The 144,179-nt window shown below is 37.9% G+C and overlaps 5 protein-coding genes and 1 long non-coding RNA gene across 6 annotated transcripts; 4 read left to right on the forward strand and 2 right to left on the reverse strand.

The window, feature by feature from the left end:
* Positions 1-6,023: 6,023 nt before the first annotated feature.
* LOC589213 (AT-rich interactive domain-containing protein 2) lies at positions 6,024-46,628 on the forward strand. Its single transcript, XM_030988760.1, has 19 exons — positions 6,024-6,541; positions 6,674-6,773; positions 9,298-9,395; positions 23,810-23,919; positions 28,300-28,518; positions 28,956-29,093; positions 29,633-29,715; positions 30,024-30,182; positions 30,933-31,032; positions 31,711-31,920; positions 32,973-33,176; positions 33,950-34,055; positions 35,018-35,152; positions 36,188-36,324; positions 36,999-40,938; positions 41,942-42,080; positions 43,130-43,315; positions 44,082-44,173; positions 44,782-46,628. Exons 1-19 carry the CDS (start codon positions 6,450-6,452, stop codon positions 44,885-44,887), a joined length of 6,354 nt encoding a protein of 2,117 aa, XP_030844620.1. The 5' UTR covers positions 6,024-6,449; the 3' UTR covers positions 44,888-46,628.
* Positions 46,629-51,237: 4,609 nt separating this feature from the next.
* On the forward strand, positions 51,238-64,978 carry LOC586550 (gastric triacylglycerol lipase). The gene is made up of 8 exons (XM_786327.4): positions 51,238-51,393; positions 52,334-52,647; positions 53,571-53,721; positions 55,540-55,632; positions 61,210-61,359; positions 62,534-62,605; positions 63,474-63,542; positions 64,228-64,978. The coding sequence occupies exons 1-8, from the start codon at positions 51,262-51,264 to the stop codon at positions 64,474-64,476; spliced, it is 1,230 nt and encodes a 409-aa protein (XP_791420.1). The 5' UTR covers positions 51,238-51,261; the 3' UTR covers positions 64,477-64,978.
* Positions 64,979-74,997: 10,019 nt separating this feature from the next.
* LOC115925050 lies at positions 74,998-81,117 on the forward strand. Its single transcript, XM_030988203.1, has 3 exons — positions 74,998-75,068; positions 76,383-76,499; positions 80,421-81,117. The coding sequence occupies exons 2-3, from the start codon at positions 76,398-76,400 to the stop codon at positions 80,985-80,987; spliced, it is 669 nt and encodes a 222-aa protein (XP_030844063.1). The 5' UTR covers positions 74,998-75,068; positions 76,383-76,397; the 3' UTR covers positions 80,988-81,117.
* A 5,853-nt stretch (positions 81,118-86,970) lies between these two features.
* On the forward strand, positions 86,971-90,791 carry LOC115925051 (caltractin-like). Its single transcript, XM_030988204.1, has 5 exons — positions 86,971-87,210; positions 87,818-87,900; positions 88,785-88,806; positions 89,698-89,801; positions 90,518-90,791. Exons 1-5 carry the CDS (start codon positions 87,023-87,025, stop codon positions 90,694-90,696), a joined length of 576 nt encoding a protein of 191 aa, XP_030844064.1. The 5' UTR covers positions 86,971-87,022; the 3' UTR covers positions 90,697-90,791.
* Positions 90,792-97,384: 6,593 nt separating this feature from the next.
* LOC115925199 lies at positions 97,385-99,272 on the reverse strand. Its single transcript, XR_004064595.1, has 2 exons — positions 99,177-99,272; positions 97,385-98,585 (listed from the first exon to the last, which is right to left on the reverse strand). It is a non-coding gene; the product is annotated as an uncharacterized LOC115925199 (long non-coding RNA).
* Positions 99,272-124,470, reverse strand: LOC115925198 (43 kDa receptor-associated protein of the synapse-like). Its single transcript, XM_030988761.1, has 4 exons — positions 124,374-124,470; positions 102,358-102,480; positions 101,082-101,135; positions 99,272-99,614 (listed from the first exon to the last, which is right to left on the reverse strand). Exons 1-4 carry the CDS (start codon positions 124,464-124,466, stop codon positions 99,390-99,392), a joined length of 495 nt encoding a protein of 164 aa, XP_030844621.1. The 5' UTR covers positions 124,467-124,470; the 3' UTR covers positions 99,272-99,389.
* Positions 124,471-144,179: the final 19,709 nt, after the last annotated feature.

The following is a 144,179-nucleotide window of genomic DNA, read 5'->3' on the forward strand; positions in this document are numbered from 1 at the left end:
GCGCTGATATTGGGGCTGCATAATGTACAATGTTCAAATCATATTTGCGAGAGTGTTTAGTGTTAGCAAATGTTCGCCTGTCTTTTATATGTTTTCGTCATTCACCATTATGTTTCATGACATTAGAGATTTTCTGAGTATTTTGCTGGTTGAAATCCGATGGCACTTTTAAATTGTGGCACCCCCCCCCAAAAAAAAAAACAACACAAAACACAAAACAATCATAACCATAACTAAAATATTTCCAAGTCTGTATTTAACGATTAAATGACATATTTCATTAACCAAGTATTCACTTTTTAAATCCATCGTTAAAGGATCTAGATGAATTGGAAAAGTCATTCTCCGATAGGCCCATGTCTGATATAAAATGTGAATATATTTTTTTGTATTTTTGTATTGATATATTAAATTCTTGAAATTAACCCAAGTAGGCCTACTACACCCATGTCTGATATAAAATGTGAATATATTTGTTTGTATTTTTTGTATTGATATATTAAATTCTTGAAAAAACCCAAGTTCTTGATGAATCCATATTTCTACGTAGGGCCTAAGGCCAGTAGTTCCTTGCTTGGTAAGGCGAAGCCGATATAGCATGCACTTTATGCAGTGAGGTTGATGAGTGACGAGACATGCTGTCAGCCGTATCTTGAAGCGCGATGTGTGTAGATGGAGTACTACACCAACACAAACGTACTGAGCGAAGCACTTCTGATCAATGCAGCGAAGATTCTTTTTATAGTAATCAAAGTTCGATGAACTTCAATGCGCACCCAAACAAACATTCCCCATCCTACGTATATATGGGGGAACCCCCCTTTTGGCAGCCATATCGCTGATGACCACACAACATCCAGCCCCGCAACGTGTGTGGGAGAAATTTCTCGACGGGCATTGACCAATCAGAATTGCGCATCAAGTTTGCTTGCCCATTCAAGTACGCTGATTGGTCGATGCGTTCGCTAAGTAATGCATGGACTTGGTTTATCTGCATAAGATGCTTGTATTATTATCAGCAGATAATGTTCTGACTGTAGTGCTAATGTACGTCGCATCGAACAGTATACTCTATCCACTATCCATTATTTCGTATTTCGTTTCACTACTAGTAGAATTGGCGTTTGAAATTATTAATTTGGACATGATTTACACAGGATCTTACGTTCGTTCTTTCTTTTTTTCTTCTTTAAAACCCATTGCTTCATTTCTTTTTTCTTTCGTTCTTTCATTCTCTATTTCTTCCTATCTCGACCCCCCCCCCCCCACATGAATAGATGAGGCACGATTCATGTGCTACGTGATATACCATGTTCAATTACACTCTGTTCATAAAAATGGCACGAATGATTGAAAAAATTACGTAATTTATATTTATAGTGTCATAAGAAAACAGTTGGTCTGGCACTCTCTAAGCGCAAAAATGGCGGAGTATGTTTGAAAATCGTTAATCATGGGGCGAGGGTGGGGTAGTGGCGTATCCGATATAAAGATGAAACCAGTACACCCCCCCCCCCCCCCCGCCCTACGTTGGAAGGCTATGAATAAAAACAATAAATACGGTTTGCAATAGGTCAGACACAGACACCCCCCCCCCCCCGGGCCCCTCATGTATGGGATTCCATCCCCATCTTCCCCTACATCTGGGACCCGTTTCACAAAGCCTTTTTTCAATGACAAATGACAAAAATCAGTGACAAATCTGCTGATAACCAATCAGAAGCAAGAATTTTAGTAGCTTATAACAAAAACTGTCATTTGTCACTGATGAGCCCAGGATATGCCATCATGGTAGATAGCTACGGAGCATAAGTTCAAAGTTTATATTTTCTTAGTAATAGTTTATCTAGACTGCAATCGCTGGCTAGTGTCAGTAATTTCTATTGCACATTATGATAGCGTGGTTGCCTTAATTCGAGATTTACAGAGTTACTCGGTAACATTGCCTCAGATTCTGAAACAAAAGCCTGGATTGAACTCATGCTGCAATCATAATTATAAACCTTTAGGTCAGTCAGGAATCCCATGATTTGTACGAGCCGATTGCCTCTCCGATTGTCAAGATATTTATGATGGGAAATCGAAATTTCATACTCGTTTTCCTAACGGTTTTTATAACACTACAATCTATTGGGGAAATGATTATGGTAAAACCGGTCACTCAGAGATTGTTTACTTCTTGAGGCACTTTATGATCATGTTTAAGCACAATGTTTTAGGGCTTCCATATCACAAACACTGATAACACGTAGGGGGGGGGGGGTATGCATCTCAGATTTTACATTGTTAAACGATGCCTTTAATACAACTCATGTAATGACCGTAATGAAATAAAAATACGCAATATTAATTCCTATCTCTTTCATGTACACATTTCAGTTATCCGCTCTATCATAATATAAATAGGACGTAAATTGTAAAAAAAAAATGATACCATAACCTCCAACATCGTTTGTTACACATCCTGTAAATTTCTGTTACATATGTCCTGTTTAAAGGTACGTTTTGGTATGGGGTCATGAATTTGGTTCAAATGAACATATTGTAAGCATATACGATCCTACAATATTCAGTGATCGTTGTCGCGGTTGAAATCGAGTCGAAAGTTATGAAATTGTAAATAATATATACTCTTTATGTTTTATAGGGTCAAGGTCAAGATATTAATTAAGCTATAAAACAATGTTTCTTGACTAAAATCGACCAATTAGCTACTCCCATTTGGAAATTATATATATCACAACTACATATTCTGAAATTTTCATGGTCGCAGCTACCATTGCACGGCTGCAGGCGCCATTTGGAATAAATTAAAATTTACCGGCAGTACCGGTACATTGTTATATTCAACTTTTCTCGAAAGCAGAAGTGTTTTAGGGGCAAAATTTTATTGGGTTTATGATGCATCCACAGGGGCATCCAAATATATCAAAATTGTAAAGAATCACTATCCACCCAATTTTCAAAATTTCCCCAAACTTTGCATTACCTTTAACGGTGAATGAATATAAACGTGATTGCAATTAACACCCGCATACTGGATAACAAAATTATCGCAAATGGAAATCAGTTCTTAAAAGCGTGTCCATAATTATGGATCCTTTTTTTCTTCCCAACAGTATGATCGTCATGCTGTATTTTGTTCAACTTGTCTTTAATGCCTTGCATTATGTAAGTAATTTGAAGTCCACCCAGATAATCATTATCTTGGTTTGGAAAAAAGCAGAAATAATTTTTTTTTTTTACAAGTTTGATTGATAAAGTGATGCTGACAACAAGAACATAACACATGTGGTCTGTTTTATCTATTTCAAAATGTACGAACATGTAGATAAACAAATTCAAAATTTGAAAGCCTTAATACAAGTCATGTTGAAAATCAATAATGTTGAAGCTCCATTGCACTACTTATAGCTACTTGCGCCCTCTATATAGCAAACATTGCAAAATCGGTGACCATTGGTCCCCATGGTCCCCTTTTTCTTATGATAATTGAGAGCTGATTTGATGAGATAATCACCTGTCATTGACCATGCAGAGAGGTCTACTCCCTCCTGGCCAAACTAGTGCAGATGGGCTTTAAATGAAACGAAAGATATTTTAAAAAAAAATGATGGTTACAAAAGCTCATTAAAATCCTGACAGCATTGAAAAAGCAAATGAGATGATTTCACCATGGCAAGTAAGAGGAAATAAAAGATGGAGTCGTGAGACCATTAAAACCTTAAATTACTTTTGCAGTCTTGAATACATTTTTTAAAGTTTTCTTACATTCTTTCCATTAAATGATTTAATGGCTGTAGCAATCGTTGCGAAAGACTAAACTATTCTATATTTTGGTGGTTTTCTTTTAATTTTCCCTGGCTTCACGCATATTTCAAGAACCTATGCTCCATTCGACAATAAAAGTGTAAGTGTTCTGATAGTCTTCCCCTGGAATGATTTCATAACTCTACATTGTTCAGAAGCTGTTTGATTTGTTACGTTTGTTTTTGTCTTCTTCAAATTAAACTTTGCTTGTCTCCAATTTCAGTAGCTGTATATTGCTGATTATTTCTTTATTTTTTACACTGATATTAGTGAATCAATGATAGTCCCTGTTTTATTCAATTGATGAATTTCAAGAAAATCAACCGAGATCATTGCACGCAATGTTAATCATGGCGCGGGGGGGGGGGGGGGGGGGGGGGGCACAAACTACTGTGTCCATTCTGAAGTTTAAACCCAATACGGAATTTCTTTACTTCAGTACACCAATAAATATAAGCCTACCCTAGATAGTGATATATAATATTCGGCAGTGTGCACCCCTCCTCTGCTTTTCTCACACTTATCGGCGTACTGATTGGGGGGGGGGTGTGCCCCTCCAATAAAATTCAAATATGGCTTATTTATATTTCGATACCAGTGATTGACAAATGTTGCTGAATTGACATGATCTTCTGTTGTTTTTTTTTCTTTCTGCTCCCCCCCCCCCCTCAAAGAACGTTTTTGTTGCTCATTACGCCACTGCTCATAATTATTATGGACCCGCCCTTGCTACATATAGGAAAAATGCAAACAGGCCTATTTTGGAGATGTCGATATGAATTTAACGAAATATAAATGGAAGTTAAGAGGTGTATTGGTTGCCTATGCGTGCATTATATACAATAGTGCTTGCAAAATGCATTGTGTGCTATCCTATGTGCATTGGGCATGCACTGATATAAAACGAACCCTCGACTATCTTCGAAAAACATAGCGAACCGCTATATGCCTGCATCCCACGTAGCACATGTAATGTGCATTGCTCTTTCTCTCTCTCCTCTGTTATGCACTCTACTCCGCGGTTATAATTCTTGTTGGGGGAATCTCGGTCCAGTGCGCGAAGATTTCAAACGCCGTTGTGATGTCACCGTGTTGTTGGAAGAAGGATTTTGGGGGAAGCCCCTAACACCCACACACTCCGCTCACCCTCACGCACAATGTGGAACACGTGTGGGAGTGAGTGTGTGTGTCGGGTTCGCACCGTGTTGTTATTTTCTTCATTAGTCTCTTTATACTACTCGTCGCATCATCTGCAACTTGCGCTGTTCGCGTCTTACAGCACGGTGCAGAGTAGTGGCAAATTCGCATACAGTAGTTCATTATGTAATGATCCCCCTTATTAATTAAATGGGATATAAGCCCATTCCCTTTATTACATTGTGTCACTATCACTCTTGATTTAAGTTGCCATGGTAACAAGTTGTTGGAATCTCGAACAACTGTGGACGAAAGTTTGACTGAAAAAATAAGTCTTTGAAATTATTTTGCATTGAAACGATCAAAAACAAATACAGGGCACTTCTTACTGGTCGTGTCATTTTAACTCTTCTGTGATTTGTTTAAGATTTAAAACTAGAAACAAAACTCAAACGTTCCCGGCTGAAACATTGATGAGCTATTAAAATAATGATTTAGTTGTAACAAAGAAAGATTACTCCGTAATAGAACTGTCCTAAAATGTGAAGATAAATTGGCACATGCAACGTGTTTGGCGAATGAAAGAGCTGATGAAAAAAGAAGGGAAAATATGTCATTATGCTTCGAGACAATAATGCATAGTCACTCATAGACCAATCCTTTGTATGCATGTCTTTGTCGATAACTTTCCGCAAGCTATGCTTCTCCCTATCAGCAGGAGCTTAATCATCGATAAATGACATATTTAGACGGTGAAATGCATCAAGCTTGCCCAATAAAATTACTGTCACCTTGAAATTAGTTGATTTATAGAAAACAAAAATCGTGTGATATGCTTTCCTTTTATGGCAAATGCAAATTCAACCTTTTACGTGTACAAATTTGCATGAGCGACTTCGCCTCGTGATAGATTGATAGCACTGCAATGTATTTATTCTGTGTGTCGGTCTACGCGGCAAACTATACGAGAAAGGATTACCAGTCTTGCAGCTTATGGAAGACGCCATCTTGGATAGGGGTATGGACAATTGTTCAATAGACGTAACCCCTATAGCACGAATTGAGCGTCACTACATGAATTGTACATTCATCGAGCTCGCTATATTTCGGACCTTTTTGTTAGCGTTCGAGATTTCGTGGACGACTCTACCGACGGTGTTGAACTTTGAGTAGATTCGTTTCATCGAAAACCTTCGTTCGATTTTGGAAGTCGGCGTATTATTAATCAGCGCGTATACCGGTCCGTGTTTCAAACACTCATAATCAGTCATTTTCGCCACATGAATGTGTAAAACTGACCGTATTTCAAGCTGTGTAAGCTCCGTTGGAATCGCATGAGAACAAACGGGTGCTCTGCAAAATCAGCTCAGTTGTAGTTTTTGCGGAGCTCTCTGCCGAAATTTAAATTGATGCGCCACTTGGAGCCTGAGGATATTCATTAACAGATGACCTAACACTAGAAAAACTCGCGAAAGGTGCACGGGAAGAGCTGGAGGATAATCATGGCCAAGTTTTTGGACAAAGATCCGTTCAGCTACGAACGGGAGAAAAGGGAATTTCTCCATGCACTTCGACAGTATCATGCGACAAAAGGGTGAGTTGTGTGTGGTTCATGTTTCGTTCACTCGCTCACATACTTTCATTCATTCTGGCCAGAATTCTGGTCGTGGGCATTGTTTTCTACCGATAAATCTCACGTGTGTTTCTCTTTTCTTTTGTTCCGCAGTGTACAGCCGGCTATGTTCCGGATGCCCAAAGTGTCGGGCAGAGACTTGGATTTGTACCTGCTATATTCGAAAGTTGTTGCGCTCGGGGGAGTCGTGAAGGTAAGAAAAAGGAAAAAAATGACAAATGCTTTAACTAGCCTTTATCGCGGAGGAGAGACTGCGTGCCGTTGTGTGTGCAACTTGTTGGTGTTGGAATGCATGTTGAAACTGTCTGAGTCTGAGAGAGAAGTTTGTGAAAAGTTGGACATGTTAGAATCAAGTTGGAAGAGAATAAAATCGGTGTTTTCAATCAAGTTTTCAGCTTGGCTTTAAAAAGAATGTAGGTGCTTAGTCTAGACTTTAGTTAAGATGTAAATTTGTAATATTATGCAATAATAATGTCTGTGACCATTAAAATTGTGAATTTGGATTGGGTTCACTGCTAATTTCAATTTGTAATGTTTATGTCAATTGTTACAATGTTAGCATGATGATACTGATGATCCATCCTGCTCACACAATTTCAGCTTAACTTGATAATTGCGTAGATCTATATCAGTGTTTTCATCATCATCTTCATCGTCATCACCACCACCACCATTGTCATCATCATCAAACTTGAATTTGGTATGCGTCCTGTTGAAGTTTACTGTTTACTTCATTCCTTTTGAAGTACCGGTAGTCTGATTGTTCCAACCAGCAATTCTGAGCTATGTTGGAAGAATTTTGAAGTTTTTGAGATATTAGTCGACTGCCAACCGTCAATAGATTTGCAGCGAAATGAAAAATTGAAAGCCAGCAAATAATACACATGTACATGTTCGTGTACTGTACTTTTAAATAATATACACTGTATAGTGATGTCCATCCAAAAAAAGAAAGAAAGGAAAGTAAAAGTAAATAATTGATCACTTTATTCACAAACACCAAGTCCCAAAAACTACGCATGTTCAGGTTTTCAACATTGACCTTTTAAAACAGTTCAACAAAACAACAACAAATATAACAAGAAAAGCATCTGCACTAGACTTCAATTAACATGTGCATACCATACTTTATGTCTATTTTAAAATTGAATGGGAAGTACTATGAGAATGACACAATGGGATTTTAAATTTTACATTGAAAAGTTATTTTCTAGTGTTTTTAGCAGTTATTTTAAAAATAAACGAGAAAGTAACCACTAACCCGGCATCATGTTGGCCATGATAAAAGTATGAACGAAGTAGATAAAGGTAATACATGACCAGGAAAACATTTGTAGCTCATCAAAAAGGCAAGAACAACATACAGTGTACATGTAGAACGTTTTGTTTGATTGACTACACTACTTGTACACTAACAATGTATTTTTTTTTAATAATCAGCCGTTTTATTTGGCCACTGTTTAATTTTCTGCAATTTAAGAAGGAGAAGGGGGAGGAAGAGGGGGCCTTACAGTTCATGTTAGAAGATCTAACAAAATCCCTCAACGTACATTTGCACAAGTTGGATTAAAAAGTATGTAGTTTATTGAACAAACTACAAGTGCTTTACCTTGATTGAATCTCAGCGGCCAGATGCAAAGCACTTGTTGTAGTGCTTATAATAAAGATAAGATAACGTAGTTCATGTACATGTACGTACATTGTAGGTATTAAAGGCATTAATTAATAGACACCTGGGTAGGATTGGCAAATGAGCATGTATGTAGATTTAATGACGTCTTGCTAATCGATGCTGACCAGCGATTTGATCCCTAACCTTTGGATTGAAAGTCAAGTGACTGAACCACTGTACCATGAGACAATCACACAACCCTCTCTATGAAAGAGCACTCTTTCTACTTGTATTATTAAGAACTATTGATAGTTTCCATTCATCGAAAAGCTAGATGAGAATGACAATACACCTGTAGATGAATAAAAGTTGATTTTTTGTTTGTTTGGATATATGTTCATGTTTAGAGTGATGAAACATTAGATTCAATTTGTAGCTCAGTTGTAAACGACCGAACAACAACATTACTGTGAAGGACAACAAGTTCATGGGTACTGTACATACAGTAGAGCTGTAAAAAACCAAAAACAATAACAGTGTGTCTTATTTACCAAAGGTAGACTCATCAGTATTAAAGGGCAAGTCCACTCCAATAATGATTACTTTTAATAGAAACAGAACAATCAGACAAACCCATCAAGAAAAGTTTGAGCAAAATTCAGATAAATATTAAGAAAGTTATGAATTTTTAATGACATGAAAACTTTACCTAAAATATGATTCTTCCTGGTCTATTACCCTGGCTTTAACCAAGCTTCCATGATAAAGCACTCAAGCATTCAAGGAATTTGTTCTTACCAGGTAACCATTTATCTCACCTGGGTGGAGTGTGGGAGATGTAGATTCATGTCTTGGCGAAGGACATTAGTGCCGCCGGTGGAAGTTGAACCACAGACCATGTGATCCACAGCCCGGTGACGTATCCAATCGATTCCATTCCATTCCAAAAGGAAAAAGGGAAATAACTTTAGAAATTAGATTTAGATTGAAGACCAATGCCCTATTACAATGTACTTTACATCATCTATTGTACATTACAAGTTATTGAACTGTACTTCTTGCATTTATTTTTTCACAACAAATATTGTCTTCTTGTTTGAAACAGGTCACCAACGAGCATAAATGGGATATCGTGAGTGAGGTATTAGGATTTCCCCCTGGATGCAGTCAGATTGGCTATGTCATTAGACAACATTACATCAGGTAAGAAAACTTATGGCTAGAATCTAGATGAAGACATTAGGGACTTATAGATTTACACGACGAGAGCGTGGACTGCTGCGTGTGACTTTGGCACTGGGCCGTGCCCGGCAGTGCCTCAAAAGGACGTCACATTACCTTAAAAGGATGTCACACTTGGCGGTCCACGTTCTCGTCGTGTAAATCTAAAAGTCCCTATCATGTGCCGAGCAAAAGGGCATTACTAGGGGATTCCTTTTACACCATTTACATGTACAGATGTATGAAAAGCTTCCCTGCCTTTCTGCTGGGCACACAGCATCATACTTGTAAGTTGTAACAATAATTTACCTGTATTGTTTATGTAATATGCTTTTCACAAATTAATTTACATACATGCACAGTGTACATGTCTGTCTATTTAAGTGCTTGCCTTGGTGTTATTATTATCAATTCCATTGTTAATATCTCCTTCCCCTACAAGGCTGTGACATTTTGCTGCTAAATGCCATACCATTATGAAGGTATTCTGATATTACAGTGTATGCGATGATGCGATGCATTTTGTTCTCAGAAATTGCGGATACGCTCAGTTTTTCAATGCCCTCACTTATCCGATTCTTAACCCATTGACCACTGAATTCTCATGTTTGAACCACACAGTGCCAGTAGGTACATGTAGTGGGTTACATTTGTACATACATGTACTGTATAACATCCTGTTCCAGATTTGGAATCGTTGTTTTGAAACTCTGGACAAGGGAATTAATCATCCTTCAACTGAGCGGTTCGACTTCAGAATGACTTGATCAAATATATTGTACATGTATATTGTTAAGTCTTTGTGTATTATTGTTTAGTCTTTTAAACTGTCTTAAATGCACTCCAATGTACATGTACATAAAGTGAACTGTAAAATAAAATTGTAATAAAGAAAAGAAGAAAAAAAAAGAGCAAAGGAAGGAAATCAACCCCAAAGTTGTGGTTTTATTCATTTTATTTTTCACATTTGAATAAAAAGAACAATCACAATGACATTGAAATAAATTGAAAGAGAAAAATAAGAATTATAAAACAAGCAAATTCAAATATGATGAGATTTGCAAAGGCCACATGCCTGTGAATGGCATAAATAATGATATGGTTATCACATCTCTGTGTGTAAAGATCATTGACATCAGATAAGAGTGGACAAATCCTGTCATTTGTGACCCATTTTGTCTGTGTAAACTGTGCAACTTTGGACAGTGACTTTGGACTGTTTTTTTAAATCTTAGCCCTAGTGCTTGTACCCCAAATGTTTACTGTTTGTAACTGATAAAAAAAAGTCCATTGAAGACTGGATAATAAAAAGAAAAAATGTTTTTATTATCAAAACTTCTGTAGTATCTGTACAACATCAACAATATCAAATGCTAATAACAAGGCATACATGTAACATATTTGCAGTGCAATTAAAATAAGAATAATGATTTCAAATAAAAAAACTCAAGTATCTGAACATTCAAGTTTAGTGGGCAAAAAACATGCATTCACCTAAATGCAAATCCTATGAAACATCAATTTTCAATCAATGTACATTTCTTGAAATGTAATGCAAACTAATTTTCTGGTAAAATGGAACATTGCTGTCGTCCTTGATTATCTTAGGGCGTGTTTATGCTCAACTTTTTCTGGCCAGAATCAGGCATCTGTTACGCGTTTAGTTTAAAACACGGTTGCGTCCTTTCTCACTTTTATAGAATCACCGAAAATCGGCGATCATAAACTCACAAAAAGGTGCGTTTACAATTTGTAAACGCGTTTAAATGGGGTCAACGCACTGACCTGTAGTGGGTCTACGTAGCATGCACAGTGCAGGTTTGCGAATCCAGCTGCAAGACCAATTAGGGCCACCCAGCAAGAATTGCCTGTAGGAGCCAGAGAAGTGAGCATAAACAGTACACCGTGGAACTGCGATTACGATGAGCGTTTACGATGAGCGTTTCATATCGCTCATTCTGCCTTCAAAATTGAGCTTAAACGCAGCCTAAGACAATCAGTGATAATTGACAGAGGGGTTAATTTATGGACCACACCACAACAACAAATCTTTCAAGTTAGGATTCTATCAATAGGCTTGTCTGAGAGTGTTCCTATCAAACATTTTCAATAGTTGTAAGACCACATTCAACAAGTTTCATTATACCGTAATTTCCTTCTTGAAACTAGAACTTCATTTCAGTCTTTTTCAGACTGCAAATGCCTTCAAAGTGCATGGTTATTGCTCTTATTAATTGCTCTTATTAATTGCTCTTATTAATTGCTCTTACAATGTATTCTTATGAATGCCATTTCTACTGGTCTTTTAGGACCTAAAATTGCTATGAAGGTAATTTTAGACCCCAAAAATGTGTGAAATTTAGCCAATCGGATCATACCAGTTCAGCTCTACTTTTAAAAAAATATGGTGATCGTTAATTAATTAATTAATTAATTAATAATAACAATACATGGGCCGGCTGGTTGTTCGCAATCAAACCAACACGAAAAAGCCAACAAAAACCCAACATCGGCATTGAATGGAATAAAATGTATTTAAGGCGCTATTTCATTTTTTCAACGGCTGGTTCAAATTAGTTAATATTTCTGGTGGTGCACAAATATTAGAAATGGTTATATTTATGGATATTTCAGCCGTCTCTGAACCGATTTTGATCACACAAAGATGATTTTGTCATTTAAATTGTATGTTCTTTCAAATTTGACACTCGGTTTTTCATTATCTCACAAAAAAAAATATTTTGGGTAGCGCCCTCTGCAACAGAACTCAACTATCCCTTTAACATTTATGCATACTTTGCAATTTGTCATGCATAATATATATCTACCAGATGCTTCTGTTCTTCCAACTTAGTGAGAATACAGTCACTGTACATAACATTTAAAAAGTGAGACAATGGAAGCTCATTGGCTGAGAGTGAAGTTTTTTTTTCTCCAAACAATGGCATTGAACAATTCTTGTACATGTACATGTAGGTTAACACTGACAATAATGGAAAGATTATTGAAAAAAGCAGTGGCACATGCGTTTATTTTCTCTTCAAATTAAGGTTCAACGGTACAAGATCATATTCAACAAATTTCATTATAATTTCCTTCTTGAAACACAAACTTAACATTAAAATGCATACTTTGCATTTTGTCATGCATAAAATATATATACATGTTACCAGATGCTTCTGTTCTTCCGGTCTTATTAGTCAGAATACATTCATTGTACACATCATTGAAGCAAGGGACTGGGAGCTCATTAAGGGTTAACACTGAAATTATTGAAAGATTCATTGATAACATTGAAATATCATGGCACACACATTTTTATGAAATCAAAGTTCAATAGTATAAAACCATACTGTACATACATGTATTCAACAAGTTTCATTATAATTTCCTTCTTGAAACTCAAACTTAAACTAAAATGCATACTTTGCAATTTGCCATGCATAATTTATCTCTTTACCAGATGCTTCTGTTTTCGAGGGACTGGGGGAGCTCATTGACTTATACCCTTTTCACATCTATTTTTCTTAACCCCGGACTATCCTTAACCCCATACTATCCTTAACCCCATACTATTTTTTTTGCTGTTCACATCTATGTTCTTAACCCCGGACTATGTGCTTAGCCGGGGTTAAGAAATTTCACGCGATTCACACTACGTTCGCCTTAGCCCCGGACTATTCGATAGCTCATGAATATTAATGCTTTTGCTACCGCGCATGCGTAACGTGAACTGCATGCATGCGTAACGTGAACTGCATGCATAGCGCGCGATAAATGCAAATTCACGACCACACGACCACGCTGTCTGTGATTGGCTGTTGCTTAGCCCCGCTTCTCCTTAGCCCGGTTCGGATTCACACTACGCAGCTTAGCACCACAATTGCCCGGCTAACCCCGCAATTGCCCGGCTAACCCTGCTATTTTGCAGGGCCAGATAGTCCCGTACTATTTGTGGGGTTAGCCCACTTTGGCAAAACGTAATGTGAACAGAAAGCCGGCTAAAATTACCCCGGGTAATTGGTGGGGCTAAGGAAGGAATTGGTGGGGCTAAGAGCCCCCTTAGCCCCACCTATTTCCCGGGGTTAAGCAATATTTGGTAGATGTGAAAAGGGTATTAGAGAATAATAGGCCTGCATTGATAACAAAAGAACCCCTGACCCATTTCCTAGTACAGTTGATGCTGCCCTGCTTCCCTATCTACAGGGGGCTCCAAGACAAAGAGCTAGGAAAAGACAACAAAATGATGATGAGTAACAAAGCAAATGGAAGATCTAAAAGGCCTCCCTGCTGAATTGTAACTGGCCTTTGTTGTACTTGTAGCAGTGGTCATTTGAAATATTGTCTTTGCTACATGCTGTACACTGTGTAGTTGTCTACATTTTCACTCACACTGGTAGTATGGGTGAACTTTTGAACTTGAAAGACCAAAAATGTATTACCAAAACATACTGTAACATGTATTCATAATGGTTTGCACATGTATGCACAGTAAAAGTATAATTTTTAAAGTGAAATGACGTGAATTCAGCTATAATACATGTAGGTAGGCGCATTTATACTGTCAAAAACCTCATTTAAAGAAATCACGATTTTTTTCTTTCCCGCTACCGTTTATACTTGCGCTGAAACTCACCAACTGAAAAGCGCAGCGATGATTTGGTGTGCTTTGGTCGGTAATGCGCATGTGTGGTCTTCTCGACCTTTGACCCAGACCCATTAAATTGGTAACAATCCGGAAGTGCCGAAAATTGCGTGACAAACATCGCGTTTTTTCAGCGCTACCGTTTACACTTGCGCTGAAAAGCTCAGTGATGTATTGCTGTTTTTTTTACTTCTCCACCTTTGACCCAGGCACTGCCATTATATTGGTAATAATCCGGAAATGCAGAAAGTCATGTGACAATTCGCGACTTGTCAGCCGCTACTGTGAACATTACCATTAATATCACATGGACATTTCTGACAATCACACCGGCTTGGAAGGCTCCTGGCATGGCATCTTTTCTGGTTTGGCTTTAATAGTTGCCTAGCAAACTTCACAGAAAGCTCGCGGTCAGGCCCCGGATTGGCATGTTTTGTTCCAAGTGTAAATGACCCTAATGAACATGTTATGTTACATCTGTTTGTTTTCCACTGAGAACAACAACAACAACAACAAATAAATGGATACTACAGAATGCATGTACTTTACTTACACATGTAGTACAAACACATTTGTGGCACAATTTGACCACACAAACATGTGTATTATCACAGATATTGTACCTCAGTTGCTTCAAGCAGAATATTTGTATGAAATGCTTTCATTGTGTCAAGAATGTAAAGGGGCTGTTTAAAATACCCATATCTAGGTCTATACTTCAAAAGGTTAAGTTGTTTACAGTCAAAATAGATAGGACAGGGCAGAGATAGAAGAAAATGCATAGGCATTTACAGTGGATACACTACAATCGTGTATTCTGAAAATTATGTTATCTTTTATGTAAAATGATGTTAATTGTCATATGTAACAGATCAAAATCAAGACCCTGTCTTATAAACAGTTGCGATTAATTCATTGCAACTTGATATCAATTAGAGTTAGAAGACTGAGTCAGAGTGTAAACTTGCATTTGTTTGAAGGACATTGTACTTGTTTGACTGTACATGTACATGTACTGTATGTGATGAATTGAAAATTGCGTTTTGACTATTTTATTTTTTAGCATCAATGATGAGCAACAGTTTTGAGCAACAGTTGTACAAATTGATCCCATGTTTTTCAATTTAAACCTCTCTCATGGACACATGTTGACTTTATTCAGTGCTGTGATGGATAGGCCCTAAAGCTTCGCCAAGTTTATATTGCCCTTTACATACTGTACAGGCTTCGTGTACTAAATTGTGGCTAAAAATACATACATGAAGCTACATGAAGTAGAGGTCAAAAGTATAGTACAATCTATAGGCATGATTGGCTATCTAGACATGTACTGCATTACATACTCTGCATGCAAGGTAATTTCTGGGAGCTACAGCATATATTCTTTTTTTATGTCTTTTGACACTTTTCTTTCTTTTTTTCTTCTACCACTGTACACACATACAGTACATGTACATACATGTACATGCAGTGAAAAAAATACACGGGGGCTCAGGGCGAATTAGCCCCCGAAATGCCCAAAAGAGCCCCCGAAAATCAGAAAAGAGCCCCCATAAATTTGCATAGAGGGGTCTAGAGTTCAATGCAAAACAAATTTTAGAATGTTATATTCATGCAGGCAAGCTTGAAAAGTAGCCCCCGAAAAATAAATATTATTTTTTTCCCTGTGTACATGTACATTGACATCATCTGTTTGAAGGCAGAAAGATGCTCGCCTACATGTACATGTATCTCTGTACTAAAGTGTATGAGTTGCTTCTGCTCTGGCCCTAAACATATGATTTTTTTTTTTTTTTTAGTTCCTCTTGGTGAGGGAATTGCTAAAAATCACCCTCATCCATAAAAAGTTGAGGGCTATTAGGTCAACTTTGCTTTTGTTTGTCCAGGTGAGGAGGGGGGGGGGGGGGGGGCTGTTTCTTTTAGTAGCCTCAGTTCTAGGCCAATAAGTAGTGCAACAAAGATGGAATGCTACAGTGTACAGATGTATGTAGTATGTTGCACCATGGACCTACATGTAACATGGTTTTACACACTAGGCCAGATAGTTTACAACAATTACAAACTTACCCTGACAATATGCACACTCCAGTAAAGTCTGTTTCTCCAAAATTCTGAATATCTACCCTGGAAATCAAATTTACACAATTAATATGTATGTACATGTACATGTAGGCCTACACTTTACCATACTGTACTACTCTAGATAAAAATCTAACTTGGTAAGACTTAATTGCCTCTTGAGCTCTTATCCTATGACAAAATAATGTGCGGACCAAATGTCGCCAGGTCAAGTGTTGGATCAATATTATGGACAACCTACATTTTCCAGCGTATGTACTGAAGGCTTTACATTTTACTTTTTGGTCTAGATGTTTATGTAAATAAATACCAGTAGTATGTAATGAAGTTTCATTGGTGCTCTGACAGTACTGTGTGTAGATCCAAAGAGCTTCAAACTGGTGCAAGATTGTTGAGTGGTTTAGGTTCTGTTCTGTTGCCATGGTAACTACCAACATGATCAGGGGACTGGCTGGCAAGAATCAAAACAATGCAACCACATGGTTCTTGTAGCTTGCAGTGCTGATTTGCTACTCTGAACTGTAGCCCATTTTTTGAGTATCTGGTTAAGCAGTTGAATATATCGGTCTACTAACATACTCTTCCTGGGGAATGAATGAACTACAATACTTGGAATCCAGTCTGTATACATGTCAGGTTGCTATGTCGGGCAATATTTCTGGTTGTTATGAACAACTTTTCTTTAAATAATATGCTTACAATTTTATTGTGTTAGTAAAGCGGTTGATTACTAAACACCAGAATGTTTCATGAAATTTGGACAAAATGTTCAGAACAGCCCTTTTTGTGGCAAGAATCTGAACAAATTTCACGAAAATGCTGGAACATGCATGTACAGTACATGTACCGGTTATATATTTTGACATTCTTAAAGAATTACAAAACTAAGTAAGGGTTTGAATAATGTAGTTGTGAACTCTACATGTATGTATTAATGGATGTTTGAACAGACTCTGCATGATAAAGCCCTGAAAATGTGAATTTTCAATTTGCAAACTTGCACATGTACAGTATGTGCTCCACATGTAATTTCCCATTTTCAAGATCTGATGATAAAATGAAGAACAGCTGTGCAAATGTATTGCATGATGGATTATATACTGAAGAGAAAATGCAAAAGGCCGCTCATATTGAGCATTAGCAATTTATCCCCCTTCAGACTACCAACATTCATTGTATACATACATGTATATACCGCTACATGTAGCTAAACTATTTACATTTGACATAATTGAGGGACAGGGTGAGTTCAAGCGACACTTTTTCACCCTAGACACACAGCTTTCGAAGACGTTTAGTTGAAAACACGGTAGCATTCAAGCGATTTCAAGGAATTTTTTGTGTGTCATAAAGATAAATGTGTTTCATAACACAAACATGAAATGCTGAAAAAGATGCGTTTTGTATTCTGCAGAATCACGGTTTCTACAAATCGCTTCAAAAATTGCTTAAACGCACCCCAAGTCATTGCTCTATCATTGCATGGTATGATGGTACTATAACTATAAAGTGCTTGCAGCCTCCTGTTTCAGAAGTTCTGGGGAAGCCTATAAATGAAAAGGCCTCATTTCTGGCAAAGGAAAATCACCCTTTCCTTAGTCCCTTGATTTGTACATGTAGCTACCCTTTAATGCTGGAAAATAACATCAACACATCAACAACAGCAATGAAAATGGAAAGTGGAAAGAACATAATATTGAAAATAATAGAAAAACAGTGGAAAAACATACACAATATTGATTTTTATTGATTGTATCCGGGGATATGACTTTATAGGCCCAATTTTGGTTAATTTGTATTGTTCTTAAATTCCTATCGTGATTTACAGGCACATGTCTACTACATGTGTATGGAGGGGAAACAATCAATAGACAGTATTGGCCCTATTGTTATTCACATCATTTTCTTGCAAATTGCTTCACTGCAATGCACATACTGATATCAATCATTTGTACAAATTATGATCAAATAAATTGAATGTAAAAGTTGTGAGTACATGTGAAAGGAAATTTTGGGAATATAAATTTCCTGAAAGCCGAGCTAAAACATGCATCTAATAAAATATAAATATGTTTCGGCCGTGCAGTTATTCTTTGAATATTTTAGGGATTAAATCTAAAATGCAATCCACAAATTCATGCCTTTCCAGCATATACATGTACATAAACATTATAGTAGAAACACCCTAGAATGAGAGAGAGATAACGAGAGAGTATTTGTGAGGAGAGAGGGATGAAAGAGATAGAACGAGAGAGAGAGAGAGAGACAGAGAGAGGGAGAGAATTGCAATCCACAGGTTGGGGGAAGCAAGTCATGCAAAAGAAAAGATGATCGAGCTACATGTATGAGCATAACGGTTATGATGTTCACAATATAAACAATTCTGTTCGGAGTATTATCTGTGTATTGAATGAGGGGCACAGACTCATATTATGTTTCTGTATGCCTCCCTACATGTACAAGCTACAATGCAGACAAAGGTTTGTGTGTGTACTTTACATCCAAACTGTGTGTAGAGCTATAGTATACAGTGCATGCACTAGTTGAAAACTGTGTGTGTGTGATAAACTATCCTGGTATTTCTTTGTGTACAACTCCCCAACACACACTCACTCATAGCCAGCTGTATTCCAATGCAGGGCTGGCAAAGCCCAGTGCAATCTACACACAGCCCCTTGTACATTGCATTTGTACATGGTTCTTTTCAGTGTAGATTCCATGTAAACTCGCCTTGAGCTGTGTGCTGATTGTACACACTGTATCCCATTTTAGATCGACAGTGTAGTGTGGGGATAACAAAAAACCTATTTTAGAAGACTTGCCCTACATATTTCACGAACTTGTCTGACATGGTTAGGCGATTTCAATAAAATGCTTCCACTCACAATCTAAGTGTTTTCGTTACAGCACAGATTATTTTCAAAGGTGTGCATTAAATATCTCTGTTGGCAAATATTGGTTAAATTTGTAGCACTGTTAATAATACGGTACGTCCAGACACACAAAGGTTATGAAATACTCCAATTTGTGTATGCTTTGTTCAGTCATATTTTCTTATCCTGTTTAAAAAGGGAAATTAGGAGTAAAACAGGTTTTGATTTTACATTTCACTTTAGTTTCCAGTTTTCCACATTCATTTATTCACTGTCTCAGTGTATTCCTAAACATGTACAGTGTATTCATAAAAAAACTTGGGATAATAGTGTAAGCATACATTATTTTTGGACCCTTTTTCTTTTTCTTAATTATCCTGGCACTAGTATATTGTCATACAATTTGTATTCTCTAGGGTATAGGCCGCAGGGCTTCCAAGATTTTAAAGTTTTTACATAACTGTAGACAGGGCTCATGCACACAAATTGTTAACAAAGTTTTAGTCTGGACCCCCTTCCAAAACAAGTTAGTGCGGAATCTGTGGAGCCTTGCTGTACTGTAGGCTTGTACAGTGCTTTTGCATTTCAATTTTCTAATTGCCATTTGGAGAAAAAAAAATGTCCTGGATTGCATTAAAATTGGCTTCCGAAGAGGTTAAGTGATACATTTGAAACTAGTGTATTGCAAACGCATTCTCACTTTTGAATTGCCATTTATTTACACATTGAACAAAACAAACTTGCTTGCATTGGTTGTAAAATTGTCATGATTGCATTAGATTTCCTTTGAAAGAGGATACTGTAAATGATATGTCTGAAATAAAAAAAACTTTCTGCACCCAACCACCCATCTACTACATGTACATGTCGCCATGTGGTTAGCGATATGGGTCAAAAGCCCTTTGTAAATTTGCTATTTTTTCCTCTGGGTTCTAAAGGCACAATTTTTATTATCCTATTCTGCCCCCAACAGTTTTGGTAGGAGAAAAAAAAAGGCATATTGGATTTGCTTCAGGTCAGTTTGAGGTCATTTATATTGAAGTCCAGAGACATAACATGAAGGCAAATTTGTTTACACTTCACCTTTGATAGAGATAGGGGGCTTCACAATAGACTGTCTATATGTACCTGTGGTCAAACATGCTTTACAAAGAGAAGGTTGAGTTCAAGGGAGAAGTGACAAATAATTTCTGAGCGTTTGCATTGTTACTAATTATGCAGTGTGGAAAAACATCAGAGAAAAGATGTTTCCTTAAAAGCATGGCTCTTCAAATACCTTCATACCTGTATTCTAAAATCTAAATATGACATGTAACAGCTTAAAAATGAGGACCACAATTTTATGCCACATGTGTGTGTAGTCCTACATGTATACATTTGCTGTGTAGGCCTACAGTGCTTGTTACTTTTACTGGGCCAAATTTCTCAATTTGATGATTTCAGAACCTTGCTTTTCTGTTCTATGTGCAAATGGGATGTCTTTTTACCTTCTCCACAGTCCACAGTAATATTTCTTTGGCAATACTTAAGAACCCTCACCACCACAAATTCACACTCGATGCCTTCATGATATCAGTGTCTCTCAAGCATCCTCTGTGAGAGAAATGTAATAAATGAGCTTGCTTTGTGCAGTTGTGCCGTTTCTCAATGGTGGAGGTTATTGCTAAGGTTATCCCAGAGCCCTGCTCTAGGCTAGCCACACTGATCCTGTATTGTTAATGATTTCAATGATAGAGAACACCTCTTCACAAAGAGACAACGAGCCTCACCCATGTTACCGCTTTCAAGGACGATTGAAGTACCGTAACACTGGTTTGGAGAAATAAATTAGGCCCGTTTACACATCCTAAACACTGTCGATTTATTCTTTACTGCCATATACATTACCGCCATTTAGATTACCGGTACTGGAAAAAAACTGTTTGCTCATTCTTAGTTTTTGGGTGAGTAGTGTGAATGCTTGATTTGTCGCTCCTCTGCGTGCGATCACACAGAAGCAAGGAGAGTCACACAACGAAAAGACGGGATCATACAGAAGTTTTGATTTACTGTACACTGCAACAATCAGTGAAATGTCGACAGGCATTTAAAAGAACCACACTCCACAAGTAGATTTTTTCGGTTTTGGTTTTTCATTGTATTTACCGACAACTACAGACAAAACGACAGAATATGAGAGAAATCATTGATTTTTGTTAGCAGTGTAAATGCAGCTCTTGTCACAAAGAGACAACGAGCCCCTTCGATGTTACCACTTTCAAGGACGAGTAACACTGGTTTGGAGAAAGAAAGAGAAGCTGTGTGAAACAGCCTGTGTGCTATCACTCTGAACTGAATATTGGTTTGAAAAAAATGAGTTATCACCCCCATTTCTCACTCTGTAAATGATAGTAAAATCTTGTGGAATACTGATGATATCTCTGCCCCACCCAAGGGAAACAGAAAGGGTGGCCTGCCTCTCTAGAAAAGTTCTAAAATACATTTTTCGCTCTAGAGGGAGATAATGTTGTAGACCACTTATTGGTCCGATTTATATCAACCTTCGGTTATTCTGTTTCTCTTATTTTTCTGATCTCATACAAATGATCCTAACCCAAGGGTTGGATAGCTATTTAAAGGCCGTCTGTACTAGTTTGGCCAGGGGGGATTAGACCTCCCTGCATGGTCGCTGACAGGTGACATTTAACATAAGAAAAAGGGGATCGTGGAAGACCAACAGGCACCGATTAGGCATTGTTTGCTAGAGGGCGCAAGTAGCTATAAGTAGTACAGTGGGGCTTTAAATCCTGGTGGCGCTGCTCCACTGTATTTTGCAGTCATCAGTACCCATTAAAAGTGATTGTATGGAAGTGTACCGTATGGATGGTTAGCTTTGCTTTGAGTCAACAACTTTATTGCCTTTTGTGTGGAATTGACCTTCTTGGGTCTCAAATAGCATTCATTTATTGATTGATTGTGAATTTGCGCGATTTAGCATGCATTGAGCATGTCGTGAGCAACATCGTTAGACTCGTTGATCAAACTGACAATTTTGTTTTGCCTCATACCTCAACTTGCAATTTTATCTTATACATAAATTGTACACGCATACATGTACATATAATACAGTGTATTTCTATTTAGTTGATTGTGAACTTATTTTGTTCTAGCATCCAAGGTATTATAAATATGACAAATTTATGATCAATAACATTGGACATTAGACTTGTTGATCTAACTGACAATTTTGTTTTTACCTCGTTACCTCAACTTGCAATCTTATCTTTAATTTGTACATATAAATACAGCATATTGTGTGTATATACAGTCAAACCTGCTTTAGTGACCACCTGTCTACAAAGACCACCCGTCTTTAAAGGCCACCTTTCTGCAAAGGCCTCATTTGTTGTTTCCCTTGAAAATGGTCTTATTGAATCATGTACTAAAGGAACCTGTCTACAAAGACCACCTGTCTACAAAGGCCACTTTTGTGTTTCCCTTGGGTGGTCGCTATAGACAGGTTTGACTGTATTTCTATTTTGTTAATAGTGACCTACTGAAGTTATAGTTTTAGCCTCCAAGGTATAAAAATTACAAGTTTATGATCAATAAAAGCTTGAACTTGGCTCATAGTAAATATCACATAAGATTTCTCTTCCATCTGAGAATTCGCTAGGATTTATTGAATTGTATTTGACAGATTTGATGTTCTTTTTAAAGAAAAAACATGTTTGACTTTAATAGCCAGAGCAATTTTTTGTGGCATGATGCGCCCACATTTCTTTGACATGCCCAGTCTTGGGTGTGTTCCATATATTCAAGCACAATTGATTCAAAGTAATTTTGTTGTCACCAAACGAATGGCGCAGACCTGGTTTTGAAATGAAAAATTGGCTGAGCCTATTCAAAATAATTTCCTCATTCCTTTTCTCCTCTTATTTACCTTGATGCATAGGCATAGAAGGAGGCACACTTTAACATTTCATTCACCTGTTATTATCCTTTGTACTACAATCGCCAGAACGCAGATTGCATAAATAAGTTGGTGCTCTTCTAGGGTGAATCCTGAAGGTTGCTCATACATGAAATAGATTTGTCAACTGCTACATTTTAGTATTTTCAAATTAGTTACTTGTCTTCCCCTGTTATATATTTTTCACCAAATAATCTTCTTAGCTATGATTTTTCCTCAGTGAAACTTAAGGTTTTGTTATTGATTTAAAAAGTCTTTCCAACTACTGTAAAGCTTGGTGTACGATACATGTATAACTTTACCTGGTTCGTTACATTTTCAAGAAAATGGCTGCGCCCATGTCATGCTAAAAGTAATTTTCGGATCGATACCACACCATCTCTTTCACAGTGCAATTGCATGACAAGAACTCCACTTTATCTTTAAAAGGAAAGTAAGTCAAGAATTATGGCATGGTACATGTATGCCAGTAGCTTGAAATAACTTCTAGGATTCAGACTTGAATTAAGAAATAGATTTCTCAAAATGCATGTGATCTCTCCTCCCATCTCCTTTAGCCATACACTTCAGAGAAAAGAACAATTAATAGATTGTATGCCGGTTGCATGAAAGAATTTCAAGGATTCTTTCAGAACTCAACTAAAGACATGTCATTTTAGTCACTGCTTTTTTGTCTTTCCCAGTTAGAATCATGAACAGACACTTTTGGTAGTTTTTCAGTCTCATCATCACTTTAGATTAGGCAACTACCGCTAGATATTGGCGCTTTATAAATACCTGGATGGATTGGATTTAGACGTGGAATAAAATGGAATGTCTAATTTATTTTATTGTTTTTCTTTGTCAGATACCTTGAAGCATATGAGAAAGTACACTTCAAAGGAGAGGATGATGACGAAGCCAGAGGAAAGAGACCGCACACCCCTATCAGCTTCGCCTACAGGAGAGAAATATCAGGTGACTACTAATTATAATGATATTGGAATGGAAATGTACATATCCATGTACATTGTACATACTTGTACAGTGTAGATCGATAGACTTGAAAGACCTTGTGTACATCAGGGCCCCATCTTATAAACAGTTGCGTTTGATCCAAATCAATCGTAAGTCCTCCAATTAATCGCAAGTTTGCAGTCTCCTATCTCTTATGTACATGTACTTAGTTATTATTATTTATTCGGCAAAAACAAAGAAAATCATTGAATACAAAACAGAGAACATTTGGAACAGAGTCACGTGGATGCCGTTTGTCACACTGTCACACTCACGATATACATGGGCCCCTGGATACGACGTCGCATCTGTGGATCTCCAAATTTTGTAATTGAAACAGGAGCCCTATGTAAACTAAACATTAAATCATTCTGAACCCCTAGTGAAAACGGTGCGGAGCGAGCCTCGCTGCAATCACTTGCGGCGCCTCAAAGAAAAGCTATTGCAACAGGATATTTGGCAGGTCCATAACATGAAGCATACAATGTAGATTACATTTACTTGTTCAGTGTGTACAAAAAATGTAAATCAAGTTTTGTTCAGCATTCATAAAGCTGAGAGCCTTCAAAGCCATAGTGATTTTAACAGTACTGAGTCATTCTTGTTTGTTGTATTGCTATCTAGAATTATTACATTTTACTACTAGATACAGAAAAAAAAAGGTTTAGCAACAAATAATCTTCCTCAGCAACCATTTTGGCTATTTGGCAAGAAACCTCTTTCCTTGATTTCCTTGTTTCTATGGAGCATTTACAAGTAGTTGTTATTTTATGTATTTCTTGATGTATTTTAGTTGCTAATTGAAATTAGCTTTGAAGCTATAGGGAGAATATTAATCATTTTGGCTTGCCACCTAAACAAGGGTTTGATATATATACATGTACATGTATATACTGCATGCTTCGTGACTGAAGAAATTATAATAATTGCTCACTCTGGAGCTCTTATCATAGTGTCTTTCACCATCTAAGAGCTATTTTTACAAAATTTTGTGCAAATGAAGACATTTGAATTTGCATTTTCCTTTTAAACCTCATCTGGGGTTCTTATGATAGAACTGCATATCGAGAGAAACTTGCTTACATTATGTAAATTGATTTTGTGTTTTATCATCCAGTTAATGGGCTCTTATGACCGTCAAAGATACTTCCATTTGGTTAAAAAAGGGAACGTTTTCAGTCGTTACAAGGGACCCTGTTCCTTAAGAATTACGACGTTACAGTAATATCAGTAACAAACTAGTTATAACCGATGGAATTGGCTGAAATGGTGGCGTTTGATTGGCTGTTGCTTTTATTGGATTGACAATTTGTTTTATACCTGACTGCGAAAGAAAGCATTGTATGCTTGTACAGTATTATGTACATGTTAATAACCAGGGAACCGGCGGCGTTTTACATTTTTGCTCAGTATTTTTTTTTTTTTTGGTTTTCAATATGGATATGTGTATTGTACAATGCACTATTATGCAGCACACCAAATATAATTCATCAAACAGTTTCATGTTTTAATGTTTTAATGAGAACAACATTGTGAATGGCATGTTTACTATGTTTTTTTTGTGTGTTTTTTTTTGTCAATATAAAGTGTATTTTCCTGTAACATTCACACAAGGCAATACACCAACAAAGATTTCCTCTTTAAAGCTCATATCATATCCATTACCGTAAGTCAGGGTCACACTTGCCAAGTTTTGTCCCCTCCAAAATATGTGTATGAAAATAGACTTTTACACTATGAAATATTGCAAAATATGAATAGCAAAAATAAAACAACTGTCATTTGTGTCTGGCACAGTAAATGTGGAGTGTGTTGATTTTTGCTACTTGGGGCCAGGTTGTACAGGAAGGAAGCAGCGGATCAGATGATATCTCATACTGTAGAGGGGACTTCCAATTCTATGCTTTAGACTAGTGTTGACCATGAGGCCAAATTATGATATTACATTCATTATGTAGATTACTAATGATTAGTATTCAAGGTCCTCGTTAAACTCGCCAAGTACTTGTACATTTACATTGTGTAGATGTCGGCATGCCGCATACTGTTTTAAATTATTTTTTTAATTTTGTATTTACTGCTGATCATGATTCTAGGCCTCTGATCACTTATTCAATATTGCAGGCACATAATTGGTTATTGTCTATCGGCTTTGTGACATTTTTCAAGGCGCGGCCGATAGTTAATGATTTAATAACAATACATAGACTTCTAGACAATAGCTATATTCATTCATCAGCAACTACAGTACATGTACATGTAAGATGAGGGCACTCAGTATGAAAGAAAATACGGAGCTGCTCTAAAGGTTAATCAAAATGTTAGATCAATGAAAACTTTAACGAATGCATTTCTTTGTAATTCTCTACACATCATTTGTCACATTTTCTCCAATCTATTGATTTGAATTTTCTACTTGCTTTTAAAGGCACACTGCCATACTTGTAGCTACTTGCTCCCTCCATATAGAAAACTTCCCCAATCGGTGCCTGTTGGTCCCCCATGATCCTCTTTTTCTTATGTTAAATGAGAGCTGAGTTAATGAGATAGCCACCTGTCACTATGAACATGACTGACAATGAGAGCGGACAAAATATACAGTTCCTCAGGTAGACAAAGGAACATCCCTTACTGCTATTATGTAAAAATGTGTAGAACAGGTGTCACATGCATATTCACCTTTTTACATAATAGCTGTGAAGGGATGTTCCTTTGTCTACCTGAGGAACTGTATATTTTGTCCGCTCTCATTGTCAGTCATGTTCATAGTGTGTCACAGTGACCTCGATGGCTCTCTGTGTGGTCTAATCCCTTCTGGCCCAGTAGTGGTGACGGTCTTTTAAAACGGATTTGAAATCATGGACGTCGCTTCAAGTTTATCTCAGTATTGTACATCTACACTGTACTTAATTGTAAATGTACCGGTATATGTATTTTGGTGTATATGGACTAAATAAATCATATCAAACCAGATTTAAAATTAGCATCCTAAAGGTTCAGGTCGATGCGCATACTCTCATCACTTATTCTGTATGCGAATGGACAAGACTGATGAAACGGGACGGACAATCGTACTGAACAAAACGGTACATTACTCCCAATAGCAGAGAATTGGGTCAATTCAGAGTCAGTTTGGAGTTGATGTGGCGATGTGACTGAGGCACTATGATTGATTATTTTTTCACTACTGACTAGTCATGTTCATCTTGCCATGCAGACAAAGTCAGAGAGTTGACTTAGATTCAAGATTTGTGCATGCAAACATTACATAGAAACGTTGCTTCCAGTGGCTTTTTTTTTTTACAGTGAACATACAAATGATAGAAATTACAATACAAAATTTAACAATAGAAAACGATGTACATAAATATGGATAATTAAGTAATATTGACTGCCTTCAGGGCAATACGACATATATCGCCCGAACCGAAGGTGAGGGTGATATATGACAAGTCGTATTGCCCTGAATTAGGCAGTCAATATTACTATTATTAACCACATCAGACATCTAGAGCAAACAAGAAACTCTTACTATCTTATACTCTTAAATTATGTAGGCTACACAGGGTTTCCTAGCATTATAAGTTGCAAAAACATTGTCAAACCAGCACTGTTCATCCAGTGTTTGACAGATTTTCGATACACTGCAAACAGTTTGCCTTGGGTGTGATTGTTATGTCACAATGAGAGTTCGCGCAAAGTGCGCATTTTCTTATACACGATGCGCGATGTAGATTACAATAGCTGATGCGCGATGTAAATTACAACTGGCACTATATTATTGCGCACTAGTTTAACACGCATTTTGCCATTGACTTTTCTGAGCGGGCTAAAATATTTGTCCATTGACTTACTGTATAGCCTATATTGCCCGCCAAATTACACACAAATCGCATTGACTCTTCTGAGCGGGGTAAAATATTTGCGCATTGGTTTTCTGTATAACCTATATTGCCCGCCAAATTACTCACAAAACCCCATTGACTTTTCTGAGCGGACTAATTTATTGTAATTTTGTTGACTTATCCATCAAACCTTGAGGGCAATAACATTTAAAAATTACCCTGCTCAGATGTCTGATACGGTTAATAATTATTTATAATGTGTATGTGCACCTGACATTCATATTGTCTACAATTACCATGCCTCATAATATTCCTGTCAGCTCAGCTCACCAACAATAACAATTCAAAATCGAGTAGGAAATACATGTATATGATTTTAAAGATAGCCATATGTATATAGTAATTGAGTCACAGTTGGATTTTACACATGTATGGAATTGGGGATGAACGAGTTAGTTTTCTCATTGCTGACCGTAATATTCAACTTTCCTTGCAGACAAAGTCCGGGTGTCACATGGCTTCGCGAAGGAGAAATGCCGGACCTCGGAATACGACCGCATTCTCAACTCCCTCCAGTCCGGTCTCCCCAACGAGGTGGACTTCGCCATCAATATTTGCACACTGCTATCCAACGAAGGCAAACACGTCATCCACCTGGAGAAAGCGCCAATGCTCATCGACCTCCTACTCGCCCACGCAGGAATCTTCTATGAAGGTAAGATGATGTCAGGCAAATCTTGCTTAGAATTTGATTCCTCAAAGGGTTCCGGTAACTTTGTCTCAGATTCTGAATTAAAATCCTGGATTTAGCTCATTCTGCAATGACAACTATAAATCTTTTGGTCAGTCAGGAACACCATGACTTTTACAAGCGATCACCTGTCTAATTATCAAGATATTTATGATTGGAAATCAAAATCAAATTTGGCATTTTCATTACACTACACTCTATGGGGGAAACTGAGTATGTAAAAACCGGTCACTCAACGATTTTTACTTTTTTGAGGCACTTCTTTCTCATTTTTTAGCGCAATTTTTTTAGGGCTTCAATGTTACACCTATCCACAGACACTAATAAAACGTAGGGCTGTGCATCTCAGATTTAACATTCTTAAACGATGCCTTTAAACTTGTGATTTCTATTTTTCTCAGGCCCAGGTAGTTTGAGGAAGCTGTACGAGGAAGACTGGATGGAGAAGACAAAGAGAAAGTTTGTTCAGTTCTGGTACGACACTATCTCAGACAAGGAGGTCAGAGAGGTCATCGGTCCGGGATCCAAGAAACCTGAAGGTAAATAATGACTCTTACTTTATTAATAGGCATTTCTATAGCTCCGTCTATCTAGAAATTCTATTTCGAGGCGGATTTTTTATTACCCGGCCTTAGCCTAGCTGCCATTACAGAGCTCCAGCATTTCAAGGAATTAATTCCTGCCAGGTACCCACTTACCTTACCTTACCTGGGTCGAGTGTGGCAAATGAAGATTAATGCCTTGCCAAAATTCTCATTATCTTTATTTTACTTAACTATTGTTCAGGTTTCATGAACTATGTAGACACATCATAATCTGTTACTTATAGTTTGTCGGTTCCGAAACTATAATTTCAATTGGACTTTCCATTTCTCTACCCTGCCCTAGGGAGACAAAAGGTGTCTTTACAGGCAGGTGATCTTTGCGGACAGGTGGTCACTAAAGCAGGTTTGACTGTATTAATATTGTATGATGCCATTTACATTTCATGATGCTCTGTTTTCAATTTAATTGTTTCATTTTCCAAATTTTTCTTCCATACTCTTAAACTTCTTTCTTGTTTGTTGTCTCGTTCTAGATAAGAGACAGTATAAGGATGTGGAGCTGTTTGCCGTAAGAAAGATGGGTCTCTCCGATGTAGAAGGCCAGAGAATACTACAGGTAAACAACATTAGATATTTTTAAAGATTGAGTGTTTATCGATGATGTTTCTAATTTAGTATACCAGCATCGAACCCTAAACACAGAAAGTGAATTTGTCTTTGTTAAATGTAATGATTTTAGAAGATTTTTTTTCTCTCCAATTTTCCATTGGCTTGTGCAAGGTTACTACTGAAGGCATAGATATTTTTGTAGAGAACATACAGGACCTGTGTGGATTTGTTGTTGGTCTAGAAAATAAAATCAACAGCATCTTATTCTTAATGATTACTTTTTAGTATTGATCGTATACTATTGTATGTTCACAGATTGCGATCATCTTCAGGAACCTGTCGTTTGAGAGCCATCACATCAGTAGCATGGCCAGCCATCGGACACTCTACAGATTCCTTCTACTCCTAGCTCATAACTCCTGCACGATGCTACAACAACTGGGCATGGATACCCTCACCAATATATGCAATCACGTAAGTAGTGTAACTCTGTGGTTTATTCTGCAAATATGTATTCATATAATTCATATTCATATTTATTTCATTTCCAACAGAAAGGTAAACAAAGATATTGCTTTTATTTTTTCACGTAAGTGATACATTAAAGCCCCACTGCACTACTAATAGCTACTTGCGCCGTCTATATAGCAAACAATGCCTAATCGATGCCTGTTGGTCCCCCATGATCCTCCTTTCTTATGTTAATTGAGAGCTAATTTGATAAGATAACCACCTGTCAGTGACCTTGCAGGGTGGTCTCATCCCCCCTGTCCAAACTGATACAGACAGGCTTTAAAAAAATTCACATATATTTGGGGTCATTTGTACCATGTGCTATCTACAAACCGGTCTGATTGTTGTTGTTAGGACTTTGTATTTTATTTATTATCTAAGTGGATGTTTATGTAGAGGTGTCGTGGTCCAGTGGATACGTCGCAGGACTGTGAATCACAAAGTTCGAGGTTCAAGTCCCACTGCGGCACTTATGTCCTTTGGCAAGACATCAATCTACATTTGCCACACTCCACCCAGGTGTTAAATGGGTACCGTAAGGAAAGAATTCCTTGAATTCTGTGAGCACTATAAATGGTAGCCTACCTGAGTAATATTGGGCCACCTTGCATGGTGGATATGTGCGTGATACAAATATCCAATATTACTGTTGTTGTTGTTGTTATTATTTCATATCTCTCTCTCTCTCTCTCTCTCTCTTTTTGTTCACAGATTGTTCTAGATTCCATAGATTACGTCAGTACACAACTCATGCTGCATACGATTCATAAAGGATTACTTTCAAATTCAGACAAATTTGTCGCCATCAGATGTAAGTTACTTCTTTCTTTCCTGCCAAGGTTGCCAATTTGATAAAAACAGAAAAATTCCAATGAGAAATCAAAGATTGAAATCAATTCAACTAAATACATGTATTTATACCAATGCTCTAATAAGATAATAATAATGGTTTGAATCAAGTAATATGAAAAATTTTAATAAATTGTTCTCGATATTCAATTCCATTTATTTCTGAAACCCATCTAGTAATGGAGCTAAGTAACAGTGTAATGATAGTGAATGACGATGTAACTTCAAGAATGATCAATTATGCACACATGAAAATTGGACTGTAAAAATCACTTTGAATTACTAGTGTGATTAAGTTCTGTTAGTTCAGGAGAATATTCCTTTAAAATGCATCTCCACCCCTGACTGGATCACATGGTTCTTGGTTTGAGTCCCGCCGCGGCACTAAGGTCCTTTGGCAAGCCATTAATCTACATTTGCAACACTCCACCCAGGTGAGGTAAATGGGTACCTGGTACCTGGCATGAATTAGTTCCTTGGAATGCTAGAGTGCCAGCCATGCTGACACCGGGGTAACAACTGTGGAGCGCCAGAAATGTCAAGTCTAACAGACATGAGTGCTATGTAAAAACCACTGTTATTATTACTATTATTATCATTCATTTTATCATTCATTTTATCATTCATTGTTTTGTTGCAGCAATGGAACTTATCGAGAAGCTCATGATGGTGGACAACAACCTGGACCTGTTCCAGCGATGCCTGGAGCCCACCATCTACGTCAAGATCGTCACCCTCCTCACCATCCACGACATCCAGCTGCTCCTGGGGGCGCTAGAGGTCATGCTGGTCATGTCAGAGAGGGAGGAGCCCTTCTGCACCCGCCTTTCAAGTGTCCATCGTAGCATAGGTCAGGAACTATGTTTGATTGATTGATTGATTTATTTATTTATTTCTGTTTGATTTTCTTTTTCTTTTGCACTTTTACAAATATATAACAAAGCATTGCAAATTTCACACATGACAAAAGAATATAATTTATATAGAATAAAGTAAGGCTGGCTGTAATTACTCGAACACATCAAACAGGAGGGTTGACAAAGTAAGCAAAGCTTAATAGCATGACTACCCTCAATGGATACATAATAATACAAATATGGAGGAAAAAAATTTGGTAAAAGGGAAAAAAGAGAGAGAAAAAAAGAAGAAAAAAGAAAGAGGGGGTTGTTGAAAGTATGGATGTAATGTGTGATTCTGTTGAATGTGTCTTGTTCCACACATCCCATTTGTCCCATTTTATTAAAGAAAACAAAAAATATCTAGCAATCTGACCACTTGCTGATTTGTGTTGATTTAAAAATAATGTTTAGGTATCATTGCCATTAATTAGTCAGTTGTAATTTCAAGATATTTTTAGCTGGATTTATAGATGGGATTTCTTATGTTACTGCTCCAATAATGAAACATTGTCGTAAAGTGCAGGTCAGATAATCCCACATTTGCCCATACATTTGTTATGGCTTTATTTTGTCTGTAATATAGGTAGTGTAAGATTTTTGCACTTTGCTTGTAGGTTAGGCTCCTTGGTTAGTTGTTGATACTGATGGACATGGTAAACAAAGATGCTCAAAAGAACAACATTTCTGTTTAAACCACCAAAAGATAATCACTTTGTTTGCAGATTTACCAATTTTATTTTCTTCTAAACAATTGAGATAGATGCAGACTTCTTTTTGTATCAACTTGAAATCTTGAATATTCAGTGATGTTTTCAAGTAGTAAATGGTGCCCGTCATATGAAGAGTTGATATAAATGGCAACTTATTCGTGATTGAACTATGTACATAAGAAATAGGAGACTGAAAACTTGCAACCGAGTGCAACTCTTTATAAGACTTTCGAAGCCTTTTGCCGAACATTTTATTTCCTTAACACTTTGAAATCTGATCTCACCCACGACAGATGTGCTGGTATGCCTTATAACATTGGATGCCCAGTCATTAGGCGCCGACGCCTTCGTGGGGATCAAGATCGTCGACCATGTTCCGGACGGCATCCATCACCCCATCGTCACTATGGGTAGACCGGGGATGACGACGCCCAACAACGCCCCTCCCCAACCCCCGGCCAAGCTCCACACCCCTCCAGCAGCATCTCAGCAACCAAGTAAGTCACAACCAGGCCTGAAAATTACCTGATTTAAATCAGTTTCCTGATTGATTTTTTTCCCCCGGATTTCACCCCTATTTCCTGATTTTTCCTGATATTTCCTGATAAATCCAAAAGTATGCCAATTTAGCTGTGTGTTTTATCATTTCTGTCCTAGAAAAAAGTAAAATAATTTTTTTTCTTGTCCGTTTCTTTTGGGCAACCCTATATGATCAATTTTTCACTTATTCACTGTAATGTGAGTTTTTGAAATTTGAGGTGTAAATAATAATAATCTGGATTTATAAAGTGCTAAATACGGAATACCGTCTCTAAGCGCTTTACAGATATTATTACCCCGGTCATTGAATTCATTAACGCACAGTGTGCACCATCTCCACTCCCTGGGGTGTATTTCAACCATATGGTCATCGTGTGGGCATAGGCAATAATTACTATTAACACAAATGCTTTTGTCATCCTACCGGGTCCCCATTTCTCTCTTGGGTATTGAGTAGCAAATGTAGATTAATGCCTTGCCAAAGGACATTAGTGCCATGTCGGTGATCAAATCAGCAATGATACCAGGGGCCCATGTCATAAAACTTGTTATCTACAACAACTGCTAAATTTCTGTGAAAAATTTGCTCTCAGCCAATCAGATGACATGATTTCAGTAGCTTATAACAGTAGGTTGTAACTTGTTATTGATATCAAGTTTTATGAAACGGGCCCAGATTCAATCTTGTTTGTCTAATTACACATACATCCCTGTGCTCTCTCCTTCCTAGGAACTCTTCTAATGCCTTCAAACTCGTCTGCATCACCCACCCCGCCCCCACCAGCCCAAGGAGGTCAGGCCAGGGAAGCAGACATGGAGAACTTAGCCTGCCAGTGGTAAGTGACACTCCTGGGCATTGCTTCACAAGCCTTTTTCGATGACAAATAACAAGAAAATCAGGGACAAATCTGCTGATAAGCAATCAGAAGCAAGGATTTCATTAGCCTATAGCAAAGACTGTCATTTGTCACTGATTTCGTGAAACGGGGCCCCTGGCATCGTTTCACGAAACCGTCATAAAGTACAAGTTCACAAACATCCCATTGAAAGGCGTGTTAGATTTAAAGCCTCACTGTCCTACTTGTAGCTACTTGTTTTCTCTATATAGAAAACAATGCCTAATCGGTGACCATTGGTCCCCCATGATCCTCTTTTTCTTATGTTAATTAAGAGCTGAGTTGATGAGATAGCCACCTGTCATTGACCAGACTGTGTGGTCTAATCCCTCCTGGCTAAACTAGTTCAGCCGGCCTTTAATCAAGCGCTACAATGGTTTGTCTGTGAACTTGTTCTTATGATGGTTTTGTGAAACGGGCGCTACATCATAGTCACTATTTAATCCATTCCTTGTTTACACACTTATGTGAATTTTTATATTTTTATTTGGATCACGTTTGGTTAATAAAGTTCATTCATTCATTCATTCATTCAGTCTTTCTTCCAATCGTTCATTCATGCAGTCAGTCTGTAATTCATTGATTCATTCATAATTTGTTCATTCTTTCATTTAATTATTTCACTCTATCCTTCTTTTTGGGGTTATAATTCCATTCCTTTTTGTTTTCTTTCTTTAATTCTTTCATTCTTGTACTCATTTATGTTTCATTCCTTCCAACCACTCATTTATTCATTCAATCAATCTATCACTTATTCATCTTTCATTCATTCTTCATTCTCTCTTTTATACATTTATTCTTTCATTCCTGCCATCTATCCATTTATCCATCCCTCCATCCAACCATCTATCCATCCAATTATTCATTACTTGGTTATTTGATTTCTTTCTATTCCACTTCAGGTTGGGTGCACATTACGACACAGACCCAGTGGCATCAATCACCAACATAGACCTCTTTGCAGAGTACCTGTCGGTGTGCGGTAAGATCATGGGCCGAAACATCCTCAACTCAAACGACTTCATGAGATGCGTCAAGTAAGTGACTTAATCTCTAGCTCCTTGGGACCGCTCAGGCCATTCATAAGAAATAAACAGAAAGATCATTAAAGATGATCTGTGAAATTTAAACATTAGCAGCGTCCTTGTATTCAAATTATGCAAGGAAATCTGTTTACCTTCTTGACTTCACTGTTAGACACTATTGAGTGACTGACTGAAATCTTTTTTCCTTTGGTAATAACATATGTAATATGAGCTGTAACAGATGCATGAGCATTTTTTTATATCAATAAACTGTTTGTTGTGTAGAAAAATATCATAATTTTATTTCCTTAAGTTCCTCCTCTTTTGGGTCACTACTTAAAATATAGTATGGATATTGGTCCTCTTTAGAGAAGAGACCCTCCTGAGTCATAGATTTTTGAAAAATCAAAACTTTAGTCATTTTGTGGTTGGGACAAATGAAAAAGTTGTCCGCCACTACAGCACAGGGACATTACAGATTCAGCCAATTTGAAAAGCCAATACTTAAAGTGGTTACAAGTTTCAAAAATTCATAGTCTGAATTCATTCAAACTGCCACAAGTCTACTTCTCTGATATTTCTCTTTTCCTCTAGAAAAGTTGACTATCAAGGTTAGATTTCCTTTTAATGCTTGTTTATGTTTATTGAATTTCATTTAAAATGTTGTTAATTGTTTCTCAATCATTGAGTGGTCAAGCTTCTAGTTACATAACAGAATTACTTCAACTCAAAGTCCAGTCACACAGTCGTAGCCTGCTCAGTTCCACAGATAAATTATCGTTCCAGATTCCCCATGACAAAACTAAAGAACTCTCGGGGACCGTGCTTTTGCTATTGCTGCCCCCAAACTATGGAATAGCTTGCCTATAGAAATATGAAGCACTCCATCTCTCAATGTCTTCAAATCCAAATTAAAAACACATTTGTTCAATTGAGAGATCCTATTTTGTAGAATTTAGTAAAAAAAGGAGCTCTGAACCAGCGCAGCTAAATATATTTTGTATACAAACTACACTATATAAATTTATTATTATTTTTCTTTTGCAGGATTGTCTTCCCTGCAGTAGAGGGCAAGAAAGCAGACACTGAGGCAGGTCCTCAGTTCCTCATCGCTGGCATCAAAAGAAGGCGTGTCCCATTGCCATGGAAATGGCAAGCCAATCAGAGTGCACCTTCTCCTGGAGGTGAGTTTTCCTTCCAAATTTTGTTCAAGAGGAAACAAATTTTCTAAATGCATTCAATTGAAGTCAGAAAGCACAAAATACTGTTAAAATAACAAGAAACCTTCATCAATTCTTTACGCCAGTCGGTTCAGGCACAAAGACCTTTTCAAAATTGCAGAACAGTAGTTGTTGAAATTCAATAATTTTGGGCGTTGACTTTTGTGAATCTGGACCATTAGCCAATTTTGTAAGTACCGTGCACGCAACAAAAAAATTGTTTGACAGTACATTATGAGCTTCAGTAGAGAAAAAAAATGTAAGTTTCAATACCTGATTCTTCAATTTTTTCCCAATTCGACTTTTTTCTTTGCACTTTATTTGTACAACAGATCTTTATTTAAGATAAGTCTTTTAGAATATATTGTAGTGAAACTTTTCTTATTCATTGCAGGGAAAAAATAAACGGGGTTCGGGGTGAAGTCACCCTGGAAATGCCAAAAAGAGCCCCCGAAAGTCATAAAAGAGCTCCTAAAATGTGCATAGAGTTCAATGCAACATAAATTAAAGAGTCTTATTTTCATGCAAGCAAGCTTGAAAAGTAGCCCCCAAAATTGTTTAAATATTTTTTTCCCTGATTCAATGGTGCTTTCTTGAGTTGGTATTTATATTTTCTTTGTATTTTCTAACTATTGCAGGAAATATGGCAGCTTCAGCCATGATAGCCAGGATGGCCCAAAGACACTCTCCTTCTCCTACTGTCTCACCAAGCCCTCCTCCTCCCAAGGGTGGCATCTTTCACCAAGGTGTTCCCCAGGGGGTTCCCCAGAGACAATTGGTTGCACCTCCCTCCGGACCAGCTCCGGTTCAACTGCCCGGTCAAGTCCATGGACAAATACCAGGACACATCCATGGACCTTTGATTCAGCCTCATGCTCCCCCAAATGGTCAAGGACCCACTCCTGGACAGATTCTAGGACAAACTGGACAGCTGCCATCTCAGATACATATTCATACACCAGGTGGTCGGCAAGTCAGTCAAGCGGGGCCAGTGATGGCTCCTAGAGCTGTCACACCCAACACCCAGGCGCTAGTCATGCTGCCGCAGGTAGTGCAACAACCAGTGCCAAGTATAGGACAAATGCCTCAGCAGGGAAGCTATCCTATGGGTGAGAAGCAGCTACAGCGAACGGAAGGACTGCAGCAGCAGCAACAAGCTCAGGGAGCATCATTGCAACAGCCAGTACCACATTCGTCTCAGGGAGAAAATGTCAGCGTTGCAGACATCATTGCAGGAAACATGAGAGTCCAGCAACAACAGTTGAACTTTGGCTTGCAACAATCCAATGGCAAGCCTGTTAATGGACAAATGGGCCAAGCTCAAGTATTAAATGGACCTCAGAACTTTGTTGGGACACCCACAACAGTGCGATCAAATGTTCCTGTTGCGCCCAGTCTTGTCGGTACTGTAGCACAAGTTGATAGTAGTATGCCTAAAGGGATTCCTCAAAACGCCAGTGTACCATCAACAGTTCATCAACTCGAGCAAGGAGATGGAATTTCTGTGCCGACCGGAAATGGACAACACCATGTTCAATCTGATACAAATTCAGAGTCAAGTATTGAATTGAACTCTAAAAGTAAGAGCAGAAGTCGAAGCAACAGTGGGAAATCAGGAAGGAAAACCCTGTCAAGACAATCAAGCAAGAGTCCAAGCAGAGGAGTAGAGAAGTCCCCAAAGCCTTCGGCTGAGGATACATCCACAGAGAAGTGCAAACCCCCTCTTAAAGTGTCACTGCCAGATGGTGAGGTTAGAATAGAAAAGATTCCCAATATGCATGCTGTGGGAGTAGATGAAGACGATGAGGATGCAGAGGACAGGACAGATCTTGCAGAAGGAATCGTTCGCCAGATTGCAGGTTCCCCAGTCCTCAACCAGAGTTCCTGTGACGTTCCAATGGATGAAACTGAGAGCATGTTGTCAGAGGCAGATACCATTGAGGATAATGGATCTCAGACACCGAAGATAAACGGGGAGACATCAACGCCCGATCTGCCTCAACCGCAGCGAATGCAAGGACTTGTTACAACCATGCCAGAATCTTTTGCTCATAGTCCAGCAGGAGTCTTCAGCCAACCTCAGCAGGCACAGGTTACCCAACAGTACCAATTAGCAAACAGCAATACACAGCCAGGAACAGCAGGAATGGTGACGCAGTCCCAACCGCAGCAACAGTATGTTATTCAACAGCAGATTCCAGCACAAGCTGTAGTCTCAAGAGGTATGGTCAATGTCCAAATGCATAGTAACCAGCCAATGCTGCAGACACAGGCAGGAAATATGGTCCAAACACATCCTGGAAATATGGTCCAAACACATCCGGTAAGCATGCCAGCTGGAACTGTGGTCGGGAACTCCCAGGGCGCGGTCATCCAAACTCAAGGTGGGAACTTTGTTCAGGTGCAACCGCAAATACAAATGCAGGGCCACCAGACTGTCATCCATAACCAGACAAACTTCCAAGGACAGCAGTTCCAGACGCAAGTGCCTCTGCAAGTGACTTTATTACAGCAGCCTTCAGGACAAGGTCAGGTTCAGCAGCAAGTCCAACAGCAGCAGCTCACTGTGGTAACAGGTGTCCAACATTTTCAGCCTGGTCAGACAATGATCATGACCAACAGTAAACAGCAAGGAAACTTTGCCCAGGCTACCATTCTCTCCCAGAATCCTGGCCAGCTTGTGGTGCAGAATGTGAGTGGCCCTCCAAGAACAGGACCAAAGCCAATTCTACCACAACCACCACCAGTGTCTACCATGGTTCAGGGCCCAAGACCTATACTCCCACAACCGTCACACCTGCAAGGGACTCAAAATTTCCAAATTGCAAGGCCCATTCAGCAGCATCAGATCGCCCAGGTTCAAGGGAATCCTCAGAATGTGCAGATAGCACGCTTCCCAGGTATGCAGAGGTTACAGGGCCCCTTGAGCCCTACAAACAGGGACTCGCCTCTTATTAAGAGGTTGCTTCAGCAAGGACCAGCTCTTCAAGCCGCGGCTGGACAGCAGCAACTACAGGTGATACAGCCTCAGCAAGGCCAGATAGTGCTCAACGCCATTGGGCAATCGCAAGGTGCTCCTATGACAGTTCAAACGCAAGGACAGCCCATGCCTTTGTCTCATCACGTCCAAGTAGTCACACAGTTCCCTCAGGGCATGACTGTCCAGTCCGCTCCAACCATTGCAAACATTCCACAGATCCAACTTCATCACCAACCCATCCTGCCAGCCCCACCGGGCACCACGAGCCCCAACATGAACATGAAGGACACCAAGTCCAAGAAAAACCACAAATCGAAACATAAAAAGAAAGATAAAGACAAGGACAAAGAGCGAGACAAGAACAAAAATGGTAGCATGAAGGACGATCAGAGCAAATTCGCAGATAGCCAAGTGGCTGCAAATGGTGAGAAGGAAACCGGCAAAGGCAGTTATTCGGTCAATGTGATATCAGAGGATGGGGATAAGAAGGTTGTAGGTGTTGTTTGCAATGGCCTGCCTGTACCTGTAGGCACAAGGACTGATGCCAATGAATGCAATAACTCTGTAGATTCTTTGAATCAAGACACTCCTGCCAAGCAAGGACTGGCAAATGGTTATATGAACGACAAGCTCCATAGCGGGATCAAACTTGCCAAGGATGGCATAGCTTCCAAAGACATTGAATCTCTCCTCAAGAAAACCCCTCAAACAATTGGCGATAAAGTGGACAGTGTTGTGGAACAAATGAAAAGGGACAAGTCTTCTTCAGCGGAAAATGGCATCCTTGCTGACAAGTTAGGAAAACCTTGTTTGAATCATGTGATGAACGGTGATATTGGATCGCACACAGAATCCCCCTTGCACAGAGACCCTTATGACAGTAATAACACAGTGAGTGATAGACTCGATAAGCTCTTTTATGGAGCAGTACCAAACCTTAGCCAATCTAACATTCCAAACGCCAGTACTCCTAACCCCAAGTCGCTTGTGGCTTTCTGTCATGAGATCCGCCCCAGTTTTCCCAGTACCGTGCCTTCGGTCACTGTTGGTGCAGTGGCAAATGCTAATAATAACAACCAGCAGAACTCTTGTCAGTCAGTGCCTCTCTCCACCTCGCGTTCTGGTGACACCCAGACAAGTGCAGCTGCCTCAAACAGGACTCAAAGCTCCGTCAATCAGACGAGCATTTCAGAGGCAACTGCAAGGACGCCCTCTGCTTCCTCACAAGTGGCGACATCCGCTCCTCCAGCATCAACTACCTCAGCACAATCTTCCTTGCCTCTGCCAGCGCAGCAGCCACCGTCTCCTTTAACTGTCCAAGTCCCTAGCCCTTCCACTGCCTCCCCATGCTTCAAGCGACCCATCGATGATGTCCTATTGTCTCCAGACGCGAAGCAATCAGCGACATCAAACCCAGCAGCCTCTCCAACAACTCCTGCTCCTACCCCTCCTTCACCATCAACACCGCGTTCCAGTAAGAAAAGGAGGCATTCGTCATCTTCCTCAACGTCGAGTTCAAGTCGTAAGTCGAGTAGCACTAGTGGGAAATCAGCACCTGTGGTTCAGAAGTATGTCTGCGAATGGAAGGGGTGCTGTAGGTGAGAAACAGATTTATATTATTTCTCATTTCTATTATGTCTTAACCACGTTTTCTCAAATTAAACCATCAGTGAAATGGTAATGTCATTTTGTTATATCTGTTGTCTTAAAGGGATCTGGTAACTTAGTCTTAGATCCTTTAAAAAAATCCTTGATTTAGCTCATGCTGCAATGATAATTATGAACCTTTAGGCCAGTCAGGAATCCCATGACATTTACAAGCCGAACGCCTATCTGATTATCAGACACTGTATGGCCATGCATCTCAGATTTAACATTATTAAACGATGCCTTTTACCATATTTTGCCAAATTAAAACATCAGTGTATTGGTAATTTATTTTTGTTATATCGGTTGTCTCAAGCTTACCCAAAAGTATGAGTATGTTCAGGTGTTCGTACATTGTACAAATATGCATCTTGAGCTTAGTGCAGATTGGGTGATATGACACATGCTCTGGTGAAATTTGCTTCGTTGTCACTTTCCTGCACTAACCCATTTCCTATCTCCAACTCTGGACCAACACACTGTACCTAACTTTACCCCTTGCCCTTAAACCTAACCTGAAATACAATTGCAATTTGAACCTGGACCCTAGACAAACTTGAGCCAGGAGCAAAGGGCGCCGAAGAACAAAACAAAATCTCAAAAGTAATTATTGAATAGGATCAAAACGCCAGCTTTCATTGGAAATCAAATTTGTTGCTATTTGTAATATGTTGCCAACTCAATGATTTTATGAAAGGTCTTAAAATCTCTGCCATCAAACAAGACTTTGTAACAATGAAAATGAGTACAATTTGGGCCGAAATATTACCCATTTTACTTATGTATCGGTTGTAGATTTTAGGATTCTGAATGAGAAACTATGTGAGGCAGGAGATTTTAAAAATGGATTTTGCTTCTTAATCAAGTTCAGTGAATTTGAAAAAAAATATAACTTGCCGTTTGTAGAGTGTTACTGCAAGTTTTTATTCATTTTATTTATTGTCTGAATCACAGAAAGCTTGGGTCTGGCAAGGCTCTGCACACGCATACCTGTATGGATCATATCCTCAGCATCAACTACAGGGGTATCTGTGAGTGGGAGGGGTGCGATCGCATCCAGAGACAGAGATGGTCTGTTGTAAGCCACATCATGGTGAGTCTAATTTAGCATTTTTTTCTTTCTTTCTCTCTTTCTTGTTTCTTTTTTTTTGTTGTTTTTTGTTCTTTCTTCCTTCAAAGTTTGAAAGAAATAAAATATCATTACCTGTATTGTATTTTTTGTACCTGCTAGGCTGCTACAAAGAAATTGAAAAATACTACTGTAGAATCCTCACCTGCGTAAGTCCTCCGTCTCCGCCACTCATTTCTAAATTCTATCAGATTTGACTCTGGAAAAAATGGGCTCATAGAACTGAAGATCGAAAATACAGTTCTTGTCGGAACTCTCCCAACAAAAGCTCTTATAAGAACTATTACATCTCGCCAAGAAAGAATATGTCAGTCCTTATAAGGACTTTAAACATGGTGTACCCATTTAAGTTTTCCAGGCTCATCTACCTCACTATAATATATGAGATTTGTAAGGCGCCAAATCATCTTGACAATCAAATGCTCAAGGCGCAACTTGTGCAAAAGATGAAGTACATGATAAATAGACAAAAGTACAATAGGAAAGGAATTAAGGCTAAATTAAACAGATATTTCTTAAGATTATTATGCAAAACCTCAAAAGAAAATTTGTTGTATCAGATTTCTTAAAGCTAAAGACCAGGTATGGTCATGCGATTGCATTGTGAAAGAAACGTTGTGGAATCGATCTGAAAAGGTTGATCATCTAGCATATAAGTATTGGTGTGTACTGCAAGGTTATGGAATCATCAGAATGATAAGAAATATGGCCCAGTCTTGGTAAAGTTACAAGCACTGTACACAGAAAGATGTACATACCTGTAGGACTACGCGATATCTATCCAGGCCGGAAAAATATGATAATTTACCAAATATATATATTAGTAGGCGGTTTCCCGGCAAAATTTGTGTCATCACTTATTAGTCCAAAACATATTCTTTCACATGATTGGTAATAAGAGCTTCCATTTCATTTTATGAGAGGGGGCATTTCCAAAACTGGTCTATACCTTTAAAGAAATTTGTTCTATCTGATTTGTTAACCCCTTGTCTCCCATCACCTCTGCACTCTAGGATAAGCACTGTTCCGAGCAAGCCGTTCAAGCATCGATGGATAAGCGAGCCCAGCGTGCAGCCCAGCCCACCCCTCCCCCTTCACAGGACTCCTCTCCTCAGCCTCCACCCATTGTCTACAACGCACATACAGCTTACCATGCAATACGTAGGAGCCTCAATACACCTTCACTCAACGAGTTCTTGGTAAGAAAATCAGTTTTAAATAATTAAAAATATTTGAAATGATCGCATCTGCTAAGGACCCAAACACCCAGGCATTTATGTTCAGAGAAACTATTTTTATAGAAAATTTGAAAGATCACCAAAAGAAAGATTATTATTATTTTTTTTTGTTGAAGGGCCTCCTTTGGGTCATATTCCGTTGTTGCCATGACATATTAATTTTTTGATTGATTTAAACAAAATATTTGTTGTCCCTCTCAGTTTATTAATTAGTTACGTAATGAATTCATATTCATGCAATAATATCTTACCCTTCTAATTACCTTGCACAAGCGATAGGAAAATATACGTCGTGGAGAATAGGGTACTTTTGGACATGACGTCCCAAATTCACAAAGGAGGTTTAAATAAAATCCCTGGTTTAAACCCTTATTTATATAACCCATGGTATTAAAAATAGCGCAAATTACGCGATCCTTGCCTTGCGCGCGTCTCATATTGGACCTCTGACTGTGTCGCGCTTACTTTGGGCTAATTTTAAATCATCGGTTATGTAAATGAAGGTTTAAAGCATGGGTTAAATTTAAACCTCCTTTGTGAATTTGGGCCGAAATTTTTAGAACAGTCAGCAGGACTACTGTCTTGACTTAACTCTTTGTCCATAATTCATCAAAGGAATCACCATCAATGGAATTATATGTGTAATAAAAAATATCCTTGTCTTACTATCTACACTACACAGGATATTAAAAAACATTTTTGTTAAACCTATGTTTTGTTTCTGCAGGGAGAAAATGAAGGACCTGTCACTAAGAGTATACGCCTCACAGCAGCTCTGATTCTCAAGAACATTGCAACCCATTCTGCCATTGGAAGAAGGTAAGTTAATGGTGATCCACTGTGACTACCTGTATGAAAAGACCACATTTTTAGTGTCCCTTGAATATGGTTTCTCATTAAAAGATCTCATTGAAACAAGTACTCATTGAACCTGAACATAGAGACCACCTGCCTTTATGGACCACATATCTTGTCACCCTTCAGCGGTCTTTATATACAGGATTGTGAATTTTGTATGCAGTAGGGTCACAGTAGGTTTAAAATGCATATTCATTTAGATGTCTTAATATATGCATGTCCATGACATATCTTCCAGCCATTCCTTCTTTGGAAGAAGGATTCTTAATTTTAGGCTGTGAAACTAAAAGTCTGCACTAGTTTGGCCAGGAGGGATTGGACCTCCCAGCGTGGTCACTGACAGGTGGTTATCTCATCAAATCAGCTCTCAATTAACTTTAAAAAAGGGATCATGGGGGACCAACGGGTACCGCTTAGGCATTGTTTGCTATATAGAGGGAGTAATTAGTGCAGTCCCGCTTTAAATAGCCTGAATATACACTGTATTCCCCATTTTGCCTTGAGAGATTACTTACTGCTTTTAGTTTTGACATCGTTATGACATTTTTACTAATTTTTTATCTTGGCAGCGAAATCCGAAAGCATGAGCTCCTCTTGGCAAGCCTGGCGATCAGCAACACCGAATCCTCCACAACACTGGCCAAGTGCTTGAACAAGCTGGACCTGGACTCGTGACACTAGCTTCTAGAACAATAAAGAATCTTGAGACAGTGAGGCCGTGTGAGCAGAAACAACTCCAGAACTCTTGCAAGGCTTCATGTGGGAAGAGCTTCTAGGAGCTCCTGTCGATCAATATTCTCTAACAATTTTGCTTTGGAGTCATGACAACACAGCTCCAAGGATGACATAGCCTAGGAACAATGAGGCTATGTGGGGATAACAACTCTAGATTTCTTGATATCGCAGAAGTTCCTCCAGATCAATTGCTTGGAGAAGCCGGACATTGGCGTTTGACAACAGCTCCTAAAATGACAAAACCCCATTGAGGCTATGTGGGGGGAAAAACTACTCCATAATTCTAGATAGTTATGGATGCGAAGACCCTTGTTGGAGTACTTTTGATTAAGTGCAAGAGGAGCCCAATGTTTGGTGATGCTACAGTTCCACATCCGATTTGAAGTTGCAGGATTTCTTCAAAAGGTTCAGAATGTGAACTGTCTTTTAGGACTTTAATTGCATCAAGTTGAACTTGAGACTTTGTTGTTAATGATCTAGCCATCATCACTTGGGTTGAGTTGGGTCTTTGAGACCAGGGGGGCGTTTCACAAAACTTGTCATCAGTGACAAATGACGGTTTTTGTTATAAGCTACTGAAATCCTCGCTTCTGATTGGTCATCAGCAGATTTGTGACTGATTTTTGTCATTTGTCATTGAAAAAAGGCTTTGTGAAACGGGTCCCAGATCTTCCATCATGAAGGGATGCCTATACGCTGTATGCACAAAGTTATTTCCCTCAAAATTTCTGATACACCCGTTTAAATCCATATTTGCAAGTTCCTTGTGGACTCGCAAATATTTCTCAACATGCCAAGTTTCTATCAAATCCATATTCTTAGCCCCGCTTACTAATTTTCACCGTTTCCACAGCAAATGTTAAGACATAATCGCAGAGGTTTGTTGCTAGTTTCAGGCATTGGGTTATCAGTCATCTGTTATTGACTAACTAAAAACTGTATTTCCCATTTTCTTTGCAGTCTCAAAATAAAACTGGATTCGCTTGAAGTTCCTGGTTGTGTAGTGATAATGGTGATGTGTACCTGAACACATAAACACTTCAAAATACTTGGTGTCATTATTGATAAAAATCCAGTCTTTATATCAGTAAATGCAACTACTTTTCAATTAAAATTGGTCATTTTCAATTAAGAATTACATTAGTCTTGTGAATCGGAATTGAACATTGTTGCAAATATTTTGCCAAATATCCAGTGACATATTGGGCCACTTTGCCCCTTTAGCAATAATTCTTGAGAATGTCATCGACCCAGCGGAACACATCCTGCTTTTGTCTCCAAACTCCTTCCATTTTTGGTGATATTATTATATATACATTGTTTTTTATAGGTCCTCCAATGACAAATGGAGTTGTGGCGATGTCTTATAAAAAGATAACTCTGTATTAGGTTACATGCAGCATTGGGGTACCAGTAAGCATTAGTTCATGGATACTTAGTAGAGATTCTTTCTAAAAAGAAGGATTTTTTAAATGACAAGAGCAAGTAAAACACACGATTGTAACATACCACTTTCGTAATGTAACCAAATCTAATGCATACATCTTTGTGAAGTGCCTTGATACAAGTTATTTCATTCATCTGTTTTGAGTAATTGCATTTCAATAGTCAGAATGCAAAACTGCATACATTGGTTGTTGTCAGGTAGGACAAACATTATGGCTTGCCCTCCCTTACAACACATAATATATCCAATTTGCATTCTGAACATTATAATACAATTATTCATCACAGGTAAATGAAATATTTGTATTGATGTACTTCACAAAGACATATGCATCACATGAGGAAAATGATCTATTTCATGCATTACATATGGCCTGTTGGTCACAATGAAACTGAAGGCTACTCCTGGGAGGTGTTTCACAAAGCTTTTTTTCAATGACAAACGACAGAAATCCGTGACAAATCTGCTGATAGCCAATCAGAAGCAAGGATTTCAGGAGCTTATAATAACAAGTGTCATTTGTCACTGATGACAAGTCATGTGAAACACCCCCCTGGTGATTGACAACACCTGTTATTGGATAAACACCCAAATGGTGTCAAATTCCACATGATGCCCACCTTTAAAAATAAATCTCTACATAGAGCTACATCCTTCTGGCTTTTTGCAGAGAATATCCAAGATGTTCTTCTCAACAATATTTTTTTTCAAATGTCTTTCGATGTTGATGAGGAGAGGTGGATGTACAAAAACCTATGTACAAAATCGTCTCCAAGTTATGGGGAATGTCTACAAGCTGCATAATGTACATATTGAACATTTCTACCATAGCACTACGACACTGGACCAAGAAGTTTTTTTATGATGACAAACGTTATGACATATGTGAAATGAAGTGTTATAGAGATAAATGTGCGTCCTCAAATTCTCGAGTTTTTTTTCAGAGTTTTTCTTGTGAGGAAGCGCAGCCAAAGGGATTTACTTGACTTTTCGTCAACATTTTTTCTGTTGAGTCGTAATTTTTGTTTGGATTTTGTGAGGAATTCCTTGTTCATTTCTTTTGTATTGTTTTCTTATGTGTTTGTGATTTGTGTAATTGATCTTTTGTTTCAAATCTTGAATTGTAATTCATTTGTGTGAGCTAATGTCACAAAGTCTGGTGATTTTTTGGTGTGTGAAAAAAAATTCAATCAAGCGTAATTAATGTGAACAAATATCTTATTTATCCCCCCCCCCTTGCAAAAACATTACAAATATTATTTTACCTCAGTAACGCTGCCAGCAGGGGAACTATTTAGAACCTTAAATATAATGTTAAGCCTTATTTCTTCCTGAGATAATGTGAATTCAAGAGAGTTGTTGGAGGTACCAACATTGGGAATTGTAAGGTATGACAAGGTCTAATGATAGACCTCGGGTATTGCAGTCATTTTGTCGAAACATGACTTCATACATCTACATCATGTGTAACCCTTGCTAAAATGGGAGCTTGGGTCCTATCATATGAAGATTTGCGATTGAATCAGAAGTTTACAGCCTCCTATCTCTTATGTACGATTGTGATTGATACAATCGAAGATAAGTTGTGATCAATCGCAACTGTTTATAAGATAGGGCCTTGGTATAAAACTATAAACAGATGGTTATGCATACATTTTGTAATCATAAATCAAAAAATCCAACACCTTGAATTAGAATAAGAATATATTAGTATTACAACCAAATATAACTGCCCTAGTACAGTTCAGAGACTAAGTAAAAAGTGTGGATATGTTTGACATATTCAACATATTCCTGTTATGTAAGAAATTATGCATATATGCTCTATTTAAAAGCTGGGCAAGCCCTCGATTATATTGTCCATGAGTTGTGATGTATAAAAAGCAGGGAAAATGTGGTATACATCTTTTGACAAAAACACAATTGAATTTAAAATGGTATTTGTATAGTTGTTCGAGAGCTGCGTGGGCATTAGTACATTCCAGAGTTGGGTAGAGAAATGATTGGAATATCGTGAATATTTATTTTTTATAGAATGAAATGTGACAAAAAATACCTAATTTATTTGGAGGAGCAACACAATAATAAGTCACGAGTGATGAAGAAAAACAACTTGTGCATAATTTCCTCATGGTTGGAAAAAAGTGTCAGCCCTTATTTCAACATCTTTGAATAGGATGGTCAGTTAAGCCTTTTTCTCCCTCAAAAAAAAAAAAAAAAAAAAAAAAAAAACTTGATTCTTTGGTAGTGATTAAGCGACTACTTTAACATTTGGACTTGAAAAGTTAAAAATCAGATTATAGTTAATTTTACAGGAAATAGCATCATCCAAAAATGCATACATCTCTCAAAAGAAAGTATGCATTCTCAGGAATGCATTTTTGGAAATACAACTGATCTTACAGAATGTGCTATAAGTATTATCTTTTTCCTTAACCAAGCTAAATACTCTCCAATTAATTTTTTTGGTCTTCGGTAGACCAATCTTCAAAGCATATTCTGTATGAGATGGTGCTCAAGATGTGGCTCCACCTCTTCCTGGTCTTAAAGAGAGTTTTCCACAAGGCATTCGTGAAAAAAGGAATTTTCCCTCACAATCATTATTTTCAAACCGAAGCATTGCACAAAAAGGAAGACCCACGTGACCATGTTTGAAATATGGAAAGAAGAGCGTATTCCAATCTACCTTTGTTCATTTTATCGTTGAAAGTCATTAACATACACAGTGCCATTGTTAGCATAACTTATTTATGACTTTATCTATACATGTGCTTTCCTTTTTCGTAAGTATTATTGTTCCTCTCTTTTGTTGTTATAAATTATTCTGTACACAATATTTCTTTCCTCGAAAGGAAATGAGAGAGAAAAATGTCTTTGATTGAATGAGCGATGACATTTTGGCCTACATTTTCTAACTTTTCAAGTGTCTGCAATACTATGTTTGTTTTCCATTACAAATAAACAAGCCCTTGTTTTCACTTGATCTGGGACTAGAAAAACAATGTGATTTCTTTCTATAGTATATATTATGTTAACGATGTACATACGTGTACATTAACTTTGATATAGATATGTAATTAGATTTGTACATTATTACAATTTCTTTCCATTTTGTTCCTTCTTATTTTGTGTTGATAATGTTGAAATGATCATGGGCAGCTCATATGAATGTAAAAGAGAATAAATGAATTTTCATCTCGTTATTTATTTCAATGGATATGCTCACTTATGCGTCTCGTGTCCAGACGCTGGATTGAGACAATATGCGATTTGAAAATGTTGTCATTCAGAAATTTAATATTTGTACTTTTCTTTCTATTTCTTCCTGTCGATAATTTCTTTTGTGATGGAAGGAAAACTAAAGGGTTTGTGAAGGATTGCATGTGTAAATGTAATGTGTACATAAATACAAGATTTTTGTATTAATGTAGTAATATAAGTATTAGGAGTTGAGAGCTTTAGGCCTAATGTACAGGAGCAACTATTTGTTGGTTGACAATTGACAATAAAAGAAACCTTTTCATAGGTGTGCACTTGAAAGAAAGATATCCGATCGTGTTTGTTGTTTTCATGGTTTTCGTGGTTTTGTACTTGAAAGAAAATGATAAATCGTATGAGCTATTAAAGCTGGACTGCACTACTTGTAGCTAACTGCAAGCATTGCCTAAGCGGGACCTGTTGATCCCCCATGGTTCTCTCCCCCCCCCCCCCCCCCCCCCGTTTTTGTTTGATTGCGAGCTGATTTGTTGAGATAACCACCTGCCAGTGACCACGCAGTAAAATCTAATCCCTCCTGGCCAAACTAGTGCAGATAGGCTTTGAAGCCCCACTGCACTAATTATAGCTACTTGCGCCCTCTATATATTTAACAATGCCTAATCGGTGCATGTTGATTCCCCATGGTCCCCTTTTTCTTATGTTAATTGAGAGCTGATTTCATGAGATAACCACCTGTCAGTGACCATGCAGGGAGGTCTAATCTCTCCTGGCTAAACTAGTGCAGATAGGCTTAAGAAATATCAAATGGATTTGGAAGGAGAGGCGAAGAGAGATGAAGGAAGATATGGAATGGATAATGGCATATGAACTCTATATTAGCTATTGATCAAAACCTGGGACAACCTCTGACATTTTGTGTAAAAAGTAGACCGTGGCTGTCCGATATTTGTTGCATATTACTCGAGAGAAGCGGGAAAGAGTTATTAGGGAGAAAAAAGGAGAACTTCAGGGCAATTTCATCACCCTTCCTGATAATCGATGGAGTAATCCCTTCTAATAGCACCTCACTCATATACTGGGATGGCCTGCTTTTATTGCATACATAGATGTCCAACTCGGATAATGTCCACGTTTATCATTTTACCGTTCGCTTATACTTTATCGGGTGATGCACAACTATTAAGGCTGTTGAAATTAACCCTGGGTTGAATTCTATGTAGTAGGTCTTTGTGATCATGTTTTCGGGAGAAAATAAGAGATGAGAGGGAATGTGGGGGGGGGGGGGGTAGAGAGGTGACCGAGAATAAGAAAGAGAATAGAGAGAGAGAATTTAAGAGGAAAGATAACATTATTGAGAAGAGTGGAATTATATGGGGGATTAAGCAACGAGGTGTGACGGGAATCAGAGACTGGGAGTGAATTTAGTATTTAAAAAAGACCTAAACTCGAACGCGATAAAAATACAAAGGTTATCTTCATATACACAAAAATGAGTCAACGAACACTTGACTTAATCCACACACAAGGCCAAGCGAGTCTTTTGTTTTGTAAGTCACGAGTCTCGTGACTTGCTACGATCGCACGATCTTTATTTGTACACAAAACCTGCATGCACGTGACTTTACTACTCATTCATTAAATTGAAAACATGGCCGTCGGTGCGCAGAAACCTCTGCTGGTTCTCTCTATTTTATCTCTTATTGGAGCGATCGCAGGCTTCAGGTTGGATAATCTATTGTACAGACGTCTAGGGGAAGATCCGGACGTCAACAGGAATGCGGTAAGAAACGTCATAATTTTGTCTAAAAAGCATATTTTCCCGTTGAAAATGGATCGGTGTGGTGTAATTTCGGAGGGATAGGCAGTGTGATATACGTGGTAGGTGTGTTGTGGGCGACGCCCGATCTTGGCCAATAGCATGGCAGCATTTTGATTATGTAATCATCACGGTCACTGCACCCCGTGCTCTGTAGGCTACACTGTTGTTTGTGTTGCGTAGCCAAGTTCATGTAGCTTTCTGAAGACGGACTCTGCCTTCCTGTTCTGTCTGTGGGCGTGGCAGCTGTAGATTTAAAACAGAATACCGTTCTTTGTTGATATTTGAAGAAGAAATTAAAAGGATGGGGCTTGCCCATGGCCTTCCTTATAAGGCTTGAAATTGTCTAGACTTTACTCACCAACTACTGACTGATGATGTGCTTCCAATTTTTAGTATGAAGTTCAATTAGACCAGAGTTTAGAAAAAGAAATTGAAGTAAACTTCGGTGGAGTAGAGACATGATCATGATGATCCAACAATATACTCTGAGTAAGGACTAATTAGGTTAGATCTTCAGTTATTAAGTCTGATATGTTGCACAGCTTGAAGTTGTTTTGCGCTGGCTTATTTAATATAGTTTGAATCAAGACATGTCAAACTACCGCCTATAGAAGGGAAAATGTCGGAAAGAAACTTTAGCGAATATATACTGAAAAGAGACCGTCCAATGTATGTGTGACCCCTTTCCCTGCAGTTTTCTATCTAGTTATCTAACATTAGGGTCCATGTTCCACTATAGTTTTTCAAGCTTACAAGCTGAGCTATTTTTTTCTACGCCCCAACATATCAAAGGCTCCACCCCTCCCCCTCCCTCACAACTTTTTAGGTGATTTCATGGCTTTTAAAGGACTTTGAAATGACTGACATTGACACACAAAATTACCACAATTCTGTTTTCCAGAGTCAACTGATAACCAGCAAAGGCTACCCATGCAAAGAATACTCTGTCCAGACCGACGATGGCTTCATCCTCGGCGTCCAGCGCATCCCGTACGGTCGCAACGAATCCAAATACACGCCACGGCCGGTCGTCTTCCTCCAGCATGGCCTACTGGCGTCGTCCACTAACTGGTTGACGAACCTCGCCAACGAGAGCCTGGCGTATATTCTGGCGGACGCGGGATTCGATGTGTGGCTGGGTAATGTGAGGGGAAATGATTATTCGAAGAGAAGCATCAAGTATAAGCCCGAACAGGTGGAGTTCTGGAAGTGGAGGTTCGTGAAGTTGGTGTTGATTTTACCTAGAGGGAGGGGGGATGGGGGTTAAAGAAATTGGGCACTTTGAAGGTGACATTACAGGCACTAATCCAGGGATGCTTTGTTGCGCTTTCATCCCCTCAAAATGTGTTATGTACCGGGTAGGAAGGACACAAATTGATGTACAGTGAAACCTGTACAGTATGACCACTGAAAGGGAACATGAAAAGTGATCTTCATGTACATGTACAGGTTCCTTTACTACAGGTTTCAATAAGTAACTGTATTCAATGGAAATGAAAAATGTTGTCTTTATAAACAGGTGGTCTTTCTATACAGGTAGCTGCTAAAGTAGATTTGAGTGTACATTGAGATTGCATAACACTTTAGTTTCATTTCTTAATTATTATGACATCACTAATAACGATGTAAATGTACAGACTGAAATATTTTACATTTACAAAGTCAAAGTCAGATATTTAGAATGTGTTGTAAAAAAATTGCAGGATTTCAGTTTTGTGCACACAAGTGGCGCTGTTATTCGCATGAAAAATATACACCATCCCATATGTACCATAAGGCTTTTAAAAAAAGGATGTTGTATTACCCTTTGCGACCGACCCCAAAATCTTGAAATCTATGGTCGGCTTTTTAATTTTTTTTTTAACCTTTTTCTAGAAAAAAAAATGTATTAAAACATTCAAAATATCAGGCGAAAGAGGGAGGAAAAAAAAGAAGAAGAAAAAAGTTTTACAAAATGAAAAAAATTGACCAACGTACTCATGTGTTGGCACCTAAAGGGCAATACAACATCTTTTTGTTAAGGCCTAATAGAGAAAGGCAATCTTGTTTTGTTTAGAATCGATGGCAACTCTTTTAAAGATAGCTCCTGAATGCCTGTAATTAATCACCCAAAATCTGTTTTGTTTTCATTTCTCTAGCTGGGATGAAATGGCCAAGTTTGATCTTCCAGCGATGCTTGGGCTCGCTTTGAAGGAAACCAACCAACCAGATCTCTTCTACATCGGCCACTCACAAGGAACTACCATTGCCTTCGCTGAGTTCTCAAGAAACTTTGAGCTGGCTGCCAAGGTTGGTGGAAAATTGAAATAGATTGGCAAAGACTCTGTCGCTTGCTAAGATGCATTTAGTTGATCAAAACAGATTGTTACCTAATTTTACTTCTTAATTTTTTTTGAGAGGGATAGACTTCGACAGGCCTGTAATGCGCATGCATAGCTAACTTTAATTTGCAAAAATACAATTGTTCAGGATGTGTTGGAGGGAAGAGTGGCAGGAACTAGACTGAGAGGGAAACCCAGAATGAACTGGGAAGAGAATGTCAAGAACTGGAAGGGACTAAAACTGCAAGAGTGCACCAGAATGGCAGAAGATAGAATGAATTGGAGAGATGTTGCAATCAACCCCAGAAAGAATTGTTCATTCTCCATTGTGAACACCTCGCAAAATTATTTCCCTAGTTTATTATATACCTCTGGAAGTTCTTTGTTCATTTCATTCTTTTTAGAGCTTGGTTTTCAAAAGTACCAGCTGACTGGTTAATTGCTGTTTGCTCTAGAAACAGTGTGTCTAATTGCCAATTGGTCTATTCCCATGTGGTCTATACCCAGCGTGTCCTCTATCTACATGTATATGGTATAATAATCATTTAATCATGAATAATAAACAAATCATTAAATGATTTTTTAGACCTTATGGATAGTAGACAAATTAGACTAAATAGACAATAGACTAAATGACAGTAGACTAATTGGATATTAGACCAAATGGGTATTAGCCTACAGTAAATGTTCATTAGACCATGTGGATAGTAGACAGGCTGGGTGTATACCATATTGGAATAGGTATATATATATATTTTTTTTTTTAAGGTCGTCTTTTTATCATTTTCTGTTGTTGTAGACAAAATAGCAATTCACCAGCTGACTTGGTTCATTTAAGAAGGCATACATGTATTGAAAGTGAAAGAACGTGGAAAAGCCATCAGTCACATGCTATAACGAACCGGGAAGGAAGTTGTAGCGATAATTCTTTTTTTCCCTTTCCTTCTTTGGTGATTTGATAAAGAGGAAGAATAAACAAACACTATTATGTTCTAATAGTCTCAATAGGTGAAAGTTTACAGCTTTGAGTGGTCGGAATAGTTTGTTAGAAGCAAGAGGGGCATATATGTACAAGTATGATGGGGGGGGGGGGGGAGGGGGGGGTAATGTGTCCGGATGCTGAACAAAAACAAAACGGTCGCTTTTACCTTAGGTTTGAACAAAAACTTTGCATTAAATAACACTAACCATCTTAAATATTCATCCTTTATTATATTCTGTAAATAAAGTCTTAAAAGATTTATGAAATATTACGTGTAGTGATGTAAACTTCTTCAAAAATAACAAAGATGTGTCCGGATACACAATGTCTAGGTATACCTATATGACATACTACATCTATATGAGATAATGATTTCCATGCTCTCGGCAAATGATACATCCGCCCTTCAGTTCTACATACCATTGCAACATATCTCTAATTTCCTTGTTCATCCCTACTATACATTTAGGTGTATCTGTTACCCGAGTCAGTAGTACGATGACCGCTTTGCTCTACTATCTCTTCACAGTCTATTTTGTATCAGATAAATTTTCTTCATATGTTGTAATTTATCCATGTAGATGAATCCTTCCATAGATGAATATATATATGTCAATCAGATATTATTTACGTCTGGGGACCGACCTTTAATGTCACCATCTAAAAAACGTGACACAGTTTCATAGTGGGGTCGCCTGAGCAAGTTTGTAGGCGTCTGTTCAGGCGTCTCCTTTTTTGTACCTTCACAATTTCACATTCTATTGATTTTTTTCCCTTTTCTTTTGTCTTTCCCACTCACCATAGGTGAAGATGATGTATGCCTTGGCACCAGTGGCTAGAGTTAGTCACATGACCAGCCCTCTGCATTATCTAACATACTTTCTACCAGAAATACAAGTAAGTCAATGGCTTGTTTAAAGTTTGTTATTATTTTGAGGGATCCACATTTTACAAGCTCTGCTTTTCAGTGGATCCCTCCATTTCCACAGGTTTATCTTTAAAAAAAACTATTAAAAAACCATTACGGGATATTTATGTCTACTTTCTATTTCATAACTTTAAACCATGTAAAATCTATTATATCATTGAATGTTGAATTCAGGGTTCGTACGGGTCATGGAAAACCTGGAAAGTCATGGAATTTTACTTTATTGCTTTTAAGGCCTTGAAAGTCATGGAAAATTATTTTTTCCATTGGAAAGTCATGGAAAGTCATGGAATATCAAAATTATGGACAACTATAGTATTTTCTCACTATACAAGTGAATAAATGGAGATATTTCAACCATTTTCTTCTCGTATTTTCTTTCATTCGTAACATACCGACTGATTGTACTTGTGAATGTGTTCACTATGATCGATGGATAAGCGCTGTGTACGTGGGTGTGTACGTGTACGATACGAACTACGTGTGTATGGTCAGTGTATGGCGGTACGGTCCACATCGTGCGCACATGGCTAGCTTGCGAGCGAGCTCGCTAGCGCTAGCTCAGTTCAGCAAGCTAGCGCACGTGTGTACGTGTGCAGTGTGTGTGTGTGCATATGATGATGGTGCCAACGCGACATGTGACACTCCAAGAACGAATGTAATGCCTCGATTGCACTTTGGCTTTGCATTAAATTGCGACCACTTAGACTACTACAATTTTTACACTTCTCCAATAAATGAGGAAAAAGTAAATTAGTAATATTTGTTTTTTAATTTTCATTATTTAAATAAAAAAGGAACAATACTGACGTGTCAACAAGGCAAATTGGCAGCGCTAGCTCGTTGACGATCTATATATCGACGCGACGGCATGTGTTTTGAAACTTTTGTGCATGTGTTGATTCTTCATGAAACGGAGTTGTTTATTTTCACAGACCTTGGAACTCGTCACGTGGATATTTTCACCATTACAAATTTTGTGGAAGTGATATTCAAAATGCCTGGAAATTGTCATTTTAAGGATGCTTGGTTAGAACACCCGGATTACCGTGGCTGGATTTTGAAAGAAAGTTCCGATCTGGGGACTGCTAGATGTGCTGTTTGTATGTGTAAATTCAGTGTCCGTAATATGGGCGAAGCAGCCGTCAAGAGCCACAAGAAGAGTGAAAAACACACAGCAAACCTCCAACAGCAACAACGTCGTAAGTGAGCATTTTTAATGTGAATTTTACCGATCCTTTATTGAGCATGAATCCAAATAATGACTGATAATAATTATATAAAAATGAAAGATTTGAGATTATTTAGCGATGCGATGTCACCTCGCAGGCATTGGTTACTGCTTACTGCGACCAGCCCGTTCGGGAGCGTCCCCGGCCCCGGGCCGGGCCGGCTAGGTTACTGCATGCAACAGCCCGAACGCTAACCCAGGGGGCTCCGCACTCACACGCCAGTGTTGTACCGGGCACTGTATGTGGACTGCAGAAAAAAAAAATAATAATAATTTACCTTAAAATTGACCCCAAAAATCATAAAACTAAATTTTGTACTTACAATTGGGTCCAACAGTTTGCTTGCCTTGAGAAGTATTTCCTCCTTTCTATTTCTTTAAAATATGTTTTTAAGGAATGAGTCAAAAATTAGTCCACTTGTCTTAGTGACTTACATCAATTGGCCAAAAGTTGCCGTGAATTTTTTTTTTTTTCCTTCCCCATACTGTCAAACGGTTGTCAAAATAGGAAAACGTTTATGCTTTTAATGGTCGTTTGAACGGCAGTTAAACGTTTTGACTCGGCCCTAAATCTTACCAAATGATGATATTTATATTTTATTTATTTTAATAGACATTTTTTTCTTTTCTCCTAGATTCTACTCTCTCACTCAAGAGCTTCTTCAAGGCAAAAGGTGCAGAAAGTTCATCAGTATCTATCACGTCTACAGATGCAACAACCAGTACTTGTGCGCCATCAACCTCTAAAGTGACAACTCCCATTCCTGTTGCTGCAAGAGAGGAAACTTTAAAAGCTGAAATACTCTGGTGTCTGAAAGTGGTGGAGGATCATTTATCATTTCATTCTTGCCAGCACAACAGTGAGCTCTTTCAAAGAATGTTTCCGGACTCAGCTATTGCTAAGGGTTTCACGTTGTCAGAAACAAAATGTCGGTATATGACGGTGTTTGGTTTGGGCCCATATGTGCAAGACCTCCTTTATGACAACATAAAACAATCAAACCACTATGTGATACTGTTTGATGAAAGCCTCAACAAGAAGCTCCAGAAAAAGCAGATGGACTTCCTCATAAGTACATGGCAACACAATGAAGTTTGCACTCGCTACTTGACGTCTGTGTTCATCGGACATGGTTCAGCTGTTCACCTCAAGGAAGAACTGAATAAAGTTCTGCACACAGTTGGCTTGGAAAAATTACTGCAAATATCAATGGATGGTCCCAACGTTAATTGGAAGATGTATGATGACTTTACGCGAGAGTACACTGCTGACCTGACCAAATCCATACTGAATATAGGCTCATGCGGGCTCCATATAGTTAATGGTGCTTTTCTGACAGGTGCCAAGGCTGCTGACTGGGAGGTGGAAAGCTTTCTATCATCCTTGTATTACCTGTTTTCTGATTCCCCTGCCAGAAGAGAGGATTATCAGAAGATAACTGGAGATCATACCATGCCACTTAAGTTTTGCAAGACCCGATGGCTGGAAAACCTTCCTGTTGCAGAGAGAGCAATCAGCATCTGGGAGAGTGTATGTGCGTATGTTAAAGCAGTAGAAGAGAAGAAAATCCCTCACCCAAAGAACAAGTCCTTTGAAACTGTTTCAAAATGTACTCATATAACTGATTTCTTAGCAAGACTGTACTTCTTCATATCTGTTGCAAAGCTGGTCAATCCTTTCCTAACAGACTATCAGACTGATGCACCAATGCTGCCCTTTTTAGCTGAAGACCTTACTAGAATGCTTGCATCCCTTATGCAGCGATTTTTAAAGCTGGACAGGAGTACCATTACTTCTCCTTACAAGATAATGCAGGTAGATGTTAGCAGTGAGGCCATTCAGCTGCCCTTGGCCAAGTTGGACATTGGATTCTACACTGAGAAGAAGCTGAAAGATCTGAAGGCGAAAAATATCATCAGTGAGCTGAAAGTTCTGGAATTTCGCACTCAAGCAAAGAAGTTTCTTGCTGCAATGACCCGGAAGCTCATTGAGCGATGTCCGCTTAAGTATGCACTTGTGAGAAATATAGGATGCTTGAGTCCAAAGAACATGGCAAAAGACAAAGAAAACTCCACTGCAAAGCTGAAGAGGGTGCTTAACACCCTTAGTGATGCCCACAGACTTAAGGATTCATGTGACGATATCCTAAGAGAATACTCAGAAGCATGTGATGAGGCATCAAGAAGTGCAGAGATGAGAGACTTTGATCCAAAGAAAGAGAGATTGGACTCTGTAATGTGCAAATTTCTGTCCGAGTCTCGCTATTCGACCCTCTTAAAGTTGGTCCGCATGTTGCTTGTCTTGTCCCATGGACAAGCCTCCATTGAGAGAGGTTTCTCAATCAACAACGAAGTTGAAGAGGACAATCTCCTGGGACACTCACTGATATCATTGAGGGCCATTTATGACCATATCAAGTATGTTGGAGGAATCAAGAATGTGACTATTGACAAATCAATCATGTTGGCTGCGTCTGCAGGCAGGCAGAAATACCACATCTATCTCGATGAACAGAGGCGTAAAAAGGAAAAGGAAAAGAAAGAAGGAAAGAGAAAAGGACTGATGGATGGTTTGGAAGAACTAAAGGCCAAACAAATGAGACTGCAAGCAGATGTGAAAAGTCTTCACACCTCAGCAGACAAGTATGCTGAGGAAGCAGAGTCACAAGGAAGATTGACTTGTATTTCCAAATCAAACAGCCTCCGACGTACAGCAAAGGAGAAGGCATCCCAGTTACAAGTAATTCAGAAACAGATTGATGAACAGCTGAATGCCATTAAGAATTATTAAAGAACTTGGACAGTTTGTTACCAATGCCACCAAATATTCAGACAGGTGCAATGTGTAGAGGGATTTCTTTCAAACAGCTACATGAAGATGTCTCAAGAAAAAACTCATTCAGAAATTATTGACCAGCTTAATGCTAGCGAAACAAGAATTCATCAGCTGATGTGAGTAGGCCTACTGTGTTTTGTTGGTGAAATCAAAATTGGTGATGGTATGTGTGTGAGTTTGTGTGTTGGTGTTGTTTTGTTTTCTTTTTTTTTGGGGGGGGGGGTAGTTACCTTGTACATGCAAAGGAGAGCTATTGAAGGAATCATGGTGGTCCATGAAACCAGGAACAGGCAATTTGTATTCTTTAGAAGTGAAAATTGCCATTAAAAAATGGACAATTGTTGATATGAATACATGTATGTGTAATTGTAAGAATATTATATAGCAGTGCATATCGAATATGATGAAAAAATAACATGTAATTGTAACAGATGAAATAACTAGATAACAAAAGCTGCCTTTCTATTAGTAGACTTGAAACATGCACTTTGCTTCGCTTTGATTTGAGATCAAATTTTCAGTCTACCGTGTAAAAAAAATGTGTAAAAGTCATGGAAAGGTCATGGAATTCTGGCTAGAAAAGTCATGGAAAGTCATGGAATTAAATTTATGAGAAAGAGTATGAACCCTGGAATTGTATATCTGATTTATCGTCAAAATACTGTTCCGTTGGAAACAAAAAATATGACTGAAAACTGAAACTGAAGTAAATCTGGGACCTTTTTCATCAAACTTGTTATGTATAATTTAATATATAAGTTACTGAATTCCCTACATTTTGATTGGTTATGTGCAGATACATCATTTATTTCTGAAAGTTGTGGTAGATCACAAGTTTTATCGAACAGCAACCTGAAGTTCTGGCATAGGAATTCTATGTCATGAGAATCATGTTCAAATTACTACTGATCCATAGAAAATTTTCTTAGAGTTCGATGGTAATATGAATGCTGACCCAACGTAAGATTGTATGATGGAAGAAACTCTGGAGTTGGGCACAGTTACAATTTAGTGATAAATTTGCCAGGAATTCGCTTTACAAGATGGTATATAATTATGACAGCTTCTGTTAAACCAGACACTTTTGTGACATATAGAGTTAATTCTGCCAAAATTGTAAATGAAAGCTTTTATGGCAAGAAACACTGGTACACCGCTACTTGTTTATAAAATTACTATCATTATTATCATCATCTTTTTAACATTTTTATTATCATATTTGATATATTGGGCGAAAGACAAGGTGAATTCCTGCCGAGCAAAGAGTTTGTGAAGTGGCAAGCTCGAGATCTCTGCCCTATAGAGACGATCTGTTCTAATATCAATTTTTACTTTCTTTCTATCCAGTTTCTCTTTGATATATTGGGCGAAGGTGAATTTAATCCAAGCAACGAGTTTGTCAAGTGGCTAGCTCGAGATCTCTTCCCTATAGAGGAGACGATCTGTTCTAATATCTATATTTACTTTCTTACTTTCCAGTTTCTCTTTGATATATTGGGCGAAGGTGAATTCAATCCAAGCAACGAGTTTGTCAAGTGGCTTGCTCGAGATCTCTGCCCCATAGAAGAGACGATATGTTCTAATGTTCTCTTTGTCATCTGTGGATACGATGAGAAGAACCTGAACATGGTAAGTTATCTCCATTAACATTGTCAGTTTTTACCCCTCTAAAGTGTTGGGAGCCTCAAAAATTTTGAAGCAAAATTTCACTTAAATTGTATCATAATGTGAAAAAGGATGTCATTTAAAACTCATTTCTGCAAGGATGATCAAAACAAATGTGTTTGAAGTCGTATATTGATGAAAGGAGATACAACATTTAGGTTTTCTGCGTATACAAACAGAAAATCCAAATTATGTATTCCTTTATCAACATATGTCTTTAAACACAAGTTGATGGGCTAGTGCCCTTTGGTAAGACATTGATCCTCATTACCAAGTCCCTCAGAGAGGACCTTAAGCTGTTGGTCCCTTGGTTACTTACTTACAAGCAATCAAATGCTTTCTCAGCAGTCAGGTAAAAAAATATGTAAATACAACAAAATAACAAATAATTTCCTACTAAAGTTGGATTTCCCCTTTAATGAGACAATTTACTTCTGTTAATCTCCAAAAGTTAGTTGCAAGCATACCTTCAAATTTTGGTTTCATGTGAAATAACTTCCCAAGTGAAACTAATGAAAGTGTTCTGTTTTGCTAGTGGTAGACCTCAAAGCAATAATAACTTTGTATGCTAAATATACATTTCTGTAAAATGAAACCTGTGATTTCAGAAACCTTGATCTGTAGTTATGCTGGCCTGGATGAGCTGTAAAAGATGTTGTTGCTGTAATACAACAATATTATGAAATAACAAAGACTGGTGTAAAAAAAAGGGGGGATTGCACTTTGGTATGTCTATGAGAGATGTGGTCTTCAAATAAATCATGCATATATAAAGAGAGAAGAGATGTTTCTTCTAAAGGCTTTTAAATGAATTGTTAAAACAAACAGACTGTACAAGGAAGTAGGGAATTCCAAATTGTAAGACCAATATAACGAAGAGAATTGTTTAATATACAAGAAGAAGCATTCCAAAGATGCATTTAATTGTCAAGCCTTTTATGGATCCACCATTTTTCATTTGTACTGTGGTGGTTTACATATTTAGACTTACATATACTCTTAACATTTTCTAATGTTATTATGTCAATTTATATGTAATTTGATATTGTTATCTGTTATGATCTTCTATATATTATCTTTGTATCTATTGTCATGATGATGGAAACAAATGTCAATTCCAATATCCCTTTCTCTCCAGTCTCGTCTTCCTGTATACTTCAATCATGATCCTTCTGGGACCTCTGTCATGGATGTTGTTCACTATGCCCAGGTAAGCCTTAAACGGTACTACAGTCAAACCTGCTTTTAATAGTGACCACCTGTATAGAAAGACCATCTGTCTCTAAAGACCACATTTGTTTTTTCCCTTGAGAAACTGTTTCTCATTGAACATGTACTAAAGGAACCTGTACATGAAGACCACCTGCCTATATAGAACACTTTTCTTGTCTCCCTTGAGCAATCTTTGTATACTGTACAGGTCTCACCATAGTTTGTTTGAACCGGTCTGTTCCTTTTGCCAAGCACTTTGAAATAACTAAACTAAAAAACATAATTCCTCTCCTAGTCATTTACTTAAAAGGTTGCAATATATTCATATCACCATTTTGAAATAGAGGAAAATTTACCCCCCTTCTGGCCACTTTCATTTTCACAGATTTGTTTTCTTCAAATAATAAGTACCTTCAGTATTTATTAAAACCCATGCCAATTTGAAGTCGAATTAAATTGTCTTATCCACTTTACTCAATTCATTTTCATTTTGTTCTGAATGATCTCTGTGCAACTAATCAAAATTCCACATCACCATGATAAACACACAAGCACTTCCATGATAGGAAGTAAAACAAAAACAGAGAAAGAGATGCAGAGAAAGAGAAGCAGAGATACTAAACATGGATACATTTTGGTGCTGATAAAATAATAGTCATTAGTCAAACATGATATTGATATTCATTTGGTTATGGCTTGTTTCGTTTCCTTAAGTTATGTAATTTAAAAGTCCTCATGCATACAGTTTATTTATATCTAAAAATTGATTATCGCTATACAAATAGAAAATGAAGCTTTCAAACTGAATTGAAATGTAATGGAATGAACATGATAAATTGAAATTTTATATCTTTCTTTTCTTGTAGATGGTTGATTCAGGCACATTCCAGATGTATGACTATGGATACACAGACAACATGGCAAAATATAACCAGGTAAATCACATTATTGTAATAAAAGTACTGATCTACCTAAAACCACTCACAAAATGGCAAAAATGGAAATACCCATGAAATCTTCTGGTTGTATAGAATGCATGAAGGCTTGGATCTATGTACATGTAGATTTGACCGATGATTGTGTTGATTTAAGCACGCTCTCTTTCAATAATAATTAAGAAGACATTCCATGAAATGTCACATGCCTTGGGGGAAATGTTGTCTGATCTATATATATGTATATTTGTGTTTTTGATGTTTAGCATATGGACATGTTTGCTAGTTTTTGCTATTTGTTTATGTTTAGCTGGCCTCATCTTTACCACATTGAATCATTTCATGATAACAATACTAATATGGAAACACTTCATATTGACTTTAATGCAAGGTAACAATTCACAATGATCCTTAAATATGGTAAAGTTTACAACATAATGAAGCTCTGTAAACACTCAGAATTGGCTTTAGGAAGTCTGACTCAAAATGAAGCCCAAAATGGTCTATCACATCTTAGGGACGTTGCGCTTCAAACATTTTTTGTTTATGCACTGTTCCTACTATGTATTGTATCTCGAAATAACCCACTGAATTTTATTATCTGTAAACAATAATTTCACATGGTGAATAAATAAAACAATTAAAAAAAAATCCTGAATGGTTTGTTCCTTTCTTTGTCCTGCAGAGCACCCCGCCCCTATACATCCCAGAAAACATGGCGACACCAGTCTCCATCTTCTGGGGCAAGAACGACTGGCTCGCTGACCCTGAGGATGTCCAGTGGCTCATACCCAAGCTGAACAAGGTCCTCCAAGGCAACTACCAGTTCGATGACTACGATCATCTGGATTTTATCTGGGGTATGGACGCTCCGTCCCGGGTTTACGCGCCGATCATTGAAGACTTGAAGAAAAGATCCAATATGACATTATAGCGGTAGTGTATAGTTGAGTAGTTAGATGTCCAGTTGCTCATACCCAAGCTGACCAAGGTGCTCCAAGGCAACTACCAGTTCAACAACTATGATCATCTGGATTTCATCTGGGGGATGGATGCTCCGTCTCGCGTTTATGCGCCGATTATACAAGATATGAAGAAAAGGTCCAATAGGACATTATAGCGGTAGTGTATAGTTGAGTAGTTAGATTTATACTCAAAAGGTTCACTTTTATTAAAGACGAACACTGTGAAAGCGATGATTTCCATGTGGTAGTTTCTTGCGCCGAATGTGCCGAAACCTGTGCAATGTGTCCTATAAAACAAATGTCTTTTAAAGAGATGATTACTACCACAAAATTGAAGAATAGGAAGGATTTCGGAAATGCTAAGGCTTTCTCTCTTGCACTCATGAGAGTTAGCCACAAGAATGAACAGAAAGCCGAAAGCGGATAATATAAGGGGAAACTAAAGAAACAGATTGTGTGAAGAAAAAAAAAGATTTGCATAGAAATGAAAATGTCTTTGTATGACCATTAACTTATTTAACTAATTACAAGCTTTTTAATTTTTTTTGATGAAATAAATAGATGAAAAACTTTAATTGCATAAGACATATTGCCTATTGCCTACATATAGACCTATATCATAATCACAGATTTTAAATGAGCACTGCAATTTGAAATATGCTAGTTCATGTATTATCTCTCATTCGCACCTTTTTTGAAAATTTTAAATTTGCTCACATTTGCAAACATAGGGCAGAATTTTTGGAAATGAATACTTCTGCATTTTATGTCAGCAATTCATGTGCACTTTTACATTTCTTGTTTGCAAGCATGCAGTGAAATTCATGGAAATTGACACTTTTGCATTTTGTAGTGGAATTTTTACAATATGCACTTTTAATTTCCCTCTTGCAAACAGGGTGAAATTCATGGAAATAATCGCTTTTGCATTTTATACTGACTATGTAATTGCTTTTGTTACATAGAAGCAAAATTTTGTAGTTCTTTGTTGTTATTTATAGATATAATGTGAATCTTTGTACAGAGTGGCTTTGATATTCTTGCCTTCATCATGGTGCAATGAATAGTTGAAGTCACTCAAAGGCAATGCCAAACAATGCAACTTACATACTTATATTAGATATAGAATGTTCCTGTCTATGTATTTTATTCATGTATATGTATATGTATGTACAGTGTATTTACATTTTTGTTGGTCTTCTTTTGATGTTAAAGTTGAGTTCAGAGCCCTGGGGCCCGTTTCATAAAACCTTTTATCTATAACAAGTGCTAAATTTCCATGATAAATTTGCTCTCAGCCAATCACATGCCATGATTTCAGTAGCTTATAACAGTAGCTTGTAACTTGTTATTGATAACAAGTTTTGTGAAACAGGGCCCCGTTTTACAAAGAGTTGCAATTAATCCAAATCAATCGCAAGTTTGCAGTCCCCCATCCCTTTTGTACATACATGTAGTTGCGATTGATATCAATCGAAAAAAGTTGTGATTAATTGCAATTTTGTATAAGACAGGGCTCTGGTCATGTGATCACATTTTAAAAGAAATTGTCAAGTAGAAATTCAGAAATGTAGATCATGTAGTAAAATATAACGTAAATTGAGATTGTGGAATGATAAAAATGAAGATTACATTCAATATTTCGAAAATATCATATCCACTGCACACAGATATGGGTATATGGAACTACATACACAAAAGGAATAGAATTTTGTCCAAATTCTTCAGCTATTCCTCATTATTTTTTATGTACAAGGGCATTGAAGAGCATTCGTTGTCAGGTGAAGTTTTCTGTTGTGATATTGTAAAAATATGAGAAATTACAAATTGTTTTTCTCAATTTACCTTTACAACCTTCTCTTAAACTTGGAAAAGGTTTTATTTGTAATGAATATATTTATTGAAATATGGTGACCTTTGACCATGTTATCATTTAACCAGTGAAAATGTGATTTGTGGTTATTGTTGCGATTCAAGAAGGGGTGCACAATTTTTTTCTGAAACTGTGACACAAGTCTTCCATTTCCTTTGATGTTTTAACAACGTCTCTTCATTTTGTTCTATAAAAATTGATGTCATTCATGTAATGTTGGTCCAGTACATTTTTCTACCAAAGATAAAACAGACCTTGTATAAGAAATTCCTAGTAATTCTTAATGCATAAATAATGTTCTTCAATTTTTTTAAAAACATTTTATCTCTTGATGCTGGTATTCTATATATACTGATTTGATGGTACAGGTTTACCCTGGGTTTTTTCTTCTCTTTTTTTTCTTCTTTTTCTTTTTCTTTTTTTTTTTTTTTTTTTAAATCTGTCAGGCATGTTTCTTTTAAATAGATGTAAAGTGCAATAGGAGGTTATTTAAAATGTTACCAGATTATGGATATCTAGTGTTTTATGTTTTGTCTAACACTTATGATAAAAATTCCCTTTTCTTAGTATTATTGTGTCGGATTACCAATTTTATTGTTTTGATTGTAATCTAAAGTTAACATGCTGTTGTTGTAAACAGTTTTTACTTGTTGATCTATGAACCGCTGTTCATACTTTAAAAATCACCACAAAGCTTGTAGATTACTTGTTAAGAAATATTTGTAGAGAAGTAGTAATTAGTATTATCATTGTTATATCATTGTCATTGTTGGATAAAGAACCAGAAATAGAAGCAGATGTAAAGCCAATGTCTATAACAGACAAGGCACACAGCAAGCAAGCAAGCATTATGCCATTAAGAATTGTAATCTGGCCAAATTTATACTTAGTCCCTCAATACGAATCATTTCATTCACCTGTTACAAATAATTGTGTTTCAATAGTCAGAATGCAAATTGCATATATTTCGTCTTGTTAGGTAGGACGAGCCATGTTACTTGTCCTTCCTAGCAATGAGTAATTCATGCAATTTGAATTCTGACTATTATATTTGAGATACATTTATTCGTGATGGGGGAATAAAATCATTTGTATCAAGTCGTTTGACAAAGGCATATGCGTGCATTTGGTTACATTATGAAAATGGACTATTGTTGCTGTTATTATTATTATTATTATTATTATTATCATCATCATCATCTTTACTCGCTCTCAGTTGAGTTAATGAAAACGTACTACTAACTCTACAACATCATATTTATACGGTAGGTTTGCGGGTGCACCATGTGAGAGAGAGAGAGAGAGAGAGGGTTGAGGAGTCCTGAAAAGGACTGTTTGTTATCTTTCTTAGCATATAGTTCTAAGGAGAACTATAGCGCTTGGAGAGGATAGTTCTCCTTAGAACTATATGCTAAGAAAGATAACAAACAGTCCTTTTCAGGACTACCACACCCCCAAGAAATTGTGCTGTGTTCTTAATAGCGTATTCCTTGTGGATGGTATTTAAAAACCTGCTAATGTTACCAAAAATATTATATTCTTCCAGGATTTTGTTTAATTGCAGTTAAATTCTATTTTGATTCACGAGTTTTATTCTACCTTGATTTTATCTCAATTTGGAATGATTTAATGTTTTACTTTGCTCCAGGTTAATGTGGAAAATTGTTGAAATTTTGAATATGTATATAGTACAATAATAAATACTATCGCCTTAATTAATAAAATGTGTTTTCTTAGTTTGATTCGATTTGTTTTGTTGTCTTCTAATAAGTAAAAACGATTGACTCAATAGTGATAATACATATAAATAGAAAGTAACTTGTACTTGTTAGTCCCTTGTCTTTTAGACAAATAATAATTTTGTTCTACAATTGTAAATTTGATAAGTTAGGCTCCTCATTTTCTGTTTATTATTCACTCACAAATAAAGGTTGGAATTTTTAGATTGACATTTAAAATACAAGGTAGGTAGATCCTTTTCAAAACCCTCTCTCTCTCTCTCTCTCTCTGTCCCTCTCTCTCTCTCTCCCCCTTTCTCTCCTCCATCAATCAGTCTCCATCCATCCATCTTTCTATCTTATCCGTCTATCTATATCCCTCTCTTGCACCCTCTCTCTCCAGTGGCGGATCCAGGGGGGGGGGGGGTGGGGATCCCCCTGGAAAAAAGTGTAAAAACACGATCAAGGGGGGGGGGGGTTCAAATTTTCGAGGGCCAAAAAAATATATAGTGCTCACTAACTACATCCCCCCCCCCCCCCCCCAAGCAGCGCATGTACATTGTGTTTATTGCATGAATAAACCGTTGAACACCTATTTTGTTTAATGTCACATAGTGAGGAAGGTATGGGAATATTTCGAAAATAAATTGTACGAAAGATGTAAATTTGTGTTGAAATTAACAGTCGAGAATGTTCTTTTTGGAATCACACCCAATAAATTTAATAAAGCTTTAAATTCACTTATCATTTGGTTTAAATGAGTCATTTATAAAAACAAATTGACTGGAATTCGCCTTTTACCACAAAAAGTTTTAAACGAGGTAAAGGTTTATTTTGGTTTTGAAAAAAATATCTTTTGTGAAAATATGAAGCAAGATTCATTTGAAAGATGCTAGTCAGGTTTCAATGGTCTTTTTGATTAATACTGATAATATGTTTAATCGATGGTATGTTATGCGATGGCGGTCGGCATTCATTGGCTGCACTCTTGCACTCGGCGGGCGAGAGCAGTGGAGTTACCGAGCCAGAACAATCTGGCCCGGATCTATTGTTCTGGCTTGTTGGGTGTTTGGAGTGTGGTCGGTACGTGGGTGCTGGCTGGCATTGTGATGCACATTATTGGCATCTAACCTTAGGTCCTCTTACAATCTTTTTTGTGTTTTATTATTACGTGTTCAATGTTGTATCCAGTCAATGTTGTCAACACTCAATAGCTGTTGTTATGAAGAAAGATGTATACTGCTTTATTATTTAATAAAACGCTCTACTGTGGGGGGAAATACACATTTAAAAAAAAAAGCATTTATTGCTTTCCCGGCCCCCCACTCAGTGTTATTTAGGGTACGCGTATGCTCGTTCCCTCTTTTTGAAACGGCACCCCCTATCTGAGGACTGCCAACATTTCCGAACCCCCCTTTCGCGGGCTTTACACGGGCTTTTCCTGCCTTGGAGACCCCCCTAAATACGGAAAAAGGCTCAATGTACCCCCTAAATTCGGAATAATTTCTCAGGAGTCCAAAGAGATGAGAGGGGGAAAAAAAGAAAAACACCCCCTTGTTAAAGAAATCTCCGGGTGAAAAGTCAAATACACCCCTTTTTTTTTTTTTTTTTTTACAATTCTCGGGCCGGACTTTGTCGCACGAAAAGTACCCCTTTACCGGACATTTTGGTAACACGCATGCGGTCATTCCGACCCCGGAGTGGGGGGGGGGGGGGGGGAGGGGTCGGGATTGCTTTCTTAGCTGTCAGGTAAAATAACCACCACAATCACTATCACTATCACATCATAAATCTGTCAATGTAAACACTTGTTGCTCATTACTGTTATATCATCGAATATGATTAATTAGGTTGCATGAGCAGAAATATTTTCATCTTGAATGGAAAATAAACCTAAGCACAAAATAGGCCACTATTGCGCTTGATGCCTGTGCCTCGGACAGGACGTTGAATGGAGGCCCTATTATGTAAAGGAGAGTCACCACCTTTGCCGAACCCACTGCATGCACTATTCGTATAAGAGAAGGGGGAAACCCCGTGGTCCCCCTGCAAACCCCAGTCAGTTATACCGAGATGCGGAGACCCGACGGTTTAATATAGTGAACAAGTTCCGTTTTTCACCTCCCAGGCACATGTGACGCCAAATAATAATAATAAGCGCATTGTCTCGTTTTACCACTCTGCGCTTTACAATGTGAACTTGTTTTAATCAGGTATAATGACAAAAACTTTCTAGGGGATGTGAGGGGGTTCCCCTGTCGGTTCCCCTATGCACCTGGGAGAGTTTTTTTTTTTTAAATATCGACTGAAAGCAAATTCGCAAACAAATCATATGAAATATCGTTTTGTGGGAAACGTTCGGGTCTGCTTACTCCTTTTCTTTCTTTATTATTTGCTCATTCAATACGACTAAACTTTTAGTAAAGAAAAACATCATCTGTATTAATGATACTAAATCTGAGCACATAATAATAGAGAATTGCTCCTAATGCCACTTACTGCATTGTCTCGTTTTACCACACAGGAAGTTATACATTACTTAGCCCTCACTCTACCAATCTAGCGGGGGTTGATGGGGGTTTACCATTATATCTATTCATTCTAAATGAGTGGAAAATATTAGAATAGGCCTGCAAACTTCTTCGTTCCCCCTTTTTTTTGTCCGTCTTTCTGTCTTTGCTTACTTGCTATTTCTTCTTCTTCTTCTTCTCCTACTTTTTTTCATCATTATCATCATCATCATCATCATCATCATCATCATCATCATCATCGTCATCATCATCATCAACTCTTCCTATTTCTTCAGTGTATTTTTTCTTATGTGACGTGAGATAAAATTGTGAACACGTCTTATTAATTGGACATTATTCCGCGCAAAGATTCTGGCGTAATAATCTTTTGAAATCTCCCATATTCTCATTTGTAAATGTTCATATAGATATCCGTGACTTTTTACTTAAAGAGATGACAATTATGGACTTTTCTTCTTTTTTTTCTTTGTTTGTTGCTGTTAGGTTTTATTTGTTTTGTTTTACTTCAGAACTAATGAGTAGAGGAATAGTTCTAAATTGCTCATCAATCAACCTTATCCAATATACAAAAAAAAACGAACTATTAGAATAATTAACACTAATTCTGCTCCTCTTCGGACTCACATACAACCTCTTCGATTTGAACTGCATTGGCTGCCTGTACGACAGAGAATAGCTTTTAAGATCCTACTACTGGTATTCAAGTCTCTCAACCACTGATGTCCCCCGTACATAGCTGAATGCTTGGTCCGTCGTCCTCGAGTCCGAAATACCCGCTCATCATCATCCATCTGGCTCACTCAGTGTCTCTCTAAGAAACGTGCTGGTGAATTGTCTTTTCCATCGGTTGCTGCAAAACTGTGGAACCAACTACCTACTGCTGTGCAGACGGCCTCATCTGTTGACCAGTTCAAGAAACTACTCAAGTCACATCTATTCTGCTAGAAATTACTTTATTACCAGCCTACATAATACTATACTTTACTGATCTCTGAGAAGTGTCTAACTTTTGTTTTAAAGACCGTCAATACTACTGGGCCAGAAGGGATTAGACCACACGACGAGGTCACTGACAGGTGGCTATCTCATTAACTCAGCTCTCAACTAACATAAGAAAAAGAGGATCATGGGGGACCAACAGGCACCGATTTGGGAAGTTTTCTATATAGAGGGAGCAAGTAGAGACAAGTAGGACAGTGGGACTTTAAGTGGCCCAAACATTTTGGAGCGTGTGTGCAGCGCTTTGTGACTGCAAGGAAAAGGTGCTATATCAAATATCTTTTGATTGGATGGATTGGAATTGACAATAATTAACAATATCAATTATTCTACTTATATACTGTAGATACATCCAACTCACAAAACGTGAGCTATCGGTTTCTTTTATTTTGCTATGATTTATTTAGTCCATTCCACCTATCCCATGCGACAAAGCTATTTGTATTGTGGAGTGAACTCCCAGCAGACTAATAACAATTCAATTCAATTCAATTCAATAATGGTTTATCATGTTATTTCAAAATACATGCATCGTAATTGTCATTTTACATGAAAAGCAGCAGAAGCTGGATTATTCATGTTTACATGTTGACATAATAAAGTGATAACTCGTATTTTAAAATATTGTATATATATTTAAAAAGATTGTTAAAAATACATTCAGAATAACATTACACGTCAGGGGGCAGACAAAAAAATCCGCACTACCCCCATTCTCTTACATGCAGGCCCCGCTGAACGTTTTTCAAAGTGGGTGGGGGAGGGGAGACTAAAGTATTTACGATCAGGTAGAGCGTAGCGTGAATTGGCGTGGGATCTAGGGGCAAAGGCCCGACGGAGGTTAAGGGGCGGAGCCCCTGGAAGCTCAGATGGGTATGGGTATTTAATTAACGGTCAGATGAGCATATTTTGATACCATATTTGTGACACTGGCAGGATACTAATTGGCGTGGGGTCAGGGGGACTGAGCCCACTCAAACTAGGGGATTTGAGTCATTTTATAACGGTCAGATAAGCATTCAGGGGCCCGCCTTAGGCCCCCTGGTAGGGTCCAGGGGAAGAGCCAATGGAAGCTCAGGGGTTTTAGGTATTTAATTACGGTCAGATGAGCATATTTTGATATCTTATTTTTGACACTGTCAGGTCACTAATTGGCGTGGGGTCCAGGGGGCTGAGCCCCCGGAAGCTCAGGGTTTTCAGCGTTTAGTTACGGGCAGACAAGCACGTAGCAAGCATTTTATTTTAGGGGGACGGTAGTGAGCACGTAAAGCGTGCGAATCACTTACAGAGCGCGCGTAGCGCGCTTCCTAGGGGTGAGGGGGGGGGGGGGGGTGGGTGTAGGGAGGAGCGAGTTTTCCCCTTCCTCCAACGCAAAGCGCGGAAGCTTTGACGTTTCATTAAAATAGTAAAGGAAAACGATTCGTTGTACCGTACTCGAATCTTAATCCTCGTCGGAATTTAGTTTTCCCCCTCCCCCTCCCGCGCGAAGCTATTACGTTTTATTAAATTATTAGAGAAAGAAGACGATTCGTTGTACCGTACTCGACTGTAAATCCTTGTCTGAATTTAGTTTCCCCCCACCCCTCCCGCGGGAAGCGCGGAAGCTTTGACGTTTCATTAAATTATTAGAGAAAGAACACAACTCGTTGTACCGTTCTCGACTCTTAATCCTTGTCCTCTCTTTCTTTTTTTCTTTGGCCGGCGTTTTGGAAGGCGACCGCCCCCACCGCCCCCTGGCTACGCGCCTGCGGTCAACTTAGGAATTACGGTCAGATAAGCATTCAGGGGCCCGCCTTAGGACCCCTGGTGGGGTCGAGGGGGCAGAGCACTCGAAATTCTTTCTTTCTTGATCTCTTTTTTTTCTTCTATTTCTCTTTAATATACTTTTTCAAAAAAAGTGTGGGGGGGGGGGGGGGAGGATGGAGCTTGAGGCTCCCGATCCCCGCCGTTTATTAATAATAATATTTGATTTTTATATAGCGCTTAATACAAATGTCTCTAAGCGCTTCACAAATATACTATTACCCCGGTCATTGGATTCAGTGCTTGCCCGCACATACTGTGTGCACAATCTCAACTCCTTGGGGAGCATACCAGCCAGGCGTTACTTGACGCTCAAAAACTGTTTAACCAACAATGACGGTCGCATCCTACCATGTACCCATTTAACACCTGGGTGGAGAGTAGCAAGTGGATGTTAATATCTTGCCAAAGGATATTAGTGCCGTGTCGGGATTCGAACCCTCGACCTTCGCATTTCCAGTCAAGCGCCTTAAACCACTCGACCAAGACACTCCTGCAAATGAGCCTCCCGAGCGCACACCATTCATGACAGCTCGGCATTGTGCGATTGAATAAAATACAACGCTCTATTTTCATTTTCATTTCATTTATTTCATTCTCCATAACAACATTGAAACATACAAACATGAAATACAGATAAAGATCGATAACAGGAAAAATACAAAGGGAAGGAGCAAAAAAAATTGTATGGGAATGTGGGGTTAACAAAAAGGGCAATTTGCGTTAAGGCCCGGTCACACAGAGGGGACGCATGGGGGACGCACGGCCAACGCATTGGAAATTTGCAATTTTGGCCAGTGCGTTGTCGTTCGCTAGGTGTGCGTCATCATTCGTTACTCATTCGTCGAGCGCGCTGGACCAACGCTGGACCAACGCTATGCATTCGTCGTCATTCGCTGTGTGCGTCGGATTTTTTTGAGCATGCTCAAAAATGTGCGCGGAGCTCGACGCATGGATGAACACGCCAAAGGGACGCCAGACATGCGCAGAGCGCTAGGCCAACGCCAGACATACGCGGAGCACACGCCCCGTATACGCGCAGCGCGCTAGCTACACGCTATGCATTCGTTGTCAGCTCGCTAGCTTCTCCCAAATTCTGACAAAAGTCGGGCCCACGACTTTTTTTCCCGATTTTCAATGCGCCGGCCGTGCGTCGTCTCTGTGTGACCGGGCCATAATGAACGTCAACCCCTTAACAAATATACACTGTATTAATTGTTGAGAAATGAAAAGCATAGAAAACCTAAACACCAATACAAAAGGGGGATGAAGAAAAAAAAAGGAGAAGGGAAGGGGAGGGGGAATACATTACAAAGTGCATTAACTGAAACGGGACGTCATTTATTTTTAGATTTATATACAGTCGTGTCTCGCATCAAAAGCGATCTGGGGGGGGGGGGGGGAGGGGGGTGTTTCACAAAACTTGTCATCAGTGACAAATGACAGTTTTCGTTATAAGCTGAAATCCTTGCTGCTGATTGGTTATCAGCAGATTTTGTCACTGATTTGTATCCTTTGTCATTGAAAAAAGGCTTTGTGAAACGGGTCCCTGGTATCAGTTTGTCTTTCATTCAGTTGTTGGACTTCCTTAGATGAGGAAGAGGATTATTGACTGCTCTTGAATCCAGTCTCATCCTGTGAGTATTATTTGAATTCCTAAAATGATATGTTTATTCAAAGCGATTTCATTATTTTCTATTCTTTTCTTATCAAAAGTACCATGGTACCAAAACAATGAAATACATTGTTTAATGACCCAATGTATTTTATTGTTTTGGTACCATGATAACCATGGTTACCATGGTGGATGGTAATTTGGACAAAAAAACATGGTTACCATGGTACTTTTTTGTAAGGGTCAGCATATTACTTTTTTTTGTAAAGACGTTGCAGATATTTTTTTCTGAACTATATGCCTGCCTCTGTAAATAAAGAGACGCATTGGGGAAGAAAAACTGATTTTATACGTTCATGCACACAAAAAAAGTGTATCGGACATTTCTTTTAAAGACGGCCTTTTGTCTTTCATGATTTATTCATTTTGTTCTTAGGCCATCAATTTGATTTTTTGTTAAAGTTTTTGATTGAAATGATGTCATCGTGTTCAAATCCCAGAAGGGGGAGGGGGGGGGGTATACACGACATATGGGGATGTGCCGCTCTAATGGGTCATTTTTTCCCCCAAAACAAACTCCCTAAACGTGAGTGCCATTTTTTTACAAATTAAAATATCACTAAACACGGGTCTGTTTTTCGAAAATTGTGAAAATGGGCCTTTATTTCGAAAAAAAATCTGCCAAAATGACCCTAATATGGAAAGGCGTGTCGAGGCTTCAGTGGCACACCCCCGTCCAAACGAAAGCTGAGCACCCCCACCTGGGGTTCAAATGACTAATTCTAGCCCATATCCGGTTGTGTATCTACCAGGACAAGGGGGGGGGGGGGCGTGCCCCGGCAGTATTTAGAAAAAAAAACATTTAAAAAGGAAGAAAGAGTTAGGAGAGAAAAGTAAGAAAAATTATGATCATATTAAGAATTGTATGCGCTCTCAATAAGCTGGGTAAATTGCCTGTGAAATGAGCTTCATGAGGGTATAAGATTAGAAATGTTCTAAAGCTCGGGTTGCTTCAAGAACTCGAGATTTCCCGCGCACCCCCCCCCCCCCCTTAATACTCATGATACTAAATATACCGTTTTTTTTTTTAGGTTCAAAATATTGAACAAGAAATGTATTTGTGGCTTAAACCCAGTAAATAAGATCGATTGATCGATCTGTATTGAAAAACAATTCTGAAAAAATCTTGGAACCAGCGGGACATGAACCTGCATCTACCAGGTATAAGCCACAAATATGTTTAAATAATTGAAATTTCTTCCAGGAAGCATTACATTTATGAAAGAAAATGTAATTATCGTTGCTTTGCTCCCTAATTTATTGTTCTCCCCCGCAGATTTACCTGAAAATCATGGCGGACCAGACGGCTGATACAAACGTTACCTCTGATCAAACTGAAAATGGCCAAGGACCACTTATGAAAGAAGACCCAGATACTGGTGAAGATACGCAGGTACCTAGGTCCTACTCTTTTTGTCCATTTGATATGCTCAACCAATAGCTATATTTGTTACAACTATTTAAAGGTAATACAAAGTTTGGGAAATTTTGAAAATTGGGTGGATAGTGATTCATTACAATGTTGATATATTTGGATGCCCATGTGGATGCTTTATAAGCACTAGAAAATTTAGCCCCTAAAACATGTCTGCTTTCGAGAAAAATTGAATATAAAAATGTACCGGTGCTCCCAGTAAATTTTGATAAATTTCAAATAGCGCCTACGGCCGTATAATGGTAGCTGCGACCATGAAAATATCAGAATATGTAGTTTTCATGGGAGCTATACAACATGAAGAGTTTATTATTAACAATTTCATGACTTTAGACTTGATTTTAACCGCGACAACGATCACTCAATATTGAAGGATCGCATAATATGCTTCCAATATGTTCATTTGAATCAAATTCATGACCCCATACCAAAACTTTGTATTACCTTTAAAGTCTCTTTATATAATGATCGATCTCATTCGTGAAACTCAAACGAACATTTCAGTGCGGTATGGTATGTAATCCCGTAGGATTTTTTTGCCAAAGTTGATTTTTTTTGTTGCTGTACGTTTTGGCTTCAAAAGGGTCCCAATTAGCCAAAAATGATGGGGTTCAAATTTTCAGACCCTTCCTTCATTTCCTGGGGGGCGGGGGGGGGGGGGGGGGGTCCATATTGGGCGCCAAAATGGCTTATATAACGCGCAATAGGGAAACTTGGTGTTTTCGGGAAAATTTGAACCCCATCAATTTCTGATAGCTTGGACCCCAATGAATCCAAAAATGCAACAAAAAAAAAATCAACTTTGGCACAAAAAATCCTACGGGAGCTGTTTCAGTGACACATACCGTACCACAATATTTTGTCGAATTCATCTTTCTCATTATAACATAAAGAATATCAGTTTATCCTGAATCTGTGTTCTAACAAACTCTGTTTGAGGTATATTCTATTTCTTTAATATTTGGCGATATATTCTTGATATTCTTCTTAATTTCATCAAAACATATGATGATTATTTACCGTAACAAAAGGTCATAGTACCTTATCAATTTAGGATGGTTCGAATACAAAATTTACATTCACCTTAATGTTTTCTTTTTGAAACTCACATCATTTTTTATTCTACAATTTTGCCTTCTGAAGACATAATGGGAAAATTAATTTTCGATGGTAATTCTTTTCACGATTCTGGAAAATCCCTTGATTGAATCTTTGTCATCTTACACGATTAACGAAACATGACTACATGTTGTTTATATGCAATTCATTTAATGTTATATTTCGTCAACATATTCTGTATCTTGAACATATTTTATAATTATGTTTGCAGTGGCAATTCACGATTCCAGTCGGAAATCTGGGGTAATTTTATAGCATAAGGGGAGGGGGGGAGGGGGGAGGGGGGGAGGGGGGGGGGTCATTCAAACTAGATGGAAGAAATGTGAGAGAACATTGCCATTGGTTTGTGGGGATATAGCCTATCCGATAGGCGCCGGGCTAAACGGCAAGTGTACTAATTGCGTTATGGAGACTGACATCGGAGCGAGCGCCTATCATCACTGGTCAACTCATCATTATTCATATATGTGTATCGTATGTGTGACGAGCGTATTCTCATGCATGATTCATAAGACTAGCCTTATTTGGTGATCGATCACTTTGATTCAACCAATCAAATATCATCTCCAGGTTCCCCATCGCTCATTGGCCTATTTTGGTCCATGCTTCATAAATATTCATGAAAGAGCTTTACAGGGGGTTCGTAGATTTTCTACGAACTAAACACGGTACATAAAAGAAAATAAAACTTTTCGCATGCACCAGTGAAGATGATAGGCGCTTCGGGCTGACGCCCACGCCGATGTCACTCTCCGTAAGCCCGACGCATATCGGATAGGCTATGGGGATAGGGTACGGAAGGAGTTGTATGGTGTTCTTTGTTGGTTCATTCTTTTCCATTTCTTCTCTATGATTTCTCTCTCTTTCTCTCTTCCCCACCCCTCTCTCTGTCTCTGTTTCTGTCTCGATCTGTAGCTTAATTTTTGTTTTTCTGATCTGTCTGTTTCTCTCTCTCTCTCTCTCCCTCTCGCTGTCTCTCTCTCTCTCTCTCTCTCTATCGTCATTTGATGGGAGGGGGCGCTCGTGCCCACCATTCCTACCTAACAGCTATGTGTATACTATGGCTTGTGCCTGACTACTGTATTAATAAAGTTCCCTGCCAAAAGGGGTACAATTAGAGGTTGTTCTTTGACTAAAATCTAAATTAAAATGATAAATGCTCAAGAAAAGAAGCCAGAAGAAGAAGAAAAAAGAAGAAGAAAAAGAAGAAGAAGAAGAGGAAGAAAACAAAAGAAGAAGAACAAGAAGAAGAAGAGAAAGAAGAAGAAAAAGAAGAAGAAAAAGAAGAAGAAGAAGAAGAGAAAGAAGAAGAAGAAGAGAAACAAGAAGAGAAACAAGATGAAGAAAAAGAAGAAGAAAAAGAAGAAGAAGAGAAAGAAGAAGAAGAAAAGAAGAAGAAAAAGAAAAAGAAAAAGAAGAAGAAGAAGAAGAAAAAAAGGGGGAAAAAGGAGAAGAAGAAGAAGAAGAAGAGAAAGAATAAGGAGAAGAAACCTTTCCTGATGTATCACTAAACAGTTTATATTTAAATGAGTATTTTGTCTTCTATTGCATATTTTAGGCAGACAGAGTGCATAATGCGATGAAGAATACATTCATAAATAAGTATATTCATCATCTATAATTGTCATGTTTATATACATTTAGTCCTGAATCATTGTATTCTAAAGTATAATAATCTATGCCATTTTGAATGAAGTTGTTAATCATGTAAATGACAAGATGCAATGTGAAATAGGCCTTTTTGAGGAATCCCTTTGAACATGCGCAGTCGAGCCTATATAGTAGTCTAGTTCTGGACCCTTTTATTGATTGTTGTTATTCGCCGACTATAAGCGTTCAGCCGAGTGATGGCGCGATCCTTAGTGACGGCGCTATCCCCGAGAACCGCTCGAACCGCTCGGTAATTTCCGGACCAGTTCTCGGGGATCGCGCCGTCACTAAGGATCCCGCCATCACTCGGCTTAACGCTTATAGTCGGCTAATAACAAAATTCAATAAAAGGGTCTAGAACTAGATTACCTTTATACCTGCGAAGTATTATCGGAACAAAACCATTATTCAATCGGAATGAAATGAATGAATCAATGGAAATGAAATGAATGAATCAATGAATGAAAAGAGTGAATCGTCATGATTACATTCAAGAAATGTTGAACTGGATGATCCAAAAGTACATTATCAAGTTTTGGTATCAATTCAAATTCAATTCAAATGATTTTTGTTCTCTTGCAAAACATAATGCAATGAATAATTATATAAAAAAATATGCAATGAAACAACAAACATCATAGAAAAGCACGAGAAAAGAGGAACTAACTTGAAGCAGAACTTGATGAAGTGTTAGTTCCTCAGATGCAGTTTTACAATATAGCATGAACAAAGTATGCTTAGAAGATCAATAAATAGAACAAATATGTAGCTAAGAAATCAAAGATTTTGAGGAGATTTAACAATTTCTATCAGATAAAAGTTTAATGATGATGAATGAGTAATAGTAATCATATATGCAGTGCCAAAGACAGTATTCCATTCTTATTTACAAGGGTGGAATCAATACTTATAAAGTTCAGATCAAATTCTCAGTGGTCGGAGAGGTATTGTGTATTGTTACAATGTGATAATAAGCGCGCGGGGGGGGGGGGGGGGCAAAGCTAGCCTATGCCCCTTTCTATTTTTCAAAATGTTCAACCTCAACAGCTCTATTCTTCTATATCTTACATATTTCGTTAATTTCAATCTAACTCTCTCCATCTCACACAGAATAATGAGGAGGTGGTGACGCAACAACCGAAGAAGAACGACGGCGACGATGACGACATGGAATCTTCGTTTGAATTAGAGAAAGGTCCGAGCGCGGAGATCAAGATCGATCCCGATAAGCTCTTCAGCGAAGAGGGCTGCGTGTCGGCAACGGCTGGAGTCGGCAGCGTTTCCAAGGAGTACATGGACGGGAAGGTCATGGCCGAGTACGTGGGCCCCAACGTGAGCTGCGTCATGAATTGCGCGCAACTCCCGACTATCGTCACGGACTGCACGTTCGAGCTCTGCAGCGCCAACTACATGATTGGGGTCATCCTCTGCACGGTTGGTCTCGCTTTCAACACAAAGTTGACATGGACTGTCACCAGCGTGGAAGCAGAGATATTCGGCACTGGCGTCGACACTTCGGAAGGGTTGGCCCTCTCCGCGTTGGGCATGAAGATTGGTTACGCCGATAAGGAGAAGAGGGAGAAGAAGTGGGCTAAGAAAAAGCAGAGGTGGGAGAAAAAGGTGGGACCGGGGCCAGATAAAGAAGAGAGTGGAGAAGTGAATGCCGGAGCAGATTAGCCTACAATCTCGCATGCCTTATTATTGAATTGGAAATCGTTAGATATGTCTTACAAACATTTAATGTGAGTTAAAGCCCCACTTATAGCTACTTGCTCCCTCTATATAGAAAACTTCCCAAATCGGTGCATGTTGGCCCCCCCCCCCATGATCCTCTTTTTCTTATCTTAGTTGAGAGCTGAGTTAATGAGATAGCCACCTTTCAGTGACCTCGCTGTGTGGTCTAATCCCTTCTGGCCCAGTAGTATTGACGGTCTTTAAAGAATGTTCTCTTTCCTGAAACATATTTTAAAAGCTAATTTCGGACATGATATGGCCTAATTTAAATTTGTATATATTAATCATTATAGTAATATTTTAACATTTTATACCTATCTGTTAGACCTTCACCTCAATTAAAGCCCTAAACTTTAAATATATATTTAAGAATAACAACGTTGGATTTGATTAAATTTAACAAACTTGACGAGAAAGTGTGCGCTTGTAAAATGGCGACTGGCTGGAATGCTCCCCAGGGAGTGGAAAATGTGCACATATTTTGTGCGGGTAAGCCTGAATTTGATGACCGGGGTAATAATATATCTGTAAAGCGCTAAGGCACATCGTTGGATCGGTGTATTGAGCGCTATATAAAAAAACGGATTATTATTATTATTATTATTATCAAATTAGGAAATTCGTATATTTCATATCTTCTACGGTTTTCAAAAAGTTATTTTTGAATTTGGATTTACTGTGACGGAGGATTTTCAAAATTGAATGAATTGTTATATGCATGGAAAACAGAAGAACTAATGATCCTCCGTACAAGAAGAAAATGTTATTATAAAATGTTGCCCTCGAACTCCGAGCATAACTTAATACTCTCTTGTAAATAAATATATATGTATATATAAGAGATAGCAATAAGACAGTTAAAACCTGAAAAAAGGGGGGAAAAGCAAGACCAGGAACAAACAACTAACCACTTTGTGTGTAATTGTCATCTATATAGTTGAACACATTGAAGACGCTAAACATTTCATTTTATATTTCTATTTATTTTCATTCATATTTTGAGGGGAAGGTGCGAGGGCGGGAAGATCCATCGATATATGTGTTTTGTAGTGATGTGTGTGAGACTTTTTGTTTGCTTTTTTGCCGTTTATTTATGTTTGTTTTTGTCTACATGTATTTGTGTTGGTTTGTATTTGTCGTGACAAACATGAGCTTCCACATTCTATGTGACATCTAACACATTGATTTAGGCTTTTAATGACCAGGCGCGGATCCAGGATTTCTTCGCTCAACACCCCCCCCCCCCCCACCCCCCTTGAGCTAAAAAAAAGAGAGGAAAATTTGTAGTCACAATTAATTATGTTTTTCCTTGTTTTGGCCAGGGTGGGGGGGGGGGGCAGCTGAGGGCCCGCTGCCCCCCCCCCCCACCCTGTATCCGCGCCTGTTAATGATAAGATATTGTACGTGTATGTTGTCTAGGTTTTGTCTGCATACATTACTCTGTTAAGGAAATTCAAAATCTGCTTAATGACACTCATAATTATATAATGACTAAGGACTATTAAGTTTAGAACAATCAGGTTTTTATTGTATGTATTATCTTGTTGAAAAAAAAATCAAAATCTTGTTTTTAATCACGTGCTTTTTAGAAGGAAAAGTCATCTGACTACTTTTAGCTTGTTCAGGTTATGTTTGCATACATTTTGCTAATAGGAAGAAGAAGAAAAAAAAATCGATATTGTTCAGGTATTAATACTTTATATTTTGTATAAAAAAGAAATGAAAAGAAAAAGAATGAAGAAATGAATTTGTAATATACAGTAATTTAAAATCTGCTCTGTATATAGTTTGATTGAGAATAGATTATAAAATACCATTTTATACACTCGTAATTGTACAGTGCGTCCCAGAAAAAACGAAACCGAGAATTATCGATGTTTTATCATAACTTAATCACAATTATAATTAATAAATGACACATATTTGTAAAACTTTGATCCTTCTCTTTCATTTGATGCAATTCATATGATCCATATTTCACGCATGAGTGATTAAAAACAATTTAAAGAAAGGGTACCAACAACTCATTTGGCGAACGGTATCTGAATTTCAAAGAGAAAATCACATTTCTGGAGAGTTCATTTTCTACCCTTTGACACCTCAATCAGGAAAAATGAGACAGGAATAACAAAGTTCTATTTGTTTAAAGTAATGCTTGCATTTCCATAATTTTATTGAACGAATCCGTTTCACTAGCTGTCTACCCCAAGCCCCCAACAAGAAAGAAGACGAAAGACTTCATGCACGGTATTTAATTTTGATATCCACCACGTACATCAACGCTACCTCTCCCTACTTATACTTGCTACTAGCCGATGATGGCGTGATCAGGCTGGTGAGCATAATTATGAGTTTGTTGATAACGCCATCTTCAACGGCTTGAAAGTGGACCGGGCAGATTCTGAACTTCATGCACGGCTGATCGTCAACGACAAGGGAGTTTCTTGTTCGTTGCTATCAGGGGCGGCGCCAGGTTATTTTGTTAGGAGGGCGAATGGGCGCGCCACGCAGGGGGGGGGGGGGGGGGGGGGGGTGTCTGAGGGGGATGTGCAAGAAGAAAGTGCAAATGAATTCGTTTAATAAAATTATGGGTATGTATAGGGCCGTCTGGCTATAGGCACATGTATACTTTTGTACCTACCGCCATACAGGCGCGGATCCAGGGGGCCGAGTTGGCCTTGACCCCCCCCCCCCCCCCCCCCCGGCAAAAAAAAGAAAGAGAGAGAAAGAGAGAAGGAAAAGAAAGGAAAGGAAAAGAAAGAAGAGGAAGAAGAAAAGAAAAGGGGGAAAAGAAGGAGATCGGGGGGGGGGGGCGAAAGGGCTTTGCCTCCCAGCTGTTACTCCCCCCCCCCCCCCCCTCCCAATCACAAAATAAGAGAGAAGGAATGAAAGGGAAATAAAAAGGAAAAGAGGAGATAAAGGGAAGGAAAAAAGAGGAAGAAGAAAAGAGAAAAAGGGGGATATCAGTTGCAATTTTCCGTCAGCAAGTTGTAGTTCGGGAGGGGGCAAAAGGCCCTTGGACCTTGGAAGGGAAAGGGAGAGAGGAGAGCTAAAACGGAGCAAAAGAGAGGAAGAAGGAAAGAAAAGGATGAAAAGAAGGAGAGAACAGTTTCGATTAATCCCGCCAGCAACGTGTGGATCGGGGGGGGGGGGGGGCGAAAGGCCCCTTGCCTTCCCCCAGCAAACCTAAAACCGAGAGAAGGAAGGGAAGGGAAAGAAAAAAGAGGAGAGAAAGGGAAACAAAACCAAAAAGAGAAAGCAGAAAGGTAGGGGAGATCAGTTGCGATTTTTCCCGCAAAAAAGGTGTAGATCGTGGGGGGGGGGGGGGGGTGACAGATTCCCCCAAAATAAGTCAAACTTGGTTTATTTCTAATTCTATACCGGTGATTTACAAATGTTGCTCAAATGACATGATTTTCCGAGATATTTCTCAATCTTTAGTAAATTATACTTTTTATGGGTTTGTTGGAAAATGGCAAATTCCTGACGCTCAAGGGGGGGGGGGGTGGTTCGCCGCTAAATATTTTCTCAAGGATTGGGCCCACTCCTCTGCCGCCGGCTGGATCCGCCCCTGTCTCTCTCCCTCTCGTTCTCTCCCCCTCCCCCTCTCCCTCCCTATCTCTCTCTCTCCCCCTCTCTCTCTCTCTCCCTCCCTTCCTCCCTCCCCCTCTCTCTCTCTCTCTGTATGAGGATATATCAGATGTCATGTTTCATGTATTGAATTGAAAGAGGCCTGTAAACTCTTTGTAAAACAGTGACGCATCATTAGCGCACAACAATGGGGTCATCTTGAAAACACATCTCAGTTTCTATTTGTGTAGGAGAGACGGAGAACAATGAAGCTGAGAAAAGGACGAAGTGCAAATATTTCCCGAGTTGATCAAATATTGAAGTGTCATCGTTGGTAAGATGGTAGCTTGAGCTAGCAAAGCTTATCTCTCTCTCTCTCTCTCTCTCTCTCTCTCTCTCTCTCTCTCTCTCTCTCTCTTCTCCCTGTGTATCTCTGTCTCCCTTTCTGCCTGTCTGACTGTATAAATCTTCCTCTCCCTCTTTCATTAATGTGTGTCCCTGTCTAAGTCTAATGTGAAGAAAGATACGCATATCAGAATCATAGATTGTTTAATTTATCAATTTTCAAAGAATACAAGTACCGAACTACTGTTATTTCAATCGTTAAATGAAGCACCGATACGTTTAGAAGATTATAACAGAGACAAAAAAAAAGGACAAACAATAGAAGACAATATAATCTTCTTCTCCAAAATAGAAAAAAAAACAAGAGAGCAAAGTTTTAAAAAAGAGTAACAACGGAAGACGGAAGAGAAAATGTAAAGAGAGGATGTTAATGTAAGAAAGAAAGAAAAATCCAGAGACACGAAATGTGATATAACCATATTGACAAAGATAGGTTAAAGTCTGATAAGATGACATAATTATCAAAAAGATATTAGTGAAATATGGACGAGAGACCAAGAAATAGTATCATGAATGCGCCAAAGGATGTTAAACTCCACCACCGAGTAAATCATTATCTTTTAATCAAATACTCGATCTCAGACAACAGCCTAAGGCGTACAAATACAACCCCAAAGCGTATGAGTGTGCGTCTTGCAGCTAATACACTGTCAGTGTGTACTGCGGGTGGCAACAATAATTAAAAGACGGCTGGTTAATTACACTATACACCTGTTTCAAGAAAGCTTCGTTCATTGTTTCTGACAAAATTTGTATGCATTGTGTTGTACGTTGTGTCGATATTAATGCAGCTCTCTTGCTTGTTAATTGGTTATTGCTTTGATTAAGTTGTGGCTGAACAGACGAAATTGTCTCAAGATTTTGTAAACAATATACAGAGGAGAAATTCTAAAATCTTTGCAGGCTTACTCCTTCTTCAGAAACAACGCTGTTGCTATTGTGGCGATAATTATCACCGTCGAGATGTATCAAGTGTTTTCGTGAACTTTGGACGTCGGCAATTGTCTGCAGTCTGGAATAATCAACTCTACACGACTAGAAATTGAAGAAGAAGGAGGAAAGAAAAACCGTTCACTTTTTTCTGCCATCTCTAGGGACAGTCATCGATAAAAAGGTAAGTAAATTGTAGCTCTTTTGCATGTTAATTAGCTATAAAGAATAAGAAAATAAGTCCGATGTTCGATTTATTAGTGACAGGCCGATGTGGGCTTAAATATGCTTATTTTTGACCGCACAGTTTTATTATAATGATATGAGATTACAATATCTTCAAGGCGTTGATGAATTAATAGACAAACAGTTATCATGAAGCCTATACAAGTTATTATTGTAACTGGACTTACGACGATTCTAAAATGAGACATTATATTTGAAAGAGTTTACAATTACACTAGATTACGTTTGTCCATTGGGGCAAAAAAAGAGCACCCATATCTGCATTATACATTTTATATTGATTTTAATCCATTCTTGTTCACGTCGATCCGGTATTGATTGGTCATGAACAAAAGTGAAACGAAAATTTGACATGAGAATCATGCAGATGGAATCATGTATCAAAATCAGTGAAAATTATATGAGAAATGATTTTAAAATCTGTTTCAGTTTTTATCTGAAAGTATAGTGGAATGCATTAGTTTTACCATAATCTAGAAAATCGCTCCTACTAATGCCTATGATATTTTAAACCACTTTCAAACATAAAGTTTCCTTTTACTAAAATATTTTGCTGAATGTAAATCGGAACAGAAGGCATTGCTATAATTTTGTAATGAAATAATGAATGGTCGCGTTGAGCCACATTTTTATGACAACTTTGTCAAAAAATTCCAACCAGCGAGCAAGCAAAAACAGACAAGTCAGACAGGCAAACAACAAAACAAATGAACAACAAACGCACAGATTGGTGTCAACAGTGTTTTTTCCCCATGTTTTTCCCCCAGATGTCTTCAGGGGTTGGTCCGCGAGGTTCAACTTCATTTGCAAACGGCGCCTCATCCAAAATGGCCGCACCATCATCCTCCGCCTCCTCTCACGGGCGAGTGGGCGTGGCCAGCAATCTCCTTCACTCATTGGAGCAACGGAGAGATCACGTGGCCGAGATAAACCCCGCCCTCACGTGTCAATTCACCGCGCAGGAGCTCCGTGATCTGAGGATGGTGTTTGACACCTTTGATAAAGACAGGAAGGGGTAAGTCACCAATGGAGAAATAAGAAATCGATTTATGTCTGGGGCCCGTTTCACAAAGCATTTTTTCAATGACAAATGACAAAAAAAAAATCAGTGACAAATCTGCTGATAACCAACCAGAAGCAAGGATTTCAGTAGCTTCTAGCAAAAACTGTCATTTGTCACTGATGACAAGTTTTTTTAAATGCCCCCCCCCCCCCCCCTGGCATGATCATTGTATTTGATGATAAATGTCCATATACTTATGAATCACTGGTTGGCCTGTAGCCCCTGTAGCCTATAAGAAATATAACAACAATAATCCTCAGGATTCCTACTTTTAATCGGTTTTAGCTATATTTTTCTCATTTGTCTTCATCTATTGAAACCAACTTAATATCAGGGTGTACTTCCCCTTTAATATACGATTTTGACTATCAGCACACGATATAATATTTTGTCTAAACTGAATTGCATAATGCATATAAAACCCACTGAAAAAAATCTGTGTTGTTATAATATGGACAATGAACTTGAATGTTGAAAAACTCAGGGCCAATAATGTGCAATACTATCATAATATCTTTATCATTGTCACTAAACTATCATTCCTCTCTCCGTTAAAAAGTTACATCGATGCTTTCGATCTCCGGAGGGCGTTGAGAGTTCTTGGGTTTAAGCTTTCTCATGAGCAAATAGATGAGGCGATAGGTAAGCTTTCAGAACGTTAGCTGATGATTATGATGACGACGACGATGATGGTGATGGTGATAATAGTGATGATGATAGTGATTATATTGATGATGTTGATGACGATGATGATAATGATGATGATGATGATGGGGATGATGATGATGGTGGTGGTGATGATGATGATAGTGATGATGTTGGTGGTGATGATGATTATGATAGTGATTACGATGATTATGATAGTGATTAAGATGATTATGATAGTGATTACGATGATTATGATGATGATTATTATGATTGTCATCATGATGACGATGTTCATGACTATGATGACGGTGATGATAGTGATGGTAATGATGATGATGGTGATAGTGATGATAATGATGATGATGACTATTGTTTATAATTATTATGTTGAATACAATGATGATGATGATGATAATGATGATTATGATGGTGACGATGATGATGGTGATGATGGTGGTGATGATGGTGATTATGATGATGATGATGATTATGATGACGTAAATAATGATTATTATGATGATAATGGTAATGACGATAGTAATACTGATGGTGGTGGTGATATGGTTAGTAGTAAGCGTGTTGGAAATGACAACGCAGAATGATAACGATGCGAAAATGACGACTAAGTTCATTAAAACACCTTGGACATTTTCTACTAATTAAAGAAAAAATTAAGACCGAATACATATAAATGATGAATATCGCTCAAGATAATTATGGACGAGCACAATAACATCAGAAGAGGGCAGGACGCAAACTCAATCCATTTCAAAATGTTGGATTTCTCGCTAATGTTAATACAAAAGTAAAAATGATTTGCCTTTTATTTCTTCGTTTATCCACTTGTAAACAATCAATTATCCTCCTTTTATTTTCAGCGGACATTGGCCGACGAATAGGGTAAGTAACAAAAAGATTTTTAATGTTTAAGGTGATAGTTTTATTTTAATCTAGAAGCCTAAATAGTTAAAGGCTGTCTATGCTATGGCATGGACAAATAGCAACAGCAGCAACAGCTAACAAATCGAATTTGACAAACCCACTTTTTTATGTGTGCAATTATTATGTAATTATTTCATTGTCTCTCTGTTTTTGTGTTAGTAACTGCATTTCGTATATAGGTTCATCTGTCGACAATATTCTGTAACTTTTTGATAATCCAAACACTCTGTTGTATCCTTGTATTTTCCATTTTATTGTCTAATCTATATCTGTGAGAACATATTGTATTGTATTCATTGACCTTTGCATGGTTTGCTTTAAAATGGTGAGCAAATTCTATTCAAAGTAAATTCAATTCAATTGTGTTTGTAAGTTGAGTCCAAGTGGATTTCCGTTATTTAAACCTGTGTAGATTAATTAACAGGAACTTCCTGTGCATAATTGGTCTTATATCTAGAGGTGTTGTGTTCTAGTGGATAACTCGTTGAACTGTGGATCACAGTGTCTGCGGTTCGAGTCCCGCCACGGCACTAATATCCTTCGGAAAGATATAAATCTACATTTGCCACTCTCCACCCAGGTGTTAAATGGGTACCGGTAGGAAAGAATTCCTTGAATGCTGTGAGCGCCGAAATCGGCTGCCTAGCAGAGCCGGAGTAATAGTTGGAGCGCCTTGAGCACCATTCATGGTAGATATGTGCGCTATATAAATATCCAATATTTTGTATTATTATAATTATATCCTGTGAGGCCTATTATGCCTTTAAAAAGTAAGATCAGTTCGATTTTTGTATACCCAGTAGACTGATTTGTGTTTTTCTTTATTTCTTCTCGTCATGGCAACGACAGTGAGGTGAGTTTCTCAGACTTCGTTGAGCTGGTCGCTCACCGGCAGGGCGACTCAAGGGATATCTACGGTGAGATACACCAGGGCTTCGACATGATGGACTACGGTGAGCAAAGTTGAAGTTGAAGTTTCATTTTTATTTTGTATTTATTTCTAATCTTTTGTCAGGGTAGCCCATTCACCAATAAGTAGTGGTCTTCCATGGGGCCATAAGTCGGTTATGATTTTATTTTATTCATTGATTGATTGGTTTTATCTATTTGTTAAGCACTTGTGGGATGGTACACCCTTACCAGCACGAGTGCTGTTTTTAAAGGGGTACACTAATGATGAGCGAGATTCTGAGAAGGGTTTGTGATTTGAGGATGTATTTAGGAGAGAAAGAAGATGGGGAAAGATCGGTAAATTGGACATGCAATGAGATTGAAAAGAGAAGACATAAGAAGTAAGAGATTAGCTACAGTATCAAGAGATAGATTGAAATATCAACATAGACATCAAACAAAGACATCAAACAAAGACATAAACCACAACAGAGAGAGAGAGAGAGAGAGAGGGAGGGGAGAGAGGGAGAGAGAGAGAGAGAATTAAATAAAGGGAAAAAGGGAGAGGAAGGCAGAGACAGTGACGGAGAGAAAGAGACAGACACACATACATAGAGAAAGATAGAGAGAGAGAGGGAGGGGGGGGGGGGGAGGGATTGGAATTTTCACAAAACTTTGCAAAATAATTTTGTTTAATTTTAAGCTTTCATGTTTGATATAGATATACATTCCATACCTCATTTACGTTTTCATTGATGTCTTCCAATCCTTTATACAGGAAAGAAAGGGTGCTTGACAACCGATGACCTCAAGTTGGTTGCTAAGGAAGTCGGAGTCAAAGTCAGCGACAGTATGATCAAAGAGATGATCGAAGAAGCCAGCAACAGTGGTGACAACACTCTCAGCAGAGACGAGTTTGTTGCCGTCATGTTGCAGACAAACATGTACAAAGAATGAGTACAACTTTCTACAAAGTATGTGGAGAGAGACGAGTTTGTTGCCGTCATGTTGCAGACATCCAGGGGACAAACACTGGCAACTTTTATTCCTGATATCACTGAAAGAGTAGTGTAATATGGTCAGAAGAGTTTGGTTTTTGTGCCATCTTGTTGCAGAGTGCAGACAGACATTTTCAAAGATTGAGCATGCTTTGCACCAACCATTTTCAGAGAAGAGTTCGTTGTCATTGATGTTGCAGACACTTACGCACAAAGACTGACAGCAATCGTCAGTGTTATCGGAAGAAAGCGATTTGTTGGCGCCAAGTTACAAGGAAGACATGTACCGTATCAGGACAATTACCCCCTGGGCAATCACCCCCCGGAAAATTACCCCCCGGAAAACTACCCCCCAAGGACAATTACCCCCTGGAAATTTACCCCCCGGAGAATTCCCCCCGAGGACAATTACCCCCCAAGGACAATAACCCCCCGGAAAATTACCCCCCGGAGAATTACCCCCCGAGAACAATTACCCCCAAGGACAATTACCCCCCGGGAAATTACCCCCCGGAGAATTACCCCCCGAGGACAACTACCCCCGAGGACAATTACCCCCCCGAGGACAATTACCCCCAAGGACAATTACCCCGAGGAAAATTACCCCCCAAGGACAACTACCCCCGAGGACAACTACCCCCGAGGACAATTACCCTCCTCAAAACACCATTACCCCCGAGGAAAATCACACCCAGGGAATTTGCAACACTGTGACGTATAATGCGAGCTCCTCTTCAAATTGCTATTTAGAGAAAATGTCATGAACTTTCATTTTCTTAGTTATTTATGACGGAATAGATTTATTTCGTACAGGGGTTGTGTATAAACATGTTTTCAATAATTATATTTATATTAGTAGCTCACATTCAAAGCCCTCGTACCCATCTGCCAAATCTTTTTGCTTAACGTACATGTATCCTCCTAGGAGGAGCTTTCACCCACCCCTCTCGCTCTGTATCCATTCCATCTTTGTGTAGTTTGACTTAATATGCCGCGTGTATTGAGTCAAATTCAATTGCCAGAAGACACATGTATCAAATCAAATTCAATTGCCAGAAGATGCATGTATCAAATCAAAGTACGGAATTTACATTTCTTAGAAATTTAACAATACATTGCGCGCAGATGAGTACGCGTTAATACAGCTAGTCTCCCCCAAAATGGCCCAACAAAGAAATTAGGACGTAAGATATCATTATTTATACATCCTTCGTAACTTTTCTAATCAGCTGATCGTATATTTGTCTTTGTATGTATAATGGGCCCTCATCCTGTAATATTTATATACATGTATATATATATATTTCTGTTGTCATGGTGAACTAAAATATGTTTTCTTGTACTGTAATTTATTTTGAAATCAAAATTGCCTTCAAGTTAAATATATGGTATGTTCGGTGCCATATTAAAAGAAAATAAGTATCCGCACTTAGGTACATTCATCTCAATGATTTTGTAATTCCAGAGCAGCGTTTTTTCAACTGGGGTGCCGCAAGAGAATGTTACTAGTTACATGACAACATTTTTTGGCAAACGTTGATTTTGTGAAAAACAAATATCAGAAACGGGTAGAGTATTTATTTTCATGAGAAAATAAAATGTAAACAAATAATAAAATATCTTTCTTCCTCGCTCGCTGACAATTTTTTGCGAATATATATCTTGTATTTCGACATTACATTGTTATCACACTCATCACAATTATAAACATGATGAATCAAGGCAACGAGAGGCCCGAATGTCCTCATATTCGTGAATCAAGGTCATGACCGAATATTTCACTTTATATTCGTGTACATTTGGCGGTGAGGCGCCCGCATACCTTAAGTCTTTGCTAGTGTGTTGATTACAACATTATGTTTTAATATTTTGAAAAAGTTCTTGTCCTTTTTTTTTTCTTGCTCGTTCACTAAATCAAGAAACAAATATGCCCATACGTGTGTACATAGCACTTGACGAGTGCCAGAGTGATGCAAAATAAATAGTTTGTGAAGAATTTAAGATTGGGCGAAACTTTTCAATTAAGAGGGCACTGTGTCTAACAAAAATCTGAAATAACGCTGCACAAGAGAAATCCTTCGTAGAAAACAGCAACCACAGTGGTGTTGCATACATTATAGTTAAAGAAGATCACGCGCAAGTATTTGAACGAATGTGGGTTCATGCACGGGATTTTATGGGCTCGTAGCCTTCACAGCATCTCTCAACGTGTCATATCGTCTTTTGCTATTGAATCCTGATTGTCCTCGGGGGGGGGGGGGGGGTCATCCTCGGGGGGTAATTCCTCAAGGGGTAGTTTTCCGGGGGGTAATTGTCCTTGGGGGGTAATTGTCCTCGGGGGTAATTGTCCTCGGGGGTAGTTGTCCTCGGGGGGTAATTGTCCTCGGGGGTAGTTGTCCTCGGGGGGTAATTTTCCGGGGGGTAATTGTCCTTGGGGGTAATTTTCCGGGGGGTAATTGTCCTTGGGGGGTTATTGTCCTCGGGGGGTAATTCTCCGGGGGGTAATTTTCCGGGGGGTAATTGTCCTTGGGGGGTAGTTTTCCGGGGGGTGATTTTCCGGGGGGTGATTGCCCAGGGGGTAATTGTCCTAGAACCGACATGTACAAAGACTACATGGTAATGTGGTAGCAAACTACGTCTTGAGGAAAGAAGGGTATGTTGCTACTTGTTGCAGTCATACCGACTGAAAACAATCTATTTACTACACCATCAGATGAAGTTTTGTTGCAATTGTGTTGCATGCAAGCATTCAAACAGACAAAACTTGGCAGAACCAAAAGAGACGTGCTTCTTGTCGCTAACGGTTATGTTGCAGACAGACGTGTACGAAGACCGACTACAATCTACAAGTCACTTGAAAAACTATAGTGTTTGGTTGTAGTGTTGCTAGCAAACATGAACAACGAGTGGCAGCAGTCTGCAGCAAGACCAGCATAGACGAGTTCGTGTAATTATGTTGTGGGCAGACATGTATTTCAGTTGTTCGAACTCTTTGCAACATCAAAAACCGCTGTTGCTGATGATGCAGCGCAAATCGTCCAAATTTCTTTAGACTGCAATTGCCGTTAAGATTACCGTCCATGCGAAACCCTTAAAACACTTGCTTTCGTCAGGGCAACGACCCACAAAAGTGGTTGCTGCGTTGATGATACCTATAAGGATAAACACCAACAATCATGATAATATTACAAACTCATTGGTTATTGGGCATATCGATTATCAATAGAGACACCCCTGGTCAGTAGACCGTCTAGCCCACGAGAACGCAAGAACGAGACACTATAACGGTCTAGTATATATGACCTCAGAGAAGTTTCCGGGAAGTTTCGGAGAGGCCCACGAGACAGATATTTCATTCTCGCGACTTTACCCTCAGATAACATTTGAAAATGACCACGGACCGACTACCTGGTTTAATGGGCTGTCAGTCTCGTCCGCTGAAGTTCTCGAGGGCTGTCGTTATCCTAGGCCGTAGCCTAGCAGCCCCAAATCAATTTCATGCAGAGCAATGACGCATAATAAATGACAAGCTACATCAATCTTTTGTTTTACAGTATTCAGTTTATTAATTCTTAACGACATTGTGCTGTTGAATCTTATTTTCAGTGAGATTTACAAATGCCAATCCTCGGCAACGAGTTACAAATAAATAATACAAGTACATTTTAATATCTATGGTACAAAAAAAGTAATCAATTTTGCGTCGGAACAGACAATCAGGCATGGTAATACATATTCAGTCGGGTACAACAATCGGTATCAATAGAGACATATTGGCGGGAAATTGATGACAATAAATTACGCAATAGGTAGCGTTTCACATTGGCGCAGCAGGGCAAAATAATGTTAGTATTGCCAAGATTTCGAAATTTGCAATAAATTATGCATTGTTTTGCGACACCTCTCTTAAAGGTTTTGATACAGGATTTAAGCTATGTCTTTATGCAATTCCAAACAGTTTTGAAACTAATAGAGTAAGATTCGATATAATTAGAGTGCCATCTGAACTTGGATTCAATCCAGTAGATTTGTATAAAGCCGGTACCAGAAGTATGAGATGTTTTGGAGGGAGATTACTTAAAGAAAATTAGTTTCGGAACCAATAGATTAGTCTACCCTTTGCTGTGTATCTCATTTTCTCTTTATAGTAGTGATTGTGCACGATACTAAAATCCTTTAGAGAAGACATGTAATATAATAGATATAACTGCATTCATCAGTTAATGGCTAATCCATGTTGATTATTTAATTATCTTCATTATTGGTCGTATTTTATACTGTTAATCAATCAGTGCTTATCGTCCAGTATCTTAATTGGCAACTAGCAAAGCGCAAATAAAATACATATATAATTCTTGATACATATACTGTTTTAGCAAAACGGTGCACAAAAATATATATACCTCTTCTCCAATCGCTCAATTATGAATTTGGCAAGATATGACATTTTGTTCAAAGAAATCTATTCAGTATATCACTCCTCGGATAGAATCATCCTTCTCTAATCCATGACATATACTTATCTCATACATACTCAAATAAAACAAATGTTTGCCGTTTATAGGCGCAATAAATAACACGGTCGCAAAGACCTATGAGAAATTAAGCCAAGGCAACTTTAATGGCCAAGTCAATCATTATGTAAAGGTGTCGTGGTCCAGTGGATACGTCGCCGGATTGTGGATCTCATGGTTCGTGGTTCGAGTCCCAGCCGCGTCACTAATATCCTTTGGCAAGGGTATTAAAATGGCGCTTGATTTTGTCAAAAGTATTTGCAATCGTGTTATTTGATAAAAGGAAATTCTGAATACACAGAAGACATTATGGGGAGGGGTGTCATGAAACAGGCTACAATAGTCTTGTTACGATGAAAAGAAGTTTTGAAAACAATAAATCTCCGCAACCCTCCCCTATTAATAAATAAGAATAACAAGAATAACAATGATAACAAAATAAGAATGAAATGTTAAAAGTAAACAAACCAAATTAAAAAGAAAATAGAGTTGAAGAAAATAAATATATAGGTTTGCCAATAGGCTAGTTTCATAATGTAAACAAATTTATAAAAATGCCTTTTTGAAGCGCCTAGCGCCTCGATACGAATTATTTCACTCACCCCGCGTTACGAATAAATGTATCTCAATAGTCTGAATTCAAAAAGCATACATTAGTTGTTGGTAGGTAGGACAAACATTATAACTTGCCCTACCTAGCAACATGTAATATATGAAATGTGCATTCTGACTTTTGAAATACAATTATTCGTAACAGGTGAATGATATAATTCGTATCGAGGTATAAATAAATTTGGTTACATTACGAAAACGACGTATTAGAGTGAGCTTACGTGGCTTTAATAAAACAACACTTATCATTTTCCTTCCCCATTTCAGATATCCGCCTTCTCATTTCTTTCGTCTTTGATAATAATCTAAACATGCAAGCTTTGACACAATATTGAATACAAATGATAAGTTTTACCAAAAAACAACAACATCCCAATGGCGGGCGTGTACATGCGTATTGAAAAACAAGAAATTCTGAACTTATAAGTACGAGGTCGTGAGTGGTGCGAGTTTGTAATCATGCCAATACTGAAATGATATGTTCTAAAGAAAAAATACACTTTTCTTAAGATAAAATACATACGTTCTACAGAAGAAGAAAAAATTGTTTGTAAAACATGGAGACAAGGCATACAAGAAAGAAAAAAATAGCAATTGAAATACACGAAAGAGAAAAAAATACATAACTTCGAACACTGTCCGTTCTTACATTTGAAGTATTCTAAACAACATAGTCAAGTGGGAAAAATAAAGAACCGCAATTTTATCGGCGACATTGAAGCCTATGGAAACATACCAACAGAATTGATAACACTAAAACGATACGACTCCAGACCCCACATCATAAAAGTTATTATCACTAACAAGTTCAAAGTTTGGTTCTATATTTGATTTACAGTTTCTGCGTACACTGCATCCATTATTTTTCTTATTTCACTACTATAATGCGTTTCATGCCAGGACTTTATAGAAAAAAAAATCGCTTTAAAATCCCTAAATCAGTAACACGTTGAGAGAATTAATGTTATTGTTTTCCGACCAAAATTTGCGCCCATGTATATTGATTTCCGACTCATTTCAGTTCATTTTAACAATGTAGCAATAAAAAAAATAAAAAATTTTGTTGCCAATTTAAAGAATATTATGTGATCAATTTGGCCCGAGAAATAAATATTGTGCTGAAAGAGTTAAACATAAAGCATAAAGCCTCAACAATCATGCCTAGCTATAAGCAACATTACGCATACATTAATTTTATGTCACCTTATAGATGATCTAGCTTATTTCTTTTTTGTACATAGCACTTTCGATAATACTTTGCATAATAATAACAATAGTAGTAATACAATTGCGTATAAAATATGTTCTCATGATTTACACTAAATACATAGCTTTATTTTACAAGTCATATCAAACAAATGTAAATAAAATGTTAATATCGCTTTGTCTATTTACAAATTTAAACGGCGGCAAAAATATTCAGTAGCATAGGTTTGTGCATCGTGCAAATACGAAATGCATGAAGTAATAATTATCATATCTGACGGGTATATTTATAATCAAGCTGAATTCTTGTTTTTCCTTTTTGGGGTACGATACCCCCACCCCCTTTCCCAAGCATATTTATAAATGTTGGAGAGGCTTTAGAGCCCACCAAGAATGATTCCATATTGATATCTCAAGATTCACAAAGTAAAGGGAAATTTATTCTGTACTAGCATTGTTGTGTAGTTTTGTGTAGGCCTACTGTTTCATGCAGTTGACTTCCAGTCGAGAAGTTTAGGGTTCAAGTCCTGGACCCCGTTGCACAAAACTTATCATTGATGGTAACTTTGCCACCAATGGTAACTACCATGAAAACCTTGATTTCTATTGGCTGTTGAGCCCTGTTACCATGGTAGTTGACATTGATGGCAAAGTTTACCATCAATAGTAAATTTTATGCAACAGGGGCACAGGGCGCAGTGAGTATATCTTTACGAAAAAACATTGTATTTTATCGATTTTTTCCCTCTTAAGAGAAGGTGCACTAACATTGTGCAATTCGTTCTTATGTCATTTGAGTCTATAATGGCGAAAGGAGCAAACGTCAGGCTAATGTGCTCGTTGACATTTTAAATAATTTTGTTATGTGCAAAACCATAATGGATAACTTTTTCATCATCATTGCATTATGGTATTCATTCCCAGTTGTTTCAAGGTATATATCAAAGTCAATAGGCCTACACTTTCATCATTAACACTTTATTTACTTAAAATTTTCAATCATCTCAAGCTAAAAATGCATTTTCGAAGCAATGTCCTGTAAAAGCACACCGTTGGTGGATCAAAAGTCCCATCAACGCAGTTTAGGGATGGTCACGGAGGGGTAGTAGTGATGGTGGTGGTCTTAGATGAGGGGGGGGGGGGTAAACTTTACACCCCTCTGAGGGACTCCTGGATTGTCGGATGATGCTACACCGTAACCGTAGATGATGCCACACCGTAACCGTAGATGATGCCACACCGTAACCGTAGATGATGCCACACCGTAACCGTGGAGGAAAGGTGCAAAGTCTTCTTCAAGAGATCCACCAAAGTGACGATTGCTAACACAGTTTACTATAAGAGATAGTAGTAGAAGTGAGAGTGGTGGAAGAGGGGGGGGGGGGTGATCTTTACACCTCTCTGAGGGGTGCAGAGCCCTGTTGGATGATGCTATACTGGTACCGGCGATGAGAGGTGGGAAGTCTTCTTGCAGTTTGGACAGCCTCTCGTCTTGAATGTGCTATTCTCCACGCACCTGCAGAATGCCATGATAGAAAGGAAACAAAAAGAAAGAAGAAATGACTTGTTAGAGTTTCTTGGCTAAGTGATAACAATAGAGCTGTTGCAACAATAGAATACCAATTGCAACATAATAACCACCACCATCGCAACCCCCACCATCATCATCACCACCAACAACAACACATTCATCAGCAACATCTACATTCTCATAACAAATAGCAAGTCCTTCTTAATCATGACTACTACCAATAGTCTTATACTACCATCACCATTATCACCACCCTAAAGAACAAAATACTATAACATCCCAATCACCGCCTTCCCTCCCCTCCAAAGCGTCCAACAGCTCACATCCTCACCCCTCCCTACCCACTCCCCACCTATAACAACCACCCACTACGAACACACACTCTTTCAACAAACCTTGAATGAAATATGTGGAAGCACATGAGACTATTGAAACTGTTCTCTCTGTTGCCCATCACCTCGTGGCACACACAACAGTAGAGCCCCTCCCTGGCTTCCAACAGCTCACAACCCCCACCCCACCCCTACGGACACACCCCTACGGACACACCCCTACGGACACACCCTTCTAACAAACCTTGAATGAAATATGTGGAAGCACGTGAGACTATTGAGACTGTTCTCTCTGTTGCCCATCACCTCGTGACACACACAACAGTAGAGCCCCACCCCTACAGACACACCCTTCTAACAAACCTTGAATGAAATATGTGGAAGCACGTGAGACTATTGAGACTGTTCTCTCTGTTGCCCATCACCTCGTGACACACACCACAGTAGAGCCCCACCCCTACAGACACACCCTTCTAACAAACCTTGAATGAAATATGTGGAAGCACGTGAGACTATTGAGACTGTTCTCTCTGTTGCCCATCACCTCGTGACACACACCACAGTAGAGCTCCATCTCTTGTAAGTACTGGTCAAACTTGCAGGCGTGTTGCTGCGATGACGTCATATCTCCAATGGCTCTGTACAGCGTATGAAGGGTCCAGTTCGATCGCAGCATGCACATCTACAACAAAGATAAATCATTAATTATTGAATCGTGTTATCAATGTCGATTTAGACCGGCCTCAGCATGCACAACTAAGATATGAATCGATTTGAACTGTAGTGACCAAATGTCACGTTTTTTTTAAACTTTTGCTTAAATTGTACATTACTTTAGTTTAGCATGGGTAATAACTTTTTAAAAGCTGTATGCATTGATTCGTATGTACATATTTAATATATGTATTGCCTTTCCATTTTCAAAATGGCGACTAAGGAGACCTAATTTCTCTTGCGTTTTTTCCGACTCTGCCTGTCTGGCTTTGCAAACATGTTCAAACCGGTTCTGTCTGGTTTATTAATATATTCTTTTGTGACGCAGATTTGCCATTGTTAGTACAGCGCGTATACTAACATATTAATATGTATACGCGTGTCTTAGATTACTTTCAACCAATCACGCCGCTGTGGTGATTTGGGCATTGGGCTCTTCTCACCACGTGAGCACCAGACGGTTATTCCTTGTATCGGTACACTCTGACTGTTTATACTGTGTTGTGTTTATCATATCCTGATGGTCGAATTTTCGTCCGAGGACTCGAACGACTTTGTCCCGGCAACCTCTGGCGGTGGACTTGATTGCACCACGACCTGCATTTCGCGAGATTTATTTTTGACAACTTTAACGGCAATTTTTTAAAATCTCTCATTGATTGAGTCCTCATTTTATCTTCATCTTGCCGTATTCTCAAATCTGTCTTTCCAATCGCCGTCACTCGTTGTGTTGTGATGACTTGTTGATTATATCGTCATCGTCATCACTACATCACCTTCATTGTCATCGACTTCATCATATAATTAGTCTATTGATTGTTTCATCAACAACGTCACCGACACCAACGACATCATCACCGTCATCGCCGACATCATCATTACCCTCATCGTCATTGCCGTCAGCGTGGTCTTCGTCACCCCCATGCCATCGTCAGCATCATCATTCTTGACTTCGCCGTGGATGCCGATTTGGTTTGATCCATTTATTTTTAACTTTTTGCTGACGGCGATTAACCTAAGGTGAGTTTCGTATGCCCTTTTGACAACCCAGTTTATTTTTGTATTGATTATTCATACTAAATCGCCGATATTTATTGTACAACCTGAATGTTTGATTGTATAGTTATTTCTAGTGAGATCGTAAAGTGAAAAAGAAAAAAAACCTCGGGGAGTTACAAAACAGTATGTGACTACTATCAATGACAACTTGAAGTATTTGTGATAATTAATAATGTAGAACGCGAACAAAATATAAGTAGGGACCATGGTATATTGTGCAATCTATGATAACAAAATACGTATACAAAATAATGTTAAAATGTCAATATCCGAAGGACGATGAATGAGCTTTTTAAACCGTCATTTGCAAGGGCTGCAAAGATATTTGGAATATATTTTGTGCATCATTTTACGCTAAATGATGTTTTAGACGTACCTTATTGCCAATACTAGTTGCTACTTCCATTGCTTTGTTGCAGAAGTCTATTGCCTGTTGATTTAAAAAATAAGACATACACATTAAAATGAATTAAATTGATCGTGCACTGATATCAAACTGACACTGTCTAGGAGATGAAGTAGAGAAGTGATACATGAAAATGTAATTCTGTTAATGGTCAAGCTGGTGGATCAGGCCCCTATTTCATAAAACCTGTTACCCGTAATAAGATACAATCTTTGTTATAAGCTACTGAAATCCTTAATAATGATAATAATAATATTTAATTTTCATATAGCGCTTCATACAAATGTCTCTAAGCGCTTTACAAATATACTATTACCCCGGTCATTGGATTCAGTGCTTGTCCGCACACAATGTGTGCACAATCTCCACTCCCTGGGGAGCATTCCAGCCAGACGTTAAATGACGCTCAAAAACTGTCGACCAACAATGACGGTCGCATCCTACCGGGTACCCATTTAACACCTGGGTGGAGAGTAGCAAGTGCAGGTTAATATCTTGCCAAAGGATATTAGTGCCGTGTCGGGATTCGAACCCTCGACCTTCGCATCTCCAAGTCAAGCGCCTTAAACCACTCGACCACGACACTTCCTTGCATTTGATTGGCTATGAGCAGATTTGTCATAGATCTGCGCCAGTTGTTATTGGCAACAGGTTTTATGACACAGGGTCCTGGTTTGGGTCTAAACGACATGTGATAACAGCAGAGGTAGATTTCAGTAAGTCAGACAAGATTTTGTTATAGCTTTTCGACCACCAAAACTGATGGTTTCTTTTATTTGGTTCATTTTGAAGCTATGACGAGGAAAATCATGAGGAGAAAGGGGAGAAGGAAAAGAAGTAGCAGGAGATAGGTGGGGTGGAGAGAGGAAGGAATTGGGGGAGGAGGAAGAAGTTAAGATGGGGAGGAGGAGAAGATGGGGAACGGGGATAGGAAATAAGGAGGAGGAATAGATGGAAGAAGAGGAAGATAGGGAGGAGAAAAGAGTAAAAGCAAGAAGGAAACAAGGAAAAGTAGAAAGAAGAAATATGGAAGGGCGAAAGAGTAGAGGAAGAGGGAGGTATGAAGAGGTGAAGGAGGAGCGGGGAGAGGAGATGGCCTAAACAGTAGATGGGGGAGAAGTGCAAGGAGGGGAGGGGGAGGAGGACAATGATGAGTCTTTGGGACTGGCTTGACAATAACTAATGCTTGATGGCGGTAAGGGGGGGGGGGGGTGCAAAATTTCTGATTAAACTGAAAGTTCATTACCTTCTCAGGTTGCTTCATATGAATCAATGCTTTGGTCATCCCGGCAAGAACGATTATCTGACCATAGCGATCACCAATATCAGACATCAGATTCAACGCAGACTCGTATCTAGGAAACGCCCTCTGTAGTCAAAATAATGTAGAAGGTAGAGGAAAGTGGAGGGGGAGGAAGATGAAGAGGAGGAGATAGAGAAGGAAGAGGGGTAGAGAGAGAGAGAGAGAGAAAGAGAGAGAGAGAAAGTGAGAGAAGAGAAAGGGAGAGCGAGATTTGGAAGGAGAATATGATATCAATTATTCATACGGTAAGATAATAGTCGATTATCATTTCACCACAAGAATAATGATGAGCTGGCTCTGGTATAAGAATATTACGTAGGCCTTGACTAACTCTCTACCATCTTTTGCTTCGACAGGTGAAGTGAGGATTAGTCAAGTATATACCTTTTCCAGTCTATTCTACCTGGTAGATATACACATTGAGTATAATGAATTGTATTGAAATGAATTAAAATGGTATTTATTTAAACAACACATAAATTATGGCAGCCCAAGGGCTGAATTACACGGAGTTTACAAAGTAAAATCACCAACAAACAAAATGTCTTATGAATCTTTACGTACATCATATTCATACAATAATATATGGGAGAGAAAGAGAGAGAGAGAGAGAGAGAGGGAGAAAGTGAGAGACGAGGCAAAAAGGAGAGAAAGAAAAACAACGATATTGAGGCATAATTTAAATAGTTAGAACTAAACGAACTATATCAATCAAATTGTTGGTACCTCTTGTAGGAAATGAATACAGCCTGATAATGTTTACAAGCTGGTGCACTTAGGCATGTAAACATAGATACCAAGCCCTTCAATAATCATTATGTCGACCGTTATCGTGGATAAACACTTCATTAACGATAACATACACATTTCATATCATGCAGAGAGTTGTTGGAGACGAGACAGATGGAAGACAGTGAGATGTTGAGAGAATGAGAGAGAAAGAGAGATAAGGGGGAGAGAGAAAGGGAGTGAGGGGGTGAGGGAGAAAGAGAGGAGAGGGGAGAGAGAGAGAGGAAGGGAGAAGGAAAGAAAAAGTGAGAGAGAGGGGGAGAGGGGAGGGGAGAAAGAGAGAGAGAGAGAGAGAATGAGGAGGGGAGAGAGAGAGAGAGAGAGCGGGGGTGAAAGAAAGAGATGAAATGAAGAACAGAATGATAGGTAGATGACTTGTAGATAGGCCTGTAAGAAGGAGAGCAAGCTTGATAGAAAGAGAGAGATATAGAATTATTTATTTATTTATTTATTCAGTTTTATTTAAAAACAGGGTAGTCTTTTTAGTGCCAGAGGCCTGCTTTACAAAAGAGCCCTGTACATACAAAGATTTACAAAAAATAGAATACATTGTAGAAAACAAAGACATTATATAAACAACATACCATAAGAGAACTAAAACAAACTAGACTTTAATTCGTCACTTTGACGAATTAGGTGATACGTATGCTCATGTGTAACATAATAAAGAACGCATTTTTACGATTTCATATTTCGTTTACTACTTCCATTATGGTCTATCCATGAGTCAAGTTTCAACTGTAGGGCAGAGGGAGACAGACCAAGAGAATAAGAGGGACGCAAGGCAAGAGAGAGAGAGAGAGAGGGAGAGGGTGAAAGAGAAGAGAGATAGATAGATGCAGAGACAGACCAAAAAAGGAGAGGGGCAGAACATGAGAGGAGAAGTAAAAGAGCAAGAGAGAGGAGAGAGAGAGATGCAATTGAGAACAATGCCTTTCAGATGACCATGATTAAAAGTGGTATAGCGCCCCCTTCAGGTATCTGATTGAGGATTGTTATATATGATAATTGACATGTCACCTATGATTGAATTTTTGACTATGATAACGTCATGATAATGTTAGATAGTCTACATAAATCTCGTGGAAACTTGTCTCAGCTACAACATACTCAAAAATCAACAAAATCCAAGCAGAAATATCGGCGATATTGCTCAAAACACAGGAATGTAGAATCCAGATTTGAGAAAAAGTCATCTCCCATAGGGATTAAAAGCAAAAAGTAATGGATTAAGTGAAAATAGGGTAATAATAAAGAAAATAGGGTTATTTATTACATTATTTGCGATTCTACGTGTTTTAATACTCAAAGGAGATGGTACAGTGAAAGGTCAAAAAATAAAATGAAGACAAATATTGTTGGAGACACTCAGACTCAAACCATGGATCTCGAGGATGGAAGTCAAGTGCGTTACCGATATACCAAAACATTTCCCATAGCGATTACACGTAAACGGGAAATGGAATTCTCAAATCCTACTTTGCAAGTGAAATATGAGCATAATCCCGGCATCTGATCAAAAATAAAAGGCACACGTGTGATAGATTATTGTCTCAGCTACAACATATTCGAAACTCAGCAAAAACTAAGCTAAGACAACGGAGATTTTGCTCGTGAAAGACAGGAAGGTAGAATCCAGTTTTGAGAAAAAGTCATGTCCCATAGAGAATACACGCAAAATGTGCAAAATTGACATGCCTCCTTTAATCGAAAAAATACGCCATGATGCCTTTGTCAAAATGAAAAATTGTGGGCACTTATTTGTAGAGAATTGTTTCAGCTAGAACATATCGAAATTTGAAAGAAAATTAATCAATATTTACAGAGACACAATCAATTTTTCAAAAATATGCAAACGTCATAATATGCAAATTTAAATTTTGAGTTCGGAGGCCATTATGATGACATCATGAGTTAATTGATGGTAAAATGAGACATGAAATCATATCTCCGACTCATAATCTATCTAAATATGAAAAAAATATTGGGAGTTCCTATTTATTCTAAAGAGTTACAATGAATTTTGTATAGGCATGATTTTGCGCATATATTGTGGATAAAGATAACGCAGATCCGCGCGCGCTGTCAACATTGGCGGACGCTCATTGCGTTATTAAAAGATGAACAAGTTATCAAAATGCTTGGAAAAATGTGCCAAATATGATGATAAAGAAAATTCCGCGATTCTATGTTGCAAAATGCTAGTACGCGCCAAAAACGCGGGCATGCGTGTGCGCGCGATTTTTTTATAAAATGCTCTATATGGCCTGAAACGTATGCAAAAAAAAATTGGGATGATTTAGAGCATTTTAAATTTTTGCGCGCGCGTAAACCGCGGACGAGCGCGCACGCGTGCATTTGCGCACGTTTTTTTGACCTGAAATTGACCGGACGGATATTGATCTTAATCGTGATAAATATGAATGAAAGATTACTTTCGGTTATGAAGATATGATCATAAGTTGATTTTCACAAAATGGCGCCTAGATGACGTCACGATGATGTTGAGTCTATGAAAAGTCACGCAGTTCTAAGTTAGACTAAGATCTATCATCATAGCAATTTTCATGATAATGGCTTTAGCCATTCTTGAGATATCCTGCGAACAAAATTGAGAAAGAATAATAATTATTTCTTCTATACAGACACAAAATAAATACTAGACTTTAATTCGTCACTTAGACGAATTAGGTGATACGTATGATAGTGGTTTACATAGCGAATAATGCATTACACGATATATTATTTTGTAAAATGCTTCTCCCATTTATATGCTTCTCCCATTATGATCTATTCATATGTCAAGATTAAATTGTGTCTCCTTGATCATCATGGATCTAGGGAAGATAGATTGAAACAATATATGACCTTTGACCCTGTGCAGTAACCAGTTACACATTTGACTCTAATTTACATCATGAAGAACACCTTTTGACGATTTTTATCTTATTCAAAGAAATGAAAATGTAATTGATAAATGATTATCATCATTATGATAATGATGATCATGATGATCATGATCATGATCATAAGCGCGATCATGACATCTTATTGAAAAAAAAGGGTTGATTTAGATAGCATATAGTCTCAGCTACAACATACTCAAAAATCAACAAAATCCAAGCCGAAATAACGGCGATATTGCTCGCAAAAGACAGGAATGTAGAATCCAGATTTGAAAAAAAAAGTCATCTCCCATAGGGATTACACGCAAAAAGTAATGGATTAAGTGAAAATAGGGTAATAATAAAGTAAAAAGGGTTATTTATGACATTATTTGCGAATCTACGTGTTTAAATAATCAAAGGAGATGGTACAGTGAAGGTCAAAAGGAAAAAAAAGTGAAAAAAAAAAGTGTTGGAGACACCCGGAATCGAACCAGGGATCTCGAGGTTGGAAGTCAAGTGCGTTACCGATATACCAAAACATCTCCCATAGCGATTAATTACACGTAAACGGGAAATGGAATTCAGAAATCCTACTTTGCAAGTGAAATATGAGCATAATCCCGGCATCTGATCGAAATATAAAAGGCACACGTGTGATAGCTTATTGTCTCAGCTACAACATATTCGAAGCTCAGCGAAAACAAAGCTAAAATATGGGAGATTTCGCTCGCAAAAGACAGGAGTGTAGAATCCAGTTTTGAGAAAAAGTCATGTCCCATAGAGAATACACGCAAAATGTGTAAAATTGACATGCCTCCTTTAATCGCAAAAGTACGCCTTGATGCCTTAGTCAAAATGAAAAATTGAGGCAACTATACTTGTAGCAAATTGTCTCAGCTAGAACATATCAAAATTTAAAAGAAAATTGATCAATATTTACAGAGATACAATTAATTTTCCAAAAATATGCTGACGTCATAATATGCAAATTGAAATTTTGAGTTTGGAGGCCATTATGATGACATCATGAGTTAATTGAGGGTCAAATGAGACATGAAATCATATCTCCAACTCATAATCTATCTAAATATGAAAACATATTGGGAGTTCCCATCCATTCTGAACAGTTACAATGAATTTTGTATAGGCATGTTTTTGCCAATGTATGGTGGATAAAGATAACGCAGATCTGCGCGTGCTGTCAACTTTGACGGACGCTCATTGCGTTATTAAAAGGTGAACAAGTTATCAAAATGCTTGGAAAAATGTATCAAATATAATGACAGAAAAAATTCGGCGATTCTATATTGCAAAATGCCAGTACGCGCGAAAATGCGCGCGCATGCGCGTGTGCGTAATTTTTTTATCAAATGCTCCATATGGCCTGAAACGGATGTAAAAAAAAATTGGGATGATTTGGAGCATTTTAATTTTTTTCGCGCGCGTAAACGCGCGGACATAAGCGTACGCGCATTTTTGCGCGCATTTATTGACTTGAATTGACCGGACGGATATTGAGTTTAATCATGATAAATATGAATGTAAAATTACTTTCCGTTATGAAGATATGATCATAAGTTGATTTTTACAAAATGGCGCCTGGATGACGTCACGATGACTTTGAGTCTTTGAAAAGTCACGCAGTTCTAAGTTAGACTAAGATCTATCATCAGTGAAAGATTCATAACAATGGCTTTATTGAGTCTTGAGATATCCTGCGAACAAATTCGAGGAAGAATAATAATAAAAAAAAAAAATAAAAAAAAGAAAATCTTGACGAAATCAAAAGGTGATACGTTGACTTCGTTACGTATCACCTAATGATTCCTTCAAAATTTGCAATTTCAACTTTCGATCGAAAATTTTAACATGATCCCAACATCTGATCAAAAAACAAAGTACACCGTTTTTATAGCCCATGGTCTCAGCTATAACATACCCAAATTTGGGAGAAAACAGAGCACAAATGAGCGAGATAGTGCTGAAAGATGGATGTGATGTAGATTCATAGTGTGGACAAAATTCACCCTCCATAGACATAACACGCAAATGACGAAAATTCTGACATGTGGCCTTTAATTGAATTTTGTACTATGATGACCTCATTAAAATGAAACTTAGTGAAAAGTGATCGTGTAGAGAATTGCCTTATCTACAACATATCGACATTTCAAAGAGAATCGATGAATATTGAGAGAAATACACTACATTTTCCATAAATACAATGACGTCATAATATGCAATTTTGTATTTTTGACTTCCAAGGCCATTATGATGACGTTAAGATGTACTTAATGGCCAAATGAGATATGAAATCCTACCTCCGACTCATACTCTATCTAAATATGAAAAAAAAAATTGGCAATCCCTATTCATCCCAATGGACTTTTCATAGGCATGTTTTTGCCCATATATGCAATGTATTACAAAAATCGCGCGTACGGACGGTTATCTTGAACGGACGCTCATTCCGTTTTTAATAGTGATAAAGAGCTTAACATGGTATCAAATTTTCCGGAAAAATATGAGGAATATTCGGTCAAAAGCTTTTGCGGAGAAATTATTTTTCGTTCGGCCGTGACGAACGAAAACGTGCAAAAATGCGTGTTTTGCGTGATTTTTTATGAAATGCTTATAATGGCCTGAAACGTATGCAAAAAAAGTTTAAGACGATTTTGAGCAATTTAAAATTTTACGCGCGCATTGACGCGCGCGCCTACGCGTACGCGCATTTTTGCGCGCATTTATTGACCTCATATTGATCCGACGGATATTGATCTTAATCTTGATAAATATGAATGTAAAATTACTTTCCGTTATGAAGATATGATCATAAGTTGATTTTTACAAAATGGCGCCTGGATGACGTCACGATGACTTTGAGTCTTTGAAAAGTCACGCAGTTCTAAGTTAGACTAAGATCTATCATCAGTGAAAGATTCATAACAATGGCTTTATTGAGTCTTGAGATATCCTGCGAACAAATTCGAGGAAGAATAATAATAAAAAAAAAAAAAAAAAAAAAGAAAAAGGATACGTTGACTTCGTTACGTATCACCTAATGATTCCTTCAAAATTTGCAATTTCAACTTTCGATCGAAAATTTTAACATGATCCCAACATCTGATCAAAAAACAAAGTACACCGTTTTTATAGCCCATGGTCTCAGCTATAACATACCCAAATTTGGGAGAAAACAGAGCACAAATGAGCGAGATAGTGCTGAAAGATGGATGTGATGTAGATTCATAGTGTGGACAAAATTCACCCTCCATAGACATAACACGCAAATGACGAAAATTCTGACATGTGGCCTTTAATTGAATTTTGTACTATGATGACCTCATTAAAATGAAACTTAGTGAAAAGTGATCGTGTAGAGAATTGCCTTATCTACAACATATCGACATTTCAAAGAGAATCGATGAATATTGAGAGAAATACACTACATTTTCCATAAATACAATGACGTCATAATATGCAATTTTGTATTTTTGACTTCCAAGGCCATTATGATGACGTTAAGATGTACTTAATGGCCAAATGAGATATGAAATCCTACCTCCGACTCATACTCTATCTAAATATGAAAAAAAAATTGGCAATCCCTATTCATCCCAATGGACTTTTCATAGGCATGTTTTTGCCCATATATGCAATGTATTACAAAAATCGCGCGTACGGACGGTTATCTTGAACGGACGCTCATTCCGTTTTTAATAGTGATAAAGAGCTTAACATGGTATCAAATTTTCCGGAAAAATATGAGGAATATTCGGTCAAAAGCTTTTGCGGAGAAATTATTTTTCGTTCGGCCGTGACGAACGAAAACGTGCAAAAATGCGTGTTTTGCGTGATTTTTTATGAAATGCTTATAATGGCCTGAAACGTATGCAAAAAAAGTTTAAGACGATTTTGAGCAATTTAAAATTTTACGCGCGCATTGACGCGCGCGCCTACGCGTACGCGCATTTTTGCGCGCATTTATTGACCTCATATTGATCCGACGGATATTGATCTTAATCTTGATAAATATGAATGTAAAATTACTTTCCGTTATGAAGATATGATCATAAGTTGATTTTTACAAAATGGCGCCTGGATGACGTCACGATGACTTTGAGTCTTTGAAAAGTCACGCAGTTCTAAGTTAGACTAAGATCTATCATCAGTGAAAGATTCATAACAATGGCTTTATTGAGTCTTGAGATATCCTGCGAACAAATTCGAGGAAGAATAATAATAAAAAACTAGACTTTAATTCGTCACTTAGACGAATTAGGTGATACGTATGATAATGGTTTACATAACGAATAATGCATTACATGATATATTATTTTATCAAATTCTTCTCCCATTATGATCCATCCATATGTCAAGATTAAATTGTGTCTCCTTGATCATCATGGATCTAGGGAAGATAGATTGAAACAATATATGACCACTGACCCTGTGCAGTAACCAGTTACACATTTGACTCTAATTTACATCATGAAGAACACCTTTTGACGATTTTATCTTATTCAAAGAAATGAAAATGTAATTGATAAATGATTAGCATCATTATGATAATGATGATCGTGATGATCATGATCATGATCATGAGCGCGATCATGACATCTTATTGAAAAAATGAGGGTTGATTTAGATAGCATATAGTCTCAGCTACAACATACTCAAAAATCAACAAAATCCAAGCCGAAATAACGGCGATATTGCTCGCAAAAGACAGGAATGTAGACTCCAGATTTGAGAAAAAGTCATTTCCCATAGGCATTACACGCAAAAAGTAATGGATTAAGTGAAAATAGGGTAATAATAAAGTAAAAAGGGTTATTTATGACATTATTTGCGAATCTACGTGTTTAAATAATCAAAGGAGATGGTACAGTGAAGGTCAAAATGAAAAAAAAGTGAAAAAAAAAGTGTTGGAGACACCCGGACTCGAACCAGGGATCTCGAGGTTGGAAGTAAAGTGCGTTACCGATATACCAAAACATCTCCCATAGCGATTACACGTAAACAGGAAATGGAATTCAGAAATCCTACTTTGCAAGTGAAATATGAGCATGATCCCGGCATCTAATAAAAAAATAAAGGAAAAACTTTTGATAGCTCATTGTCTCAGCTACAACATATCCGAAGCTCAGCGAAAACAAAGCTAAAACAACGGAGATTTCGCTCGCGAAAGACAGGAGTGTAGAATCCAGTTTTGAGAAAAAGTCATGTCCCATAGAGAATACACGCAAAATGCGAAAAATTGATATCTTCCTTAAATCGCAAAAATACACCATGATACTTTTGTCAAAAATAAAAATTGTGAATATTACATTTGTAGAAAATTGTCTCAGCTAGAACATATCAAAATTAAAAAGAAAATTGATCCATATTTACAGAGAAACAATCAATTTTCCAAAAATATGCTGACGTCATAATATGCAAATTAAAATTTTGAGTTTGGAGGCCATTATGATGACGTCATGAGTTAATTGAGGATCAAATGAGACATGAAATCATATTTCCGACTCATAATCTATCCAAATATGAAAAAATATTAGGAGTTTCTATCTATTCTAAAGAGTTACAATGAATTTTATATAGGCATGTTTTTGCCCATGTATTGTGGATAAAGATAACGCAAATCCGCGCGTGCTGTCAACTTTGACGGACGCTCATTGCGTTAATAAAAGGTGAACAAATTATCAAAATGCTTGGAAAAATGTACCGAATATGATGACAGAAAAAAATCGGCGATTCTGTGTTGCAAAATGCCAGTACGCGCGAAAACGCGCGCGCATGCGCGTGTGCGTAATTTTTTTATCAAATGCTTTATATGGCCTGAAACGTATGCAAAAAAAATTTGGGATGATTTAGAGTATTTTTAATTTTTGCGCGCGCGTAAACGCGCGGACGAACGCGCACGCGCGCATTTACGCACGTTTATTGACCTCAACTTGACCGGTCGGATATTGATCTTAATCATGATAAATATGAATGAAAAATTACTATTCGTTATAAAGATATGATCATTAGTTGATTTTCACAAAATGGCGCCTGGATGACGTCACGATGACTTTGAGTCTTTGAAAATTCACGCAGTTCTAAGTTAGACTAAGATCTATCATCATTGAAAGATTCATAACAATGGCTTCATTCAGTCTTGAGATATCCTGCGAACAAATTCGAGGAAGAATAATAATAAATAAATAATAATAAAAATCTTGACGAAATCAAAAGGTGATACGTCTACGTACGTATCACCTAAAAAACTAGACTTTAATTCGTCACTTAGACGAATTAGGTGATACGTATGATAATGGTCTACATAACAAATAATGCATTACACGATATATTATTTTGTAAAATGCTTCTCCCATTTATATGCTTCTCCCATTATGATCTATTCATATGTCAAGATTAAATTGTGTCTCCTTGATCATCATGGATCTAGGGAAGATAGATTGAAACAATATATGACCTTTGACCCTGTGCAGTAACCAGTTACACATTTGGCTCTAATTTACACCATGAAGAACACCTTTTGACAATTTTATCTTATTCAAAGAAATGAAAATGTAATTGATAAATGATTATCATCATTATGATAATGATGATCATGATGATAATGATCATGATCATGAACGCGATCATGACATCTTATTGAAAAAATGAGGGTTGATTTATATAGCATATAGTCTCAGCTACAACATACTCAAAAATCAACAAAATCCAAGCAGAAATAACGGCGATATTTCTCGCAAAAAACAGGAATGTAGCCTCCAGATTTGAGAAAAAGTCATCTCCCATAGGGATTACACGCAAAAAGTAATGGATTAAGTAAAAATAGGGTAATAATAAAGTAAAAAGGGTTGTTTATGACATTATTTGCGATTCTACGTGTTTAAATAATCAAAGGAGATGGTTCAGTGAAGGTCAAAAGGAAAAAAAAGTGAAGAAAAAAATTGTTGGGGACACCCGGACTCGAACCAGGGATCTCGAGGTTGGAAGTCAAGTGCGTTACCGATATACCAAAACATCTCCCATAGCGATTACACGTAAACGGGAAATGAAATTCTGAAATCCTACTTTGCAAGTGAAATATGAGCATGATCCCGGCATCTAATCGAACAATAAAGGGCACACTTGTGATAGCTCATTGTCTCAGCTACAACATATCCGAAGCTTAGCGAAAATGAAGCTAAAACAACGGAGATTTTGCTCGCGAAAGACAGGAGTGTAGAATCCAGTTTTGAGAAAAAGTCATGTCCCATAGAGAATACACGCAAAATGTGAAAAATTGACATGCCTCCTTTAATCCCAAAAATACACCATGATACTTTTGTCAAAAATAAAAATTGTGAATACTGCATTTGTAGAAAATTGTCTCAGCTACAATATATTAAAACTTGAAAGAAAATTGAACGATATTTACAGAGATACAATCAATTTTCCAAAAAAATGCTGACGTCATAATATGCAAATTGAAATTTTGAGTTTGAAGGCCATTATGATGACGTCATGAGTTAATTGAGGATCAAATGAGACATGAAATCATATCTCCGTCTCATAATCTATCTAAATATGAAAAAAATATTAGGAGTTTCTATCTATTCTAAAGAGTTACAATGAATTTTATATAGGCATGTTTTTGCCAATGTATTGTGGATAAAGATAACGCAAATCCGCGCGTGCTGTCAACTTTGACGGACGCTCATTGCGTTAATAAAAGGTGAACAAATTATCAAAATGCTTGGAAAAATGTGCCAAATATGATGACAGAGAAAATTTGGTGATTCTATGTTGCAAAATGCCAGTACGCGCGGAAACGCGCACGCATGCGCGTGTGCGCGATTTTTTCGCGAAATGCTTTAAATGGCCTGAAACGTATGCAAAAAATTTTTAAGACGATTTAGAGCATTTTAAATTTTTGCGCGCGCGTAAACGCGCGCACGAATGCGTACGCGCGCGTTTACGCACGTTTATTGACCTAAAATTGACCGGACGGATATTGATCTTAACCATGATAAATATGAATGAAAAATTACTATCCGTTATGAAGATATGATCATTAGTTGATTTTCACAAAATGGCGCCTGGATGACGTCACGATAATTTTGAGTCTTTGAAAAGTCACGCAGTTCTAAGTTAGACTAAGATCTATCATCATTGAAAGATTCATAATAATGGCTTCATTCAGTCTTGAGATATCCTGCGAACAAATTTGAGGAAGAATAATAAATAAAAAAAAAAATAAATAAAAATCTTGACGAAATCAATAGGTGATACGTAGACTTCGTTACGTATCACCTAACTAGACTTTAATTCGTCACTTAGACGAATTAGGTGATACGTATGATAATGGTCTACATAACGAATAATGCATTACACGATATATTATTTTGTAAAATGCTTCTCCCATTCATATGCTTCTCCCATTATGATCTATTCATATGTCAAGATTAAATCGTGTCTCCTTGATCATCATGGATCTAGGGAAGATAGATTGAAACAATATATGACCTTTGACCCTGTGCAGTAACCAGTTACACATTTGACTCTAATTTACATCATGAAGAACACCTTTTGACGATTTTTATCTTATTCAAAGAAATGAAAATGTAACTGATAAATGATTATCATCATTATGATTATGATGATCATGAAGATCATGATAATGATCATGAGCGCGATCATGACATCTTATTGAAAAAATGAGGGTTGATTTAGATAGCATATAGTCTCAGCTACAACATACTAAAAAATCAACAAAATCTAAGCCGAAATAACGGCGATATTGCTCGCAAAAGACAGGAATGTAGACTCCAGATTTTAGAAAAAGTCATCTCTCCTAGGGATTACACGCAAAAAGTAATGGATTAAGTGGAAATAGGGTAATAATAAAGTAAAAAGGGTTATTTATGACATTATTTGCGAATCTACGTGTTTAAATAATCAAAGGAGATGGTACAGTGAAGGTCAAAAGGAAAAAAAAAAGTGGAAAAAAAAGTGTTGGAGACACCCGGACTCGAACCAGGGATCTCGAGGTTGGAAGTCAAGTGCGTTACCGATATACCAAAACATCTCCCATAGCGATTACACGTAAACGGGAAATGGAATTCAGAAATCCTACTTTGCAAGTGAAATATGAGCATGATCCCGGCATCTAATCGAAAAATAAAAGACACACTTTTGATAGCTCATTGTCTCAGCTACAACATATCTAAAGCTCAGCGAAAACAAAGATAAAACATTGGAGATTTTGCTCGCGAAAGACAGGAGTGTAGAATCCAGTTTTGAGAAAAAGTCATGTCCCATAGAGAATACACGCAAAATGCGAAAAATTGGCATGCCTCCTTTAATCGCAAAAATACACCATGATACTTTTGTCAAAAATAAAATTTTGAATACTATATTTGTAGAAAATTGTCTCAGCTAGAACATATCAAAATTAAAAAGAAAATTGATCCATATTTACAGAGATACAATCAATTTTCCAAAAATATGCTGACGTCATAATATGCAAATTGAAATTTTGAGTTTGGAGGCCATTATGATGACGTCATGAGTTAATTGAGGATAAAATGAGACATGAAATCATATTTCCAACTCATAATCTATCTAAATATGAAAAAATATTAGGAGTTTCTATCTATTCTAAAGAGTTACAATGAGTTTTATATAGGCATGTTTTTGCCCATGTATTGTGGATAAAGATAACGCAAATCCGCGCGTGCTGTCAACTTTGACGGACGCTCATTGCGTTAATAAAAGGTGAACAAATTATCAAAATGCTTGGAAAAATGTACCGAATATGATGACCGAAAAAAATCGGCGATTCTACGTTGCAAAATGCCAGTACGCGCGAAAACGCGCGCGCATGCGCGTGTGCGTAATTTTTTATCAAATGCTCCATATGGCCTGAAACGTATGCAAAAAAAATTTAGGATGATTTGGAGCATTTTAAATTTTTGCGCGCGCGTAAACGCGCGGACGAACGCGCACGCGCGCATTTGCGCACTTTTATTGACCTCAACTTGACCGGACGGATATTTATCTTAATCGTGTTAATTATGAATGAGAAATACTTTTTCGTTATGAAGATATGATCATTAGTTGATTTTCACAAAATGGCGCCTGGATGACGTCACGATAATTTTGACTCTCTAAAAAGTCACGCAGTTCTAAGTTAGACTAAGATCTATCATCATGGCAAGTTTCATGATAATGGCTTTATTCAGTCTTGAGATATCCTGCGAACAAATTCGAGGAAGAATAATAATAAATAAATAAATAAATAAATAAATAATAAAAATCTTGACGAAATCAAAAGGTGATACGTCTACGTACGTATCACCTAATTAAAAACTAGATCAAAGTGAACAGAATGAAGAACGGAATGATAGGTATAACTTATAGATAGGCCTGCAAGAAGGATAGTGAGCTAGAGAGGAGGGAAGGTGCGAGAGAAAGAGAGAGAGAGAGAGAGAGAAAGACACAAAATGAAGAAGGGAATAGGTAGATGAATGATAAATAGGCATGTAGAAAGATAGTGAGCTAGAGAGATAGATTGGAGGGATTGGACAGAAAGAGGGCTTAGAGGGCGATATGTGGATAAAAGAAACAAGTCATGTAGTAGACAGTGTAAATGTAGAAATGTCAAGATTACAAGAAAGATAAGCAGTGAGAGAGAGAGAGAGAGAGAGAGAGAAAGAAACAGAAAAGAGGAGGCTCAGGGATTGCATTGCATGCCCATGCCAATCGAGACAATCCTTGTAGTCATGATAGTAGTAATACGGTAGTTGGACAGGCGCTCAGCGGGCCAGCCCAGGTTGGAATTCACCGAGCGCCAGGGGGTCTAGCGATGATGAAAAAGGTTATCTCAGCGGGTTCCTACGGGACTTTACCGCCGAAGCTACGGCGTCACTCACATAGCTGAAATACACCTGTGTCAGCGACACCACAACGGCTCTTGTTATGAGCGGTATATATTCAAGCAAGTAAATACCCGAGATAACTAGACAAAAAGCTGAACGTACTACGTTCGTTTATGGCTAACTTCACATCTTCTTAAGATAGGCCTACGCCCATACGATGGCTCAGTGGTAGAGCAGGGGTCTTGTAACCGGAAGTTCCCGGGTTCGAAACGATTTCGATGCGCTAGTGCCCCTTTGTAAGGCATTAATCCTCAATACCAGGTCCATCGGAGACAGCTTAAAGCCGTCGGTACCCTGGTTGTTTACTTGCATACACATTCTTTCTTAGCAGTCAGGTAAAACCAACCAACCAACCGAACAAATTTGTGTGTGTGGTTGTGGGTCGGGGAAGGCCCTATGGCCTAACAACAGTGCGGTGAGGTTACCAAATAGAAGAAAAAACGATTGCGACTTCTATCTAGTAAAAGTCGCATTGCCTTATTTCCTATGGCTGGAAAGAGGGGGGGGGGGGGTGTTGAGGGTTGTCCGCCCAACGTTGGATACTCCTAACCTCTAGAAATATATCTTTAAAACCCCTCCATTCCTTCTAGAAGAGTACACCATCCTTCCAGCTGTCTTGACCCAAACAGAAGCCATCCCAACAAACCATCTCCGGACTTCACTCAACCCATCAAGAAATCGGAAGATAAACAAACGGACATACCGTGAGTCCGTGACCATAGCGTATTGAGAGAAATAGTTGTGACACGCGAACGAGGCCATAATGATGTTCGGGCAAAGGTGAAAAATAGGCCTAAGTTTTGAGATTTCACAAATATTCTTTATACTAGATTGAAAGAATATCTTGGAAGAAGTGTCCCCTGAAAAGGAATGCTTTTCATGCTTTTCAAAATGCTCTCATATTCGAAATATGAATAAAAACATTCGTGTTACACACATGTATGCGTAGTCCCCTTTTCTGGGTGGACTACAATACATGTTCCATTCATAAAGATCGAGTCAGTCCTTAGCAATTTATCATTTCAGATCATCACAGTATACCAGAAATCGTATATACAAGTTCTCTAACTGCTATCAGACAGTTTCTTCCACAATGTCATTTGGCGATCAGAATTCAGCTCTATCTTTAAATCATTGAGCTCAAAATAGTTCCCTCCCACGCGCAATCTCTACGGGATGGACTCATCTAAGGCTCCACGAATGACTGACCAATTCTGTTTAGAAATCTACATCATAAGCAACTTTCGGTGACGCAACTCTGTCTCCCAAGCAGCTATGACAGTGACCATTGCAACCCCATGTTCACTGCGTGCTCAATGCTGTATCGCTGCACATAGTGCACTGCCATATTCACAGCTGGCCGCGGTCATAAAATTCTGTCATTAGATAGCGCCGATATGCGGGCATGTGAACTTCAACGTCTGACCCATTTTCTTCTTCAGATCCAGCTTACAAGAAGTTGATCGGATGCACACAAAGGGAGAACATATATATAGAATGGATAAGGGATTTCTTTTGAAAGGAGTGAACAAAATAGTGAGTGAGTTTGTTGTTGTTGCTGTTGTTTTATTTGTTTATTTCAATATTGTAATTAAAAAAGAACTCATCTACCTTCAGTCGCCGGGCGTTTTTTCAGCAACTTCGTTTATAAAGAAAAAACACAAGAATAACAACATCAATAACGATTTCGGGGTATCGATGAAAATGGAGAGGGGTGACAACCCAATTCAAAGTTGTCTGATGGCAATATAGTTATTATTATCTCTTGCACGGGAAAGGGGCCTTTTTTTTTGGGGGGGGGGGAGGATCTGGCTTATTTGGACCAACGAAATAGCCAGACAGCCCCCTTCTTCATTCCATGTCTAGGGGCCGCCAATAAATGAAAAGATTCACATAGTTCAAACTTTAGGTATATAAGTTGAAAAGTTGGAAAAATTTGACAGGTTATATTTAATTGAATATCGTTAAAAAATAATGACTTGATAGATGTATAAGTCCCTTATAAAGGGAGAAAGAGCAGGGACTCTGTAAATTGTAAAGGTCCTGGAACCCTCCTCCCACTCCAGACTCGCTGGAAAAGGTAATAACGTCTGTTTAGAGCCAAAAGGGCGTCTGATGTGTGTAAAACTACGTGAGATAAAGCCACTCTGACTCCTATCAGAAAAATTAGTCCAGTATTTACAGTATTAGAGCGGAAATGGAAAACGTAATGAAACCTAACTCTCGGACCGAAATACATCTGAGAGCGCTTACTTTATAGCATCTACCCTACGATTATGATATCATTATTTTTATGTCAACTCCTCCCGTTAACATGCCAGTACCGCCTACATGCTGAACACATCAACTTGCACTTGTGTTCTGCAAATAGCTTTTGACATCTGGGATGCCAACACTCTGGACAATTTCAATTGGCCGCTAACTTGACCAAATTGGAACACCGGTCACTCATCTAAAGAAGTTATCTGAAGTTATCTCTCTCCCTGACATCAGCAGTTGCGGCTCCAGGATAATAGAGGGGGTGGGGGATGTCTTTAAGAGATTGCTGGTAGGTACATGTTTATTTTTTTACAAGTTTTTAAATTGGTGAAAGGTACATATATATATTTTTTCAATAGTTTTTAAATTTTGCGAAGTATGACTTTATTCAACTTCAGGGACATCAGTGTAGTTTGTGGCATGGAGGTGGCCCTTCTCTGACGGGGTGGAGAGGGGAAGTTGGTTTAGGGGCAGGGGCACATATATTCAGAAGTGTTAATTCAAATTCAAATTCAAAATTATTGATTGAAGTCCAAACATGTAGGCATTTTGAGGGCGTAGGATCATGATCCTTTACATTGCCTAATAAAGTTTTGAGAAGATATTCCAACTTTAGGGGCACCAGTGTTGTTTGCGGCATTGAGCTACCCATCAATGTTTAGGGCATGAGAGAAATCATGTAATCTTCTTTCAAGATACCGTTTGTCCATTTGTCTCTCAGTTCCTTCTGCACACTAAGAAAAAATGGTGCAAGTATGCACCTTTAGGGGTGCAAACCGATGCAACAATAGCAGCACCTTTAGGGGTTAAATCCTGCACCCTTTTTAAAGGTGCAATCCTGCACCCTTTAAAAGGGTGCCAGATTGAACCTTTTAGGGGAAATAGTACCCTTTATGGTTCATTCCTGCACCTTTGGGTGCAAACCGATGCAACACTAGCATCACCTTTATGGGATCAATCCTGCACCCTTAAAGAAGTGCCAGGTTGCACCTTTTAGGAGACATGTTAGTACCCTTAATGGTTCAATCCTGCTCCATTAGGGGTGCAAACCGATGCAATAGCAGCACCTTTAGGGGTTCAATCCTGTACCCTTTAAAAGGTACAATCCTGCACCCATCATCGATGAATAATGGTAATGTTTTCTCGTACACAAATGCATATTAAACATGCATGATGTTTCTTGGTTAGTAAATCATATAATCAATATATATCTATTGCTAAAACGTGAATGTAATTGTAACATGATCAAACAAAATAATATGTTGATTAATGATCGCCAAGGAAAATAGAAATCACAACATTGATGTGCATTGTCATAATTTGCTTAAGAAATCATGATAAATATATTTTTATGTGAACTCGTATACAGTAATCATGAATATGCATGCGATATGCAAACTTTTATTTTGCACCCTTTTTTGGTCGATAGGGTTCATTTTTGTGGGAAGGGTGCAAAATCTTATATTGCACCCCTTTTTGAACCCCTTTTCCTTCAATAGGGTTCATTTTTATGTAAAGGGTGCAAACTCTTATTTTGCACTCCTTTTTGCACCCTTTTTTCTAAGAGTGTGAATCTATTGTTGTCCCTCTTGTTCGCCATGAGCGGAGGGGGGGGGGGGGGGTGCCCATGTGACCCCAGTGGATACGCCACTGGTGTGGATTATCGTTGCCCCTCTGCGAATCAAGCCAAATACTAGATAGTCGTTTATCGTAAAATTTCTGCCATAACGAAAGAAAAAGACGTGATAAGGTAACGGACCAGATAATGGCGTTCGCTTTCAAATTCTCCAAGATTTGTTTGATGCCTTTGTAAAGAGGGCATTTAAAGGTAAAGTCAGTTTTGGAAATGCCCCCCCCCCCCCCTCTCAAAAATGAAATGGAAGCTCTTATTACCAATCATGTAAAAGAATATGTTTTGACTAATACGTGATGATACAAATTTTGCCGAGAAACCGCCTACTAATTGATATATTTGGTAAATTATTATATGTCCCATGTACATCTTTCTGTGTACAGTGCTTGTAACTTTACCAAGACTGGGTCAAATTTCTTATCAATTTGAAGATTCCAGAACCTTGCAGTACACACCAATGCTTATATGCTAGAAGATCAAACTTTTCTGATCGATTCCACAACGTTTCTTTCACAATGCAATCGCATGATCAGAACTGGTCTATACTTAAATAATCGTCGAAAATCTTGTCCGACATAGCACAAACAATTCGTGCTCAACCGCTTCCGAATGTGATGATATCAACCTATCACCAGCATCAAATAAAATGGCAATAAACAGAGTAAAAAAAAATCAAACACATAAAAAGTCACCCCCCCCCCCCCCCCCATCTGAAAGTCATGTGGAACATATTTCCTCTACGCGATATGTTGTTTAAACGTCAAACGAATATGTCATCAATTGAGCGACTAGTCCAACTCCATTCGGTTTTCTATGCATGTTCAACCTATCATGTAACTGCTTCCCTGTGTGGATCCCCAGTTTGACACGGATCCTTCGAACATTCTAGTCAAGGTATCAACCTGGATTTAAACTCGGAAATCTTGGGATCTAGGTGATTGGAGCAGATGGAACATCTGGATACAACACATGTGCCAGACCCATATCAAAATGTCGGAGTATCAGTTCTTCAAATGTCAAGTGGAAATTGGTTTGATGGTTTGTATTATCTGACTGATAAGAAAGCATGCGTATGCTTGTAAGTAAGCAACTAGGGGACCGACGGCTTTAAGTCATCTCCAGGGGCTTGATTATGAGGATTTATACATTAGCAAAGGGCTTTAGCGCTTTGACTTGGTTTCGAAACCGGGATCTCCGGGTTATGAGACCACTGCTCTACTATTAAAGGTAAAGACCAGTATCGGAAACGCCCCAATTTCAAAACATGAAATGGAAGCTCTCATTACCAATCATGTGAAAGAATATATTTTGACTAATACTTGATGATAAAAAATTTGCCGGGAAACCGCCTACTAATTCATATATTTGGTAAATTTGTTTCTCTCATGGTCTGTAAGAGGTATAAGGTAGTCCCATATACATCTTTCTGTGTATAGTGCTTGTAACTTTACGAAGAATGGGCCAAATTTCTTATCATTTTGATGATTCCAGAACCTTGCAGATGCTAGATGCTAGATGATCAACCTTTTCTGATCGATTCAACAACGTTTCTTTCACAATGCAATCGCATGATCATAACTGGTCTTTACCTTTAAGCCACCGCGTCTCTATATTGCAATATGTCAATTTAAAGAATACATTTTTGGCGATCAAAATATGAATGAAAATATTATGCAAGAGTGTACTGCTAAAAGGAGAAATAGACCTAAAAGAAAGATGGGGTTTAGAATAGGCCTACTCATAACATGCATAATAGACCATCCGAGCAAAAACCCTGCCCCCCCCCAAAAAAAAAAAGCAATATAGTGACAAGATTCTTAGCTTATTAATTTACTGAACATTTACCTAAAAGCTCTTGCATATTTATTGAGCATTATGTCATAACAATTTAAAATCTTCACATCCGTCAATCGGATATATTGCCACTTTTCATCGGCAGGGGGGGGGGGGGGGTTGCTCCCGGTAAAGCATAAACTTTTATCAACGATAATAAGGAAGGGTATTTTCGGGAAGAGTATCTCCATGCAGTGAAAAGCAACGAAGAAAAATCAATAGTGTCTGCAAACCATTTCGCAACAGAAGTATGCTAATACTTTTGTGAAACTTCGCCACACACTCGAAGCAATAATTTATCTCAAGGTTTCTGGTTTTACAGCCAATTTCCAGCATTGTAAAAACGTCGCATTCCATTTGGTATGTCGTCGTGCCAATGATTGTGTCACAGAAACTCGTTACTTATCCTAATTCGCACAAAGTGACGGCAGGTCATCGGAGGTCACGTACACGAGGTCAAGGGTCAAGTTCCTATCACCTTCGGTGTGTGTGGCAGAGCATCATTCAAAACTCACTGAAGGCTATTATAAAGTACGAAAGGAATTTTGATCTACGATTAGACGGATAGAAAGTAAAAACCAGGGTGGTTTTCGAAGAAATAATTACCTGTTTAAAAGTAATAGAATATGCCTATTTGATATAGAGTGTCATGTCGAAATGAGGAATTAAAAAGAGTTTTCATATATGAGTTCGTTTTAAGTGTAAGCGTTATATCAATCTTAAACTTGCTCTACTGGTATTCTAGATGGTTGCTTGTGCTCTCTCTAATCACCGTATTAACAACATTTATTAAAAAAACAATCAATGGTTTCTGTCTGTTAAATTCAATTAATTTTATTTTCACGAAGATTTAAGGGATGTACACTAAACTTGACAAGAATCAAGGTAGGCCTATTAATTTAACAATAATATTGGTAAAAATAAAAATAATAATAATAAAAATAGTACAAAGTAATAATAATAATAATGAAAAAAATAATACTTATAACACTCCTAATAATAATTATAATAATAGGTAAAATTGTAATACGGGCAATTTTAAATCTTTAAAGGTACTATGTCCCTTTTGCAGCCAACCTCAAATTATGTACAACTTTGCAGGAATTATGAATATGTCATGTATGTCCTATCTGTGAAATTTAAACGTTAGCAGTGTCCTCATATTCAAATTATGCAAGGAAACCCGTTTACTTGCTAGACTTCACTGTCAGACACTATTGAGTGACTGACTGGCTTTTTTTCTTCTTTGGTAATAACATACATGAAAAGAGTTGTAAAGGGTATATGAGCATTTGTCTACATCAATAACCCACTTCTTGTGATGGCCAAGATTAAACTGATTGAATCTTTGTGCAGCATAAAACGTATGACCATTCGGTACAATTGTCTGAAAATCAAGACTATTAATTTTGGGCTCTATAGCCCTAAAGTCGATTTGACAACTAATAGTCGTTATTTTCCCACTTGAAGACATTTTCAAGCCCCACCTTTTTTAGGGAAGTTCTGAATTAGTATTATCTTTCAAATGCAGTTGGAATTTAACTTTTTCATTTTTTTGGCCTGCAAATGGGACATAGTACCTTTAAAATGATTCTAATCATTTTAAAGGGTTTTTTTACGTACCTCACAGTCCCCTCTGTTTCTATGAACATCAGCGAAGACACCCATACAACGAGCTTGGGCGAAGTGATCGTGCTGCTGAAGAGAGAGCTTCATCGCCTCCTGTGAGAGGGAAAGTTCGAAAAGGGGAAAAGGAATGAACATTATGAATAATGATGACAACAAAAAAAGTAATTATAATAATAATAATAATGGTGGTGTTGATGATGATGATTATAATAAAAGGCCTAATAACAATAACAATACTAGTAATGGTAATAATAAAAGTAAATAAGGATAATAATAATGCAATAATAATGACTGTTATTACCATGATTAAACAATAATAAATATTAATAATATAATGATAATAATAATTTTATGCTTCAAACAAATAAAATAATAAGCAGATGAGGAGCAGGAAAAGATTATAGACAAAGCACAACATTTCAGAGAGATGGAGAGGGAATAATAATTTAAAATATTTGGACCTACAATGAAAAGTTTGTTCACGTATTACATCATCGTCATCATCAAAATAATTGTCCGATTCCGCCGGAAGCAGATACATGATATATGCATAAATATAAATACACCATTTTAATCACTCCATAAAGACGGATGTTTATTTTCTCTTTCGGGCTTCTGTCTATTTATAACTTCTATTTCACTTTCATATGCAAGGCACTTGACGACCGACTTTTATCATGGTAGCAAAACAATTTTTATGGAGCGTTTCTGCGTCATAAATCTTCATACATTTAATTTCCTGAAGCTTTCCATAGACGATAAATTACAACGACATCTATTTTCATCACACTCTACATCCACTTATGTTTTAAGAGATAATCCACTGAAGTGGTAGGTCTAGGATTATTTGGATGGGGGGGGGGGGGTATGTGTCTAAATATTCTTTTTGTTTATGTTCTGAAAAGCAAGCAAGGAAGGTAAGGAACAAAAAACATTTTAAGATTCCTCATTTGGGTAGAAAAATGTTGAAGGGAGGGGTAGGGGAAAACTGAGGGGGGGGGGGGAATAAACTGGCAAAATGGGCTTAACCGGTGGCGTTTCTACCAATGCCCCCGTCCTGATCTACCAATGTTGTCGATTTTTAAAGTAATAGAGATGTTAGCTGAGCTGAGGGGGCCCAAGTCTATGGCTGTAGGTGATCAAAAATCGAGTAAATATGTCGAGCGCCATCTACAGGCTTACCTAGGAAAGTGTGGCACTTCAGGGTGACTATTTTGACAGGTGTGGGGATGACATTGCGATTCATGCTGAAAATGAGATGAAAATACCGGACTTTTTTTCTCCCAAACTCGCATCATCGAGACATAACAATTCACACATGGTATTGCAATCATAATTATCGTTTTCACTATTATTTTGACCTTCACAACAGCACCAAACCACCACCAATACGCTCTTCATAATTGTCATTATCATAGCCTGTCACCATCAACACCACCTTCGTCATTATTACCTCATCATCGTACTTTTCGTCGTCAAATATGTCAAAAAATGGAAATCTCAACGTCTATTTTACCAACTGCAATAGCTTTTGTCTTATTCTACTATACGTTACGAGAACAAAATTAGACCTTTAGCCTACTATGTGTATAGTCAGTGCCTCAAGCCTCGTTACTCGCCTCATTTTGTTAATACAGCTACGCCACTAATATTTCAGCCAATTAATGAACATCATTTGAACCTGTAACTACATTCCTCATAGACTCCCCACAACCACTCAACAACAAACAAAATTATAAAAATGAAATAAAATACAACCTGAAACTTTCGGCAAGGTAGTTTTTGCGGCATAACATTTTTGCGAATTTGAATTTCACTCCCGAAAATTGCGAAAGTTTTGTATAGGTGAAAGTTTTTATTTGATTCTACTGTAATATTTCTCCACGCATTCCATATCTATTTTTTCTATCACAAATGACGTCCTCAAAACAAAAACCCACGCATTAGTCTAGCCTCTACGAGACATTCTCCATGGGCTGTGAAACGCATGATGGGATTTGTGACGTGTCACTGAATGTCAATGACCTTGTCTCTGCCATCATGTACGGTAGCATGGAATCATCTACCGTCTACTTCTCTTCCCGTTTTTATATAGTTTGATATACAGGTGTAACGAGGGTATATAACCCCCTGTATAGCCAAAAAGCAGGCAGTGGAGTTGGGGGGGGGGGGAGGGGGGAAGAAAAAGCATACAAACTGTAAAAGGGAGTTTGAAAGAGAAAGAGAGAAAAAGGGTAAGACATTAAAAAAACAAAAAGAGAGTGGGAAAGAGAAAGAGAGGGAGGGGGACAGGGGAAGAGAGAGAGAGAGAGCGAAAGAAGGGGATAGGAAGGATATTGGTATGTGTAAAGGGGGGGGGGGTATAAGAGTTAATAGGCATTTGTACAGATGTTGTCTAAATCTAAAAACATGACTCTGGATCGAACCCTAAGTCGCTACAGGACTTCATACATTGGCAAACGAGAAACCTATATGGACCACAGAGAAAGAGAGAGAGAGAGAGACAGACAGACGGGGGGGGGGGGAGGGGTTGAACTTGAAGGTACCGGAGTTTCTTCGAGGGGGTGCTTTGGGCGTGACGGGCCGCCTTAATAAAGCCACCAAAGAGCACAAAAGAAGCCAATTACGTCGTGAATACCACCGAACGCGCGGGAGCTTGACCCCCATAGCCAAACATCTTGTTAAAGTTCTTGTGAAAACAGCTCTGCTTTGTCAGCAATGCCAAAGTTTTCTCCCCTGTTCTCATTTTTTGTTGATCCACCTAAAAAATCGCTCCTAAACATGTTATTCGTGCACCTTCTTTGTAACACAAAAGAGGTCAGATTTTTCATTTCCCCGCTCACAAAACGAGTATACAAATTTCAAATATATCCTTTGCATGGTATTCTAAATTGTATTGCACAATGTGCTTCATCATATTTAGTTATTGTTTTTCTCCAAACCTAGAAGAATGAATAAATTCTTGAATCGAAATTGTAGTAAATTTATTAAGCATTCAAAATCTGTGGATTTTAAGAGTTCGAACCGAGCCAGAAAACCTGGGCCCTCTTTCATACAAACTTTTGTTTTTAGTTAATAACAAGTGCTAAATTTGCTTGCATGTACGTTTTTATTTTGTTGTATTGTATTTTTCTTGTGTGATTTGGAAAATAAATACCAAACCATACCATTAGCTTACAATATTTATTATAACTGTTATTGATAGCAAGTTTCATGAGAAAGGGCCTAAGAACCCTAATAATCGTTATCATGCAATAAGTAGACCGTTGTATGCTTTGGTATTTTCAATCCAATGGGCAATATCTCGATACGCCACTGCTTAACGTCTTTCTGTATTAACAGATTAAATCAAAGAGATCCTGACGAAAGGTTTCTAGACTAGAGGCTATCAGAAACCGCCTCATGACTTTAACTTTTGTTATTAATCTTGTTATCAAATCTGACACCTATAAAACATATTGCGGTTGCGGTAATTTGTTAACGATTGTTAGACGAACAAACGTCGGTGAGATTTAAGATGGTCGTAAAAATCATGAATCCTATCGAACCCTCATCTTCGATTTCGTTGATACTCGTCAAGATGTCCCGATTGAATACAGTTCAGCTGTTCAGGGGTCGGGGGTCATAAGGTCATGACCCCAGACTTCAATAGCCGCTGCCCGAGGGATACCCGTGGGAAGGAGTCTCACCATAGAGTAAACCTGAGATTAATCTATGAATAAGATGATTTTGAAATCACATATATCAAATCTTAGACTGGAAGATAATCGTTTAGAGTTTACTTGTTTTGCATAAATGTATCTGTTCTTGTGACAAAAGATGACAGACGCGGTCCCTTGTTTGGTAGATAATTGGAACAAAAGTGGGTCAAGATTTAAATCATTTCAAAATCGTTTTAAACTATGTCACTTTTCCAGAAATTTCGGTGTAGTTTTTGTGTCTTTCTCTTTAAATCATTTCAAGTTCATTGTAAGACCAGACACATGTTAAGACAGGGGCGGGAACTATTTGATTATTGATTTATTTCCGGAGTTTCGGTGTAATTGACGTCCGCTGTCATGTCTTGCTTTTAGTCCGTCTATCCAGGAAGCTTAGACTTTTCGTCTGTAAAACTGTAGCCTTGTAGGTCCTATATACTGCATGCCATGACCGTTGGTATTACTTGCCCGTTACTAATATTTCTTTAGTTACCGATCTGATGATAAAGAGTTGGATAGGGTAATGACGACGCTGATGTTGGTAGTGGTGATGATGATGGTGGTGGTGTTGGTAGTGATGGTTGTGACTGTTGAGGTGATATTGATTGTGGTGATGTTGAGGGCCGGGGTAGTGACGACGCTGATGTTGGTGGTAGTGATGATGATGATGGTGGTGGTGGTGGTGATGGTGGTGGTGGTGTAGATTGTGGCGGCGATAGTGATTGTGGTGAAGGTGATTTTGAAAGCGGTGTTGATAAAGATGTTGGTGATAATGGTTGTAGTTTTGATGATGGTGGTGGTGATGATTATGAAGGCGGTGTTGATAATGATGTTGGTAATAATGGTCGTAGTTTTGATGTTGGAGATGGTGGTGTTGGCGGTGGAAAAGGGCGTGGTTAAATTGTTGTGGTGATGATGGTAATGGAAGCACCGATGGGGTGTGAAGTCGTGCCTGTTGTGTTGATGGTGATGGTGGAGGTGGTGGTGGTGGTGGTACATAGTGGCGGTGGTAATTTGTGGTATCGGTGGCAAAGCGAGGTGCTGGGCATTAAATAAGGGGTTATTGCCCCCTTGTCCTACCAAACTCCACCATCCATGAGGTTTCCTCGACAGGTAAATCGCGCTGTGTCATTCCAATTCAAATAATGCAAACAAACCCTTCGGCCCGAGCATACCTCGGTCTTGTAAGCCAACAATGTTTGGACATAATTCGTATTTTTCTAGGGATTTTGCCCAAATATTTTCCTGACACGCCAACATCTGCTAGGTGAGGAAAGATTTTTCCTGGCACCCTTCCGATCAAATTAAGAAAACAAAATTGAGCATTCACTGCAGTGTGTGAAAGGAAATGAGAAAATATCAGAATATAAAGAAAAAGAGAAAATAAAGAGAGAGGGACACAGACAGAGAAAGAGAACAAGAAGAGAAAATTAATATTAAAAAAAAGGATAAAACTAATTCAATTTAATGGGATAATTCACACTACAGATCAAACATCTGAACATCGCAAAAGTTTCGATCATAAATGATAAAGGTAAGTATGCCATAAATAATCATTTCATAGCAATTTCATTCAAACACCTTCAATAGCTTAATAAAATAATGTGTCAATAATAACCTAAAACCAGAAGAATGTTTACTTAATAACGTGTTAATAACAACATAAACAACAGGGGACAACACAAATCTCGCGGTGCATGATGTATGTATGTTTGAGCATGAACCATGGTTTGAGAGAGAGAGAGGGTGTGCGTGTGCATTGCGAGTGTGTGTGTGTGTAAGTTTTATTGTCAGCTTTGCAATTACTAGAATTTCGTGACGTTCTTGAAAGAGAGGAGATTCATTTTTCATCCGTCGTCACTTGATTTTAGCCGGATTTCCCACGAGCAATACAGAAAAATTTCAGACACCCTGAATAAAAAAAAGAACAGAGAAAATTGTACAACTTTATTGCTAGAGTCACAAATAACGACAAGTTACTAACGAATTGATATTCCATTTTGACAAACTGTTGATATGTTGTAGCAAACCCATAATCGAACATAACGCTCATAAAAATACCATGTCTAAAGAAACATTTAAAAAGAAAACGGCAACGTTAATAGCAAGCGGCTGAAACGAGACTAGCCAGCACCTTGACTTCCCAATAGTAAAGAACATAAATAAAGACGGTCGGTGCAAAGGTCGCCACCTTTGACCCAGTGGCGGCGAGCCGATTGTCTAATAATTCGCAGCGTGACAATAATGACATTAGGGGGAGAAAAATATGAGTCATACTTTTAAAGGCCTTGTAAATCAAACCACGGACTGAGTTCTAAGATATTTTCCGAAAATGAACGAAATTTGCCCCGAGGCTGTATGTAAGTACCATTGCCAAAAGTACAATGGGTCATCGTATTAGTGGTAGGCCTAATATGATGCAAGTCCAATAGCTAGCACTTTAGTTTGATGAAATGGAAATTGCCTCCGCCGAAATTAGCTCATTACTGATACGTTGCAATCACATTTGTACTAATTCAATAAGTATAAATGTCAGATTTAGAATGTTGACATGATTATAACAGTTGAGTTCTTTTTATATTATATTGGAAGACAACACGTGTATTGCAGCTATGTATCACTATCTGAAGATATCAAACACCTTTGTAAGTAGAAGCTGGCAATCACAATCTTAACAATGTAAAACAATTTGAGAAATAGAGGGGGAAATAGAATCATAATTAAAAATGTAGCCTCGAGACAAAATCGCCAAAGAGAGATAGAGAAAAGAGAGAGAGAGAGAGAGAGAGGGAGGGGAGAAGGGGGCGAAGGGAGATATGAGATAGAGAGAGTACGGATGACACAAATTAGAACTTGTTCTTTATCATCGAACAGTTCCCTTTAAAATTTATCAATGTCAAATGTTATCATAAACACGACAGCCAAGTGTCAGGTTGTGTAAACGAAATGTCTCGAATATGCATCGAATGACCGATATGATACTAACAGCATGTCATACGTGGCAGAGAACTTGACAGATCTCGAAGTTTAGAATTCTTATCACATTTTCCACCAATAGATTCGACAGCCAGAGACGAATTCACGGAATTTCGGGGGGGGGGGGGCAGGGGGCAGACGCCCATGCTCTGGCAAACCACAATCAGGAAACCGACGTAAGTACAAATCTAGTATAAAAGGGGGGGGGGATGCCCCTTCTTCCGGTGTAAATTTTAAACTCCAAAAGGCAAGAAGATCTTGTTTTCATTTCCCCAGAATTTCCAGATTTATGCCCCCCCCCCCCCCGGGCAAAGAATCGTTAACCCGCCACTGAGAGCATTGTTTATTCCCATAAAAAGTGGAAAGTAATTTCCCGTGACGTGTAAACATCTGTAACGGCATTTTCTCATGAAAATGCAGTGTCACTTGGACACGATTTGGTATTCCCTCCCTTTGTCATTCGAAAAGGCCAATATCAATGCGAGCTATAGATCATTTAGCATGATTACACATCGTAAGTGTAAATGCACTGGGAAGTTCTGTGTTTAAATGGAAGTGATATCTTTGATTGACTAAGTGAGCAAGATGAAATAACGATTTCCATCAAGTTATGGCGGCTTATCAATTAGAGAAGGAATTTTGTCAGGAAAGACGAACGATCTTAAAGATGACCTCAAATATACATGTGTAGTGGAATATGAGAGGGGGAGGGATAAAGGTCACACCAAAAGGGAAATCGTATGTCATGGGTGGTGAGAGTCAGGAGTAGAAGAAGAAGGGGGTGACAAGAAATAGAAAGTGGCCGCAGAAAATAAATTCATGAAAAGCAGAGGAAGAAGAAGAGGTAAAAAGTTAACCCCACTTCACATTACTTTGAAATAATAAGGAGAAGGGGGGGGGGGGTAATGTATGTTCCTACTTCATATTCTTATACAGTTCAACTGTTAAGTTGTGATAATAAACAAAACTGCACCAGACATAATCCTATATCATATACACATGTCATTGATCCCCTCCTCCATATTGCCTCAATAATCAAAAATATTCATGGGCTGGTGAAACAGAAAAGAAGAAAAAGGCTGACGACCAAATGGCTTACGAGGTCCACGCATGGGAGTAATCTTTCGTAGATGCCCGAGCCATCCCGAACGCAGTCGAAAGGATACGGGAGCCCACGAACTCTCTCGACATGACCCAGGAGACCACCGTTCGGGTCAAAGGTCATGTTCATCTCGTTTGGTCCATGTTTAGGCGGCTATGGAATTTCAGGAAGAATTCTCGGGCGATGACAACTCTGCTCTCGATGTTTACATTTTTGTGATTGCCTTTTTTAGCTCCCACTATTTTTACAATCTCCTTACTAATACAATCAAAAGACCACGGATGTACTTTTATAGTATGATTTCTCTAATAATATTGGTAGGATAAAGCACGTGCGTGGGAGGAGAGGGTTTAGAAGGTGGGTGTGCGCGAAGAGTGTGCGTGTTTTTCTAACAGATCCCTGGTGTGTGCGTGATTTGATATTGGGCATGTGTGATTGCGTCTGTACAGAGGTGTTGATCAGATATTATTCTACTTTTCTAGGAGAAACAGTTTAAGTCATCATCCTATAGACTCTCTTAGGATTCGAACCTTGGTGCTTGTGAAGACGGACCGGAGAACCGACCACTAAAACCCAACCCATATCTCCATTAAATTATCATTGTGACGTTCACACTAAGGCTGGCAACTGTGTAAACATCAATCATGGAATGAGTGAATGTACAGTGAAAAAAAACACACACACACACGCACTCACACCCACACCTCTCACGCACACTACACTAACAAACACACATTGAGCAAATATCGAAATAACATTTATTGCAACGTCCGAGTGAATACACTGCAGAAATACCAGAACAGTTGCTGCTAAAATCGATTTCCCCATTCACTAAGTATTAATTTTTGACCGTTTGTAACCCCTGCATCTCGATACGCCAGCAAGTTAGATCCATTCCACGGTTTTTATATTTTAATGGTTATTAATTGGAAGTCCACTATCATAGCTTAATCAAATCTATCAACCCAATTTTCCCCTGAAGGGAGCTTACTTCAACGATCAGATAAATTAACGAAACTCTTTTCAGTCATAAGTCGATTAATCCGCGCATAAACCTATAAATACACGCCACAGGCGATCGGCGTCTTTCTCATTCACCGAAACAGAAAGCTCTTATTTCAGTCATTATGGGCGCTGCAAATCTCACCTGAACATTATAGACATGCCAAATTTATGATTTATTCTATGTCCTTCTCGAATCTGTGTTCCATCTCAAATTTGAATGCAATAATTTGTGGGAACATGGAGATAAAAAGGTGGTGACCTACAGTCAAATTACGGAATTATAATCCTGGAATCTGTTCAGCGATTTTGATTTCTTGCCATGCAATATCATTGTGCAAAAACAGCCTGAAAGCAATCGGGAAAGGTTGACTCTATGGTTTAACCAAAAGAGTTATTAACTGTATGCTATGATGTTTTGTAATGATAAAAATGAATGGAAATCGATCTTATTTCGCTGAAATATCACATGATCTAATTCTAATCATATATGCTTATAGACAGGTATTCCTGTAATAGGTCCAGGGTCTAATAATCAAAGACTAACCCTTAGCAATGCAATTACAGACGATTCGCCTCATATACCGTGTTACAGGAGAGGGTGTCTTTCGGACGCTAATGGGCCATATCTCCGTCACATTTGACATTGCGAAGCGGATATCTCGATAAATATTTGTCACATGAGCAATGTGATTATCATTCTTCATCCGGGATGACGACTGCACTTTCACGGCCTCAAGAAAGGTGCTTTTACTCTACTCATTTTTTTTTGTTTTTCTTCAGGGCAATAAATTGAACAGTCACTTAAATTTAGAGTAATGTTCATACTTGAGGCACCTATTAAGTATTAGTTTGACGTGGTCGTAAAAGTACTTGAATTGTTTATAAACATGATTTAAATGTATATTTACATCACTGTAAATTTCAGGAAAAGGGTTAGTATATTGAAAACCAAAATGTTTGAAAAGTGAAGCCCTGTTAATTTTAGGAAAAGAGTCTATATCTTGAAAAATATGCGTTCATTTTTTGTTTGGAATAAATTGAATTCTCTCTGTACACAAACATCGCTACGAATTACCCTAACATCATAATAGGCGACACTCCTCTATTACTCTAAAGTGAAATAAAAGACATTTTACATCACTTTCCTCGCCCATTACATCTGGCTATGCATCATTTATTTTTGGGTCCATTTATTTTTTATCATAAAAACTAAAAAGTGATAAAAGGTTAAAGAACACTTTGAGATCTTTCTCACCAATGTACGTAAATCAGTGTCAACTGTACTCTAAATTTGTTTAGGTTGTTCACTCTTGCTTCACTATATTTATATAAACGTGTCGTTAAAGAGTACAAGTTTACACCCAAGAAATGACTCATAATTTCACAAGGTCACCTTGTCCAGTTGACACTGCGCCCGCCACGACAAAAGAGTACAAATATGAACGTCATTCAACAATATAATACGCTGTCTTAGGCTAACTGTATACGAGTTTGAGGACAACAAAACAATTAATTGCTTTATAATTAAAGAAAAAATTAATTTCTTTAGTACGATCCAGCAAAACGTTCTTTTATCAGCACTTTAAATATCAACATCATGAACTTGAAAATGTCAAGAATTTCTTTTTAGGGCATGCTGAGTTACTCAAAGCATGTAACCCCTCTAAAGTCTTAAGACTTGGATTGCCCCTGGCTTAGCAATTATGACAGGAGAGGGCCGTAAACAGCTGCAAATGTCTTTAAAAGCATGCAGAAAAGTATGATGAATACATTATTTCACGTTGCCTGGCAAGACTTTTTACCGGGAGGTATAGCCCCGAATCTCCGCGAAATGCCAAGCAAATCCATTTTCATTAGCGGTAATTGGCTGGGGTTTGGTATGTAATAGCGCTACGAATCCTTACACGAAAGTCAATATATGGGACAATTACGCTCTGTGTGGGTTCGCGTATAGTACATACCGATATGTGCGCCGTACACAGGATGGGTAAGATTGCAATTTTGTGTCTTAAATTGGTCGTGTAAATCGATTTCCGACGAAAAGTCGGCAAATATCTCTTGTAATACCTAATTTCTAAGTCATTTCTCTAAGCATATTCACAAACAAGGCTATCTCAGGCAAGTGTATGACAGGCAAATCTTCGCCAGGGAAGTGACGTCTCACCTGCCTGAAAGATCACAATTACATTCGGAAAACTGCAAGCGAGCAAAGCAAGCAAGCAAAACAATGGCGCTCTATTTGATTAAATTACAATATTAAGTGCTTATTTCTCGTGTGGATAAGATAATGGAATTCCAAATAAACAGCTACAGCTGTGCGAATATGCGACGGTTTCCCAAATAATTATGAAAGTCATGAGGGGGGCTGCAACCCCCTCCCTCTGCCTCATACGTTCGTGAAGTCTTAAAAAGACCAAGTTCCTTCCACATGCAGTGTATAAGCTCCAGGTGCGGCCAAAAGCGAGCTTTAAAACAATTTTGATTTTATTTTATTTTATGCATTTTCCAAATACAGTAATTGAATAACAACGAATATGTAAACGCAAGGTAAAATACAAATATGCAAACAATAATAACTTCAGGTCAACATGTGATTTACATATGAATATAATAAGAAACCTGATATTCTATAACATCTTATTGTGAATTTCAAGTATAGTATCCGGACTATTTTAATCGTTACATAACATGTCACAATAATGTAGGCCTTCACGCTATTACATAAATGGTCGCTTTCTGACTTGGGTGTAACATCATTACACCCCAGTCGTCTATTAATACACGTTTCTTATCATGATTATACAACTGATACAGTTCAGAAAGAAGATGGAATCGATGTTGCAAGAACCATGCCACTTTAACTGAATCTAGCTCGCTGCTGTTTTATAACCCAATTTGGAAATCAGTCAGTAAATAATTTTCCTTCGATATAATTCCCTTCTTGGAAATGCCGAGTCCCTACAAAGAAAGACGTGCTATTTTGGATAAACCTTCTGCAAATATGGTGTCAAAATATTTGCGAGGCTCAGCACGCGCACTTTAGGACACGTTTCATCAATTTATTCTCCAATTTTCGTGGTTTACCGTTAAATAGGAGGTTCTCCAACAAAATGAACAAAATAATAAAACCGCAGCGAAATCCAACCGAGTCATTCGCGTGCCGAATTATCAGCTTGTAAACTTTTCAATTGTGTTAATCAGTTTAATCTGTTTATCAGTCCTGCGTGGAACAACATCAACGAAGAAATGTCAATTGAAAAGTATTTCTCTTCAAATGCCTTCATATTCAAAACTTTCACAAACAAAATCATTGTATTTTGCTTTTTATAAGAATTTTTTGGTTGAACATCGCATACTCGTGTACTTTGAATCACATCCGTTGTTGTTCAAGCATGCCAACAATTGATTTATCTCAATTGATGTTTCTGGAGAATCCGACATATTAAAGTTTACATCTAAAAGTATTCACAAAGGTCCTTTTCCAACCAGTCCACCTTTCATTCGTGAGTTATCAAAAAACACAAAACACATTAAATTTCAAAGGGTTATGAATAATTTAGTTCTTAACTATTATCTTCAAATCTGTCTATTCAGTCCACTCAAGGCTGACACCAATATGTATATATAGGGCCTAAAATATTTTTTTTTTTTTTTTTTTTTCTTTTTCCCTTCCACAGGGATCCTTTATTAAATAATATCGTTCACATTATTATGTATACAAGAATTGGTTTTTACATGCAGAAATTCAAAATAATATTCCTGGCCATTCAAAATATGATAAGAAAATACATTTATAGATACCGGTATCAGTTACAAATTGAAGTTCACTATTTAACATAAATATCCCAGATTTAGTTGGCAAAATGATTTTAGAAGAAATAAACAATCAGAAACACTTTGCAAAAAGTAACCACTTTTTCACAAATTTCTGTTCTTTCAGATTTGTTTTACATATATACTTTTCCATGTTATAATAACACTTTATCGCTGATATTATGTTTTCAAAAACTGGCAAACACTGTTTACACTTGGCTGCAAAAATTTCTTTCCTGACTATAATCATAATACAGTTGAGGGCACTGTTATTATTACCGTGAAACCCAAACAACTTATTTTGATTTCTAAACTTAATAAGTACATTATTACGAGACAACCAATACTCGAGTTTAGACCATATTTCGGTTGTATGAATACAGTAACAAAATATATGTATAATCGTTTCTACACTGTTATTACAGAATGTACATAAGTTATCTGTAACTAATTTAAATCTTAACAAAGCATCTTTCATATAAAGAATTCTATTCAGTAACTTGAACTGAAACCACCTCATGTTAACATCGACAGTTGAATTAAAGGGAAGAAAATAATACGAACTCCATACAATATTGTCAAGGTCAAACTCCTGTTTCCACTTAGTAAGACTTTTACATTCCTTTATATTATGTTTCAATAAAGAACGGTATATATGTGCACAACCTTTTTCCACTTTTATTATTAATAACAATGCTTCCGGGATGATACATGTAGGTTCAATGACCTTTGGTATGACATTTTTATTAAAACCAAATCGAATAGCATTACAAAAGCCATAATATTGAAGAAAGTTTACATGTACATTGTATTTATGTTGAAAATCAAAGTATGAGAGAAATGATCCATCTGTTTTTAAAACATCGTTAACAAAACGTACCCCCTTAGCGCACCAAGACTTATAATAAATTACGTTATCATTAACTTTTATTTTAGGGTTATTCCAAAGGGGTTGACATGCAATATCATTTACAGTGAATTGAGTAAGGTCTGAAAAGGCTGATAATACTTCTTCCCAAAATGGGTTTCGTATTGTAGTGGCTAATTCTTTGTAATATTCAGCCCCCATGAATAACTGAAGAGATGTATACGGTGGAGGTAAGAATGATTGGAACATATGAAGAGAGAAACTTTCAGAACAAATAAATCTTCTTATCCATGATATCTTAAGTGATTTACAATGCATACAAAGGTCAGTCACTTTAACTCCGCCTTCATTGTACAATTGACCCATTTGTTTCCTACTTATTTTATCACGTTTGCCATGCCATATAAATTCAAAAAAACGTCGATCGATATCCTTCATAATTTCTAATTTTGGTTCAGGAAGAGATAAAAATAGGTAGTTCAATTTGGGTATAAATAAAGATTTTACTATCGTAACTCTTCCTAAGGGAGTCAATGTTCTTTTCAACCATATCGTCATCTGACGGTTTATCTCTTGAACCTTTTCTTGATAGTTGTGATTAACCATTTCTGATAATTTAACTGAAAAGTCTATGCCCAAGTACCTAAAATATCCCTCAGATATCCAATTAAGTTTGTACTCGTGTAAAATCTCTTTTTTGAAAGTTCTGTTCTTCCCAATCCATATCACTTGAGTTTTAGTCGTGTTGACTTTGAGATTGGACATATTTGCAAAGTCATTAAGTATTGTAAGGGCACATTGTAAATCCTGCATTGAACCGTTGAGTGTCAAAAGGGTATCGTCTGCATATTGCAACAATTTAAGCGTTTTTCCATTCATATGCAATCCGCCCAAAGAATGTGAGTGTCGTATTAGGATCCCAAGTATCTCACTGACTAACAAAAAGAGGTAGGAAGACAAAGGATCTCCCTGGCGACACCCTCGTCCTATTTCAAATCTATCTGTACAGTGTCCGTTAACTAATACACAAGATGATGCATTTGCATAAAACAAGTTGATCCATTTCTTTACAGATGGACCGAAGCGAAAAAAATCCAGGACATTGAACAGAAAATCATGCGATACGGAATCAAAAGCTTTTTCAAAATCAACAACAAGGAGCATGCCAGCTATATCGTGTAATTCAGTATAAAGTAGCGTATCATATAATAAACGTATGTTTTCGCCAATAAAACGACCACTCAAAAATCCTGTTTGATTTTCATGTATCAAAAATGACAAAACGCCCTTGAGTCTGTTTGCGATGCAACTGGATGCTAATTTATAAACTACATTCAATAAGGAGATCGGTCGCCAATTTTTTAACAAATGTCTAGGTTTGTTTCCTTTTGGAATCAAAGTTATTATTCCCATTTTTTGTGAGTTTGACAATTTCCCTGTGAAATACGCATAATTCAATGATCTTACCAGCAAGTATTTAATATCTTCCCAAAAGTAACGATAAAATTCTACAGTAAAACCATCCTGTCCGGGGGATTTATTGTTTTTCATGATTTTTAAAGTGGAATAGATTTCGTCAACACAAAGTGGGCCTTCCAGTAATGAGGACATTTGCGAGGACAACTTAGGAATGTCAGGGTAGTTTAACAATAATTCCAGATTAATTCCATCAGTTTCTTTTTCTGCATAAAGGTTAGAATAAAAGTTAAACACTTCCTTAAGTATGTCACTTTGTCTGTCTAAAATATCACCATTTTCAGCGGATAACTGACGTATTTCTTTATTGGTATTATTTTGTTTTTCTAAATTTAAAAAGAATTTAGACGGTTTTTCTCCAAACTCCATCCATTTAATTCGGGATCTAATCGCAATTCCTTCATTAGTTTTAAGACGGGATGCTTCCAGTTCTAATTTTGATTTATCAATTTCCTCTAATACAAAAGTCTTATCATCAGATATTATCAATTTTCTTTCTAACTCTTCAATTTTCTTTTCTAGATCTTTTTCCCTGTTCACATTTTGTTTTTTGGCAAAGGAGGCATATGATATTGCTTCCCCTCGTATAATCATCATTAAAGTTTCAAAAAATAACTGATCATTTATGCTAAATTCACACTCGCCCACTATGCAACCATTCTGGTCAAACTTTGCTTCGTCTTTAGCATAAAATAGAATAGTATCTCTTATCTTTTTCTTTATTTGCGAAACAAAATCTTCGTCTTTTAACAAGGAATTATTAAATTTCCAAAAACCAGGACCTCGTTTTATCCGATTCAAACTGAGACTTATACGAGTTAAAGAGTGATCTGTTCGGTAACCTGAAAGAATATCGACATTGTGCACTAATGAAAGAAGTTCTGAAGAAATCAAAAAGAAATCTAATCTACTCTGTTTAAAAGGGGTTGGTTGCCGCCACGTATAACGTCTTTTATCTGGAAATCTAATTCTCCAAGGATCACATAGATCTAACTCAGTCTTCATTTTATTTACTTGTTGTTTAGCTCGCGGGTTATTAACATGCAAATAGTTATATGTGTCAAGGGTTGAATCTTGTACTAAATTCCAGTCTCCACAGACAATAGCATGTGGATTTTCAAAATCTATTATAATTTGTTGGAGATCTGCAAAAAATATTGGGTTATCTGTATTCGGGCCATACAGCGACGCGATAGTAATATTATATTCGTGCAAAGTTACATCTAAAACCACAAAGTTTCCTGTGATATCTACTTTAATTCTATTTATATTTACAGGGAGAGTGTTCTTAAAAAGAATTGCTACTCCTCTTGAGTTGGACGTGTTGAAAGAGAAAAAACATTTATCTTCCCATTCCCTACGTATATCAGTCTCCATAGCTGGGGCAAAATGTGTATCCTGAATACAACAAACATCATATTGTTTCGCTTTTAAGTAAAACAAAACATCTTGTCTTTTGCGACTATTTCCTAGGCCGCGACAATTCAAGGAAATAAACGTAACATTATCCTGCATCGTACGTAAGATAAAAGAATGAAAGAAAAAAGGAACTACCTGTGGAAGTTTTCATTTTATACACACAAACAGTAACACTACAAAAACAACTACACAACGACAAAAACATTACAATACCCACAACACAAAACACGCACAAACGTGTGGACGCAACGCACCGCATCAGAGCTGACTGACGACCAGCTGTGAACAGCCAATTAACCCCCCCAAATTCCGGATCAATGTATGGAGATCTATTCAAAAAATCTATGCCCCAAACCCTTCTGCAAACCTTTACTGCATATAAACTATATATCCTATAATAAAAGGCATATCTGGGTCTTGATCTAATCAAATTCAGCTTTCTTTAAAAGTTTTTTAAAGATATATCTTTAGTTGCAAAAGTATACTGAATGGTGGTTATTCATGAGTGTAACTCTGCATCTTGACACGAAGACCTGAATAACAAGTCAAATACATTTTTCATTATAACTATCACTGTCTACTAACATAAACCAAGACAGGTATACATTATAACGTAAAAGAGATTTCTATCAAATTCAGAAGAACATGCAGGTCATTATCTCATCTAATCCAACCAAGACTTTGCTCATGTATTGGGTTAAATCAAAGTAATAAAATGGATAGACATTTACCCACTACCAATCTTGAATCCTGAAACAGTGTGTTTCTAAAATATCCAATGTACCATGTATTTGTTGCAAAGTGGAGAGCAGCGCAGGGGCTGGGGGTTCAGTGCTCTGAAGGTGCGAACCCGATGCCCGGTGATGCCCTTCAGAGAGTTGATGAACCCCCACCTCCCTTACTGCACAATACATGGAACTTCTCAAAATTTAGAACAGGTGGTAAGGTAGTTGGGAAACCAATATGTCACACGAGTAATGTAACCACTTCAAATGAATACTCTTTTCACTGCATAGTGATAACCATTTTACTTCTCTAAACCATTTCAGATCGCACAATGCTGTGACCATGGGCATACACGTGTAGTTATTTCACCAATCGACAAAAATCAATACGGTAATCTTTTATTTCAAGTATGTTGTGACCAAATTATTCACAGGTTTTTCAATAACCCAACTTGGTGATGGTCAGATTCCTGTTTAGCCGTTTCTTATTACAAAGGAAAATATAAACATTTCATACCCGTCTTGGGTTACCTTTTTTTTCTACTATTCTTACAAGAGACTACTTTGTCTTCAACACAGATAACATGTAAGAACTGTATTAATAAAACTAGGTATTTTTTAAAAATCCAATTTAATAAAATTGTACCAACACAAAAGACAAAAACAAAAATTGTTGTTCTCTCGATTTTCTTTCTCGCCCAGTGATAAAACTTTCTTTTAGATAGTTATAAACTCCAAAACTTCCAATCTTGAATCCACAAACATAATTATGAAAATTATCCGTATATGAACTTTTCGAATTTCAAGACAAGTGATCAGGGAGTACAAGGGTAACAAAGCTTATATCGCCTGAGTTATGTAACCTCACTAAAACTGAATACCCTTTTCACTGCATAGAGATAAACAAAATTATATAATCATGACCACAGTTATTTCCCATACACACACGAAAAAAGAAGAAAAAACGGGAACAAAAACAGTAAGGTAATCTTTTATTTCCATTATGTGTTGACAAACACGTCAAGGTTTTTCCCTTTTCCTTAACATAACGTGGTTATGTTCAGATTCCTGTTTAGCCATTTCTTGTCACAAACGAAATATATATTATTAAAAAATATATTAACAAAGTCTACACCCGTAATGGGTTACTTTGTTTCAAGACTAATACTATTTAACAAGAGGCTACTTTGTCATTAACACAGGTAACATGTAATGAGTGATTGGTATTAATAGAACCATATTTAAAGTTTTCCTCCGATTTAACAAGAATCGCTCCAAAAACGAAAAACAGAAGACTTTCATTCTCCCCCAAAGTTTTTTTTTCTTTCTGTCCCCTCTCAATCACGCGTATAATATACATTACACATAGGCTTTTATGTGCAATAATATTCGACAAACAGGACAGACATTTTCATTCTAGTTGCAATGGTACCAAAATACCTTCAACTAATATTAAAAATGATTTAGCTTTGCGTCAGACAAATTTGTCTTCGGTTCAAATGGAAGACTGATCATCTTCATAATCCGCGAAACAAGTGGAGGAAATTACAGAGTGCCTTTTCATTGTGTATCGTCTTCTCCCAGACTTGATTCGTCGTGTCATGTGCTGCGATGCAGGGGAAGCAAAAAACTGAAGATGAATTGGCGGTTTATTACTTGCTTTATTGGAATTCCATCCCGACTGTCTGATTAGCCTTTCTTTAAGGTTTTCGAGTATATCAATGGTGGATGATCAGGGCGGTGATAGTGAAGCATTGGTTATAAGGAGAGAGAGAGAGTGACTGTTGTGATAAAGAAAAGGTCGATATATTTATTTTATTTAAATCACCTTCGTCACCCGTCTATAATACTATTATAATTTTAATTTTGTTTTCCCAGGGATGCCTAAGAAGCAGCCATTCTGTTCTTTCGGAGGGCCATGCTATTAGTATTACAACAGCAGTTGCCGGGCAACCATGTACGACGGGGTGGAAAGTGGCGTATGAGAATTTATGTAAGGTCAATGGCGATAGTGCTTGGCTGGGATTCGAACCCTCAACCCTAAGATTGAGAGTCAATTAAGTGAACGAACCACTATATGACGACACCGCCACAAGCTAGACACTTTATAACGTTCTCCTTGCAAAACGGAGTAAGAGAGTGAGATAAAGACAGAGGTAGTGGGAGGAAAGAGGGAGAGGAGGGTGTGGGCAATATTTCCACAAGTGATGTAACTTTTTTTGAGCAAAGAATCAGTGCGATGGGGAAGAATGAAGAGAGAGAAAGAGAGAGAGGAAGAAGAAGAAAAGAGAGAAGGGAACAAGATGAAACAAGAAACTAATGATGTTAACTTTCCGTCATCCTTTCCCAATATAATCAAAACCCCCTTGCTAATTCGCATTTCAATCCTAGAGTCCGACCAGTCCCCCCTCCCTCAACACCCCATGATTCTAATGCCCCCTCAACAGCTACCCCCTTGCTACGCTGCAGTCTGGAGTGAGTCAAAACACTGATCTATAACTTGTCCCAAATGTTTCCCGCCAATTAATGCAGCACGTATGATCACCCATTACAAGAAATTGATTAAAGACCAATTATCCGTTCCTGCATCGGAATTGACGGACGTAATTCAGTGGTGTTTAGTGACTATGTGCCAAATCACTCAACACCGATTGGGATTAGCATTACCCTTTGCCAGATTTGCAATCATGCTTGTTTTTATATGTTGTGCGTGGGGTA

This window comes from Strongylocentrotus purpuratus, unplaced genomic scaffold (assembly GCF_000002235.5).
Source record: "Strongylocentrotus purpuratus isolate Spur 01 unplaced genomic scaffold, Spur_5.0 spur5_scaffold_17, whole genome shotgun sequence".
In the NCBI taxonomy this organism is placed as follows: Eukaryota; Metazoa; Echinodermata; class Echinoidea; order Camarodonta; family Strongylocentrotidae; genus Strongylocentrotus; species Strongylocentrotus purpuratus.

What these genes read in the sequence shown, in the direction of transcription:
- LOC589213 (XM_030988760.1), top strand. Translation starts at nt 6,450, where the DNA reads ATGGCCAAGTTTTTGGACAAAGATCCGTTCAGCTACGAACGGGAGAAA. An exon ending in GAATGGAAGGGGTGCTGTAG is followed by an intron (nt 40,939 to 41,941) that starts GTGAGAAACAGA and finishes TCTGAATCACAG; the next exon opens with AAAGCTTGGGTCTGGCAAGG. An exon ending in CTGTTGTAAGCCACATCATG is followed by an intron (nt 42,081 to 43,129) that starts GTGAGTCTAATT and finishes TCTGCACTCTAG; the next exon opens with GATAAGCACTGTTCCGAGCA.
- LOC586550 (XM_786327.4), top strand. Translation starts at nt 51,262, where the DNA reads ATGGCCGTCGGTGCGCAGAAACCTCTGCTGGTTCTCTCTATTTTATCT. An exon ending in ACTTTGAGCTGGCTGCCAAG is followed by an intron (nt 53,722 to 55,539) that starts GTTGGTGGAAAA and finishes CACTCACCATAG; the next exon opens with GTGAAGATGATGTATGCCTT. An exon ending in ATGAGAAGAACCTGAACATG is followed by an intron (nt 61,360 to 62,533) that starts GTAAGTTATCTC and finishes CTTTCTCTCCAG; the next exon opens with TCTCGTCTTCCTGTATACTT.
- LOC115925050 (XM_030988203.1), top strand. Translation starts at nt 76,398, where the DNA reads ATGGCGGACCAGACGGCTGATACAAACGTTACCTCTGATCAAACTGAA. An exon ending in ATACTGGTGAAGATACGCAG is followed by an intron (nt 76,500 to 80,420) that starts GTACCTAGGTCC and finishes CATCTCACACAG; the next exon opens with AATAATGAGGAGGTGGTGAC.
- LOC115925051 (XM_030988204.1), top strand. Translation starts at nt 87,023, where the DNA reads ATGGCCGCACCATCATCCTCCGCCTCCTCTCACGGGCGAGTGGGCGTG. An exon ending in GACATTGGCCGACGAATAGG is followed by an intron (nt 88,807 to 89,697) that starts GTAAGTAACAAA and finishes TGGCAACGACAG; the next exon opens with TGAGGTGAGTTTCTCAGACT. An exon ending in CTTCGACATGATGGACTACG is followed by an intron (nt 89,802 to 90,517) that starts GTGAGCAAAGTT and finishes TCCTTTATACAG; the next exon opens with GAAAGAAAGGGTGCTTGACA.
- LOC115925198 (XM_030988761.1), bottom strand. Translation starts at nt 124,466, where the DNA reads ATGAAGCTCTCTCTTCAGCAGCACGATCACTTCGCCCAAGCTCGTTGT. An exon ending in ATATGAAGCAACCTGAGAAG is followed by an intron (nt 101,136 to 102,357) that starts GTAATGAACTTT and finishes TTAAATCAACAG; the next exon opens with GCAATAGACTTCTGCAACAA. An exon ending in CAACTAGTATTGGCAATAAG is followed by an intron (nt 99,615 to 101,081) that starts GTACGTCTAAAA and finishes TCTTTGTTGTAG; the next exon opens with ATGTGCATGCTGCGATCGAA.